Source organism: Cryptomeria japonica, chromosome 1 (genome assembly GCF_030272615.1).
Source record: "Cryptomeria japonica chromosome 1, Sugi_1.0, whole genome shotgun sequence".
Taxonomy (NCBI): domain Eukaryota; kingdom Viridiplantae; phylum Streptophyta; class Pinopsida; order Cupressales; family Cupressaceae; genus Cryptomeria; species Cryptomeria japonica.
The window spans coordinates 12,860,873-13,005,051 of record NC_081405.1 but is presented as its reverse complement, the minus strand read 5'-3'; the positions used below and the strand labels follow the sequence as shown (position 1 = coordinate 13,005,051).

The 144,179-nt window shown below is 37.4% G+C and overlaps 2 protein-coding genes across 5 annotated transcripts; both read right to left on the bottom strand.

The window, feature by feature from the left end:
* Positions 1-36,546: 36,546 nt before the first annotated feature.
* LOC131036670 (uncharacterized) lies at positions 36,547-95,587 on the bottom strand. Of its 4 annotated transcripts, none has more exons than XM_057968615.2 (10): positions 95,379-95,587; positions 95,194-95,285; positions 94,278-94,400; positions 61,571-61,675; positions 61,256-61,360; positions 40,126-40,264; positions 39,799-39,914; positions 39,572-39,628; positions 38,950-39,077; positions 36,547-37,033 (listed from the first exon to the last, which is right to left on the bottom strand). In XM_057968615.2, the coding sequence occupies exons 1-9, from the start codon at positions 95,530-95,532 to the stop codon at positions 38,985-38,987; spliced, it is 984 nt and encodes a 327-aa protein (XP_057824598.2). In that variant the 5' UTR covers positions 95,533-95,587; the 3' UTR covers positions 36,547-37,033; positions 38,950-38,984. The 4 variants fall into 4 exon arrangements, with proteins under 4 accessions (XP_057824598.2, XP_057824601.2, XP_057824600.2 ...); XM_057968618.2 differs by having other exon boundaries at positions 36,547-37,020; XM_057968617.2 differs by having other exon boundaries at positions 36,547-37,012.
* Positions 95,588-114,550: 18,963 nt separating this feature from the next.
* On the bottom strand, positions 114,551-122,900 carry LOC131036645 (vacuolar protein-sorting-associated protein 37 homolog 2). The gene is made up of 7 exons (XM_057968581.2): positions 122,486-122,900; positions 117,426-117,686; positions 115,977-116,064; positions 115,720-115,759; positions 115,485-115,531; positions 115,153-115,273; positions 114,551-115,031 (listed from the first exon to the last, which is right to left on the bottom strand). Exons 1-7 carry the CDS (start codon positions 122,500-122,502, stop codon positions 114,865-114,867), a joined length of 741 nt encoding a protein of 246 aa, XP_057824564.2. The 5' UTR covers positions 122,503-122,900; the 3' UTR covers positions 114,551-114,864.
* Positions 122,901-144,179: the final 21,279 nt, after the last annotated feature.

Below are 144,179 nucleotides of genomic sequence, written 5' to 3'. Positions count from 1 at the left end.
TGGGAGAAACCCACACAGTTGTAGCAAAAAGAAAGAAAAAAAATAGAAGAATGGAGAAAGAAAGAGAAGAAAATGGTCCCGGTGGACTACGGCAATTTTGAAAACTATTTTATTTTATGGTATTTTGATTGTAGGAATTAGAGAGGAAAATGAAAAGGTGGAAGATGAAGGTATGGAGAATGTAGAAGAAAAGTTTTATGAAGGAAAAGTTAGGGCAATAGTGTAGAAACAAGAGATTACACAAGTAATAGATCATTTTTTTGAGATATGTGAAAGTGAATTTGATGATTAGTTGTTTGAAAAGGATAAAATTATATTTTTTAACGTGAAAGTAAGTGGAAATAATAGTGTTTCTATACAAGATGATGACAAAGCTATAGAAATCAATAATAGTCAATTTGGAACAGGGTATGTCTTATTAAGGGGGTCGAGAATTAAAAATTTGGGACAATAGTGTGAAAAGGAGTGCATGGAAAACATGACAAATGAAAATGGTGAAGGGTCGATAGAGAATAATGAAGAAGATGACATACTAATGCAAATTGAAGAAGTTGAAAATGAATGGCTTCCATTGATTGTAGATGCAGCAAATGCTACAAAACAAATAAAGAGGTTGTTGGGAAATTGTTGGAAATTTATCTAATATCTAATCCAAAAAAATTATTAATGGTATTCAATGCTTAGACTACACCCAATGAAAATCTATGGTTGTATGCAAATCTAAAAAATGAGTTATCTTCATATAGAAAATCATGGTGAAGGTTGAAACCTTTCAGTTGTACCCACCTAAAATTGAGTTGTTGATCCCTTGACATATTCATCTTCTTTGATATGTTGAAAATCATCACTTTAACAAGCTTAATAAACCTATCTTAGATAAACAAATATTGCATACAATTATTCCTTCTTTCTCTTTAACTTTAATCCAATAGCACCTCTGTACAAACATGAACTCTAATAATGTCCCCATTTCAAGCCCTGAATACATAAATTCGTGAAAGCAAAGAATACCACTATAAAATATTACCATGGGTCAAAACAAGGTTCCAAAATATATGGTAAAAATCCATATGACCTACAATAGAAACTGATGCTCTGCAAAAAGGATCGTTAGGATATTGTCAAGACAAACACAAACAACAAGCAACAAACCAAGTGTTAATGTTAGAAATCACAAATCAAATACTATCCTAAGCAAGTATATCAAGAGAGACACAAAACATAAGATAAAAAGCTTAATGAATCTAATAAATGCAATAAGACATCTCCAAATGCCCTCCACCATGTTTGTAGAGACCCCTCCCTTGTTCCTCTCCTCTGCAAGCTCCCAAATGAGTGTAGCTCTCAGTAGCTTTTTGCACTATTATGGATGTCTTATGGAGGTTCAAGATTGTAAAATGGATGATTATGAGAATGAAAATGTGAACAAACTAAAACAAGATATTATCTAATTATCTAATGTTAATTTTAGCACAAAAAGCCAAATGTAAATGATTATGCTAAATGCTCTCTAAATTTCACTATAAATTAGATGCTTACAAGATTTCAGGATCTGGATTATGAAGAAATAAGCTCTATTTATAGGAAAAATGGAACAATGGATGGTTGAGATTGAGTAATCTTATCAAGGGTTAGGATTGAGGGGTTTATGATCCATGTGAGGGCTTTCAATCCAATCCCAGGATGACAAATGTCAACAAGAGATGGGTTGAGAGGAGAGGGAATAAGCATTAAATCCTTGACATGACTTGAGAGTTAACTTGGGAGGTAAGGTTAAATGTTGAGTTGAAAGAATAAAGCCATTATCCAATAAATAATGTCTTTATCCAATGGATAAACTCTTGTGCAAGAGTTAATGAGGATAACCATGGTCAAAGCAATAAATGCTTGAAGAGGCCCATGGGTCAAATGAGGGTTGAGTTAGAGGTAAAGTCTTCAACCATGGGGGCAAGTGGATTTAACCATAAATGGTTATGTAAGAGCCATAAATGGTCATGTAAGAGTCATTAGTGGTTTGGAAGACTTTAGGGGTTAGTCTGTTGAATACATAAAGCATTAAATATTTTTCAAGGACTTTGAAGGCTTTGAGAAGTGACTTCAAGTTGCTTAGGAATGTGACAATAATTAGGGGATGGGATTAGGCTAATTAGGAATGATTAGAAAGTGGTTAGAAGGATCTAGAAGGGGATTTAGGATTGCAAGTGGGTTTGGTGGGTGAGGGAAAATAGGATTTTAATTAAAATAAAATTAATTTATTTCAATTGTGGTTACAACTTGCCTTTGTAGGAGAATACAAGTGGGGGGGAGTTTAGTGATTTAAATAAATATTTATTTATTTATTCAAAAGAGGAAAGGGGATTAAATTAAATAAATAGGATTTTATTCATTTAATTGATTGTGAATTTGGTTTAATGAATTAATTAAAATAAATTGAATAATTTATTTAATTAATAGGAGAATGGTTGAGGATGAATTAATTATATATTAATTTAATTAATTGGTTATTGAAGGTTTATTAATCAAATAAATAGTAAATATTCATTTAATTAAATGGACAGATTTATGTGACTACATTTGCCCCTCTTTGAGACAGTGCGGTTTATTGCGTCATTTCAAAGAAAGAAAAATAAGCGTGAAGAAATATGCCTCATAAATGTTAATTTAATGGGTGGTATGCCCCCTCGAGAGATGGGCCAAAAAAAATTCGAAAAATCGGGCAATCTCTCGAAAAAGAACGAGAATTGGCGGGGAGGTAGAAGAGAAGAAAATAGCAATAATGGTGAAAGAATGGAAGAAATCAGAATTAAAACAGAGAAATGGGAGGCGCTGGAAGTTCACAAGGACCAAAGTGGTGAGCGGGGTAAAATTAGGTTTAGGGTTGAGGGTATATGTGGGGGTGAAGGGGTAAAAACAAGGTCATTTGCATCCATCTCCATAGCGATTCAGAGCTCTAATAGTGACCTTTGTGAAAGAGCGAGCAGCAATCAGCATGTTGGTACCGATAGCAGATCATCGGCTAGAGCGGATTCGTCGATTCCAGCGGCCAGATGACTACAGACTAGCGGTACGCAAATTGAAATTTTTACTTTTCATGCATTTTTGATATGTTTTTGCAAGTGTCCAACTCCAACTAAGACAATGGCGCTAAAATTGTGTTTTAATGAGGTTGTCATGTAGAATAGCGCTTTTGTGCCTCTATAGCGCTATTGTCTAGTGGTTTTAGCGCTATCGGCTTTGTGTAGCGTAGTCGTTTAGTAGTATTAGCGCTAATGTAGTTTTAGCGCGACCGAGTCAATGTTGTAGCTTTGTCGTCATGTTATGGCACGTTTGTGTAAGTCATGTAGCGCGTTTGTTGTTTTAGCGCTATTATGTAGTGGTTTTAGCGTGATTGTCAGCAAAATAGCGCTATTGTCCAAAAAATAGATGCCCTAGTGGTAGGAAAATGATCTCTTGATGCATGTGTTGGGTGGATGGATGGATAAGTTGTTTTGAATCATAGCAGCCCCATTGAGACTAGGTCATTATGATAAATGTATGTTGTAGTCTAGGTTTGCCATGATCGCCTACCTGTTGAGACCCAAAGATACTTGATCAAAGTATCTGTTGATAGTCTATGTTTAAACTTAAGAAAGTTTGAAATAAAATAACTGATGATGATGTTGATGTGTGTGTAGAACATGTTACAGATGTGGGAGCAACATCCGGCCATGTAGCAGCTGCGAAATCAGTTGACTGAGGCAGAAATTGATTGTGTCGCAGCGACTGGATTATATGACATGATGCACATGCACCTGATTCGGACGAATCGCAGACTAGTGATGGCATTAGCTAAGCAATGGCACAATGAGACCTGTACATTCCATTTATTGATGGGAGAGATGATTGTTACACTGGAGGATGTGTGGTGGATTTTGCACATTTTGATCCAAGGGGAGTTGGTGACATATGACCGACGGTTGGGTACAGTAGTTGTGCAGTGGATATTCGATGAGGATGTCTACATTCATGATGGATCGACGCGGGAGGAGATAGCGGTGTTATATGAGCCATTACCAGCGGTTTTATCAAGCATTGTCGGGGGTTTGTTGTGCCCCGATCGATGACCCAATGGACTAGTTGTGGGTTGGGGCCAGGTGATTGAGAGCATGGTGATAGATGGGACCCACTATGCATGGGGACCATGTGTGTTGTCACACCTATACAGGGAGCTGCATGAGGTGGTATATTGGGAGATGAGCTCTCTGGGAGTCAGCATTACTTTGCTACATATCTGGGCATGGGAGCATCTGCCAGTTACACGATCGGTGTGTCTAAGATTCAGGGCGGTAGATCATCCCTATGTGTACATGTATGGAGGTATGATGAGTCAGCCCAACTTGGGCTGACTCGTCATACCTCCATACATGTACACATAGGGATGATCTACTGCCCTGAATCTTAGATGCAGTGATATGGAGGCCATATATTGAGTGTGAGCCTTGGTGGAAGACATTGGATGATCTAGATGCAATGATATGGAGGCCATATATTGAGTGTGAGCCTTGGGAGGATGACGCAGAGGCTTTGTCATATATATTTATGACACAGTTTTTGATCGGTAGGACATCCTACAATGTTGAGAGACAGGTACCAGGTAGAGCGATGAGGCAATTCAGTCAGAGGTAGGGATTGTCGAGGGGATCAGGGGAGTATGCACGGGTGGTGCGGGAGAGATTTCAGTGGGGGCCAGTATTACCTTATGATCATGCCTTAGTCAAGTTCTGGACCTTACAGGTGATACCATGGGATATGAGATCGAGGATTGTGGATGTAGGAGTGACAGAGGAGTACATGCAGTATCGTACCGTGCATCCTATTCCATGCATTTCAGATCTAGCTGATTTGGTACCATCATTTGAGGATGATAGGAGATAGCGATGGAGGAGAGGAGGAGGCAAAGAGTAAAAGGAGGAGGTAGAGGGGATAGAGGAGGAGGAGATGGAGGGGGTGGTGGTGGTCGAGGTTTTGGAGGAGGAGGAGGTGATGGAGGGGGTGGGGGTGGATTTGGGGGTGGAGGTGGTGGAGGAGGATGGTTACAGAGGAGAGGGAGAGGTGGGCAGCCATTGTGACTGTCACACGGTCCTTTGATTCAGGGAGAAGTCAGAGTAGGTGACAGGGATATTAGGGAGGGAGAGGCGCCTATGGATATGGGAGAGGGAGCTACCAAGGGAAGAGAGGATCCTATAGGGATGGGAGAAGGAGATCTGCGGGAGAATATGCTAGTATATATGCAGACTTGACTTATAGCAGCCGAGGCACGGCTGGAGGATTTTGAGGCAGAGAATGCAACTATAGATGTTTAGTTGTTTGCACAGGATTCATAGTTGACAGTAGTGAGGCGAGAGCAGGATGATGTTGTGGATAGGGTGATGCAGCTGTGGGAGAGAGTTTGGATCTTGGAGGGAGCACAGGGACAGGATGCATTATTGAGTGCACTCCAATAGGCAGGGGGAGAGATTGACTACTGACAGGGTTTATATGAGCAGGTGGTGCCATCCAATCAGCGGGCACTGAGTTATTCATAGATGCGTCGGGCGAGATCAGAGCAGTCTCAGAGGATGCAGAGAAGTGGTGGTGTAATGGGTCCTCCATGATGAGGTAGTGCAGGTGGTGCAGGGGGTAGTGGTGGAGTAGGCGGTGATGGGGGCAGCATCTAGCCAAAGTGCCATTTGAGAGAGCTTTATGTATTTTATTACATTTGTCATTTTGGATTGTGACTTGGATGGCTCTTAGTAGCGGATATTTTTGACATCACTATACTTTGATACATGTATGCTTATGTGAGATGATATATGATGTGATATATGAGGAGATCCCATATTTTGTGATGATATGCATGTTGATGATATGTATGGGTTTATGCAGGATGATGATTATGATTTATGCTTAGATGAATGTTATAGATGATTTTGCTTTCTATATGTGTATGATGGTGATTGTATGATGTCTAACATGTGGATGTAGGTTAATACATGTATGATGCATTGTTGTAATGCTTTATGTATGTAATGTCATGATGAATATATATGCAAAATGATGAATCAATGATGATGCTTATGAGTTAGCTAGTACTTGTGTTGATGATATGATGATATGCAGCTTTGTGCTTTGTAAGATGAAAATGTAATGAATCGAATGGTTTATGTAAATCTTCATAGATGGTTAAAAATGTATGACAAATGGATAAACAAATGTAAATACAAATGTGTATGTGATGATGTCTAAATAAATGCACTTTTAAAATGAATAAACAAATGTTGAGACAAATGTTTATGTTTATGATTCTAAATGACTTAAAATATGACTAAGTGATAAATGAAAGTGAAATGATAATGCAAATAAATGCAACTAAGGGATGATGAATAATTGTACCTTATGCAATTAAAAGGATAATGAATGCATCTTAATGAATCTAGATGAAATTTATAAGATGAGAATTAAATGAATGAGTAGAAGAGTATACTAGATGGATAGATGAATGTACTTGACTAATAGATAAATAAATGCAAATGAATGCAACTAAATGAATCTAAAGGAATGTACTTTAAACAAACTTAAATGATGATGAATGATTTTGGATGATTTTAAATACAACTAACTGTACCTAAATGACTAAATGAATGTAATGATGATAATGTAAGTAAATGATAATGAATGCAACTAAATGATATTAGATGCACTTAAATGAATATCTAAAATGGATGTAATGTGTTAGGCCCAATATGGAAAGCTAATGTACTGAGAGGGGAGGGGTGAATCAGTACTTCAAATCCTTTTCTCAACAATATCTTTACTGTTATGCATAAACAGAATAGTGCAGTAACATAAAATAAAACTATAATCAACAGATAACATTCATACATGATTCACTTCATAACACAAATATTTTGGTTATGCAGAAACTCTTGGTTAAAGAGAAAAACTGTGGTGGGGATGGCACCCACAACTTCACTATTGCAATAATAAAGAGTGCTTGGTTAGAGCTACATTTAGCTATTTCTAATAGCTTACCTTGTTAGGAGTATTAAGATCAGTTAGATCTACCTTACTAAAGGATTTATACAACACTATATAAGTGTAGCACCTGGTTAAAGGATTTACAATTTATAGACTTGGTTAGAGTCTTTTACCCTATTAAAGGTTTCTCTTACAACTTCAAAATATTACAATAAGACTTTACAAATATCTGCAACTTTACATCTGAAATGTTGTAGCAGATTCTATGTGCTCAAAGTAAGATTACCTTGCCTATAGCATACCTCGGTAACTCATAAAATAACTCGGTAAACCTTTCTGTTTACTCTGTTCCTCGATTGTTCTCTGATAACCTTCTCGGTGACCTCTGTGTCTCCGTAACAGTCATAATACTTTGTGGTTTCTCATGCATCACATAAGTCTTGCTTCATACACATATGCACACACATTTCTCACATTCACACCTCTTTCTAACCCTAAATTCATGTTGTATAAATAGACTTCTTATGTTGGTGATCTGATTCATTGCTTCAATCTTACAAACATGATTTCTCGAATAAATAACCATGCAAAATATTTCATTGGCTAGATGACCTCAAAATTATACAAAATCTGTATGTGCAATTTCCAATGTGATAACGGTTTTGTGTGCCTCGATCTTGTAACACGTTTTCATATGTGTGTCTAGGTTCAATGAATCTGGTAACACGTTTCACTCGGTGTATATCAACTCAGTGTATTATCTTTACTGCTCGGTAGACATGAAATAACACTCGGTAGACACCTCGGTGTATACTGGGCTTTGTGACTGTTTTCCTTCTGTAACTGACTTGGCTGTTCATACCGACTAAATATTTCGGTAGTGGTAACCAACTAGAGAATATAGAATGACTTTGTATATAAAACTAATGGCAATTTGATAAGTAGTAACATTAATGAACCTACATGCAAGTAATTGATAATGAACTAGATGCATTTAAATGCAACTAAATGTAATGGAATGATAATACCATGCGTTCATGATATATGAATGCAAGTTGGTGAGAAATTTGTATGATGCATTGATGATGTATCAGAGAACTCCGTCATGATTGTATCCAAGACCAATTCATATTAAATAACTTCTTGTATTTTAACTTCTTCACACTTGCATACAAAACCATAAATATGAATAAGAAATGATCAAATGGATGGATGGTATGCAACAGAATGCAATATAAACAGATGAGATGAAATGACGATCCATAGTGCTTTATGTTTCATCATTGAGCATGGTAGTATCAATCTTGGATGAGGCAGTAGGAACCAAGTTTGGAGAATTGTGCCTGTAAGTAAATAGCATAGATAAAAGAATATGGACCCTCCATTCTGGTCCATGTGCAAACGGTCAAGGTAAATGTTGTAGTTAGCAAGCCATAGTGATCCTTGACTATATTTTTGCATATGATCACGTAGCTTAGTGAACTTCCCACGTAGACACCATTGGTACATGCCCCAGAACTTCATTGGAACAATTCACAGACATTAAACAAAACGATACATAAGAACCATCCCAGCTACTCTAATCACTTGTGGATATCCCGGAGTAGCGTAGGAACCTGATATAAATGAATAAATAACTTATCAAACTGACCAAGTACTTGATAGCTTAAATAGAATTTTCTTGTCAAAGAAAATGTTATCTTTGTCTTTGTTTTGGTGAGGAAATATTTATCCTTGTTAAGACAATTGTACGTGGGGAGGCATTGATTGATTGATTGATTTGATAAGTGATCGTCCTTTGAGTACCTCAAAATATTGGGTTGATGTTTGTTTGCGGTGTGTATGTACAAAGGATTTTATGCGTTTGCCATGTTTTTGATCGATTTTTGTTTGTTTTATCATATTTTTGGATTGTTGTGAGTGTTTTTTAATGTTTTTGGATTTTGTGAGTCAGTTTTTGAATGAAGAACTCAATGAATCACAAGTAATGTAGAATCCACTTCCATCAATAGGTTAAGAGAATTACCCCCAGTTTAGATATCATTATGAAAAGCAGGATGCAGGACACATGAAGTACTAACCCTGACTGCAGATCAATAACAAGCCATGGTTTGACTGATGGGCGAATGGATGCAATGAATTTGATCACAACAAGTCTGAAAAATAGTGGAGCCATAGCCTTTATGAGTGGCGCTTGTTTGCCAATTTTTTACCATCGCACTTACCCAAGGTGCCACCTGAGTGGTTGTTCACCATTTGGATGCATGATTTTTCTTTACTATTTTGATTTTTTTGTATTTTCTTCAGGACATTTATCTGAATGTTTTTGGTGTTTTTCGGGTATGTATTGGAGCCTGATGCTCTGTATAGCTTATGTATGAAATCATTTGAGGTGCATGTTGTTGATTGGATCTGCTAGCGGTTCTCCTTCTGAAGTAGCCAACTGATATGCCCCAGACCCAAATATAGCAGTGATAACATATGGACCCAGCTAGCTTGATTCAAACTTGCCCAGATGTTCTCAGTTTGGTTGGTTACGAGGATTCTCTCTGAGAACAAGATCACCTACCTCAAATGTACGAGGTCTAACTCGATGATTATAGCTTCTGCTCATGCATTGTTGATAGGCTTTGAGGTGGTTGTATGCAGCTTGTCGCCTTTCATCAAGTAGTTCCAAGTCTTGAAGACCGGTATGCTTCATCATCTATCAAATTATGCAAAGAAACCTGTAAAGATGGTATCTCAACCTCAATAGGAAGAATGGCTTCTGCGCCATAGATCAATGAGTAAGGAATTGCACCTGTAGGGGTTCGAATGCTAGTTTGATACGCCCATAGTGCTGGATTCAATTGAACGTGCCAATCATGACCAACATCATTTACTATTTTCTTGAGGATTCTCAATATGATTTTGTTTGATGCTTCGGCCTGACCATTGCCCTATGGGTAATAGGGAGTGGAAAAGCGGTGTTGGATGTGAAACTTCTCACAAAGGTCACGGACATCCTGATTTTTGAAAGAAAGCCCATTATCTGTGATGATGGACATGGGTACACCATACTGGCAGATGATGTAATTAAGGATGAATGAGGCGATATGCTTATCAGTGACTTGGGTAAGTGGAATGGCTTCGATCCACTTTGTGAAGTATTCGGTGGCGGTAATAATGAATTTGTGGTCGTTGGATGAAGATGGATGGATTTTACCCACAAGGTCAAGTCCCCATTGACAAAAGGGCCATGGTGTTGTGATTGGTTGCAGTTCATGTGTTGGTGCATGTATCAAGTCTCCATGAACTTGGCACTTCTTGCATTTTCTAATAAAATAGTAGGAGTCTTTTTCCATGGATGGCCAATAGTATCCAACACGCATGATCTTCTTTGCTAAGGAAGGATAGCTTGAGTGAGTCCCACAAATTCCTTCATGTACCTCTTCCAAGGCCTTTGTTATCTCGTCTTGTTCCAAACATTGAAGGAGAGTACCATCAAGACTGCGTCGGTAAAGGGTTTCAGCAATGATGGTGTATCGAGCGGTTTGGCGAATGAAGGTTTTGTGTTGGTTATTCGATTGGTTAGGAGGGAAAGTGTGATCGCAAAGGTAGATGTAGAACTCACCGTACCATGGGGATTCAGAACCGATAAGGTGACATATCAGCTCGAATTCGGGGATATCATAAGCAGGAATCCAAAGTTGTTCTACCAAGAACTCGTAGCATGTTGAATTATGTGGAAGATCTAGGAGAGATGCAATTGTAGCCATGGCGTCAACAGATCGATTCTGATCTCTAGGTATCTTCTCAAAGGTGATAGCGGTAAATGATGCTTTTAAACTGTCTACCATTTTCTTGTATGGCATAAGCTTATCATCCTTGGTCTGATATTCATATGTGACTTCTTGGATGACTAGTCGAGAGTTGCCATATATTTGTAGCTCTTTCAGTTTCCATTGTATGGCTAGTCGGAGTCCTGTGATCAAGGCCTCATATTCTGCTATGTTGTTTGTACATGGAAAATTTAGCTTGTAAGACTTTGGGATGCTGCCACCTTGAGGTGTGATAAATAGGATGCCTGCCCTCGGGCCATGTCTAGTATATGAGCCATCAAAGTATAGTTTTCATGGTTGTGTTGTTGTGATCATAAAGATCTCTTCATCTATTAAGTTAGAAACAAGAGGATGATCACCTGTGAGGGGTGCATTGGCCAACTGATTGGAAATAACTTGGCCCTTGATGGCCTTGTGGTCCACATACTCAATATCAAATTCACTCAGAATCATCACCCATTTGGCCAAGCTGCCTATCAATGTTGCTTTGTTGAGTAAGTACTTTAGTGGATCGATCTTGGCAATGAGTTGTACTTTATGCATTAATAGGTAGTGCCTTAGTTTAGTGGCTGCCAAGATAACTGCTAGGCAAGCTTGCTCAATAGGTGTGTAATTAAGTTCATAGCCGACCAGTGTGCGAGAGATATAGTTTACGGCACACTCTTTCCCTTCTGCATTATGTTGTGCCAATAGTACTCCCAATGTCGTATTTGCTGCTGAAATATAGAGCAATAGAGATCTACTTGGATCTGGTGGGATCAGCAACAGTGTATTCATGAGATAGTCTTTAAGCATCTGGAATGCTTAGTGGCATCTGGCATCCCATTGAAAGTGGATGTTTTTGTGTAACAGATGTGTAAAGGAATGACACTTATCTGCCAATTATGCAATGAATCTTCAGATTGATTGTAGCCGCCCTTGTAGTGTCCTTAATTGACTGATGTTCTTGGGAGGTGGCATGTCCATGATTGCTTTGACCTTTGCCGGATCGACCTCAATGCCTTTGCTTGAGACAATGTATCCTAGAAGCTTCCCTGAGGTTACTCCAAAGACACATTTCTTTGGATTGAGTCGAACATGATATTGTTCTAGTCTATCAAAGATTTTATCTAATATTACAAGATGACCTTCTCTTGTTAATGACTTTGCCAGTAAGTCATCAACATAATCCTCCATTATGGTATGCATCATATCATTAAATATGGCGGTCATAGCTCTTTGATAGGTCACCTCTGCATTCTTTAAACCAAAAGGCATCACATTCCAACAGTATGTTCCCCATGGGCATGTGAAAATAGTTTTATGTTGATCTTTTGGTGTGATCTTTATCTGATTGTACCCTGAAAAGCCATCCATAAGAGAAAGCATGGCATGTCCTACTGTGAGGTCCACGATCATGTCAATGTTTGGTAGGGGGGAGTCATCCTTAGGACATGCCTTGTTTAGATCTCTGAAATCTATACAGATACGGATGTCCCCATTTGGTTTGCTGACAAGTACTATATTGGAGATCCACTCTGCATAATCAATTGGTGTAATAAAACTAACATCCAGGAGTTTCTTAAGTTCTTCTTTGACTAGTATTGTAAACTGGGGGTGCATCATGCGAAGCTTCAGTTTGACAAACTTAGTTCCTTCTGCCATGGCAAGGTGATGCATGACCAAATCAGGATCAAGACCAGGCATGTCGGCATATGACCATGCAAAGTTGATTTGACGCTTCTGGAAGAATTCTACAAACTTAGGTTGTTCCTCTGAAGTTAAAAGAGATGCCAGATGTATTTGGTGAGGAGCCTCAAGGGTTCCCACATTGAATTCTTTTATTTCCTCGATGAGGATTGTTGATCGTTCCTAATTTTGACTAGAGGGGAGAATGTCAAACCTTTCATCCACAAGCACCTCATAGAGGTTTTCACCATTGGATACGCTCTTTCTTTTTACTTTTTTGGGATCAAACAGTGCCACAGTGTGGTTTTCACTAGAAGATCCATGTTTTACTGTGATATTTTTGTAGCTGAAAGGTTTGGGATCCACCCCAAAGTATGTTGCACTATTAATTTTGATGGTGAATCCAACTTTGTGATCCCCGCTTGGTATGTTATCCCATAGTTCCAAAAAGTCAATGATCGCCTCATCATTTTCGAATTGATCAAGGCATGGGGGATTAGGCTGGTTCCAATCAATCAGTTCGGGGTGGATAATGGGCATGACTTCATCAATTAAGTTAAGTTCAGAGAAGGTGTCAGTGAGGGTTAAGATAGATAAGTGAAGTTCATCGATGGTATTCTCCTTGTTAGATTTTGGTGTCAAATTCAATGCAGGACCTGTGGAAAGTGTTTCTGGCTCAGGAGCCCAAAAGGTTTTAATCCATGCCTCCTCATAAACTATGATATCCTTACGGGGTGGGGGAGGTGATGTGTCTTCCTCATCTGAAGTATTCAAATTCACTGAATCAAATTCCCACTCATGGGAATCGGTCTCTGAATCACTTTCTAACATCTGATTATTGTACCATGTTGGGATGTCCTTTGTATTGAATAGTGCATTGATCACTGGTTTATGCACTTTTATGGTTGAGATTGATGGTGCTACTGATAGGATTATTGGTGTTGGGGATGTTGCTACTGTGAGTATCGGTATTGTTGGTGCCATTGTTGTTTCTGATGGAATTGTTGGGGATGTTGTTGATGGTACTAATGTTGTGGATGGAGTGATGGGGTTTGCTGATGCTATGGGTGCTATTGCTACTGCTTCTGATGAGATTATCAGTTTTGTTGGGGTAATTGGTGTGGTTCTTGGTGTTGTTGATATAATCAAGGTTGGCCTCTTTAGAGTATTAGGCTGATATAGAGGTTTGTTGGGTTTCCCTTTGAATCCGAGCTTGGGAAGAGCTTCTTTTTGAAAGCCTAATCCAGTATTATCTTTCAGTTTCAACTCGGGCTACAACGGCTTGTGTCACCCTTGCTTGCAAGGTCCCAAAGCACTCTGACCATCATATCCCATTCTTTGCATAATGGTAAGACCTTTGCCATATTTATCCGTAGGAAGCTTAGCCTGTGGGATTTCTGTGATGATAGGGTCTTTATAAATCCATTCGGCTAGGTCCTCATCCCTAGTTTCCTCTTCCTGACTTTTACCAAGGATAAAAGGTGCGAAAGCTAATGCTTGCTTAGTCGATGGTATTTGAAGCAACTTTTGAGGTTTACCATGAGTTCTAGGGGAAGTGGGTAATTTCCCAACACAAAAGAGTTGGCTCAGATTGTATTCCCCAGGACCTTCCTTTGCCATTTTAATTTTCAGCTTCTCTTGCTTTGGTATAGGGGTGTTTGAGTTGGAAAGAGAGGTTGGACTAACATATGATGTGGACGGGATAGCTTCTTTGTTGTTAGGAACGGTAATCTTTGGCTGATGGTTGATGTTGTTACAATATGCAAATGGATTTGCATCACCAAGGATTGTAATCTCTATACCGTTATGAGGAAACTTGATACACTGATGATAGGTGGATGGAACGGCTTGCATGGTGTGTATCCAAGGTATTCCTAATAATAAATTATATGGTAGAGGAAGGTCCAGAACTTGACATATGATGTTCTTCACTACTGGGCCCACTCGGATTGGTAACACAACTACTCCTTTGGAAGAATGCTCTGCATCATCATAGGCTTTTATGGTTATCTTTTTGCGGGGGTCCACTGATTCAACTGCATATCCCAATGTTGTGGCCAATTGTAATGTACATATATTCAGGCCTGCTCCATTGTCAATCAAGACTCGCTTGATTCTATGTTGGTTGACGAATCCTTCAATGTTAAGGGATATGTTATGCGGTTGTTGGAATGAAGCATGGTCACTTTCAGAGAAAGTGAGACATGGTGATGACCTAAGACTACTCACCATGGCTTGAAATTGATCTGTATCAAGGTTGGCAGGGACTAACGCTTCTTGGAGAGCTTGATCCAAGATTATTTTATGAGACAGGGATAGGCGCAAAAGCTCTAAGATGGATATAAGTGTTGGTGTCTTATCTAATTGCTCTACAAGATTGTGTTTCTTTGGGATGGATGATGAGCTTTGTGGAGTTGCTTTAATGGTGATCTTGCTACAATGTGTAACAACATTGCAGGTAGGGTTCGAATCTTTGATGGTGATGGTTGTAATTTGTTCATTGGCATCATATAGTTGATTCACAGTATAATTATAGGTTGCTCGGGTATAATCAGTTGTATCTGTGTTTCGCCCTGAGGTGGAAGGACCCCTTTGATCTTGTGATGGAAGCAGATTCTTAAACATGAGATGATCATTATTTGAGGTTGTTGGTTTGTCCTTCAATTTCAATTTCGTCTCGGTCAATAAGATCTTGAACAAGATCTTTTAGTCTATGACAATTGCTTGTTTTATGCCCTTTCCCTTGGTGGAATTTGCATTCATTATCTCTCCACCATGGAGGTTTAACCTGAGGTTCATAATTAGATGTCTTGGGTAAGGTCACCAGATTTGAAGAGACCAATTGACGCAACACGATTTCGATAGGTTCCCCTAAGGGTGTGTATGTACGTTTTGGTTTATAATTTTGTTGTTGTTGTCTTGGTTCCACTTGCGGTGCATTGCGACCTTGATTTTGTGGAGGAGCAGCAGTGGTATTTTTAGGAGGGGGATTTTGCCCCGCAAATCTGACCACAGGTTGTGCACTCTTTATGGTCCTTGTATCTACGACCCCATCATTGATGATGTTTTTGTTTTTTATTTCAGAAGTTGGGTTTATCACTGTGAAAACACGAGCGAGGACCATCTTTTGGTTCATTGTATATCTTGATAAGTCCCTTTTTGATGAGGGCCTGTTCACATTTTAATCCCTAGGTGATCATGTCGTCAAAGGACTTTGTGCCCTTCATGTCTAGGTGGAATTCCATTTCATTGTTTAAGTTGAAAATGAATATTTCCACTAGATCTCGTTCAGGTAGATGAAGAGAACGTCTACTAGACAATTGCCTCCATCATTGCAGGAAAGCTAAAAATAGCTCTCCTGGCTTTTGCTTGGTATTGCACAGATCTGCCATAGTAACATCGTGTTCTATGTTATGTGAATAATGGGCGATGAACTTTTGGACTAGATCTTCGAATGTTGTAATGTCACCTGGCAATCGGGAAAACCATTGTGTGGTTGTCCCTCCCAAACTCTGAGGAAAGAGGCGCATTAGATATGTGTCTTCATATGCCACTTCTAGGCAAGCTGAGTGAAATTCCTTGACATGAACTCTAGGGTCTCCTTTTCCCTGATACTTTTCAAACTTAGGTGTTTCAAACCCTCACAGAAAAGGTGGCATATGTAGATTCCTATCAAAGGGATAGGGAAAAATATCATTGAGTGAAAACAAGGTAGTCTTCACACTGTTGTGGAGTTGTTGGGCTAGATTCTCGACTTGTTTCCTCAACATGTCTATTTCGTTAGGAGGAGGAGGTGGGGGATTTCCTTGATTAAGGTCATATCTGAAGTGTTCTCGACCTCTTCCACCCTCGTTACGGCTATGGTTCTCTGATGTTTACCCTATTTGTGCGGTATCAAAATCAGAGGGTAGTTTAGCTCCCTCTTGAGCAAGTCTCAAAAAGTGAGCATCTGCATTTTTTTTGAGGATTTCATCGAAAAGTCGATTGAATCTGGGGTTGTGTTGTGCCCTTTATATTGCTTCAGGAGTGGGAGTACTAGGATTTTCATCATTTCCATTTCCTCCAATGGCTTCTTGAAATTCATTGAGATTTTCATCCTCCTCTTCTTCAATCTCTAGTTGTCTTGTTCTTGATATGGTGTGAGCCATTTCATTTGAAAGTCGTTTTTGAAGTTTGGTGAAAGTGATTATAAGTTGGTAATGGAATGAAAGATAAATGTTTTGTGAAGTGTTTAGCATATGGATCTCCAACACTAAAGGTTTGATGTTATCAAAGTCCTTTTATGAATTGCTTTTTGTGTTGTCAACAATGTTTGATTTGATAAGGTATAGCAAGGTTTGAGATGTGTTACAAACCAAGCTACCTAGTAATGAGAGGATGCACTCATAGACTAGTTTTAACCTGCGTAGAAATGCCTCTTAGGATGAGTTTATCCTAGATGTAGAGACACTCTAAAAAGTGATGTGTTGTTTTTTATTTAAGCAATATCTAAAAAGAACTTTAGGAGAAGACCTTTTTATGTTTTGAGAGTTGAAATGGATTGATGATGTATGAATGTGAGAGTGGATGGGGAACTTCAATAAAAACTTTGTGTTACATATGGGACAAATTCTTCCTCCTCTCTCTCGGGGGTTGGTGGTTCTTCCCGAGCTATGTTATATGTAATGCAAATGTCTGGAAAGAAAGTAGGGTTGATTTTGCCTCCTTTGTTTTTATGATAACTCAAAGCTCTATACTGAGTAAAAGCTATATTGTTCAAGGGTTCTTTATCAAACTCGTTGGATTTTCCTTGAAGATATAGACGCATATGATGCAAGAAGGCTCTGTGTGAGACAAAAAATTGTCTATTGAGATAGAAAAAATTCCTTCTTTTGATGAAAGTCTTTGAACCCAATGGTCTTCTCTTCAAATTGATATGTTGATGAAGATTCCTCTTTCTCAAGATTTGAAGGATGGTCATATAATTTGATATCTTGTCTTTGCACTTTGTTTTGATGTTTTTGTGGTCAAATGCTAGATGAAAAGTTTGTGTTGGATGAATACTTGTTTTGAATTGATTTTGAATTTATTTGACAAGAAAACAAAGCAAGCACACAAACACAATAATGTTGCCTCAAAAGGCACAAATAGGTGTGGGTCTAAATCAACCCAATCTTTGAACTTTTTTACCTATTTTCAAATGTTTTTTTAATGTTTTTTCTAAAAGCTTGAAGTCGGCTCAATTTATCACTGGTCTGACACAAAATGAAGACACTTCAAACACACTTTATCCCTAAGGTCAAATGGCTAGTTGCGATAATTTCAGCCCACATCTTGATATTTCTTCAACTTTCGTACTACATACCTTATGAATCCCGCTGTAGTAGGTAAGGATGTGATATACTAAGTCTTGTGTGAGCATAATAGATAGATGATCCCTATGATGGGGGAGTCACCACTTTTATCAAGCTACAAGTAGTCTTTCAAAAAGCCATGTTTCTACTCAAGGAAATATGTATGGTGAGTATCTTGGGAGCAAAACCATCTATGCTCTTGCACTGAACTTCTAACAAATATCCTCAATCAATAGAATGGATGGGTTTCTATATAAAAAGGTGTCTAGTAATGTTCGATGTTTTTGGACATAAGTTCATTTTGCATTGACTCACTTAAGAGTCGTGCAACTTGTGGTGGGGCCCATATGTCCTTTCAACAAGTTACATTGTAGGAACAGTTATACCCAAGGCTACAGCTTTCGCTCACACCTAATTTCTAAAACGGCTTGAAGGATTTACCATGTGAGGTCGTTCCCAAGAGTGATGTGTCTCTTGGCAGGCCTCTCTTAAAAAGATAAAATTTTGAGTGTTACTAACAACTTTTCTCTTGCACCTAGGACCACGAAAACCAAGGGAGAGGATAGTGTGTGTTAGAAGTAGGACCACTCGACAAACTTTGCTCAAGTGTGCCAATCACCAAAAACACTTGTTCTTTTTAACCAAGTTTATAGCAATGTGATCTAATTATTTGGAGATGTTGCTCCAACAAAAATCGTGTTCTTTTTAACTTCAAGGCAAAATGTTTTGTAATCTAGAAACTTCAAATCCTTGTCAACTGAATTTAAAACACGTTTTTCTTGAAGTAAATCGATTTGAACTTGAAGGGACAAATGGCTTGTTCTTTTTAATATTGCCCAAAACGAAGTGTTGATTGTGATTTTTAATTTGATGCAAGAAATAAAAATTGTCTTGTTGATTTTAAGCACCAAATAAAAATTGTCCCTAACTTGCAAAAATATTTTTTGTTGGTTTTGGAGTTTGTGGTTCTTTTTAACTTTGACAAGTGAGATTCTTTTTACAAGCCCAAACAAAATATGTGATTCATTGTATACCCAAAAAGAAATGTGAAGTTTATTTAAGCTAAAATAAGAAGTGAATTCATTTTAGGCCAACTTTGAAAAAGTTAGTAAAAAAAGACAAATTTCCTTCCTAATCTAATTTAAAAACCCGCACAAAAGACAAACAATTAGTAAAGAAATAAAAAATGAAGTTTTGGTGGGCTTCTACAAGCCTAGATTTTGATTTCCTGTTACAAAAAGTTTTTTTACAACTCTCTACTACAAAAGCGCCTCTCTATGTGAAAACAGAAGCGTTATTTAACACGAAAGCGCTAAATAACAAACACAAGCACTAAAATAAGTGCGAAAGCACTAAAATAACTCTGTCAAACATAATTAATTATATCAAACAGTGAGTTGAAAGCGCTAAAACTGGACACGGTAGTGCTATTTAATGGTCAATAGCGCTATAAGAAGGACAATAGCGCCAGTTGGGAGACAATAGCACTATTATTAGGAACAATAGCGCTAGAGCGTGAACAATGGCACTAAAGCGCAACTTGTGTGTCAATTAAAACATGAAAAATTTAGTAGTTTCAAAAAATTGAAGATCAGAAGGTTGCGTGTTTGATTCACGTCGAGTTCACCAAATGATGCTCTACAAAAAGGATCGTTAGGATATTGTCAAGACAAACACAAACAACAAGCAACAAACCAAGTGTTAGTGTTAGAAATCATAAATCAAATACTATCCTAAGCAAGCATATCAAGAAAGACACAAAACATAAGATAAAAAGCTTGATGAATCTAAGAAATGCAATAAGACATCTCCAAATGCCCTCCACCATGTTTGTAGCTACTCCTCCCTTGTTCATCTCCTCTCCAAGTTCCCAAATAAGTGTAGCTCTCAGTAGCTTTTTGCACTATTCGGGATGTCTTATGGAGGTTCAAGATTGTAAAATGGATGATTATGAGAATGCATATGTGAACAAACTAAAACAAGATATTCTCTAATTATCTAATGTTAATTTTATCCCAAAAAGACAAATATAAATGATTATGCTAAATGTTCTCTAAATTTCACTATAAATTAGATGCATACAAGATTTCAGGATCTGGATTATGAAAAAATGAGCTTTATTTATAGGAAAAATGGAGCAATGGATGGTTGAGATTGAGTAATCTTATCAACAGTCAGGATTGAGGGGTTTATGATCCATGTGAGGGCTTTCAATCCAATCCCAGGATGACAAATGTCAACAAGAGATGGGTTGAGAGGAGAGGGAATAAGCATTAAATGTTTGACATGACTTGAGAGTTAACTTGGGAGGTAAGGTTAAATGTTGAGTTGAAAGAATAAAGCCATTATCCAATAAATTATGTCTTTATCCAATGGATAAACTCTTGTGCAAGAGTTAATGAGGATAACTATGATCAAAGCAATAAATGCTTGAAAAGACCCATGGGTCAAATGAGAGTTGAGTTAGAGGTAAAGTCTCCAACCATGGGGGCAAGTGGATTTAACCATAAATGGTTATGTAAGAGCCATAAATGGTCATGTAAGAGCCATTAGTGGTTTGGAAGACTTTAGGGGTTAATTTGTTGAACACATAAAGCATTAAATGTTTTTCAAGGACTTTGAAGGCTTTGAGAAGTGACTTCAAGTTGCTTAGGAATGTGACAATAATTAGGGGATGGGATTAGGCTAATTAGGAATGATTAGAAAGTGGTTAGAAGGGTCTAGAAGGGGATTTAGGATTGCAAGTGGGTTTGGTGGGTGAGGGAAAATAGGATTTTAATTAAAATAAATTTAATCTATTTCAATTGTGGTTGCAACTTGCATTTGTAGGAGAATGCAAGTGGGGGAGGGAGTTTAGTGATTTAAATAAATATTTATTTATTTATTTAAAAGAGGAAAGGGGGTTAAATTAAATAAATAGGATTTTATTCATTTAATTGATGGTGAATTTGGTTTAATGAATTAATTAAAATAAATTGAATAATTTATTTAATTAATAGGAAAATGGTTGAGGATGAATTAATTAAATATTAATTTAATTAATTGATTATTGAAGGTTTATTAATCAAATAAATAGTAAATATTCATTTAATTAAATGGACAGATTTATGTGACTACGGAAACCATCATCATGCAACCCAAAATAGCCACTTACAGATGCTCTGATGCATCTCACCAAATTGAGCACCTATAGACCAAGATAGCAATTTTTTTCATAAATGCACTCATAATAACTCATGATATTTGTAATAACTATCTTACATGCACTTACAACTCCTCGCATAAGTTTAAACAACTCAAAATAGACGATTCCAAAGGTAACACCTAGCTATTTAGTCCCTTTGTTATAGTTCAAAAGGTGAAGGTAATTTCATCTTTACATGAGATTTTTACTATTGTTGGTTAAAAGTATTCATCCCTTATGGGTATATTAAAAATAACATTAGGGGAATAATAATTCAAGGATTTACAAGGTTGATGGCACCTAAATCCTAATATTCTCCCACTTGACATCATATTGAAATGGTGGAAATAGGAGTCAGACTAGAAATGTAAACTATGAACTTATTTAATCACTATTTCCACCTTCATTTGAAGGAATAATCAATAAGATCCAATTTCAATCTCAAAGGAGAGTCGGATATTGTATTTTATTATTTCCTCTTTTGTTGTTGGAGATGATTATGATAAGGAATGATGTAAAGATGCAAAATTGATAAGATTTACCATAAATAGACAGATGCAAAACATAAAACTAACACAAATATACTGAATTGGAAGTAAGATACAGAAAGCAATTTGTCACTAAAATCTCGAGTTGCAAGTATTGGTCAAGTGTGTTAGGCATCCTAGACCTGAAGGTGCTTCCGTCAGCTAAAACTTTGATTTCAAATCAAAATAATCTGCAGATCACTTTCTCTAAAATTTAGCCAAAAAGTGTCGGTCACGTGTGTAAATCGGCATAGAACAAGGGTTTTCGCTCGTTTGAAGTCTAAAATTGTTCGACTCAATCTACTCTCTACGAGTTTGTAACTTTCTATTGTCAGAATTGTATCGTACACATAGAGAAGGGAAATGTTGTGTTGTATAGGGGCTTTCCTAAATCAAACCCTTTGTTAGTATTTCCACTTCCACAACAACTAGGATGATGAAGAAAATAGAGCTTGCCCTTGTGCTAAGGTAGAGGCTTAATTTGAAATGAATGCTTGAATTGAAATGATATTACCTTAGGCTTGATAATGTTGATGATGCAATGTTATTTAAATAAGAACTTAAAGGTTTGATGCAATAACATGACAAGACAAGATCAATTATGAAAACACACTTGTATGTAGGTTACTACAGTTTGTTGCTTCATAATACTCAAAGTTTCAAGATACTTGCTCATCAATATAACTTGTAACACATAAATTTTCTAGACAATAAAATGAATTAGAGATGATGTCTTTATATAGGGTTCACAAGGTATTTCCTACTTTAGGCCGACTTCCAATGGTCATATCAAATTATTGAGATCAAATCACAAATGGCGGGAACCAACACTCATACATGTTGTATATTGAGCCCTTTTTGGAGGGACTATGGCATTATACACCCTACTCCACCCAAAAAAGTAGAGAATGATAGTTGCATAGCATAGGGTCCCAAGACATAGGATTCGGTCACCAAATAAACATAGGATGACAAGTTGGTTCTCACAAGATCGGATAGGTAATGGTTGATACAATCATGTATTCTAGCTTACTCCTTTTGTCATTAGGAACACTCTCAACTCTGCACAAATTTCTTCACATCATGTGATAACTGAGGCCAATAATAATGCTCATTAATGATGGCAATGGTCTTATCTCAACCAAAGTGTCATGCCATTCCTCCACGATGCTTCTCTTTGATCAAATTCTCCCTCATGGAGCTCTTGGAAATTCACAATTGGCTTCCCTTGAACAACATATCATCCTGGATTATAAAACCCAACCATCTCATCCTATCTAAAGTAACAGGATCCTTGCAAGCTTTCCAAGCCTCAGAAAAATCAGGATCCTCAAGATTCAATGTCTTGAGTTCATTGAACCCAACCACCCAACCACCTCAAATTGCATATCTGTCAACAAAATCTGCCTCCTACTTAAGCCATATGCAACTATGTTAGACCTCTCACTCCTTTTCTTCAAGACAAAGGTATATCTCTGCAAAACTTCCACCCATTTCAAATGTCTTTGATTCAATTTTCCCTAACTATTCAAGTACTGCAATGCTTGATGATCAATATACAAAATAAATTCCTTTGACAACAGATAGTGTCTCCATTTCTTCAATACTTGAAATATTGCATAAAATTCCTGATCATAAACAAAATATTTCTTCTTTGCATCATTTAGTTTTTCACTGAAATATGTCATGGGCCTACTTTCCTAGCTCAAAACAACTCCAATGGCATTATTGTTGGTATCACAATCCACCTGAAACACCTTATTGAAATCTGGAAGAGCTAAAACAGGTTTCTATGTCACCTTCTTCAACATGTCAAAACTCTTTGTTGCTCCAATACTCCACTTGAACTCCTTCCTATCCCCTCTCATTGTTTCAGTCAAGGGTGCACAAATACTACGGAAGTTTCTAATGAACTTTTTGTAAAAGTTGGCCAAACCATGAAAAGAACTCACCTCAGTAGAAGTCCTTGGGGTAGGCCATTCCATAATAGCTTTCACTTTCTCTGGGTCCATTTTAAGACCTTATGTTGAGACAAAAAACCCCAAGTACACCAACTCCTTCACAAAACTATACTTCTTTAAATTGATCAACTATTTCTCCTCTCTCAACTTCTCAAAAACTCTACGAATATGCATCAAATGCTCCTCCAATGTCTTATTGAAAATCAAAATATCATCAAAGTACACAATAACAAACTTACCCAGAAATTATTTCAATACCTCGTTCATGAGTCGTATGAATGTGCTTGGTGCATTGGTTAGCCCAAAAGGCGTGACTAACCACTCATAAAGGCCTTCTTTGGTTTTGAAGGCAGTCTTCCACTCATCTCCTTCCTTGATCCAGATCTGGTGATATCCACTCTTCAGATCAATCTTTGTGAAGTACTGAGCTCCACTCAAACAGTCCATAAAGTCATCCATCCTTGGCAAGGGAAATTTGTACTTGATTGGTATCTTGTTTATGGCCTTGGAGTCCATACAAATCCTCCACTCCCCATACTTCTTTGGTGCTAGTACTACAGGTACCGCACATGGACTCGAGCTCTCTCAGATCAATCCTTTCCTCAACAACTCTTGAACTTGTCTATTCAACTCTTCATTTTCTATTGGAGTCATTCTGTGGGCTACCTTATTTGGCAAACTAGCTCCAGGGATCAAGTCAATCTAATGACTAATCTTCCTCACGAGTGGTAAACCCTCAGGCACATTATCAGACACAATGCCCTGAAACACATTCAATAAACCAGAAACTTTTACAGGCACTTCTTTGCTATCTTCCTTAGCCACTCTAGGAATTAAAGCAAAACACACTGGTTCATGTTTCATGCCTCCCAAAAAATTTCTTCCGTCAACAAAACATATTCTGGCACTACTACATATATTTTCTTCCACCTCCTTCAAGGGCTTCAGCTTATGGCAAACTCCATCCTTTGTTAGGGTATATGTGTTAGCACGACCATCATGTACAATACGCCTATCAAACTACCAAGGCCTCCCTAACAGCATGTGACATGCATCCATGGGTATGATGTCACAGAGTACCTCATCTTGGTAACTTCCAGTCTTGAATTTCACCTGACACTGCTCATTGACCAATACTTTGTGGTCCTTCTACAACGAAGCAATCTGATACGGACTTGGATGTCTTTCCCTCTTCAACCTCAACTTTGTGACCATCTCTTCGGACACCAGATTATCAGTGCTTCCACTATCAATAATCACATCACAACACTAATCTTTGCATTTGCACCTGGTACGAAATAAATTCTTCCTTTGATCTAGTTCCTTCTCCTCATTCATCAAGGTTCTCCTGACAACTAAGGTTTCTCCCCTTTCAACATCATCAGAATTTTCAAACTGAGCTTCTTCATCTGCATGTGCAACTCGTGCATGGCCTTCATTTCTTTTGTTTGTCCTCCCTTGGTGTTGCGGACATTCATAGGCTCGATTCCATTCTTCTCCACTCTAGAAACAAATTCCTCTGAAACCACCTCTCCTGAATCCTTTTCCAAGTCTTCCTCTTCCTCTTCCTCGTTGTTCACCATTGTTCTGATCACGGGGGCGATAGAAATTATCACCCTTCTGATTTTGGCTGGTACCCACATCTTTATTTTTCTTCTGATCCTCATTTTGATTTCCAAGGATCTTCCACCTTGAACTTTCCCTTTTTGCTTTCCTTCAAATCTCTTATTTAGCTTCTCCTCCACCTTCAAGGCAAATTAATATGTTTCCTCAATATTGGTCATTCTGACCAAGCTCAGCTCTTCCTAAATACTTGGCCTCAACCCATTAAGGTAACAAGTGACTTTCTCCTCATTGGCCTCTGCATCACATGTTTTGATGATCATTTTGTAAAATTCCTCTATATACTCCTTCACAAACTTGCTACCTTGCTTCAACCCTTGCAATTTCTTCAGCACGTCCAACTCGTAGTCAATTGGAATGAACTGATTCTTCAGCTTCTCCACCATTCGATCCCATCTGGTGATCTTTCCCTTTCCTCTCTGATATCTATCTAGTTGGATCTCTTTCCACCAAATACTGGCATGACCCTTCAGCTTTTTCTTTGCAAACTTGATTTGATATGGGTCCTCTATCTCCTCATGCTCAAAATATTCCTCCATCTCATTTATCCAATCGATTAGCTCTTCCGGGTTCAAATTTCCAGAATAATTTGAAACTTCAATTCTAGGTCTCTTCCTAATCTGGTAGATGGCCCTTAGCAACCGAACTTGATTCTGATCTACCGCTTCTTCTGCTTCTTCCTCAAATGTATCTTCAACGTCTTCTTTGTCTTCACTTTCTCCCCTTCTTGGATTAAACCCTCTTCTCAGCTCCTCTTCCAGGGCATCAGTATGTCTCTAGAGGGCCCTCAAACCCTTGTCTACCAAAACATTTCTTCCACCGGCATTTTTGCCACGAGCATTTCTGCCACCACGTATCACTCATGGAGGCATCTTGAACACAAGCCCACAATCACAAGTCCTAGTGCGAATTGTCTCACATTTGGCGATCTATCCACACGCTCAAGAACAACCCGCTCTAATACCACTTGATGAGGACAAAACCCGAGACACAAAAAAGCACAACAAATTACCAAAAAAAAGACTATATTATTATTATTTGAAAACTATCTTCAATACATGCAATTACATTCAAGAGGAAATAATCCTCACAAGATGCAACAGCTTACAATTACATAGCTTTCTAGAAACCCTTACAATGCAAATTTTCCAACTCACAACTCACATCCAACAACTCTCCAAAAACTAACTCCCAGAAATGACCCACAAATTTCCTAAATAGCCTTCCTCGATTTGGAGCCAAAATTGCAATTTAAAAAATAAAATTTGGTGGTCTAGCGCAAAAACATTCAGTTTGAATTTTGAAATTGAGCCAAATTTGAAAATTGGAAACTTTTCAAAAAAAAAATGTCCAACTTTCGACAACCATAACTTTTGATCTGGGATTCGGATTGACTTGTCGTTTGAACCGTCGAAAAGCTCTCTAGGTGAAGAATATGTTGCTAATTTTCTCTATTGATTCCCACCATTTTCAGGGTCGTTCGAGATCGTTTAGTGCCTCAAATATGACTCGGAAGAATTTTTATCAGATTTTCGAGAAACTGAAACTTGAATACCTTTCAAATCATTAATTATTTTAACATGATTCTTTCACCAAAGTTCTTATTTTTTCATTCTAAAGCTTCCTGCAAATTTTGGGCTTCATCTACCTTCAAATTAAAACTTTCTAAAAATAGCAATTCAGCTAAAAAAAGCAACAGACCAATTTTGAAATTTGGAATCTCTTATTCGTCCAAATGGGTATCCAAAAATGCAAAAACATTACAGAAAACTAACAAAGGAAAAAAAAAAATTGGGTGATGCAAGATTGCCCTAACACCACCAGATGCTCCTACATAGATCTTGGAAAAGTGGCCAGATATCTCAATGGATTGAGATACAATAATCAAGATGAAATTAACCTTTTGTTTCTGGGAATCGTGGAAGAAGCATACTAGTATGCTCTCAAAGAAAAGAAGAAACTAACTAGGAAACAAACACAAAGCTCAAGAGGAAAAAGTCAAAGTTTCAGAGGACAAGGATCATCAAGTGGTAGAGGTCAGTGGCAACCTCAAAAAGAAGAACCCAGTAGTTGACATCACCAAGAATAATCTTTTTGAGGTAATAATTCTTTTAGAGGAAGAAGGCCTTATTCAAGAGGTAGAGGTGCAGGACTTTTTGGAAAATGTTTTAAATGCAATAAATATGGTCATAGATCTTATGAGTGTCTAGAGAATTCTACCACAAGCCAAAGAAGTCCACATATTGTTCAAGATGAGGAGGAGAGTGCGGAATCACCTATTCATGAAGATGTACCTGAGACTGGAGAATCATTACTCATCAAGCGAGTCTTGTTGAAGACAAACAAAGAAATCCAAGAGCCTACACAAAGGAAAGCATTGTTCAAAACTACCTACAAAACTAAAGGTACATGTTGTAAAGTTATCATTGATAGCAGGAGTACTGACAATCTTGTATCCACGAAGATGGTTGATAAGCTAGGCCTGAAGAAAACAAGACATACCACTCCCTATAAGGTGTCCTGGTTGTAAAAGGACATCAGGTATTCGTAAATGAACAATGCAAAGTGGAGTTTTAGATAGGGAGTTACAAAGACCATGTAATATGTGATGTTATGCCAATGGATGTTTCTTATATTATTTTAGGTAGGCCTTGGCAATTTGACAAGAGAGCAATTCATGATGGGAGAAGTAACACATATACTTTTGAGATGGATAAAAAGAAGCACACACTCATACCTCTTAAGGATGAAAATGCAACTGAGGAGGTCAATCCTAAAGCACACACTCATACCTCTTAAGGATGAAAATGCAGCTGAGGAGGTCAATCCTAAAGTATTGATGGTAAGTGGAAAAGAATTTTTTGCATCAAATCAGAGATGAGGAGGTAAATTTTGCACTAATTGGTAAGCCAATGGCAGTCATACTAGCACAAAGTTGATTGATCTACCTGAAGAAATTCAAAATTTGTTGAATGAATTTGTTGATATTGTTGTGGATGACTTACCCAATGAGTTACCCCCAGTGAGAAGCATTAGCCATCATATAGATCTCATTCCAAGAGCCAATTTACCAAACAAAGTAGCTTACATGATGACTCCAACGGAAAACAAGGAAATCAATAATCAAGTACAAGAATTGTTGGACAAAGGACTAGTAAGAGAAAGTTTCAGCCCTTCTGTTGTTCCAACAGTGTTAAGTCTGAAGAAGGATGGAAGTTGGAGAATGTGTACTAATTCCAGAGCCATCAACAAAATCACAATCAAGTAAAGATTTCCTTAGCCTCGGATTGATGATTTGATGGATTGTCTAAGTGCTACAAAACTATTTCTCTATGATAGATTTAAAAAGTGGATATCATCATATAAGAATCAGAGAGGGTGATGAGTGGAAAACTGCATTCAAGACAAATGATGGGCTCTATGAATGGTTGTTTTGGTTACGCCATTTGGGTTAACAAATGTCGAGAGTACCTTCATGAGACTCATGAATGAGGTACTAAAAGAGTTCACAGGTAAATTTGTCATTGTTTATCTAGATGATATTTTGGTTTATAGTCAGTCAAAGGAGGAGCACTTTAGAAATCTCATAATGGTTTTGAATAAGTTGCAAAAAGAGAAATTATTGATTAATCTTAAAAAGTGTACTTTCATGAAGACAAAGTTGATCTACCTAGGATTTGTTGTGTCACAAGAAGGTTTAAAGATGAACAAGGAAAAGGTTAAAGCCATAATAGAGTGGCCAACTCTGAGGAATGTCTTTGAGGTAAGAAGTTTTCATGGTCTAGCTTAGCTTTATAGGAAGTTGATAAGAAAATTCAGTGGAATTTGTGCTCCTATTATTGAAACAATTAAGGGAGATAAGCATCTATGTCAATGGACTACGGAAATTGAAAGAAGCTTTTGATTACTAAAGGAAAACATTACAGAACAACCTATTCTAGCTTTACCAGATTTTAGCAAACTTTTCCAAGTGGAATGTGATGCTAGTGGAACTAATATAGCTGTCATCCTAAGTCAAGAAGGTAATCCAATTGCTTACCACAGTGAGAAGCTCAATGATGCAAAGAAGAAGTATTTGTCACATGACAAATAATTTTTTGCTTTTATCCAGGCTTTGAAGAAATGGAGGCATTATTTAATGTCTAAAGAATTTGTATTTTATCTTGATAATCATGACTTGCAATTTATCAGTAACCAAACCAAATTAAATCAAAGGCATGTAAAATGGATTGAGTTCTTGCAAAATTTTACCTTTGTTATCAAGCACACAAGTGGAAAATCTAACAAAGTTGCAAATGCATTGAGTAGAAGAGCTCTCATTATGCAAGAATCTAAGGTGGATATCTTAGGATTTAAGGTCCTAAAAGACATGTACAGAGAAGATCCAAATTTAAATGAGGCTTATGCAGCATGTGAAGATCCCATTAGTGAAGATAGGAGTCCATGGATGGACTACATGGTTCAAGAAGGATTATTGTTCAAGGGAAGTAAGCTATGCATTCCTAAATGCTCAATGAGAGATAATTTGTTGAAAGAAAAACATTGTGGCAGTTTGGCAAGACATTTTGGACAGAACAAAACACTTGCTCAGTTGAATGCATAACATTTTTGGCCAAGAATGCAAGATGATGTGAAGCGGTTTGTTGAAAGATGCAAGATATGCCAACATGCTAAGGAAAGAAGTCAAAACACAGGATTATATCAGCACTTGCCTATTCCTAAAAGGCCATGGGATTCAATCAGCATGGATTTTGTACTTGGGTTGCCAAAGACTCAAAAGGGTAATGATCTTGTATTTGTTGTAATTGATAGATTCTCCAAAATGGCACACTTTATAGCATCTACTAAGACAAATGATGCAACTCATATTGCCAATTTGTTCTTCAAGGAAGTGTAAGATAGCATGGACTTCCTAGAAGTATTGTTTCTGACAGGCATATCAAATTTGTTGGCTATTTTTTGAGTACTCTTTGGAAAAAGTTGGGAACAAATCTCAATCTTAGTTCAACCTACCACCCTCAGACAGATGGACAAACTAAGGTGGTCAACAGAAGCCTTGGAAAGATATTGACAAGCTCAATAAGTGAACATCCCAAACAGTAGGATCAAGTACTTTCACAAGCAAAGTTTGCTTATAATGATTTACCAAACAAAAGCACAGGTTTAAGTCCATTTTGTATTGTGTATGGTATGAATCCAAGAGGTGTCTACGAGTTGAGAAACTTGGGTAAGCAAGATGTACCAAGTGCTGATGGAGAAGTGTTTGCAACATTTATTCAAGAATTGTATGAAAAAGTCAAACAACGACTTCAAGAGAGCATAGGAAAGTACAAGAAAAGAGCAGATTTGAAGAGGACGGAGGGAAATTTTGAAGTAGGAGATTTGGTTTTGGTAAATTTAAAGAAGGAAAGGTTTCCAAAGAGAGAATACAACAAGCTGAAATTGAAAAAGATTGGGCACAACTAAAAGAAATTGAATCAATTCTAGACAAAAGAGTCGTAAAGAAGACTAGAAACAAAGAGTATCTTGAATACTTGCTCAAATGGAAGGATCATCCACTTGAGGATGCTACATGGAAGACAACTTCAGACATATCCAAGCATGGTGGATGTATGGATGAACTGATGGATAGGAGTCCATGAACAAGTCAATTTGTTTCAACTAGAAAATAGGAAGTTGGAGGAATTGTAGGGATTGTATTTAGTTTACCAAATAGAATGAATTTGTTCGGATTAGTTTTGGGCTTAACTTAGCCTATTATTCTTTATGAAAGACCGGCTATATCATAGCCTGGAGGACAAGAGAGTTCCTGAAAGAAAAATCATATGTAAGAACTCTCGATTATTATATGAAGCATTGATTGGGTATAGAATTTTGGTTTTTGTTTCTGTTGTGTATCAAATAGCAACCACAACAAATTACAACCTGCCCAAGATTGCCATACCTCAAACCAAGATATACCAACATAGATAAATCTTCTTGCCATCACCATATCAACTTGAAAATTGCAATCAAGTCTTTATATATACATTCTACTATCCCAATTCAACATATCAATGCACAAATGAACATAAACAAGGCCAACTAACAAAGTTTGCAATAACATTGAAACAATCTTGTGGATATAGATAGTCCAAATGTGATTCATCTCACTACAACCAAATGGGTGAACAACCCACACAAATGCATAACTCAAAGATCCAAACCCAATGAAGAAAGCAAACTCATCATCGCATTAGTAATTGGCAAACCATGATATCAAAGACAATAACCAAACATATATCTAGAATCTCCTTGGTGCAGGAGCACCTTCACAATTTTGGCTTGTTTGATCCTGATGGAATCATGAATTGAATAAAGGACTATTGTAAGAGTCCAAGTGTGTGTTTTAGGTTTCATTATGGTTTAGGTTTATCTTAGAGTGTTTAGATAGTTTTTTTCAAGTTTTCTTTCCAGTTTTGGCCCATAGTGCCTTGTAAGCCAAAAATGGCATTATAGTGAAAATATGCTCAAAACCTTGTAACAAGCCCAGAAAGGACTTGGAGTAGGTGTATTTATTGATTTGACACCTTCTCAAATGGTTAGGTGGAAGATATTTGTCTTGTAAGTCAAAAATGCACTAAGAGTCAAAAATTGTCAATGTTCAAGCAACATTTTGACAAAAAGTGAGAAAAGTTGTAAAATCACTCTACAAGGTAGTTATGGACATCATAAGGGTTGAAATGGTTTGAGTGTGCCTATATAAGGACACTTCAAACATTGTAAAGAGGTTGGCTTTGTATTAGCGAAAGGAAATTAATGAAATATGATTGTTTTTCATGCTTTTTAAGCTTAATCTGTTGTAACGGTCCGTACAGAGCAATATTTCCGTATTGTTCTTTCACGGAAGTTTGTGTCATGGTTTTATAAAGGTTTTTCATTCTTTGTGTTAGGGTTTTTACTGTGTTTTGGTTTATCAAAAAAATCCTTTTAGTTTTTGCCAGTTCGCTGCCCTGAACTAGGGTTTTGAAGAAAATGGGTTGAAACACTTGGTCTCCATGGGTAACCAAGCAAAAATGAACCTTGGAGACCAAGTTGGACCTTTGTACATATTGTATTTTAAGTTTTTGCTGTCAGTTGTGATGGAAAAGATGAGTTTGAGCACTTATTAGGCAAGTTGTCTAACTTGGCTAGTAACTTTCCTTTATGCTCAAAATTTGGATTCTAAGCATCAAGTATTGAAACAAACATGGACAGAGGTCTGCACCTGTCCTAGAAGCCTTTTGAAGGGATTGGATCACCTTGGTTTATCCATTTGTGCATTATAAAGTATCACTGTTTGTAAAGGGCAGCGAACTCGCTGTTTTGGGAAATATATTGGTTTTTGGCCCCAAGATTGTCTTTGAAACCTTCTATGCATGAAGTCTTCACCATACTTGTTCAAGGCAGAGTTAACTTGTTGATAAAAGGTTCATATATGTTTTGGTGCAAGCATTTGAGAAGTTCTAACCCTCCTTTGTGCAGAAATAACAGTGAAAAGTCAAAAAAACAGTGAAAATGACTGTTTTTGTCATCTTTTACAGCTAGTATGCCAAGTGTTTGGCAAAATGACAAGTGGGAAGTGTTTGAACAATGATCTCCAAGGTGTAGCAGAGCCCAATGGTCAGTTTTAGGCCTTGGTTCATGAAGGAGAAGTGTATTTGATAAAGCAAGCTTGAAAACCCTCACTAAACCCTACATTTAAGCCTAAAATGGAGGACAGTCACTAAACCTGATTCATCGAGCCTAAGACCTGAAAAATATTTGAGCTTAGACCTCTAACACATCATCCAAAACAAGTTTGTTGGTGCAAATGCCCATCGTTGGGCTAGGTAAGCAAAAAAGTGGCAATTAGCCCTCCACGGTTAGTAGCCCTTTTAGCCCTGTTTTGCAAAAAGTGTGAACCCGATTTGTGCAAGGTTGAATGGTCTTGAAGAACCATTGGAAACCATTTGAAAACACTCTAAGAAACCTCCCAACACCTCAGTATGACCAGAGTTTCTATATTTGGGGTTTAGACCTATAGTAAGGGTTTGAGTAAGTGTTGAGTAAGTGAGCATGGTAGTTTGAGTTTGAGCAAGTGTATGAACAAATGATGGGAAGAACTCAAGGAGGAAGTTTTGGGTTGAGCGAAGCTTGTGAACATTGAAAGTGGGCCTTACCTAGAAAACCAAAACCTTTCCTCTCTCATTTGAAGGAGTCTCTTAACAAGAAGATTATACTTACCTTTAATTGGTCCTCCTTTGGGATTCTCCCTATCACTCCCACTCCACAAGTAACGTCAAATTTGAAAATAGATCAAAACATACCGAGTCTATCTATAGTATTTCACATAGAGGATGTGGCCAATCCCTTAATCACATTGTCAAGGTGATGTAGGATCATCTAAGGTGTAAAAGACTAGTAATGGTAGGGTTACTATTTTTAGTAAGTTGTCAATTTTGTATGAAATCTCACAGACCTCCTGGATGGTGAAATGAGGCCAATGGAAAAATAATCATCCTGATATCTTGTGACATTCCAAATATTCAATTTTCCTAGGAAAATTTTCCAATATAGCTTCAAATGCAATTTTAAGGGGCTTAAACACCTTAGATGCGCTCGAAAGTGGATCGGAGTCTGCGTCAACATTTTGTTGTCGTAGGTCTCTACACAAGCTTTGCAATGATACGATCCGATGATCAATTTGAAAGTTATAACTCTCAAAAGTTCGACCACCAAAAATCCAATAAAATATTTTATTAAGTGGGAAAGTGGTCGGCTAGTCTTTTGGCACCCAAAAATGGGGGATTTCACTTTCCAAAACATTCTAGGGTAGTTATTTCTAGATAAATGAGGTGAATGAGGGTTACAGAACACAATTATAGCAATGTAGATTGTGGCTTGCAGATTATTGTAATAAGAAAACTCATGTGGTTGTAGCATGTTATTTTATGAATGTTGTAGCTTCATTTCATTGTGATAATAGAAAGGAAGTGTTTCATTTCTTGCATTTTTTGTTTATTTCTTTGTTGTTATTATGTAGTTGGGATTATAAGGGAAGGAGTACCCTTCATCATAAGGAATTAGTGTCAAGGAAACATACAATGGTATGCACACCCTACAAACAAATATGTTGTAATACTTCTCTCACCACTAATATACATAGCTTTCCCAAGTTCTTCACTCTCAACAACAATGTCATGTGAATACAAACATCTACAAAGAAGAACAAGACCAAAGAGAGAAAGTGCAAATCAAACCATATCCTTGTTCCACACTAACATGTACCAAGATTTGTAAGATAAGATCTCCTTCACCATTCCCAAACTGAAAGGATATCAACATTTAACATTCAAAGTATAATGAAAACATGGCAGAAATTGATGTAGACCTCTCATACCGAAGGTAGATCAAACAAACCAATCATTTCAACAACGTAGGGAATATGCCCAAAGCCACAAACGTTTTTTTGTCCCTCTTCAAATAAATCCTTAGAAAAATAGATCCATAACTCAAGACAAAATGATCAAAGAGAACAACAAAAATCCATAAAACCATGCATATTCTTCTTAACAAGTCCTCAAAATTTGTATATTCAAGACTTACCTCATATGAGAAGACAAGATACAAAAGAAGAATGCATTTGATAATTAGGTGAGCAATACCTCTCAGATCATCCACCTATTGAGTAGACCAAAAGTGGGATTCAAGATTATCCTACATGCACAACACCAATCATAAAAAGCTCATACTAAAGGGCAATCTTCTCTTCGAGTCCATAATGGATTCACATCCATAACCAAGTGTGGGCTTCTTAGCCTTTCTATTGAAATCCTCATCAAAGAGTAACCATCTCAACAAATGATCTCATAAACAAGAGATCTCTTAACCTCAACCAAGTCTCTCTAGTCTCCATGAGCATCTATCAATCAATCTATGCTAACTTTAAATGCAAACCTATAAAATCATGAAGATCCAAGCAAATGATAGATACTCAAAACCAAAGAAAACCAACAAGACCACTATCAAAGTTCCAAATATAGAAACATGGAACATATCATGACATCATGATCTAACATCTCCTCGAAAAGATCATATGCTCCAAAGAACATATCATGGTCTCAAGAGAACCTGCATCACGCCAACAGTCTAATCTAGAATCAAGAGTACATTATGTCATAATACAAACCATACTCTAAACCAAAAAAACATCTCCAATTATATGAAGATAACCATCCACCATCAAATGATGAATAGACATCTCTACCAAAACTCCCACTAAATTGTGTAACCAAGCTCTCCAAGCATCATGATAACCATCTCCTAACTTAAGATCCTTTTGTGCCCTAACACGATCAAAGAACTCAACACCAAGAGCTCTCAAATGGAAGAGTAAAACCATGATCTCCAAACCAACAAGATATAACATTGCACAACTTTTGTCAATAGAACCAAAGATGTCAAGCTCTCATATTGCAATATGAAGATAGTATCCAAGAGCTTCACATAACACCAACAACCATTGCAAAAGACTATCCATCTTCTAATCAAATATTATCCATGGCTCACTATACACTACAACATCGACAACTTAGAACCAAAATCTTGAAACAAATAAGATAGTACATATAATGTAACTATCTAAAGCTCCCGCTGAAGGTGATATCGAGTTATGCATGGCATCATGACCAACATCATACTCCACTAAAAGTGATCCACTAAAAGTGAGAAAAGTTTCTCATGCACCATAATCTACTACTAAGATTCAAATGAACAACTCTATTAGGTTCTCCCAAAAAACCTTTTCTTACAACCATCAACATACCAATATAATAATGGTGACCAAGAATAAGGCCTACCAAACAAAATCCACATCAGTAATATGCAAAATAGATATAATCAAACATAACATGTGGATTTCCAAGACAAACACCAAGAACAATGCTAGACTCGATTTGCGTAACAAACCCACATAGGAGTAACCATATATCAATAAGAAACCTTCAAGCAAACCTGTAACTGCCTTCATCCAAAACCCCTTGAATACAGTCTTATCACAAATCTACATACCACGAATTTTGGTTAACATGTAAAACCTACAAAATCATTAAATCTTAAACCACTTCAACATCTAGACATTCACATCAAATATGTCATCTAAATAATGGAATAAACATAGAAATACAAACCCACAATTTTTAAAAATAGGAAAACCTGCAAACCTATCAAGGTGTTTGGCAGCATTTAGATCGTAGTTTAACCAACTCTGATCAACACACAATTATACTAAGAGGGGGGGTGAATAAGTATAGTGCAAATTTTACCAATTTAAAACTTTATTAATCATAATAACATTATTAATTCAACATCAATAAACATGTACATGAAAAGAACATAATAAGACACGATATTTACATGGAAACCCTTACGAGACAAACCCACGAAAAGATATTGCTTTTATTAATCTTCTTTTTACAAATTTTGTAGGCACCAACCCCTCATTCAATTTGTGAGCAACAACCCACTAGAAGCACCAACCTCTCATTCAATTTACAACCACCAACCCACTGGAAGCACCAACTCCCACTTCTATATTTGTAGGCACTTACTCATGCAGGGATGAGAACCCCCTCTCACAAACTCTTAACAATAAACAATGCAACTCAAAAAATGCTAGAAATTAACTCAAAATGTGTAAGAAATGTCTCATGTTTCTCATTCAAAAAGTCTTGAATTGATAAATAACATTGCACAGCTTAAATTACATTGATTTGCAACCATATGGGTTGATAAAAACCATTACAAAAGTGATAATAAACTGATCTAGAACCAGCAACAAAAGCTACCACAATCTCTCTCCTTGATATTGGTCTTCTTCTCTGTAAACCCGCTTCTCCACCTGGAGTTCTTCAAAAGACCTCTGAAATTAACATTTTGACCATTTTAATCATCATTATGAAATCTTAAATATAATATAAATTTTGAATTTGACATTCTCGTTGTTCAAACTTCAATATTAAATTGGCAATGTTCACTTCAAAGTTTAGTATTTAAATTAAAGTATTTTACTAATTTGTCAAAGTTTCATTTGTAATTCTTATACTTGCACATATTTTTAAAACTATTTTTTCAAATACTATATGTATATCAGTTTGACCAACCACTGTCACCATCCCCCTCCCATCCCCAAATTTTAGGCCCTTGGTTCCCCTGCCCCTAAAATTAGCCCTGCATCCCTGTTAGGAAACTCTGTGGAACTATGCAAATATTATCTATATGCAAGGTAAGTAAAAATTTCAAAAAGGTGTACGGTAATTGATGCCAGCACACTACACAAGTCATGTCTTCCTCATTAGCACAAATAATTAAATCTCTTAATCATGAAAATGGTGTTGTACCAACTCTGCTTCTCACATATGACCTCCAGGATCAATAAACGTGCCATGGTTGGTGATAAATTCTTATGGCACTAAAAGCCTTAATCAACAGGCTATGACATTATAAGTTACATACCATTTGGCTAAGTCACAGGGTTTGCTGAATTTCAGCCATTAAGTTCGAAATTCAGTTGACCTCAAAGCAGTATAAAAAATTCGTTAAAATCCGGCAAATATTCATATGGATGAATTGCATTGTGTTTTTATTAAGTATATTTATTAAAAATGCATTTTCTGCAGGCTTTTTGCATTTTTGGATCACACGTTTAACCCACGTGGGTCTGCAGTTGCAGGAAGCATTCACGAATTTCATTTTGCCGTATCAAAATTTCGATAGTCTATACTTCCTCTTTCGCTTCAACGTTGACACGGCTCATTCACAGGAATCCCTAACCTTCAATTTATTATCATATATTTTATTATGACCTCGACCTATACAAAGTGAAATAGATGCGGGTCTACTTATAGTCGAAGAAGGGCTCAGTTGCAAAGATACATCATGGAGTGCACAGTCATGGCAGGATTCAGTCTGGTCCTATCCATCATTCTTTCCATAGAGGGAAAGGGTTTTCTTATATGTTTATATTATATAAAATAAATTATATAAATATTCATAGTAATATTTAATAAAAAAAAGTTTATATAAGGTGAATTTAATTGCAATTTTTTTGTCATTGTCAAACTTCTTCCGAATTTTGTTGTTGCGGAACATGAATTTGAAGTTGAACCTTGTGACATAGCCTTTTGGTGTAACCCTACAATAGAGATCCATAGCAGAAGACAAACTACGATATTGAATAAAATTTGAGCTTGTTAAATGTAAATATTAGGTCCCCCTTCTTATTCTTTCTAAAGCTTATCCAAGAATTACTTTCACCGGAAGCTAGCAATAAGAAATTTAGACAATAAAAAGGTGTCATGCGCATGAGATGTCCAAGGTTCCATGTATGGTTTCCATGAGAATTTGTAAATAATGGTATTAATGATATAAAGAAACGTGTACATTCAAGAGCTCCTAAAGGGTGAACTCTTATAAGAGAAACACGGCGTAGATTATCAAGAGTTGGCCAAGTTTTTCCCAAGAGTTTCTATTAGGAGAGAAACAGTATTCTCTTGCCAAAGATACCAAGAGAGTTATGAGTGTGTGGGTCTCTTTACAATGATCTTAACCATGAAGACAGACAAATGCTTTTGCTGCATATACACACAAAAGAAACCAGTCAAATTCTCCTAGGAACTCAAATTCAATGCTGTGTATTCATGCTTTATCAATACAAAACAGTCTATGAAAGAAATTGGTCAAGAAATGTCTATATTGGATACCATTTCACAAACTACAAATCAAAGAAATTAAAAAAAAATAGAACCTTCCACAATAAGAGAATAAAGCTTATCCTACCTCCAGATGGCTTCTTTTTCTGACCAAGATTTTTCTCATTCGGATGCAGTTTCCATTTGCCGCTTTCTTCTAGACCATTCAGGGCCATAGACAGCTAAATAAGTTCGTCCATACCGCTTGTCTGCTATCTGCAAGGAATAGCCAACATTTACTAGACGATGAGGAAAAGATTAAAATTTTCAATGGACTATTCTGGTTTCAAGTGTTCAGTCATTTAATACAGTTACAATAAGAGCCAAAACACTCTAGTGTGTTTTTTTGGTAGCTTAGAATATTTTTCATAGGAATTCCAATCTTGAATTCCTGTCGTGGAAACTTGAAAATTTAAAGAGAAAAAATATGACTATACCATCAAAGTATTTACATTACACATTTTCATCTTTTACACAAAACAAATCCTTCGGATGCATGCAGATGGGTTCTGATGCTTGGGTCATTAATATTTAAAGCTCAGTTGCTGGTTTTTATATGACGAGTATATTACACATTTAGGATTCTACCAGAAAATGGCAATATATGTTTTTAACAATATATTGATGAATAGTCAAAAAAGTGGTCGTTTCCCTTCCACCTTAAATTCTTTTGTAGATGGAAATATAAAGAGTGAAAGAAAGAAGAGTACCTTAACAAGAGGCCCACAGAAATCATCCATAACAGTCCTTTTTGGGTACTCCACCAACTATTCATCAACATGACCAGATAAATTAAGTCCTACCAAGTAATAAATAGAAAATTGAACAATATTACTGCATTATTTTTCTTATGAATTAAATATGGAGTAATAATAAATTTACAGCTCTGGTTGAGCAAACTGAAAAAATGTATTTACAATCTGGAAGCATTACTTACAATGAATGAATCTTTTCCAACTAATGGCGAGCTTGAAAGCTGATCCATCAAAACAGTGTAGTCTACTAATTGATAGGGAGGTGTGACACTGATATAATCAAATAACCCATATTTACCTACATTATGCAACTAGCAAGAACGTAAGAACTTGCAAAATCCAATAATAACCTAAAAATGACTGTCAACCACACAAACGACTTCAAGTAAGAACGAAATAATTTAATCCATACTACCCCAATGAAAAACAATAATCAAATTACAATGCAAATATAGACTTATAATGAGTGAGCATTGTAGCTATTATGCCAGTACAAGTTAGAAACATACTAGCTGTCTTCTCAGACTCTTTCAGAAATGCTTCAACTCGGACCATATGTATAACTGATTGTTCCTCAAAACCTGTATGTATCAAATTTGGTCGCAAGACTTTCTCCACAACCCATGGGTCCATTTCAACAAAATGCACCTAGACATAAATGCACCCATAAGCTAAATGTGGAAATGGATGTAAAAAGTTCACTAGCGCCTACTCTGCTCAAGAAAAATAAAGAACAATACTGACATCTGCTTTGATTTATATCCTTGAAAAAATAGTTTAAAATTTTTGCCACAAATGACAAACTCCACTATATTAACTGACAGAAGATTAACAGTTACTCTTCTTGTAATTGTTCAGCTTCACCTTCTATTTCCGCAGCTGTAATATAGGTATATAACATATATCATTGAAACAAAAACATGTCTTGGAACTTGGTAAATTAAAAGAACTTTTTTTTCAATATTCAACCCAGAAAAAATTTGGGTTAGAATTAACGTTTGGTCAGGGATCTTCTGGTAGGCTTCTCCTTTTGGGATTAGTTTCCCGCCTCAATTGAGCCATGCATCTGTCCTCCAAGATTATCTACAGAAATTGCAGATTTACAAATTCATATAATTTTCCATTACAGTTTTAATGTGTTGTTTTGCGTTTTTTCTTATTTAATGTGTTCCTTCATTCTCTCTGTCATGGTACTCTGATTACTGTTTCTAAGAAGTAACACAAATCCAGATCAATTATAGAACTCGGGGATTCAGCTTCCAATTCCAGAAGTTGAATCATATCATTTTACACCAGCTATCGCATATTTCTACAGATCTAAGCAGAAAATATGATTTAGACATCAAAGTTCAATTTCTTGTGCAACTAAGGATGAATGAACTCATTTATTACTTCTGAATTATTGTTTTCTCTTGCAATACACGCACTTTGAAAGCTATTTAAAAATAACATTTCAAATTGTTTCCACCCAAAGCACATTGGAATCTATACATTCCAGTTGCTATGCTCTAAAAACATGGGGCTATGGATTAATGATATCGATGCAAAATAATTGCTCTTCCTCGTATGTCTAGTTAAATGAGATTTGGCTGCAGGAAGTTAGAACCCAAAACCTGTGACCCTTGAGATTACCTTCCCTGTGACTTACCTTTCAAATGTACCAAACGGCAGACAAAGATACATCAGAGGTAAAAGTTCCAGTTTGGTATCAAAACGATCAAAGGCATCAAGACGACTTGGCAGCAAATTTCTGTGAGAAGTTAAAGAGGATAGATCATTTTATCTGATCACTTCCCTGGCTAATGATATTGTCTTCATAAGAATAACCATCCACATCCAAGAATCTATTTGGAGATCAAATTATAAGGTGAAATTAAATTTTTATATTTATAATTTTTAAGGTAAGCTAGATGAAGATGTTATTAACAATTGGTTAAATCAACTGAGACCTGCTATTTTATGAATACTTTCTCAGACCATTAATTTAATTTGTTCAAAGTCACATTGAGAATAAAAATTTGGTGGCCAAGGCATCTTCATGCTGTAAGGAAACATACCAATAGAGATTTGGATGATTCTTGTTGGGGCTATGAGGGAAGCATGGTACATTGTATGCAACTGTGTCAATGTCGTGATCAAAATATTCAAATGTAAACATATATCTTCAATATGTTAATGCATGGTAGCTTATGCAAGATAAGATATTTCTAACCTTCCTTGTTCTGTTATTTACATGCTTCATGTCTAAACTTATATTGCATATGATTATCGGATTTTACAAACATTGCTTAGCATATTAAATGCTATAAGTTATCGGGTTATTAGCCGATACATACTTGCTATCGGGTGCATAACTATTGGCACCGATCCACATCTGTTATCGGGCTTACTCATCGGGCATATTTGTTATCGGGCTTAATACATACACCGCTTCATTTGGAATTAACAGTGGTTAACAACTGCACCAGTTGGATTACATACATCGTGCATTTTGAATTATCGGTGTTTACATGAACCGATTCATTATCTTGATCAATCATTATATTATATTACAATATGCTATCGAGGTTTTGAACCGATAAACAGCCTTGTGTTAATAGTATAATTACAAAGGCACCGATCAATGGGTGCATTGATCGGTCATGCCTAAAAGGCATGACCGGTCAATACACCAATTGACCGGTTGCCTAAATGATATATATACCAATTGAATTCATTTGGAGGAGACATAGAAAACATAAAATGATCTCTCTCTTTCAGACCTGCAGATAAAATCAGAATTATTAGACTTCAACATAATTCCTCATATACATTTATAGCATACATAGTTCATAACTTGTTCTTTAATTGAAATTGAAATAACTTTACACAATAATCTGATAGAAAAAGCTGGGCACCTTTGACACCAAGAAGAATCAAACACTGAAGTATAGGTAAGCTTGTGAACTTATACTCAAATTAAGATGGATTTCTTTCAAATCTCACCATTGGGTGATACCTACAAGTTTGTCGTAAATATTAAAGAAAGGCTTAATTACAAAGCCAAGAATAATGTTTTAAGTTGCATGACATGGCTTAGAGGACAAAGGTAAGTCTGTTCGTAAGGTTGATAAAAATTGTCACAAAAAAGGACCCCAACGTCAAACAAGGATATCTAATATCGCAAGAAATAAGACAATCCTTTTGAGCAAAAAAATCAATAAAAAAAATGGCAAGCAGTGAAGCATTCAAAATTCCAGCAATCATCTTGATGCAAAATGCTGTGCCCGGATACCTTTGTTGCCCCAAATGAAAGTAACAATCACAACCGTTCCAGCACAATATATAGACAAGAAAATTATGGAGCACAAACTGAAGTTTCACTTTATTGCCAAATTAATCTTTTGATCTAACTTATTCCAGGTTTGTTATTGACTAATAAACATTATACAATTTTCTATCAAGAATAATGAGATCAAGAGCTGATTAATAATGGCCATGTTACACCTAGTTCATCACCCCAAGGCACCCTACTTTTACTAAGAGTGAAAGTAGGAAAGCACAAAGAGACTGCATATTTTATAGATCTCCCGACATGATAACTATGAACAAATATCGAATTCATAGAATTGAAGTCTTGCTCGATAAACTCATGTTAGCATTTGAATTTATCTCTTGTGAGACAACACAAAATGGAACAATGTGCAGTGTAGAAACACTCTTCAAATTATGATGGGATTCCATGAGATCTCATTAAACCTATAACTATAGTAGAATATACAAATATGCACATTTTACAGATTTGATTGAGGAGGTCTGCAAAAATTAAAATGACTAAGTGCCTATATTTTTTCTCCAAATACATGTGTCAAATTGTTAACAGTGATGCCTTGATTTTCAAATATTGGAAAAAAAACTACCTGATTACTAACCTGATTTTCAAATATTAGTCAGATTCAAATCTTTTGTTTCTACTTCCAGGCTCATAACTTTTCACCAGTATCTCCGGATTTCATGATTCTTATGGCACTGGAAAGGTGATTCAAAGCTCTTTAGATCTATATACGCAATTTTCCTAGATTTATCCCCAGGTATATTTTATTCAAATTTTAGTGTTTTCACTATCCGGTTGATAACTTGGACGTTTTGACACATGGAATGGATATATTTGTGGAAGAGGACTTTATTTGATCTACTTTACATGTGTTGAGGTTTTTGGGGTCTAATTATTTCATTTGATGAGGTATCATGGATTTTTTTGTTCATCCTTATATTGTCATCCTAACAAAAGGTAATTATGAGTCTTGGCCAAATGGCATCCTAACACATCTCAAGTGGCTAGATCTTTTGCCTTATTTGTATGGACTCATACCTGAACCAGCCACATCAAAAGGTAGCACAACTTGGGGTATTATCATAGACCATATTGTAGATTTGATTTTGTCTAGTGTTAATCATGACACTACGTGGGCTATATTGGACATTGATTGTCCTCGCACACTTTGGACTAGACTTTGGGAAATGTATGGAGACCTTGATATCTCTCTATTCCTAGATGATCTTGCAGCAAATTGTCTTATTCTCCTTGCACATGCAGATTCTATGCCCTTTGATAATGATAGTTTAGAGGAGCTTGAGTATATCACAAATCTTGCATGTTCTAATGGATCAGACTTGTCTTCTTGTTCCTACTCCTCAATTGAGACCCCATCTCAATCTATATCATATGTTGTTCATGATGTCCTTGGCATTGGCTCATTCATAGCCCCCATTAATTCAGTGCAGCAAGTCATTGTTCTTCCAGACAGCTATTTGGGATTTGTATCTTGCAGACATATCATCATTGTTTGTGGAGTCTCATATTGTAGATTTGGAGGATTATTTTGAGGACATTCATCTCCTCTTTGTTGATAACCTCATCAGTGTTGTCAACACATCTTCAACGCCCATGGAGCTTGTTCTTCATCAATTTTCGCAGTCTTGATTTGTCACCTCCTACATTGATTGAGCATGTACCCGATTGCTTTGAGGCGTCATTATCTATCATGGACATAGCAACACTTGAGAAATATCCAGAGGCACACAATATTTGGATTCGGATTCCTACTTCCAATTTATGTGAGTGGCTTCTCATATCTCCGTTGGATTTATTTCTTCCTAAGGGGAGAAATGTTATTTGCAAGTAGAGGATTGTGTTTTGTCTTCGGGCATTCATCAGTGGCATTGGAGCTACTTCTTTATTCGGGGAATTCATATTCTCATTTTCTATCTCTTAAGGGGGGGTCATTCATTGTACTTATGTGACCAATTCAGTACTTGGGGGAGCATTCATGGAATCCTTCATGCTTTGTCACATGTACTCTTCTTCATTTCTTTTTCTCTCTTTTGGAGATGAGTTTTCTCCTACTGGGCTTGTCTCCTTTTCTCCATTTTTGAGAGTTGCATTGCTTTGTACATAGGTACCTAATCAGGCCTTGTTGTCGAGACCTATTCATGCTTGCATTCATGCATTCATCATTAGCTCTTTACCTTATCCCTAAGTTAATCTTAAGGGGGGGTGTTGGAGTAATTAGGACATTATCTAATTAATTCTATAATTAGGTCCTTTAATTACTTTATTCATTTAAGCTAAATTTGTGTGTTTTTTATCTTTTATTAAATTTGGCAATAATAGATTAAGTTCACTTAGTTGAGCTAACTTTAGTTTCCTAGTTTTAGATTAGGTTTCTCTTGCTTTCTATAAAGCAAGTCATTCATTTATTGTAATCTATCCAATTTCATTGCAAATTAATCTATATATCAAATTCCTATTTGGCTCAATCTTTCTCAAGGTTGCATAGCATTAATCATGGCTTCTTCTCTTCACATGTGATAGGAATTTTGCTTGCAAGCGATTCATGGGCTTGTGGGGTTGAACAAATAACTTTAACAACCTCCCCTGGTGGTTTGGCCCCAACGTCCCCAAAAAAAAAATTGCAAAGGGGGCATCCCTGATTGGCGTGGACATCCTGGAAACAGCAAGGGGATGGTCGACAATCCACTAATTCCCAGCAAAACAAAAATTTTAAAAAAAAAAAAAAAAAACTCCAAAAAATTTTAAATTCGCTTTTTTATTGGGCCTTAGTGGACCCACACCCTTCAAACCCTTTCTAAGCCATTCAAGTTCATTTTTACAAGCCAAAAACAAAAATTGCAGAAAAGAGGAAAATGAGAAAGACAAAGGAGAGTTTGAAGGTGCTGTTAGAGAACAAAAACCAACATTCACCAGCAAAAAAGGAGAGCATTAAGGCAACAACCAGCAAGAGAAGTGAAAGAGGTAAGTTATTCTTCCATTTCTCTTTTTTTATTCCATTTTTTTCTAAGTTTAAATGATGAAATGTATGATTTTTAGTGGTTTTTTTTTAAGATTGCAAAAAAACAAAACAAAACAAAATGAGCAGCAGTAGTGAAAGTAGTGAGCATGTTGAGAGGAAAGAACAAAATGAAAGCAAATCAGTTAAAGAGGGGCAGCCTCAAAGAAATCCATTTGAATACCCTTCTGAAGTTTTAAAAACATATGCAAAAGGCTCCATTAATCCTAAAAAACATCTTCGATTGGCAACATGCCTAGACAAAGACAGAAGGAAAAACATGGGGGTAGTAGATTGTAGTTATGTCATATTTGTAAAGAAAAATTTAATGGGACCTACACGAGCCTATTCTCATCTATTGGGTTTTAACACAAGATTAAGGTTTTTAAAGAAATAAAAGACAATGAGAGGCTAGATTGCACATGGAAGAAAAATCATAGTCTATGGAGCAGCCAATGCAAACACAATCCGCACAATCACCTATGCCTATGCCCTCTATGTTTGGTAATCCTGGCATAAGTACTAGTAGTGATATTCAAGTTTCCACAAGAGGGAAGAGGAAGGTTACTAGTACTTCTAGCGAGCAGCCAAATCCACTTGCAAATTTGTTGAATATGCATGCACGATATGTGGAAGAACCCTCCATAGCCAAATTCTTATATGCACATGCCATCCCATTCCATGTAGCACATTAACCCTACTTCAAACAAATGTTTAGATATGTGGTAGTTGCTGGTACCTCATTCGCCCACTAGAGAAAATAAACTACACGCTAAACTCCTTGACAAGAAATATTCCAAGGTGAGTGTAGTGGAGGACATGAGACAGTGTTGGATTAGGACGAGCTACTCTATTGTCATGGATGGGTGGACCGATAATAGACATCAGCCATTTATCAGCATCATAGTCACATGTCCAGTTGGCTCATATTTCCTTAGAGCTATTGATTGTTTTGGGAACTGCAAGGATGTTGAGTTCCAGTTTCATATGTTGAGAGATGTCATAGAGAAGGTTGGGGCTGCCAATGTTGTGTAGGTGGTCTCTAATTCGACAGGTGTGTGCAAATTAGCTGGTTTGATGGTTGAGGGTGCTTACAAGAACATCTTTTGGACCCCTTGTGTTCATGCATTGAACAACGCATTGAAAGACATAGGGAAGATAAATTGGATTCAGCATGTGGCTGTAGAGGCTAGAAATATTCAGATTTTTATTTGCAACCATCACACCTTGCTCTCTTTAGGACATTTTCAAAGAAGGAATTTCTCAAGTCTATAGAGACAAGGTACGCCAGCCATTTTATTTTGTTAGAGAGGATACTTGAGTTGCAGGAGGCTCTATAGTTAATGATGGTTAATTCAAAGTCGAATAGATGGTCTATGGCAAACACTACAGAAGGGAGAAGCATCAAACAAAAAATTCTTGATAATAATTAGTGGTCCAATGTGAGGTAAAAAAAAATTGTCGTTAATATTTTTAAATAACTTGCTGATTTTCATTTTATAATACATTTTAAATTTATACTTTGATTGTTGGTTTTTGTTTAAAAAAATCTGATTTTAATTTTCTAAGTTCTAGCTTGTCCTTTTTAAAAAAATTGTTTGCAGATATATTTGCTCCCTCATTTCACCAGTTGTGGATGTCAATAGATATCTGATATAGACTAGTCTCCAAGTCTTGGAGAGATTTACGAGACATTTTATAGCATGCTTGGAAAAATAAGGCAAGCAATTTCTATCAGGGATCCTAATTTGGGATTATATTAGCAAGAAACTAAACCCATTGTGATGCAATGGTGGAACACTATGAACGCCCCTCTTCATATGACAGCCTTTGCTCTCAATCCCAAATGGTATGGACCAAGACCTAGTAGTGTCCTTCCTTGTGATGGCAAAGAGGTGAAAGAAGGGGTGAAGGCCCTCGAAAAAAATGTATTCAATTGAGGAGGCAAGCCTACTTCGTAGACAATGGACTGACTTTTATAATCTTTGTGGTCCAACATTCAACAAACCAGAGGCCAAGGTAGATAGAGCTACATTAGCTCAAAAGGATCCTATTGGATGGTGGACATGGCATGGGAAGGATACACCACAATTGAGGATGCTTGTTGTTCACCTCCTTTCACAAGTAATACATTAACATAATTTATTAATTTGACTAGTGTTGAACATTTATATCATCAAAAATTGAATGTATTTATTTTTTACCTCCTTTCACAAGTTGCTAGTTCCTTTGTTGCAGAAGGAATTCATCCATGTATAGCTTTATTCACTATGTCAAGAGGAATAGGCTGACCTCTAGTGATGCAAAGAATTTAGTGGTCGTGCATAGTGCTATGCGACTCCAAAATCGTCAAACTCTAGAGAATAAATAGACTCCAACGTTATGGTGGGATGTTGACCAAATTGATGAGGAGAAGACACAAGAGGGATCGGTTGGTGTTCCATTAGATGAGCCATCATCTCATAATGAAAATGACTCATGCTCGGTTTTGATGCAATGTTGGCAGATGCTGAATAGAGGCAGCCATCATACTTTCCTTTACTATGTTTTTAACATTTGTGACACTGTCATTTTGACATTTGTAGCGCAAACTTGTAGCATTTGGGCATTTTGGTGTATGCAGTATTACTATTTTTCAATTTTATATCATATGCACATTGACTATTTGACATAAATTATGGAAGCAATTAAGTAGCACTATTAATTTGATCAACTCTCATCACTCAAGTGAACTCTATTGTTGTGTTTTACTAAGTACTATTGTTTCTATAATGTATATGGCAATATGATTACATTTGCAACTTTATCAATGTTATTATATGAATATCTGAAATTTTCCTATATTTTAAAAACATATATATAGCCATCCCCTTTGTCGTCCCCAAAAATGGCCTAAAAATCCCTTTCCCAAAACACATCCCCTTGTCCCCTCGTCCCGAAAACTTGGTGGAACATAGGTTTGAAGGAATAACAATTTGAACAACACACAGTTCCAATAAAAAAAATTGCTAAGTCGTATACAGAGCCACTTCAGTGAATAATTGACATCAATACAAAGCTTGACAAAGTTACTCAAATCATTTTAATCGAAGCAATTACAAACACAAATAAATTAGCTAAACAACAATTCTGCAGCATAATCTAGCTTAAACTACCATTCATAAATAATTTGTGTCCAAGGCACTTATTTATAGGTTACAATTAAAATCTTTAGTAATTATTAAATCTCCCGAAAAGAATTGTTTTAAAGCAAATTTATCCACATCTTGTAGGAAAAGAAGAAAGAAAGGAACTTTAGAGCAAACCTGTTATAAATGAACTAAGAGAATAAAACAAATAAAAACAACCTAAAAATGGGCCCTTATCTACGGCCCAGAATATAAATCTAAGAATAGCCATTGCTCGATATGGTCACTACTAAAAATAGTAAATTGCACAAAGTGACCTTGATGATTCTAGAACAATTCTTTTAAAGAATACCAAAATTTCTCACCATGATGACATGCCAATCCTCTAAAATGAAACCCTATTTCTCTAACCCAATGACATAGTGAGAATCATTGCTTAAGGTCTTGATGAAGTTGAAAGAGGCATGGTTGAACCTCCAAAAGAAGGCATGATCAAACCCTAGAACAAGGTAGTGGTCACTCCTAAACATAGTAAATTGCACAAAATGACCTTGATGATTCTAGAACAATTCTTTTGAAGAATACCAAAATTCTTAACCATGATGACATGCCAATCCTCAAATGAAACCCTGTTTCTCTAACCCAATGACATTGTGAGAATCATTGCCTAAGATTTTGATGAAGTTGAAAGAGGCATCGTTGAACCTCTAAAAGAATGCATGATCAAAGCCTAGAACAAGGTCTCCTTCTCATGTTTGTCAAATGACATGATCCCCTTTTGTGGATGTTCTTCTCAAATGAAATGATCTCCCTTTTATATCTCATGTTTGAGGGAGTCATAACTCTTCATTTCATGCCTTTTGACCATTCATTAAACTTAATTAAATTTTAATTATAGTATATGTTTTTTATTATTATTTAATCCATTTCAAAAAGCGGACATTACAAATTGTGCCACATATATATTTGTTTCTATCAATGAATTACAAGAGTGGCTACACCACTATACAGAAATTCAATACTGGGACTAAAAGAAAAACTCACACTACATTCCACAAACTAAAATGCTGAAACAAATGAAAACGCACACCCTGAAACACCAACTGGAACATACTGGCATACCACAAACCAAACCAAAAATATCAAATCTGAAATCTTCAGCACAACTATAAACCCTGAATGGGATTGCATTTGAAGAACTAGAGGTTTTTTGTCCTCTAATTCAATAATCTCGAGGGTTTTCATCTTTTGATTAATAGTTGAACACCAAGCTCAATCTATTCTTTTGATAAAGAGAGGTTTCTTTTCATAAAATGATCAATGCATTTCCTTGAGCAGCTCATCCTTCTATACATCCTAAGGTGCCAGCTTGGGAACCCAACCTCAAGGCCTCCTTTTTTCTTAAAAACATATATAATATTAATATTATTATTATTGCCCACTCGAGATTTGTCAACTTCCCTAACTTAAAATAGTCTGTAACTCCTTCACCACTAAGCTGCAATAATTAAGGCCTTAAATTTCTCCATTTAGGCAGTCCACTTTCATCTAACTATTTAAATTGTTAACTGATAATGTGAATATATGATGCAAGACACCCCTCCTGCATGCAAACTCAAAACAACTCACAAGTAAACAAGCTTGACTGAAACAAAACAAAATTAATCCTTCTTAGTCAAAATGCATTCAGATCTGCATACATTATTTACATTTAGACCATTAAAGACCTTTCTCAAATTCTCAAACAACCTATCCTCTATGCTTCTCCCCCATATTCTATGTGGTCCACCATGCCCTCTCTCTACGGCCACTCTTGTCTCTTGGCGGATACTACGAAGCCTTGCAGCCCATCTCTACTCTCCTACGCAACCCACACACTCGTGTGATGAACAATCTCTTATCTTCTCTAAACTGTTCCTACTCTCTTCTCACCCACCCCCCCCCTCTCACCACCGATGCCTCTTTCTCATTTTATTGTATTACTCTTGTGTTTGCATTGATCCCTCTTCTTGGACCCATGCCCTTTGATCACCTCGCCTATTCATTTGATGTCTTTTCACATTCTGTGGCATTACATTTAAATCCCAATTCTCTTCTTTTCACATTTTGTTATTATTAGAATATTAAAATATTGTTATTTTAGTATTAATGCTCAATAGTGTATATTCTTTTTTAGTAAGATCTTCTACGATCTTATCAGCAGTTTCTTATTAGAAACTTGCTATTCTTGTAAATACTCCTGTACTATTTATGAGCATCTTGCTCATTCTGTTATTCAATCAATTCTTTGAAATCCATTGAGTGTCTCACACTGTTTTATGGTATCAGAGCTATAGGAGAAACTTTTTCGAAAAATTTTTAATTCTAATTTTCAATTAGTGGAAATTTTCGAAATTATTCCAGTTACTTTTAAAAATCCATCTAGGGTTTTTCAATTTCCTAGCTCCTGTGACTACTTCGTGGGTTTGTACAGTCGCGTTTTTTCGCGACCCATGATCATTCCGCAATGCTTTCTGCTAGCAACACGGGGTGCAGGTGACGCGATTTGTTTTCTCGCAGACTCGTCGCGACCTGCAGATTCATCGTGACCTGTGTTCGGCGGCGTCACGACCTGCAGATTCGTCGTGACCTGTGTTCGGCGGCATTCGTGGCTTGGTGTGCGACCTGCAGACTCGTCGCGATCTTTGTTCGGCGGCATCCGCGGCTCTGTGCGCGACCTAACCTCCCTGCATCTATTGTTTTATGCTCGTTACTGTGGGTTCTAAAACCTGTGTGGACATCTCTACTGGTGGCGCGACTCCCGTTTTTCTTCCCTGTGCCAAGTTTCTTCTGTCTGCAACTTTTCTGGGCATATCATGGCTTCCACGACCCTCTGATTTTTTCGATTAAGGTGTTTACCTTCAAGTTTCCATCGAAAATAATTTTTTCGAAACCTAATCTGGGTAGTTGCCCGATTTTTTGGGGGTGCATCGTTTTCCGTGCCTCGATTTTCGAGCCAACGGATTTGACTTTGGTTTTCAGATTCCTTCTGGGTTTTCTCTCATCTTTCAGGCACCTGTCTGTTTTTCTGCATCGGTCGGGACTCATCTTGCAATCCATGTCTATTGCTGTTGTACCTATCTCTTCCTATCATTTTTCAGTACATTGGGAAACGTGCAAATGGCTTCTCTCACCAATCCGATGTTAGAAGGAAGTCAACGCTTTGATGGCAACAATTACAACATCTGGAAACAGCGTATGTTGACCATTTTTTAATATAGGCGTCTTGACCAGCTTGTTTTGGGAAAAGAGCTCAGTCTTGGTACACCTGGTACAGATCAAGATAAGTTTGATGAACGCAATCGGAGGCAGTTATGCTTCTCAAACTCTCCGTGACTGATGATCAGTTACCACAGATTCCTTCCGGCAAGACAGCTTCCGACATCTGGAAGCATCTGAAGGAATTGCATGAGACATCCGACAAGAGCAGAGCATTCTTTCTGAAGAATCAGCTGTTCTCCATTATGATGGACGAACGCATGTCCTTACAGGAACACCTCACAAGGATTCAGGACATTCGAGATCAGCTCGAAGCTATTGGTCGGACTATGGAGGAAGAAGACATGGTAGTAATCACTCTGAAAAGTCTTCTGAAATCGTATGAACACTTCATTGAGACCCTCAATATTACTTCAACTAATGTTGACATGAAGTTTTCAGAATTGTGCACCAAACTTCTACAGCAGGATCGCTGGAAACAACAATTTGGTAGTGGTACTACGTCAACCTCCTCGGAAAATGCCTTCACAGCCCAATCCTTTCACAAGGATAAAGGCAAATTTCAATCCTCTCAGTCTTTTCAGCAGAAAGGCTCTTCTCAGACACAGGATGGTGCTAAGAAGAAGAATGTGCAGTGCAATTACTGTCACAAGTACGGCCATATGAAGAAAGATTGCCGTCAGAGGCTCACTTCTGAACAAAAGAAGCAGGGAGGGTCACACCAGAAGGCGCATGTTGCTAAACATTCTGAGCAGAAGGAGTCTGCCTTTTATGCCTTTATGGCTAAGAGGTCTTCAGATCATGCCAGGTCTTTTGCTTGGTACATCGACTCTAGTGCGTCACGTCACTTTTCTCATCGGCGTGACTGGTTTACAGACTTCTCATCTTTCAGTGATTCCGTTGTATTTGGCAGAGGTGAGGAGTATACAGTTGTTGGCAGAGGCAGGAATCTCATCTTCCTGAATGTGTACTATGTTCCTGGTATGGAACTTAATCTGCTCTCTGTCAGTCAGATTATGAGGAATTCTCCTCAGCTAGATGTGGTGTTAGTGCTCACAAGTGTTCCATAATTGATCGGGAGACTCGTCTTACTATTGTTGTTGGTCTAGAGGATCATGGCCTATACAGGCTTCTTGACACTAGTGATTCTCCTGAAGTGGCTCTGGCAGCTTGTGTTTCTCCTCTCAGCACTTTGTGGCATCAGAGATATGGACATCTCAACATTCAGAATCTCTCTCAATTATCTCGAGAGGGACTTGTTTCAGGGTTACCTAATATTCAGACTCAGCATCTTGGAGTATGTGGCGCCTGTCAAGCTAGCAAACAGCATCAGACTTCATTCACACATGGAAAGTCTTGGTGTGCATCTAAGGTACTTCAATTACTTCATGCTAATATTTGTGGTTCTATGAATACATCTTCTGTTACTGGTTGCAAATACTTTTTGCTTATTGTAGATGATTTTAGTAGAAAGATGTGGGTGTACTTTCTTAAACTCAAATCAGATGTATTTAGTATCTTTCAGAAGTTTAAGTCCTTCGTTGAAAAAGAGTCTAGATGTAGCATCATTACTCTTAGGACAGATAACAGGGGGGAATTTTGTTCTTCTGCATTCTCCAACTTCTGTGATACCCATGGCATCAAATGCCAATTGACTACACCCTACACTCCTCAGCAAAACAGTGTTGTCGAGCGTCACAATCATACGGTTGTTGAGATGGCTCGCTCTATGTTACAACACAGGAGTGTTCCGAATAAGTATTGGGCTGAAGCAATGTTTACTGCTGTCTACCTCCTTAATTGTTCCCCTACTCAGGCTGTTAAGGGGAAGACTCCAAAAGAGGTTTGGTCTAGTCGGAAGCCTAAGATCAGCCACCTGAAGGTTTTTGGCTCTGTTGCCTATGCTTGGATTCCAGATGCTAAGCGCTCCAAGTTGGATTCCAAAAGTCAGAAACTCATGATGACAGGATACACTGATCACCATAAGGCCTACAGATTGATCGATATAGACACTGAACATCTTATCTTCGGTCGTGATGTTGTATTTGATGAAGACAGAGGATTCTTTCAGTCCCCTTCTTCTGAGCAGTGTTATGAGGATCAGCCTCACAGTGTTCTTATTCCATTAGGTTCGCCTGATGGGAGGGATGATGCAGAATCTATTTTCGATGATGCACTACCTAAGTTCCCTCCAGAGAATAATCCTCCTCCTGCTGCTCCTGTTCCTACTCCTGAGCCTCTTCCAGCTCCTCCAGATGTTAGCACTTCTACTCTCCGACCTAAATGGTGGGCCAAGACCATTGCTGATCTCAGGGATACTGAGCTCATTGAGGGTAGAACCTCCCGTAATAAGAGCAAACAGCAGCATACAGTCAGTTTTGCTCTCATGGCTAACATACACAGTGTTTTTGAGCCTCAAATATATTCAGAGGCTAAAGGTATACCTGAGTGGGAACAGGCTATGGAAGCCGAGTTCCAGAGTCTTCAAAAGAATCACACTTGGGCCCTTTCTGATCTTCCTTCAGGGAAGAAGCCCATTAGCTGCAAATGGGTGTACAAAGTAAAATACAAAGCTGATGGAACCCTAGACAAGTATAAGGCTCGTCTTGTTGCTCGTGGGTTCTTATAGAAAGAAGGCATTGACTACGAGGAGACTTTTGCTCCTACAGCCAAAATGAGTACCATACGGCTCGTTCTTGCCTTGGCAGCCCAGTTCAGTTGGAAAGTCCATCAGATGGATGTCAAGAGTGCCTTTTTGAATGGTGACTTACAGGAAGAAGTCTACATGACGCAACCCCCAGGATTCAAGGTTGCTGGTCAAGAACAGAAGGTCTGTAGACTAGTCAAAGCACTCTATGGTCTGAAACAAGCTCCTCGGGGTTGGTACATGAAAATTGATAAGTACCTGATAGATCATGGTTTTCAGCGGAGTCCATCTGATGCAAACCTGTATATCAAGCATACTAGTAATGATGTTCTGTTTGTGGTTGTCTAAGTGGATGACTTAATTATTACTGGCAGTTCAGCACATTTGATCACTGGGATCAAACAGGATTTGTGCCGCACCTTTGATATGACAGATTTGGGACTTCTACATTACTGCTTAGGAGTTGAAGTTTGGCAGACTGAGAACAGTATCTTTCTCTCTCAGTCCAAGTATGCCAGAAGTCTTGTGGACAGGTTCAGAATGCAGGATTGCAAACCTGCCTCTACTCCTATGGAACCCGAGCTCAAACTTTCAGCTCAGTCATCTTCACCAGTTGTGGATGAATCTTTGTTCGGGCAACTAGTGGGCAGTCTCATCTATCTTACTGCCACTAGACCTGACATCAGTTTTGCAGTGAGCTACATTTCACGCTTCATGACAGCTCCCAAGGCTGATCATTGGATAGCAGCGAAGCGTGTGCTGCGTTATGTGAGTGGCACTCCTGATTATGGACTTCTGTACACTCGGAGTTCTGATCCTACACTCAGTGTCTACACAAATTCTGACTGGGCAGGTTCGGTTGATGACCGTAAATCTACAGCAAGGTATGTGTTTAGTTTGGGATCTGGTGCTGTCACATGGACGAGTAAGAAGCAGCAGGCAGTGGCTCTCTCCTCGACAGAAGCAGAGTATCGGGGAGCAGTTAAGGCATCTTGTGAGGCAGTTTGGCTTCAACGAATGCTTGCGGATATGCATGTCTCCCAGGCAGGTCCAACTCCCTTGTTCTGTGATAATCAGGGAGTGCTCAAACTTGCCAAGAATCCAGTCTTCCATGAAAGAACCAAGCATGTAGAAACTCATTGTCACTATATTCGACAGCTGGTTGAAGACGGATCCATCCAATTGCTGTATGTTCCTACCTCGGAGCAGCCAGCAGACATCTTCACCAAGCCCCTTGGTCCTGATAAATTTGTAAAATTCAAGGGGTCTATAGGTGTAGTTAATAGATTGAGCATTAAGGGAGGGTATTAGAATATTAAAATATTGTTATTTTAGTATTAATGCTCAATAGTGTATATTCTTTTTTAGTAAGATCTTCTACGATCTTATCAGCAGTTTCTTATTAGAAACTTGCTATTCTTGTAAATACTCCTGTACTATTTATGAGCATCTTGCTCATTCTGTTATTCAATCAATTCTTTGAAATCCATTGCGTGTCTCGCACTGTTTTAGTTATCCTTTGCGCTCCCTTTCCATCGATTCCTTCACCATTTCTTTGACCAATTATGTTGGGGTGTCATTTAATTTTCAGCTTCCCTAACTTGATTTGTCATGTAACTCGAACACATGGTGATTGAATTTGTTCAAAGGTTTCTAAAGTCTTATAATCATGCTTCGATGTATATCCATACCATGCCAAGAGGTTGCTAGCAAAACTCATGGAATTTGGCTTCTATCTGCCGATTACATTTGCTTGAATATATGTATATCCTGCAATCATTTCAATCTGATACACATTTCTTGGAGGCATTCTGTCAAACAGTTCATGTGCCTATCTTTGCTTCCACATTTTGCATACATGGCCATCAAGGCAATCACAACTTCAACATCTTACAAAATTTTATACCAATTTACAAAGCTCCCACTTTTGCATAGGTTAGGAGGACAATGGCAAAGGTGAAATGATCTGATTGGATCTCTGTTTGATGTCCTCTAGAAGCATATTTTATAAAGCAAGTACGCAAATATTGAAGACATTCAAGAAGTCAAAGTAATTGCAGTTCAAATTTCTTATCTCATGTTTTCGAGAAACTATGCAAGTTAAAAGAAAGATGACAAGATCACAAAACCAAAATTCAGATACAAATGAGAAAGTGTTTTTGGGTGGTGTTGATCACCAGTTCGCCCGGGTGCTCCTGCACCAGACATGCCAAGTAAAAAAAAATTGTAAGACTCACAAAATGGAGTTAGGTAGCTGAACTACCCTTTCAGGTTGTACACAACCTGTAGCGAACCATCAATGGTGTAGACTGAGACAACTTCTTCCTCCGCCTCTTCCAATGCTTAGCTGGAATACTTGCCGACCTCCTCCACCAAGTGTGCTCTCTCCTCTTCTTCCCTTTCATGGACTCCTATCAACCAAAGACCATCCTCCTCCGCCAAAGGTTCTCTCTTCTTCTCCTCCAAATACTCTCTACTCTCCTCTCCTTCGTGGAATTGTGTCCACCACAAACCAACCACCTCCACCAATGCCCTACACCCATATGCAAATCTGCAATTGCATTCTCTCTTACTTTCAATCTTGAAAATAAAGGCAAACTGAACTCAACATTTTCAGATTTTACCTCATACTCTTCTACCGCTCCAACATCCACTTCATGCTCATCTTCATCTTCTGCAGCCTTTTCACATTCCATCGCTACATTCACATCTTCTTTATCCTCTGCAGCATCCATTGCTCCAATTTTCTCCACTATTGTACTAAACAACTCTTCAATTCTCTCCATCTCCTCCCCAAGCAACGCACTATCCTCTTTCCATCCTTGATCAAATATCAAGCCCTCATTAACCTCTTCCTTCCAATCTACCTCCTCTTCCACTACCTCAACCTACGAAGAACTTTCACTTCCATTGCTTTCATTCAACAAGTGATGGTCCACAGCGACCATTTTCTCCTCTCTTTCCTCTTCATTCGTGTGGGCTGCTACGACATCCTCCTTCCGGCTGCAACTATCCTTTCTCGACAAGAATCTCCACATCCCATATCTCTCTACCCAATATCGCTCCAAGAACGAAATCAACACAAGCCTCTTCACGACCCATCCCGTCCTCTTCTTCAAGATCATCATCACATTTGCTGCAATCTTCTCAAGCTACAACGATCCTCTCAAGCTCTCCACAACCACTTCTCACTTTCAATTGTGAACTGCCTCACAGTCAGCGATTTGTTCACACAACTCCACTCTTCACCCATAGAACCCGACACAGGTTGCCTCACGTTCGGCGCTCTAACTATGCACTCAGAAACTCTAGCTCTAATACCATTTGATGCAAGACACCACTCTTGTATGCAAACTCAAAACAACTCATAAGCAAACAAGCTTGACTGCAACAAAACAAAATTGATTCTTCTTATTCAAAATGCATTCACATCTACATATATTATTTACATTTAGGCCATTAAAGGCCTTCCTAAAATTCTCAAACAACCTATCCTCTATGCTTCTCTCCCCTATTCTACATGGTCCACCATGCCCTCTCTCTACTGCCACTCTTGTCTCTTGGCTGATACTACAAAGCCTTGCAACCCATCTCTACTCTCCTGCACAACCCACACACTCATGTGATGAACAATCTCTTATCTTCGCTGAACTATTCTTACTCTCTTCTCACCCACCCCCTGTTATGGTAAATCGATGTATTAAACAAAGGAGACGAAGGCTCCTTAAATAGATTTACAAAGACAATGTTTCTAAATGAAACAATCATAAACAGAAGCCAAAATTAGAAACTACCTAAACTAACTAAAATGACCATTAAAGAAACATTACATTATTTTAATACCCTCCCTTAATGGTCATCATTCTAACTACCCTACAGAAGACAATCGACAAGTCCATTGGTCACAAATGCATAGAAGGCTGCCCCTTCTGGTCACGAATGCACAGAGAAAGCTGGCCCCTTCTCTTCAAATTGCTCTGCAAAATGAGTCTACTACTAGACCCTCCCTGATTCTAAAAAACTTCTGGAAATGACGAAGATAACCAAAAACCTTCCAACCTGATGTTGGGAAAACAAAAAAACTCTCCCTCCCTATAGCCAGAGACCGAGAACAGCTTCTCAAACCGAAACCACGATTTTGAGGAAAAATTGGCAAACCCTTGTGCAAACCGTTGCCCTAGCAACTCTAGGTGCGATCCAAAACAGACTGCAAGATACTAGATACGATTTTTTAGGAGAAAAATCGATCAAAACCAGACATGATTTTTTATCAAAACCCACAAACAATTTTTTAGGAAAAAATTGTGAAAACCCAAACACTAAAACATCAACGAGTAGCTGGCACAAAATCCAAGACACGCATTAGCATACAAAACCTCATTTTTTAGGAAAAAAACAGTAAAACCCTTCCAGAACTTTTTTAAGGAGAAAAATGATAAAATTAAACACTAATTTTTTAGGACAAAAATTAGAAAACCCAGAAAAAACAGAGAGCCCTCCCTAATTGCGAAAACCCACAAATTTGAGAAATGCAGGCACACACAAAACAGCACTTCGAAAACAAGATGAATCGTGGGCATAGAGACGCACGGGTCTCATGAGGGCTGAAAAACATAGAACGCGCACAAACCCTCGAACATGCAGAAACGTGATTTTGCAGAAGACAAAAAAACCCATGAAAATCAGAAGAAAGCTCCAACAATTTCAGAAAAATACCTCCAACGAATTTTTTAATTTCATAAAAAATCGAAGAACAAATTTTTGGAAAGAATTCCAGATCAAAAGAGGCTCGAATTTTTCTTTAAAAAATCGTCAAATTTTATGAAGTTCCATCGACCCGCTCTGATTTCATGTTATGATAAATCAATGTCTTAAACAAAGGAGACAAAGGCACCTTAAATAGATTTACAAAGACGATGTTTCTAAATGAAACAATCGTAAACAGAAGCCTGAATTAGAAACTACCTAAACTAACTAAGATGACCATTAAAGAAACATTACATTATTTTAATACCCCCCTCTCACCACCAATGCCTCTTTCTCTTTTTATTTTATTACTCTTGTGTTTGCATTGATCCCTCTTCTTGGACCCATACCCTTTGATCACCTCACCTATTCATTCACGTCTTTCCACATTCTGTAGCTTCACATTTAAATCCCAATTCTCTTCTTTCCACATTCTGTTATCCTTTGCACTCCCTTGCCATCAATTCTTTCATCGTTTCTTTAACCAATTATGTTGGGGTGTCAATTAATTTTCAGCATCTCTGATTCAATTTGTAATGTAACTCGAACACATGGCAGTTGAATTTGTTCAAAGGTTTCTAAAGTCTTTCAATTATGCTTCAATGTATATCCCTACCACGCCAAGAGGTTGCAGGCAAAACTCATGGAATTTGGCTTCTATCTGCCGATTACATTTGCTTGAAAATATGCATATCCTGAAATCATTTCAATCTAATACACATTCTTGGAGGCATTCTGTCAAACAGTTCACGTGCCTGTCTTTGCTTCCACATTTTGCAGGAATGGCCATCAGGGCAGTTGCAACTTCAACATCTTACAAAATTTTATATCCTTTATACTTTGATGGATGTTCATACCGGTTTACAAAGCTCCCACTTTCGCACAGGTTAGGAGGATGGCAAAGGTGAAATGATCTGATTGGACCTCTGTTTGCTGTCCTCTGGAATCATATTTCACAAAGCAAGTACGCAGACGTTGAAGACATTCAAAGAGTCAAAGTAATTGCAGTTTGAATTTCTTGTCTCATGTTTTCGAGAAACTGTGCAAGTCAAAAGAGAGATGACAAGATCACAAAACCAAAATTGAAATACAAATGAGAAAGTATTTTTGGGTGGTGCTGATCACCAGTTCGCCCAGGTGCTCCTACACCAATATACTAATTAGCAAGGACTAACCTAAACATTATTATAGAATTTTCTCATTCAATTAAATTATTTAGTTCTTGATTATGGTTGTTCCGAACCTCTGTAATTACTCATGGAGTATGTTTATAACTAAGTTGAATATATTGGAGTCAATATGGATTTCCATAATAGTTTAGGCATTGTACATCATGAATCTTATCAATGAAAACTCTATCCATGTATATATTTTGTCCTCCATGTAATGTGAACTAATGATTTTATACTACAATGTGTTTACATCAATTCCATCATGAGTTAGCACCTACAAAATGAAATCTTAGCTTTGCTATACCCTCATTAAAATGGTAGACTTATAAATACTAAATGTTTGTCAATACAAAAAATACCTCTGAGCAACCTCGACTAATAGCTTCAATCCCAACTGAGCCAGTGCCACTATATAAGTCTAGCCATCGTCCTGGGAGTAATGATGTAGGACAGCCACAAGATACCTAACCAAATAATAATGGCAAACTTTAAACCATGCATGAAGCTCAAATTTATTAGCCTTAGAGAGGAGGCTCAATATTTAGTTCAACATTCTTTATTTCAGTTTATATTCCAGTTCAAGAATGAAAAACTATTTTTGTTCAAGAAAACCCATTTCATGTGGAAGTAAAGAAGTTATTTCTCAAGTAATAATATATGTACATATATAGTACCTGTATCATATCAAATGAAGCACGCCGCACAACTTCCATCATGGGTCGAACATCCATGCCTGCAGGAGAGAGTAATTTTCTCCCACATGCCTTCCCTCTTATAACCTTCACAAAGATAATATGAAATATGGTTTCAAGAAGTTGTCTATTGAACATCCTTGTCTTTTAAGACATCCCATTCTGAAGAAGCACAAGAATATTTATTTTAAACAAACTTTTACAATATGCAATTTTACCTGTTTAATTAACATGGAAAAACAACTTCCCGTAAAAAGAGAGATTGCAATAGAAATGCCCACAAGGTAGTAGAGTAAATAAATATAAATAGACCATGCAAGAAACATCAGCTTTGCCAGGTAACTAATTGTCAGCCTAATAAGTTTTAACAAAAAATATTTTTCATAGTTAATTACTTAATTAGTTAGAAGATATGCTCCATAAGGATCATGAAAAATGTAAATAAGTAAATAATATTGTGAATAGTAAATTGACACTGAAAAGATCATCCACAAACCCAAGCTGTAATTTGCAGGGTCAGTTTTTACTTTGCAAGACAAATCCACACCTCCAAGGTTGAACCCACACATGCATAAGTGACCCGGGACAAATCTGCAGCTGCAGAAGTGAACTCTGACTGTGCAAAACAGAATTCAAAATGAAAGGGCATCTTTTCCACTTCCATCTTCCATGTGATCCTTCTTGATCCCAAAAGAGATACTCTAGCATGAAGAGCAATAATAAATAGAGATGGGAAGCATATTTTACACATGGGAGGACAAACAAAATGTTGTATTGATCAAAATAAAGGAGAATTCAACTGGTTCGTTGACAATAACTAGACAATTGTTATGCAATTAAATGGTGCAAGGTACAGATCATATCCATAGCAACTCATTGTGATTGGTTATCATTTAATATCATTACAGTAGAAGAAAATTTATCACTACCAGAGCTAGTTTTCTTTCATTGAGGTTTTCCAAGGTAATATTCTTGTGTTTATCTTGTTAGTTTTGTAGTCAACATACAATGTCTATTATTATGTTTCAAAAATATTGGTTATCTGACCATGTATTAATTGTTTGTATTAACTGTTTGTCAGCTTCAGGTGGTTATAAGCGTCGATTAGCTGATGGTTGTGTTCCTCTTGGCAACCGTCGGGTCTTTTAAATAGATTATGTATCAAGGAGAGTAGTATTATCTAGTCAGATCAACTCTGATCCTTGGTTGGTTATCTCTGGTCTTCGTGTGTAATAATTCCATGTGCGAATAACGATATATTTTACTCCTATATCTGGTATTCGTTGTCATCTCTATTATTAACCCGTGTATTCATTTTATCAAATAGAGCAATAAACAGTTAGTGTTGTTGCCTTAAAAAAATTGGGTCAGACTTGAGTGATTCATACCCTTAGATCCCAATAAAGGCAAGAAGAGGCTACAAGGTGGTCAAAACTGTGAGATCAAACAATCTTTAAGGATCATTGAGCAAATGGAATGAAGGAGAAGATTATGAGAAACACTTGAAGAAAATATAACTGTACGATTCCCAAGTCAAAGTACTTGAGAACGCAATCAAGTTGAAAAGTCAAGACAACCTTCTCTAGATGAGGGAAGTTGGGAGACAAAGTCACGTTCCTTCAAAAAAAATTATTAGAGTAACCTTTGAGGCATTGAAAGGTTTTCAATCAGTGGAGAAGAAGTCAAGCCAAAGGTGTATAAAAGAAAATTTGAAGGTGAAACAACTGTGTGGAAGGCTGAAGCCAAGGGAAGAGTTGAAGATTGCTACATGGCCGAGAGTGCAAGAGAAGCATCGAAACATTCAAATCAAAACTCCCTAGCAAGTAGATTCCAAGCACTAGCTTTGCATCAAAATATAATCATGGTAAGCCATATATAGGAGAGTTAAAGAAGGCCAACGAAGAAGAGTTAAATTGCTCCATGGTGATAATGAAATAGTAGCAGAAATTTACAATATAAAACAAGGTAAGCACAAAAACATACGAGCTTGTAATCATAGACTTAAAGAATTGTTGGTAAAATTGGAAATAGAACCAGCTGACAATCTAAAAAAGCGGTGGTTCATTGAAGTTCAACTTCCATCATTGAGAAAAAATAATGAAGGTAATATCAGCCTCATCCTATTCTAAAGCCTACAATAAGCAATGAACATAGAAAGTGAAGATAAAATGTCCTTGCGCAATAAAAGAAAAAGAGGAAGATGGAAGTTTAGATGGCAACGATGACAATGAATTAGTAATGATACAAGCACTTTGAAGGGGCATGCTCCGAATAATGAAAGAATTGAAGGAATGAGAAGGAAACTAACGAACTATGGTGTACTAAGTGCAAACTTGAGGAGCACACAAAAACCAACCTGAAAACCCCCGTCCCCGTCCCGGGGACGTTTTGGGGACTTGGGGACGGCCAGGGGACGTTTCCCCCCATCCCCAAATTGGCCTGTTTTTTGAGGGGACGTCCCCGAAACGGGGGGACGCCTGCTCTAGTTCTGGGGGACGTCCGTACGTCCCAAGGACGGCTGGGGGACGGCTGGGACGTCCCCAATCCGTCCCGGGGACGCCCAGACGTCCCCCATATTTAAGGCCTTTAAAAAATATAAAAAATATTAAAAATTTGTAATTTTCAAATTTTTTTTAAATTTTCTAATATTGGCCTTTTATTTATTCAAATTGTTATTAAAAATAAAAAAAATTAAAAGAAAACAATAAACATTAATTAAAAATAAATTTTAAATTTATTAATTTAATTGATTAATTGAAATTCATAATTAATAATTATTAATTTTATAATATATATCAAACGTTTAAAATTTTGATTAATTCATATTATAAATATAAATATTAAATATTAATTCATATTATAAATATAAAATTAAAATATAAAAACGTAAGTTTTTAACTTATGTCTTTGTTTAAAAATTAATATATGATATAAAGATTAAATAACGATATGAATACGATATAAATAAAATAAAAAACTAAAAAGTAAAAAGTAAAACTAAAAACTTAAAATTTAATTGTATAATTTATATCATATACAATATAATCATATATGATATATATCGTATATGATATATATCATATATGATATATATCGCAGCACATACAGCACATATATGATACGCAAATATCAAAATATTAAATAACGATATGAATATCGTGAAAACTTTGTTAAAGTTTTCAACGGCAAACAAATAAAAAGTTAAAAACGCCGTGTTTGTGCAGCCGACGGAAATAGGACAGGGGTTTCTGGTTTTGGCGCTTGGGTGGAGACTTTTGGGGGCATTTGCAGGGTTTTGATAGCCACAGAGCAGATTGAAATACTTTAAAGTTTAATATCTATTATGATATGCATATTGACAATGTGAATGAACTGAAATTCTGATTTATGAATGCATAATTCCATATTGATAGTGTCTATTGAGTATTAACAATGTTGTATGTTCAGAATTTACATTCTAAAATGTTTTCAACTTTTCATAGTATCACACACATGCTATATCCATGTTTTCATATGAATATATAATGTATATATGCATTGCTTTATCCATGTTTTCATATGAACAATTAGAATTTTGAAATTTTCCTATATATTTTAAATTTTTCCTATATTTTCTATAGCCGTCCCCTGCCGTCCCCAAATTTGGTAAAAAAATTTGCCGTCCCGGAAACGCGTCCCGCCGTCCCCTGTAGTCCCTGTCCCGGAAACTCGAGGTAACTTTGGTAATTGTCCTAGAAAGATGTTTTGTGAGATTTGCCAAGTTATGAGTCATTCAATAAAGGAGTGCCCATACGATTTGAAGAATAGGAGTACAAAAGTGCTCTTTATGCAAGGAGAGCATTCCACTCCATCAAAGCCACAAAATGCATCTCTAGGCAATTATTGAAATCAAAGAGGAGATTGAAGTTAAATACAACACGATCCCAAAGGATGTCCAGTCATGCAATGTCAACAATGTAATGAATGGGGGCAATTTGTGAAAGATTGCCAAAAAAAGGACAAATTGCAATTATTGTGCAAATGGTGTGGACCTGGAGACCATGCAGACATTGGATGTTCAAAGCAAAAGGATAGCATCAACCTAATTGATGTTGACAAGAAAAATCAAAAACTTGTTATCATTGATGATAACTTTGGTCCGAAAGGTTGAGCAATTGTGTTCCGAAGTGTTGCAGTATTAGAGGACAGTATTGTAGTATCAAAAGGTTGATTATGAGTTCATGCGGATGTGTGGAGATTGATTCAAATGGTATTTCCAGTTGTCTTATGACTTTTTCGAAACTTTGGAGATGTATTTTGTGGTCCGCAGTTGAAGATGGCTAATGGTGACTAATCTAATGAATAGTCTGTCAAACTGAATATAGTTTTATGGTTTGCATTGTGGCACATTGCTTCATCATTGCTTGCAGTTGTAATATGACGTTGGTGGATGTAAATGCTTGATATATCTCAGCTTTTATATTTTCATTTGATCTAGAATTGAAGTTGTGATGGTTTGAGTATCGGCTTGTATAGCGATAGTGTGATAGTTTGCAGGAATGCGTTGCAATCATCCACCTTATGTTGTTTTGGTGGTGTGACTCAGTGATTTGGCTATGTTGGTGTTAGGTGATGCCATGTTGTGCATCCGCAAAGAGTTTCGGTGGTCTACATCATGTTTTGAGCAAGTTCGGTTGGTTTGCTTTAACGGCTCTATCCTTTGGAGCCAACCTGTGCAATTTTGGTCCATGCAATAGCATGCGAAATTGTAGGAGTTGATCAAGGTTGGATAGGAAGGTGTACCAACATGGTGTGATTCTTCACACACTTCATTCTTCCTTCTGCATTGCTTTGGGGATTGTTTTTGGGCTGACCATTTGTATCCTACACGTTACATCTAATTAGGCCGACCTGATAGATGTTTCTTTGGTTGCGAATGGTATATAAAAAAGAAATCTACTAGGAGGATGAGATGAGAAGTTGAATGTGAGATGTGAAAATGTGTATGGTGTATCTTGTGAGTGCGAAGGTTTGCAAGTACAGTTGAGCAGTAATGAAGTCAATTCTAGATGTGTAATAACAATGAACTGTAATCAAAATTTCAAAGCATGCATTCTTTTGCAATTCAACTATATTGATTCATTGTATTCATGTCTATTGTATCTTGCCAAGAAGAAGTGATCTTCAATGTTTTCAAGTCCATTATATCTTGCCCTAAGGTTGTGCACCTTCGTCTTGCAAGTATGAATCAAGAGCAATGAGCTTCCTTGGCCTTGAGCCTAAAACTTTGTAACCTGTTTTCATATAGTAGGATAGTTCTCACTGTGGTTTTTCCCTCATTGGGTTTTGCAAGTAAAATCTTGGCCTTCATGTGGGATTGCTCTTTTATGTTTCAATTATTTACTTTTGCACATATGGTGATTGAAATGAATGGTAACTAAATGGTTAAACAGATTAAAGTATTAATATATGCTGATTCACCCCTGCTCCCCCACTCCCCCGCCCTCTCAGCATCTAGAAGTGTTTAACAATTCTTGCAGATCACTCATTCTCACAAAGGTAAATCTAGTAAATGTTGTCATGATATATTAATCTAGATTGAATAAGCTATGGTTATGAGAAATATAGGTGGTTAATCACATATGTTTATCTAATTGATTTAGCTTGATAGGAGGTAATAGTAAATATAATTGTTGTTTCAATTGGTCTTAAGATTCTTTATGTCAAAAGTAAGACTTCTAGGGTATTGTGCATTAGAAACCCAATATGCAACCATTAGAAATAAGAAAAGCAAAGATGTGTCATAGGTAAACTTGAAACATTACAATTTAAAATACACATACTTTTAGATGTTTGCAAGTAGATGTTTTCTAGAATTTCGTCCTTGTTTCACCTAAGTGGGTAGCAGTCAACAAGTCTGGGGAAACTAGGCCCTGTAAAGGGTTGCATACCCACTCATACGATTGCATCAACACAGTTTCAAACAAAACTACATATTTCAATCACCTGGTCCTCTGGTATCTTGATCTTGTCGATACAGGGTATGTAGACAGTTTGGAAAACGAAAGATGTTTCCAATACTCACTACATAGGGCATTGTGAGGTTTTGTGGCCCATCCCCCAAAACTAAAAATTCTAAACTTAAATTATATAAGAAGAATATATGATAGATCTATTGATACTTAGAAGAATCATCAAGGAAGATTGGACTTGTACCTGGTCAAATGCCCAAAAGCCTAGGAAGGGTACAAAGTCCTTTGGAATTTTCAAAGATCCTTGGTGGATCTTGTACTTGGTTGGTTGCTCAAAACCCGAGGAAGGGTACAAGATCTTTTTAGACTTACAGAAAAAACCCTTACTCAATATTTTGAGATGCTATGATTTTTTTGTAATTGAATCGAGACCCCGAATGGTCACAATGAGTCGAAGTCTCTGGCCAAAGCATATTTGATATTCTTGTCCTCATTTGGTATATGTGGCCATCTTGTTACCCAATCTACAAAGGATGGAGGTATAGTTTATAGAAATCATTTTTTGTTACCCATTCTAAAAGGATGGAGATATGGTTTATAGAAATCATGTTTTGTTACCCATTTTGTGCAGGATGGCGACATGGTTTGTAGAATCATGTTGTGGATGTTTTATAAGAATGAGCGAGCCCAAAGGACAGAAGAGCCTGGATCAGTTGTGATTAATTCTTGGATATTAAGTCGAGACTATCAAACACTAATAAGTTACTTATTCTTTTTATAATCATTTTATAAAATGTGTTACTTAATCGAGTGGTTGTTCCTAAGCATCTCTTGTTTGACTAATCTTTCATATTGTTCAATGGATGTTTGCTCTATGTATGAAAAAATTATTGTGAAAAAAAATATATATTTGGGAATATCTAAGGATCAACTTGTGTGGTACTTCCAAATGTCCCTTTCATTATTGAGTACTTTTTGTCTTTCAATGTTTATCTCCCCCTCTCTTAAGAGATCATGTAGATCACTCCTTTCAAGCTCCTCTTCCCAAGCTTACACGAATTCTAATCATGGTTTTCTTAATTTAAATCTACTATTTTCTTCTTCGACTACAAATATGATGGGAGAAACATTGCTAATCTTCAGACCCACTTCATGGACACATATAAGGCCATGGAAACATTTTTGTAAAGCTAACAAGCTGAACCAATTGACCAACTTCTCTCAATTCCATTCCCCAATTCATTCACACGCCCTAACCTCGGAAAACCATAGCCATTAGTATTAAAATGCCTAGAATAACGATGACTACAAATAAGTTGGACAAATTAATGGAGCCAAAAATGATCCATAGACCATCTAAATCCAATTTTCATTTAAAAATATTTCAAGGCCATCTTAGGCCCAAAAAAATTAATGCCTTAATAAAAATTTGTTCCCCCTTTTTAAATTTGGAGTCACCATCCAATTTTTCCTAAGTGTTCCTTATCGCTTCGTGTTTTAAGCTTCCAGGCACGGGCTTTATGAGTTTCCGAAGTTATGTTGCGCGATGTGTCTCTTTTCTAGGCTTGTCGCGGATTTTGAAAGTTTCTGATCACCCAACCTCCTGTTATCTTGTGCTTCGGTCGCTCTAGCTTGGGTTGTGAAACGTTTATAAGTCCCGACCCTAGGTTCTTAAGTTAATATTTTTCTCGACTGAGCGACTTGTCAAGTTTCACCTAGGTTTTGGGGCGCAGCCTTTGTGTCAAGTCTTTGTACAGACTAATGTTATTTGCTTTGTCAGCGAGAATAAGCCGAATCAAAGAACCATTGTGAAAGGCGAAGTAAATGCAACATTTAAGGCATGTCACATCACTTGAGGACACAGAAGGGGTGGCGGATGATTTTTGAACCAGCTTTCATTTTTGAGTTTTCACAAGGTGCATTATCTAGCTTGTGTCCATGCAGAGTGTGATACAAAATCACTATGCGGGTGAGCGAGACACGGAAGTAGAAAAATTAAAATTAGAAACTTTTCTACAAGAGCTTGAAGGAAGCGAGAGAGCTCCGTTGCGGGAAAGAATTTTTCAGTGTGGCTTGGCCTTCGTAGCTGGTTTTCCGTTTGCTATTCCCTGTGCAGATTTAATTGTTGCATGCTCTAAAAGATACAACCCGGAGACACAAGAAATCCGAGCGGAAGGTGGTAGGGTTGTTGTACGGATTAATTCCGAAAGCGTCTCCCGCACTTTATGCCTTCCTGAGAGAAAAGCCTTTGAGAACATGTTTGTTCTAACTGGCGAAGAGTATTTCCGAATTCATGGGGACTAGTGTATGAATTGCATTGCCAGGAATTGGTTAAAGTCCGAAAAGGGAGGTAAGTCTCAATTGCTTGCCAAATTAAAAATGATGCACTTTAAGGATGAAGTTGCAAAATTATAACCCTCTTGCACCGCGTTGTGGGAAATGCTTGCACTGATTATTTTGAGTTTTGGATGTGTCATTTCATTCTGGTAATTTGTGCTACTGGGAGTTTTATATGTGTTCATATCTGATTTTCGTCCTAGCCAATCAAGAGCCTGCTTGGTCGGGCCTCGAATTGCATCATCCTCTCCCTACATTCACACATGTCTACCGGAAATTTCCCCGGCTCACCATGCAAAAGGGTATGAAAGCTTTTTCCCGTGTCAATGATGTGTTCTCAATGGGTATGGTTAGGAAATTAGAAGGAAACCCTGGCCTACGGATTTCCCATGACTCTGCTACCTTTATGACGAAATTTGGGAGTTTCTACACCCAATTCAACAGGTTCACATACCTTAGAATTGGGGGTTTCGAGAAGGCCCCGCTAAAATTGCCTCGGTCCCCATCTGATTATATTGTGTTTTTGGAAATTTGTCACTAGATGGTTGTTGTAAATGTTAAATGCCTGAACATGGGGAAGAAAGGATACTCCTTCCCATTATCCACAACTTATTTTTCTTGCAAAACAAATAGCACTGCTAAGGCCATGGGAACAATTCAGGAGAAGTTTCATTTTCTCTCTCTGTCATCTAAAAGTAGTTTTGACAGTAAGGGATATGTGAAGCGTTATTTGTACGGAGCTAAAGGTTACATGCATAGGCCTGAAATCAAAGATTTTTGGGAGGAATGTCTAGATGATGCCAAGGTGTTTGAGAGAAGTTTCATGAGGCTATAGAAGTTTCATGAGGCTATCTCTGCAGCAAATCCTCACTTTCAGTGTTTCCTTTAATGTTCCTGATGATGTGATTGAAGATGAGGCCATTATTGACCCAGAGTATCATACTCTTGTTGATGCGGCCCCCACAAAAATTGATTGGTCTAAAGAAGAGGTCTCGGACCTAATGGTCCATACTACTCGAGTGTTAAGGAGGACATCTGACTAGTTAAATGGTAAGTGGAAGCAATAAGTTGGCTCCTCACAAAGCCAAAAGTCATCATCCCGCAAAGAGGGAGGGGCAGTTTCCTCTTCCCCCATTCCAACATCAACATCTAAGTCTGCAGATAGGTTGCCAAACCGAAGCTCTCAGTCAAGTGGCGATGGGGAGAGACCTGAAGAAACTACTGCCAAACTGAAGTCGACCTGTGAGCGGGATGATGGAATTGTGCCACCAAAAGGGAAAACACCTCTGGTTGATTCTAAAGGTATTTACCAACAGATAATTGATGATCATTCTTTTTCTGATTTGCTTGAAATTCCCTCCTCTCCTGTGCAAAATATTCCTAGCACCGTTCATAAAGGATCAAGACTTGAAACAACCTCTCCAGCATGGCTGAAAACAGAGGTACAAAAGAAAAGAAAAGTGTCCACCCCTGTTTCCAGCGAGATAGATACAGTTGCACTGCTGTTACAAAGTTCTCGCAAGCCTAAAAAGGCTAAGCGAATGTCTCAAATCATTTCTGACTCTATGTCTGGTCATCAACTCCTAGAAATTGCCGATCCTATTTGTGATGTCCCCTACTAGGCTTAGGCATGTTTTAACCATAATGAATCCATCTCAACATAGTTATGACTTAAACTACATTGATAAGGAGACAAAACCACCTTAACCTGAATTCAATCAGTGATAACATAATCTTCTTCCTGATATTGAATTGATAATTCAATCAGATTTATAATCTCACATATATATATATATATATAAGTTCAGATAGTATTACACTGTAAGTTTTACTACAGAGTGGTTCTTTATAAAATATTATTTGACTGAACAACCCTTATATGTATATATATATACATAAAACAGATTATATTCCCTATATAAATTACTAACAATGCCCATTTACTAAAACACCAATCATTATTCCACCTAGTAGCTGTAGTGGCAGACAGATCTGACATGTGGCACATCTGGTCTGCCATAGTATGTGAAATTAAGCTTGAATACCTTTATGTTAGTATTACTAATATACATATTGTAGCTTATGTTAATATTATTACTATTAAATTCTGCATAGAAACATTATCGGGCTATATACATTAAGCATTCTTTATTAAACCCATCCCCTATGCATACCTCCCAGAACAGGGATGTTACTGCCTGTGACTTAATAACAGTTCTGATCTGATCTGATCGATGCTGCCAAATAATATATATTTTCCCCTCCTTTTTTCTTTGAATGATTTTAATCCAACTCTTATATCTCCCAAATTGAAAGGGTGGCAACCTTTGGAATTGATGAGCCATATCTAATCTGGATCGAAATCTTCCATAACCATGGTTGCCACACTTAATTACTACCTTCGTACTGTTGACAATCACTATCCTAACTATTATAATCGCTATCCACCAGTTAACGTTGTGCCTCCTCATGGTTTATATTTGTTAGCCATTATGGACTTTATATTGAATAATACCGACTAGTCAATTTATCGATCGGGATGGTGAATCAGAGAACCAAGTATTTCCATTCGATTAATAATAGTCACCACTAATCATTGATTAGTAAACTTTACTAGGTCGAAATTATATCCGTTTAGTATTTAATCTCTAATCGCTTTATAGTTAATTAATTTGCTGACTCAATCCGCCAATTAGTCAATCCCCAATTGATATCCATAGGCCATAATTCTTAATCGTTTGTTGGCTAAATGATGTTCCTTATTGACTCTTTATTCATCGACAATGGGTCTTAGTTCTTTGAATTGTTCTACCGTTCATTATCGCACCATTCCATTTCTACCCTCCCTCGATCTTTGTCTTAGCTTTAATTAAGTCTTGCACTCATGATGATACTTGGTGAATTGAATCTAATTCCCTTGATTTCATGCATCTATGGCCTTGCAAGAGGGTGGATACACCACCTTCATTTGGCTTTTTAACCCATCTGCTATAATTTAAGTAATAATATTAATTTAATTAAAAATAAATAAATATTTAACAATCTCCAAATAATCATTCATTGATAAGTATTATATTAATTAATAATTACTTCTTTTAGGTTATATATAACAACCAAGGAGGGGACATGACACTATTAGGGACGTGAATGCAAGGGACATAACAGAAAATGATTATAAGATCAGCCATGTCGATATGGGACCTTCTACTTTAGAAGGGGATGTCTATCACACCGACTTTTCAGTCCATGCATTGATTAAAAAGGCCCAAGAACAGAAGAAAACGAATCTGGAGCTGCAATCCCAAGTGCAGTCATTGAAGGATTTCATTTCATCTATCATAAATCCTGCTACTGGGGAGGCTTCAAGTTCCCATGTACAGGGACTTGATCCAGACACTGTGAAAAAAGTCAAAGGTAATTTGGGGTATGCTAAAGCTGTTACTGAGTGGATAGATGAAATGTATAGAGTTGGTGTCAGTTACATCACTAAATTCAGAGTATTATGTGTGAATATTTGGAATAAAAGAAAAGAGTTATTAGCTGAGCTACAGCAGATCTGGAAAGAGCATGGAAGCATATTTGTGCTTTCAAAGGAGGTCTCTGTCATTGAATCATGCCATATTAATGACTGAAAAATTAGTAGAACATCCTAAGGAAGTTGATCCTACCTAGCGTGAAGCTTTAGATTGGAAAGAGAAGATCTATCGTGATTATATCAATGACATTGATGATGTTTTAAAACACTACTTGAATGATATGCTGAAAATAAAGAATAACCTCAGCGCTCTAGATGTTGACCTCATGGACAACTTTGAGGAAAATGTACGGGAACTCAATGAAATGATTGGCCAGTTCAAAGATAATTATCAAAAGAGCATCAAAGATCCTCAAAATAATTCCTTGGAATCCTTTAAAGGATTGTGTCACTTGCAAATGCATACCACTGCCTTTGAGTCTGAGATGGATGAAATGCACAAGAACATAGCCACTACCAACAGGTTAATTTCAAAATGGAGAACAAGATTGCGCATCACAACAATACCAGAAGACCCAAACATGGAGCCAATCGTGAACAAGTATCGTGAATACAGGCAAAGACTCAAGGCCCAGGAAGTGGCACGTGCTGGACAAGAGTTGGAGATCATCGGAGATAACAAACCGGAAGCTGAGTAGGCGGTGGTAGTTTCATGTTTTTACTGTTTTATTATTTTTCTTAATTATTGGCTAGGAGGCCCAAAGACCTTTTTTTTAAAGATAACGGTTGTCTTCAAGAAATCGTTACTCTAAATATTTTAAATAGCTGGACTTAGTTTCATTTCAGGATCTTTTTGCGCAAACTTTGTTTTACTCTAAAGAGCAAAAACTTCTTTAAGCATTTTTCTGTTCTACTGTTTTGAATATAGACAAAATTGCTGGTGGCTTTCAGATATTCGTAATCTTTGAATTATGGTGTGGATGCTTTTTGTTCTTTTGAATGGTTATCAATGGATGAATTTATATTTGAGATGGTGAATGGTTTCAATTTTCTATTGCTGCAAGGATATTATCTGTGAATGATATTTTGTGGTAATCCGGTTAATTCAAAATCTGAAAAATCTAAAAATAGTGTTTTGTATCTTATGCATGCCTTTGCAAAGCATTCTGGTTAAAGCTCTTGCCTTATTTGCTTTCGGGTTAAAAGCATTTGGTTAATTCTTTATTCATTGAATATCATATGAAGGTAGCTGCCACCTTGTAAAATAAGCAGAGAATCAGTCAGTAGATAGTCTGTTAGACTAGTTCAACTGTGGTTACAGTTGTCACCTTTGTGGGCGTGAGAATAGAGTTAGGTGATAAATCTATTAACCAACACAATCAAAGATCAATTTTCAACCAAGTCCAGTTCAATCCCAAATCCTTTTGGACATCATTCATTCATATTAAACCTATTTGCGCCAATCATAATCCCAACATGTGGCGCATTATGCCACTTCACTCTAAGACGTTACCAAACAACCTCTAGAAAGTCTATTTGTGCAATTCCTAATCCCAACATGCAGCATGCCTATATGTTACCAGCCAACCTCCTAGCAAAGTCAATCCTTGCCCCATTAATTGTCACTTCTTCATAGAAAATATGACCATGAAGGCCATATTCAAACTAAACTCCAACAATCCCAATATGTAGAAAATTTGAAGGCAGAATTATTCAAACAGGGCCTAGTTGAACATGAAGTTCACATTTCAGATCATTCTATTACATTGCTTTCTCCTTATCTAAAGATCACATATTATCCATCCTAATTTTCAAAAGTGAACATTTTGAACGAACTACAGTACCATCATAATTGGGCATGCCTTGGCTAAGCTCCTTGCTACAACTTTCAGTGATATATCTTCAATTTGGCAGAAACCAAGAGTTGTTGGGCTAATCACTACACATTACAACTCTTGCAACTATCTCTAAGGATGCAAAGGCTGATAAATGTAAGATACTATGTTGTTTTGTAGACTTCTTAAGGCCCTTGACACAGTTGAAAGGCTAATAATCTAGACCTTCCAAACTAATAGTTTCCCTAGCAATGATTTTGTATGATGCAGTTTTGGGGTAGATCCATCCTGAAATTGCTCAATAGATAACATGCAGAATACAGTGGCTGTAAAACATGTACAAAACAAGGATGTCCACTATCAGCCACACTATTTGGCTATATATTTGTTTGTACCAAAATTGGTACCATTACAATACTCTACCTACAATCAAGATCATTGTCAGTAACTATATTATCTTTTCTATCAAATAGCCAAGTCATCAAGTGTGGGTCTATTTTTGTCAGCCAACATAGATTGCAGATTGCTCACGGATAAAGAATAATGAAGGAAGATGATCAACTTCTCAATAATTGGATGATGCCGACACAAAAAAGATGCAAGGTTGATTCCCAAACTCGCCACAAGTCAGGCGAGTTTGCTGAGTTGGCGAGTTTGCCGAGTTGGCGAGTCGAGCCAAGCTCGGCGAGTTGACAACTCGTGACTCGAACTCGGCAAGTTATGGAAAAACTTATCAAGTCCGAGCTCCAAGACTCGCGCCGTGGCAGATCGATGTTTTGACTTTCAAAAAAAAAAAAAAAACATTAAGTTGTTTGACAAGTTAGTCTCTCCATCAGGATTCATATATGGAATATAACATTTAAGTATAAGTGGCATTTCCTTATGTCTTTTCTCTTTCTTGTACTTTAAGTTATATTGCATATATATTGTCAGGATGTTTGAGAGTGGTTTCAAACCTCCATGAGTTATAATGCAAAATCTAGTTTTTGGAGGATCCTTCAAATTTCCAGAGTCAAATTTCAGGACATTTCAGGATCGGGATGGCATTCCAGACTTCTAATGCGAGTTTGCTCTGACCTTGATGTAAGGGACGGGACCTAGGAGGACACTATGCATTCAACCAAGGCTTGATTTAGCAACTTGAAGCATGACCGGATAGTACACAAAAACCCTAGGAATGATCTAAATAACCCCTAATCACTCAACTGACCTGACCTGACCTCCTTCACTCCACCTTGAGGAGATCCACCTGACTTGATGACCTTTGAGAAACTCAATCCCTTCAATGCAAAGGCTAAGACACTAAAACGACCAACAACAAAACTAAAAGAGCTAACCCTAGAAATCACAAAGTGGGGGTCCCCATTTGCAATGGGGCGATGTGTGAGTACCTATTGATGTGTATTTTGTACACGACCAAACACAGAATAAAATACCTGGAGGTATCTTATCCTCTCTTGAATAAAGCCTCCGAATGTTGAAGATGTTGCGAAAAGGATCAATCGGGATGACTTCAAGGTTCTTTGTTGTAGGATCTCTACATGTGGATAAGCACCAGTGGTCGTTGTGTATGTTGTTTCTTCAAGGGGCCTTACGCACTTTCAGAGAAAGCTTGTCCGTGTTACTTTCTTTTCAACTGCAGGAACAGGATTTTCCTAACACTAACAGATTTTCAAAAAATGTCAAAAGATAAGGGTTTCAAGGAAGGAAAACTTAAACTAATCCTAAGAATGACTCAATGAAGACTAGACTTGATAAGATTCTACCAATTTCAGTTTCGCCAAGAAATTACAACTTCACTGGAATTGATGCGATCTTCTAAGGGGATTCAATAGTTTTTCAAATCATCAAGGATATAGATACTATCATAGAGATACATATCAATACTTCCAAGAATGATTGAATTCTTAATCAATCTCAAGGTTTCCAGTTGACCACACAAGGCGTCCTTACAATCAGAAAGAAGCTAGTGGTTTGGAATATGAATCTTATCAAAAATCAAGCACGACACTTTGTCCTTCAAAATTAAAACTTAAATGCTATTTCAACTGAGAGTGATTCAAGAAGATAAACAATCATGAAGATAGCCACAAGTATTGCAATAAAACACCATAACTTCAATATTTTATTGATCTCATAACCAAATGGACAACAATTGTTCAAAATTCTTTCTTCACTACTCAGTCTTGCTACAACAATAACTTTCTAACTTTCTTCTCTCTAAGCTCTCTCTCTTCTCTAACTTTTCTCTAACTCTTCTAACCTTTTGAAATGAAATGAGTGAGGGTATATATAGCATCCTCAAATACAATGAACGACTTGGATCAATTCAAGATCAATGGCCAAGATTTTACAATGAAACCCTAATTAGGGTTTGTTATAACAAACTTAATTCTGACCAATGAAATAATTGCATTATTTGGACACATGTCTTCTTTGGAATAATCGACCAATGGATAGCCGAGGTAGGTACATCGAAGTTTGTGCCATCTTTAATGAGCCAGGTACATTGAATCTGGACATGCCGAGGTGGACCAACCCGACTGGAGGAGTGATGACTAGGATGCCACCTTGTCAAACACTTGGTTGATGCTCAATTTGGTGATGCCTTCCTTCAAATGCTGGACTGGAGGAGACCTTCTTTGATGATACTGGGCTGGAGGAGATCGTCCTTGATCTGGCTTGATCTTCTTTGATGAGAGTCTGCCAAGTAATTGATCCTCCGGGTTTGGGGTCGTCCATTGATGCCTACACAAAAACTTAGAATTAGTCCTTGAGCATAATACCTCAAAGTATAGAATTCAAGACCTTTCAAAGGAATAGTTCAAAACATTAATTTGAAAAGGACATGATTCCCCAAAAATTATGAATTTTCAAATTATGAATGAAAATCAGATTGCACAAGACTTAGATTTTCAAAGGATTGCTATGAAATCAAAATAAGTTTTGAATAGAAACTTCAAAATGATTCCTCATACCTTCCCTTGAATGCTTAACTATAAAACCTTGGAAAATGAAGAAAGAAGACCGGATTTTGCTAGACAAGGGTTGAATTGTGGTCTTCCTTTGGATGAATTACGCCTCCATTAGCCTTCAAAAGAGCTTCACCTTCTTTAGCCTCCAACACTTAGCAAAAATTCGCCTCCAATCTGCTGGATTTCGCTCCTCAATCTGCTCCTCAAAATCGCACTTAGAAGGAATGAATGAATGATTTGAAATTTGAAACAACACTCCTCCTTTATATAGGGCGCTCACCCTAATTAAGCCTAAGGCCGACCTAGCAAATAAGCTTTAAAATAAGATAAAATCCATTAAAAAGGAGGCCGACTTGCTTATAAAAGCCAATAAATGTGCTTAAGCGCTCACCTTTATTTTTTTCATTTTCTGAATTAATTTCAAAGCTTTAAGGGTGGATTTTTATATTTATTTAAAGGCTTGAAAATTAATCAACTCAATTACAAAGGCCTCAAATTATGCGAACTAAATTTAACCTCCCCAAATGTCTTAATTTAGCAAATTTGGTGAAAATTTGGGAATATCAAGGTTTGATTGAGGCTTAGTGAAGCTTCTTCAAGATTTCGCCCTCGACCCTCTGGAAGGGTCAGGAGCGATTTTTCAATTTAAGACTTGAATACCTCATTCCCTTCACTCCAAAATCTCCCGGAAGGCAAGCTTATGTTTGTTTTGGCCTAATCAAGGTCTTGCATTTCAATTTTTTATCATTTCTCATGAGTAATTAGGTGAAAATATAAATTTCGCCCTGGACCCTCTGGAAGGGTCAGGAGCGACTTTTTCATTTTAGGCCAAAATTCACCTTAGCTTAATCATTAAACTCCTCCAAGGCAATCTCCAGGGTCCATTTCCTTCCATCACTGGGTTAGCTCATCAAAACTTTGAAGGAAAAATTGCATTTTAGAGAATAAGTCCAAAACCTCACCAAGGCATTCCAAATGGCATCTTTCACTAAGGTCCAGGCTTAGTCTCATTCAAAACTTGGAGAAAAAGGTGGATTTAGGGTTTTTCGCCCTGGACCCTCTGGAAGGGTCAGGAGCGATTTTTCTTGCCTAGGCTTACTCCTTCATCATTTTAACTCCAATCCACCTCACAAGGTTAGGCAATGATCCTCTTCATTCACTTCACGCATGCTTGGTTTGTTATTGCAAGGTAAAATAGGGGTTTTTTAGATTTTCACCCTGGACCCTCTGGAAGGGTCAGGAGCGATTTTCCCTCTCTGACCTAGAATCATCATCTTTTGAAACAAACAATTACTCATCAATGTTCTTAAAGGTCATTTCCACCTGGGTGTATCCTTGCCTTAGCGCAAACTTGAAAGGAATATGCTGATTTTATGATTTTCGCCTTGGACCCTCTAGAAGGGTCAGGAGTGATTTTTGGGTTTTAGGACAATTCCTTCATCCTTTCCAACTTCGAATCACTTCCAAGGCATAGAACATCATGCTTTACTCCCCTTTGAGTCTTGAGAACCAAAATATCATCTTGAAATGCAAGGAAAATAGGAAGATTTGGAAATTTCGCCCTGGACCCTCTGGAAGGGTCAGGAGCGATTTTCCCAATTGGCATCAAAATTTGCATCCTTAGCAATCCAATTCCACTTCAAGGCAATTCAAATGTCTTTCCACACCCACATCTAAACTTAACTTTGCCCAAACTCTGGAAAAAAGGATAGTTTTGAGGATTTTCGCTCTGGACCCTTTGGAAGGGTCAGGAGCGAAATCTCTTCTAGGCTCAATTGCTTCATCTTTTCATCCTCAATCATCTTCAAAAGGTAAAAACATACTTCCTCATACCCATTCAAACCATAAAAACCCAAAAAGTTGCTTTGTCCTTGCAAGAAAACAGATGTTTTTAGGAATTTCGCTCTGGACCCTCTGGAAGGGTCAGGAGCGAAATTCACAATTGGGCTCAATTCCTCCACCTTTTGATAATTTCTTCCAACCTCAACATCTTCCAGGGGCAATTCCTTCTGTGTTTGACCTTATCCCATGCTTGGCTTAGCAAAATTTGATAGCAAAAGATGATCTTGAGGAAATTTGCTCTGGACCCTCTGGAAGGGTCAGGAGCGATTTTTGCAATCTTGACCAAAAATCTTCATCTTTTCACCTTAAAACTTCTTTGCTTAGTGGGATTTCATCTTTTATTGCCTTAAGAACAAGGTTTTCATGTCCAAGAAAGGTTAAAAATGAGTTTATAAGGAATTTCGCTCTGGACCCTTTGGAAGGGTCAGGAGCGAAATTGCCTTTCTTGGCTGAAATCTCCATCACTCAATGCTATCGAACACTTCTCAAAGCAAGATCATGTCCATTCCTCTTTTCAACATGCTTTGGGCACTTCAATTCAACCAAACCAAGCAAGAAATACCTCCTATAAAGTTTTTCGCCCTGGACCCTCTAGAAGGGTCAGGAGCGAATTCCTCAATTTAGGCTCAATTCAATCATCATTTCAAGTTGATTTTACCTCTCAGGAAAAAGACACTACTCCTCCTTCATCCATGCCAAGCTTGACTAGATTTTTGCAAAAAATAGAAGGATTTGAAAATTTTCGCCCTGGACCCTTTGGAAGGGTCAGGAGCGAATTCCCTCTTCTGGGCAAAATCCTTCATTTCTTCATGACTTCTAAACATACCTAAGGGTTTCATCCTGCTCATTCTTCCTTTCATGATGCCTTAGGTTCCTCAATTTGATCAAACAAGGCAATAAATGTCTCCTATAAAGATTTTCGCCCTGGACCCTTTGGAAGGGTCAGGTGCGAAAATTAGGTTTTAAGCAAAATCCTTCATTCTTCAAAGTTGAAACTTCTTCAGGAGGCAAAAGGGAGTTGTCCTTGTTTCATTCATGCCCAAAACCTGACCTTTTTCATTGCAAGATGAGAGCTATTCAAAATTTTGCTCAGGACCCTCTGGAAGAGTCAGGAGCAAAAATTACCTTCCTTGTCCAAAATTCTTCATTTTGCATGCTTCCAAATCTTCAAATGTATCAAATGATGTCCAATCTTTCCCCCAAGATACCCTGCACATCACAATTTAGCCAAAGTCAATGAAAAATAAGCTCAAATAAAATTTTCGCCCTGGACCCTCTAGAAGGGTCAGGGGTGAAATCTCCATTCTAAGCCAAATTGCTCAATTTTCAAGTTTGAAACCACTTCACAAGGCAGAGTCAGGTCCTTTTCCAAGCTAGGAACAAGTTTGCAATTCCATCTAAGGCAAGAAAGAGGTTTTAGGATGAAATTCGCTCTGGACCCTCTGGAAGGGTCAAGAGCGAACATCCTCTTTTAGGCATCATCTTGCTCTTCAAAAATCCATTAATTCCATCTCCGGGCAAAACATATCAATTCACCTCCAAACATGCTTTATAAAGAATCACTTAGTCACAAAATGAGGAGAAAAAGAGCTTTACAATGATTTTCGCCCTGGACCCTTTGGAAGGGTCAGGAGCGAATTTGACATTTCCAGGCTAGATATTACCTTAATTTGCTTCATCCTTCGTCTAACTTGATCAACCCAACTCCTTATCCTCACTAGCTCAGCCCAACTGACTTAGATAGGTAAACAAACAAGACCCAAACAAGCAAAACCCTCCTTCAATCTAGACCTAACCTGACATGAGACCTATTCACCCTGCCCCTGACCTAACCAACTTGACTCCCTTGAAAGGCATGCTTCATTCTGGCGATCTTGAAGTCTCAGGCAGATGACTAACAATTCCCCAAAATTTGGCTAGACTTAGCTTGAAAGAAACCTCAAAAACGAGCTTCCAAGGTTTAGCCCTAATCCAGCCAGCCCAGGCAGACCACTCACTCACTCAAAATCCTAAAAGCAGAGAGAAAAATAAACAAAGAGAAAGCAAAACCAAAAACAAAAGAGGGAGTCCCCATTCTAATGGGGCGATGTGTGAAATGGTCACAACAGTACCTCAGAACAGGGATGTTTCTTAAAATTTTGAAAAAAGGGGGTGAGTTGGGGACATTTCCTATCTGTCCCCACATCCCAAAAAATCCCCCTATGGGGCACAAGGTTATTTTTGGCAAGGGACATGTCTCTGAGGAGCATATTTTCAAACCCTTTTGGCCTCACAGTTCCCCCTTCCATCCAACATATATATATAGCCCAAAAACTAAGAGGTCCAAGAAAGACCAAGGTCAACTATAGTCCCAAGGTAAAACCTAAGTTCAACAAGCACACTATTTAATGCTACCATACACAAGCACTCCTTAAAGTTTCCAAGTGAAGATGTTCATGATGTCTCATGTTGGTGCTCCCAGAATTTCAATTTTGCCAAAGAAAATACTAAGCAGAAGCCCCAAATGAGTAGATACTCTACCAGCATGCCTTTCATGGCATAACAAGCTAGCACGCATTATAATTGGGCTTTATTCAATAATGGGTGCATGAAACAAGTTTTAAATCGTTAAAAATCTCTTAATTTCAAGGGTTTTTTAATTTTGTCGAGTCATAGCCGAGTCACGAGTCGAGTCGGCCTTGCCGAGTCCGAGTCTGGGAACTTTGGGATTGAAGACTTGGACCAGCATGAAAAATTAAGAGGCAAAGGAAATTATGGCTCAATCCAAAAGAGGCAAAAGAGGTAAGTGGAAAATTTCATCAGGAAAAAGCAATAAGCCCTTCGAGTCGGCCTTGCCGAGTCCGAGTCTGGGAACTTTGGGATTGAAGACTTGGACCAGCATGAAAAATTAAGAGGCAAAGGAAATCATGGCTCAATCCAAAAGAGGCAAAAGAGGTAAGTGGAAAATTTCATCAGGAAAAAGCGATAAGCCAAATGACAATCAAATTGCAATCTTCAAGTGGCAAGTCCAACTAGACATGGGGCCAGAATGAGAAAGATAATTATTGAATCATGCCATAAGTAAATGACAAAACAGTTTTGCACTTTGTCAACGGCATTAAAAACTCCAATTTTAATGGCAGACAAATTAGGTAATCACAACTAGAGGAATAAGTAAAAACTTAAGTGATATAGAGCCATTTTACCATGACAGAACCAGCTCCAAATAGTGCCTAAGGTGGCTGAAATGTTATAAAGGTGCGACAAATAAATTTTAAGTTTAAAAGACATCAAGAGAAGGCACACTTTTGGCATGTTAATGTCACTTTAAAAGAGCAAACCAATTGGCAATAAAATGGTACAAGTGTTGTAGGAGTAGATAGGTGACTCCTCAACACCCCCTAGAATCTCCGCAAGACCAAAACAGCTTCCACAAAAGAGAATGGCAAGATAACTTACATAATAAGAATGCATTGATGAATGTGGTTGAATATGAAATGTACAATGAGAGGGCCTTGCTTATAAAGGCAAGGTGAAAGGTAGGATTACACAAGATGTTGACATGTGTCATAATCCTATGCAATGCGACAACTACCCTTGATAGAAACATTAAATGCATGATGCAAATATTAAATGCCTCGATAACTAAAAGTAAATGAGGTGAACATGGCTCCCTTATAAATAACTGAGAGAAATGACACCTAGGACCCAAGTAAACTTAACATGTGAATAGGTCCCTACTAATGACAAGTCAGGAAATAACCTTATTCACACTAGCACCCACTTAAGTGCAACTTAGGGAGATGAAATTATTATGCAAATGATGCAAGAATGCAAGATGCAATATAGGTCCCGACTACTACACCATGTTAGGTGCCCATGTACAAAGCAAATGTAATGCAATCTTTCACAAAAAGAGAAGAGGAGATAACCCATTGGAACAAAACTCCTCCCTAGAAAAGAGAAAAGATACAATCAAGGATGGCATGGAGGACTCAATGATACCCCCAAGAACTACATCTATCATGAAATAGATCCATCACAAATCCAATCAATCTCCCTCCATACGAAGGATAAATAGAGAAACATAGGTCCCCCCATAATGAGATTAAATGGGAAAATGCATGGATGGCTAACAAGAGCTCCTCATTAGCTTTCCAACGCTACAAGAATCACAAAAATCCAAAATCGTGGCAAAAAGTTATGATCTTGGAAGCCAAAAATGAAGATCTGATTTCAATTGAGAAAAAATGTCACAAAATAGAAAAACTTGCAAAAAATAACCTCTTAATGTTTACAATATTGTTTCTTTCCGATTAGTAATTCGATAATAATTCTCATGATCAAGTTAGTAATATAAATAAAAGAAGATCTTTTTTTCCTAAAATAACTGATTAGTCAATAACAGTATCAATAATAGATTATATAACATTAAAGAATTCTTAAATCATTGAATACTAAGAAGAAATTACCTAAATCTGATTCAATCCCTGTTACTTCTAATAGTACCTGTTGTGACCATTTCACACATCGCCCCATCACAAATGGGAACCCCCTCTTTTGCTTTTAGTTTCTACGTATTAGGTTAGATTGGCAGTAATGATCCTTTTAGATGGAATAAGGTTGAGTTGATTTTTGTCCTCAACATTTTGGAGTGAATGATTCATGATGATCATTCCATTTGATCATCATCATTTACTTGCTGAATCAGAGATGAAGTGCTAAACTTCAGCTAACGCAAATTGTTTTAGAGAGAGTGAATGCTTGGAAGGAGGGTAGGTTAAGGTCCAAATTATCATGAAGAGGCTTAGGGTGAAATGATTGAGTTAGCAAAATTGTCATTTTGAGGTCACTTCCTCTGCTCCCCAAAATCAGCGAATTTCCTGTCGGGTCTCAAATCAGCGAACTTTCACCCCACATTTCCTTTGCTTAAGATGATCATGACCTTGCTAGAACGTTCCTAAGAAGTTATCAAAAGTCTGATCCATGGTAAGTGAAGGGAACAAATGGAGTACCAAGCTAATCAACAAGTGATGAATCACTTCCAATACCCTTGCCAAGGCGCGACTTTCACCCTAGAACTTCCTTTGCCTCCCTCAAAGCACGAACTCCCAATATCCATGCAAAAGCGTGACCCTTTCCTATCACCCACAGCAAAGGAAGAAATACATAAGTTTTTTGCGCCAGCCTATGAGAAGGGAGCCCCACAAGGTAAAGAGATGTTTGATTTAAATTTGAATTGATGAAAGCAAGTCAGCCTTCATCCTTGAAAAGCGAAATTGCAAACAATTAAATGAAAGACAAGTCGGCCTTGATATGAAGAAGTGCACCCCCTCAATCGATTATAAAGGCAATGTTGATCGTTGCATTTGATCAACATAACATTGACACAGCAAAATAGCTTTTGTGTACAGCGATTTTGATCAAGAAAGATAGCAATCCCATTCAAGCATAAGGTGAATTCACATTCAATCAGCGAATGCAAGGTTGACATCAACGAGTTGTTTCTGCATCAGGCAGTGATATTCATCCAAAAAAAAAAAAAACTACCCTTTCAGATCAGCAAATTTACCAGCCCGACTTGTGCCTTTAATCACAGCAAATTCGTTTCTCCATTAAGGAACAGCGGCACGCTTCAGTATCAAGGTTGGTGATCAGGCATTATCAAAGCTCAAAGATCAGTGAATTCACCTTCAAAGGCAGCAATCTTCAACATCAGAATCACAGCTATTTGATCAAACAATACAAGCAAGAATCAGCGAAATTTGTTATCCAACTAACAAACCCTTATCAATTTGCAGAAAATTAAAGATAGTTTTGCCAAATCAAGGGCAAATTCTAAACTCCCAGCCAGCTTAGAACTTGTTTTCAGATCTGAGCCAGGTTATATGTGATCATTTTCATCATTGATAATCAGACCTTAATGCATTAATCTAGCTCCACGGCTAGGGTTTATGATGAAGTTTTAAGCATTGAGATTATTTCATATCATGCTTTAGAGCTCTTGGATTAATAATTTGACAGGTTTTAATGTAAAATTCATGAGAATTAGATGATTATGTTCAAGTTGGATCGGATTAAAAGCTAGGGTTTTAGCATCAATACCAAGGGTTTTAGCAATATTAGAGATTTTAGTGAATTATCAGCTTTAGAGCAGAAGTTGCTAACTTGGGTGATTAATTTCAGCTTGTAGGCATTGATATCATATTATAAAACTAACTGAGACAACTCTTGCAGGTAGAGCATGGCAGCCCCGAAGACCGGAACAAGTACATGACAAGCCCTCATCAAGGAAGACTCAAAGGGAGAGGCATTGGAATCCAAGATTACATCGTTTTGGAGCAATGTAGAAGACACCAATCTCAAGCAAATTAACATGAAGAAGTTCCAAGGTCCCTTGTATACCACCTGGCCTTCTGGATTTTCAAAGATGATGATCAAGAGCAAGATAGTAAAAGCAGCAGGCTTCCCTCCAACTATACAATGCAATGAGTTAATCGTTGAGTGTGCTAAACACTATGATGCTAGCACAAGAACAATACTAGCACCCAATGGCAAAGTACTTGCCTACCTATCTAAGACAACTATCAGCAAAGCTTTCCATATACTTGAACCCAATAGCATGGTTTACAAAAGCAAGGAAGGAGCATAGGTGTTCAATGAGGATGACCCTGACAAATACCTTAGCATGATTAACACGTATTAAGTATTGAAGAGAAGACTCGGCATATCCAAGCTACCCACCAAGCTTCACAGGATTGATCTTAAGGAAGAATTCAGTGATTTGATCACTTTGCTCAACCGAATTATGCGAACCCCTCAAGCATCCCAGTTCGAGAATTGGATGTTCTATTTCATGGAAGTAATATCAACTAGAAAAGAGAAGATCAACTAGGCAAGAATCATAAGCAATAACCTTGACATACAACTCAAGAGGCTTGCATGCACTAGGACATTCTACATGAGTTCATATATCATATATTTGCTTGCCAGATCTTGTGAGTACACAAGATTGACATATAGAGGTACAGTTGGAATGGGAGCTGGAGAGTTGAAAAACATGTGAGTCATACACACAGAAGCACATTACAGGAGGGTGAATGATGCTTTCACCATGCACATAACAAGAACCTTGCAAGGTGGCATTCATCACAGGCTATCCCCACAAGCAAAGGAGTTGATAAAGAAATTTGATGCTTGGTATATCCAATTTCCCAAGTTCATCTACATCAACATTCAAGGATGCTCTTGTCTAACCTACATGCTACCAAGATAACCTACCGACAAGATAGTATTGCTTGATTTGGTGAGGCAGTTGATGACATATAACAAAGTGCAAAAGAATAGACACGAGACTAGAATCACTTTCCCCATTTCAATTGGGCAATCATTGGAAGTGTGTCCATCCTTACAAGCAGCAAAGAAAGTGGAAGAAGAATTGAAATCTCGCCTTCTTATCCCATACTTTTCTAGAGATAGCTTTGATCCTTACGGCAACATTAGGAGAGCTAATGGAAGAAAGCACAAGCACAAGCTACAATTGGAAGATCATTTCATGAATGCTCAAGACAATTTCGAGATAAGAAGAAGAATGTGCTCAAGACTACCGATTGACATCGTCAGAACGTGCAAAGTCTTTGACATTCCAGATCAAGCACAAGATAGTGGGAAACGCCTTCAGTCAATATATAAAAAAAAAAGAAATACAAGAAGGTAGGAGTCAATTGGATTGACATGGAGATCACCAATTTGAAAGATTTGATGAAGCCAGTCTTAGCATATACAAAACGATGGTCGACATCAGATCCAAAAGTTGAAGAGCCAAAGTACACAGCTGACTTTCAAATTGATGGGAGAGACAGCATCCTCCAATGAAGACACAGAAAGTGCAAGCGTCAGTGGAAGTGCCACCTAGTCAACTCACTCCAGAAGATCAAAGAGAAAAGAAAGTCGCAAGGAAGAGCCTTCAAACAAGAAGTATAAATCAGGTTCAAGACACCCTTCCACCATTACATCCTCTATACACAAAGTGGAGATGACTCAAGCAATCGGCCAAGAAAGTCACTTGCCTAGAGAGAGCATAGATCATGGAGTGAATGAATTCATGGAGTCTATAGTCAAAACGGCAAATGCGAAAAGACAAACAAGGGTATGCAACCACTAGGTCAAGGTAATTCAGTTCCACACAAGCAGATCAATGACAAGGCAAAGATATGTATGTGGATATTGAAAATGAAGATGAAGAAGTAACCTCTCCACCCCGAGAAGATCAGCAGCTCAATGAAGAGCAAGTAGGAGAAGAGAAATTTGCTATCCTAGCATGGCTCAAGGAGATGTTGGCAAAAGAAGTAATAATAGAAGAGGAAGATCCTATTGATTTGGATAGCTTCCTGAATAGAACTCAAGAGACTGTTGAAAAGAGGAAAGCAACTAAGATGTCAAAGATGACAAGAGACAGTATAGGATCTCAAGTGATACAGATTGCCACTCCAAGAGTAGATAAGCCCAAAGGCGAGATCACAGCAGAAGAGTATGATTTGGAGACTATTGACTTAAGTCTTCCCACCACCGAGCAAACGATGGAAGACTTGAATGACACAGTAAAGACAGTCCATGATATGTTGAAACTGGAAGTAGAAATGAACAAGAAATTGGAAAGAGAAGTGAGTGCATTGAAAAGTTACTTCTGGCAATTCAAGGAACCGCTAAGGCAGCATGATCCTTTAGCTACACCACTGCCATTGCTTCCTCAGGTCTCAATTGACAATTTGGAGAAGATGAGAACTTGCTCACCTGATGAGACTTGGATAAATAAGACTTTCAACAAAGCAAGTGAATTTGTGAAGGAATTAGTGAGGATATTTGATAAAGTCATCAATGTCCTTGAAAGAACTCAAATCCTCATGGCAACCTATGATACTTTTGTTTTCACCAGAGACTATACCATGCCAAGTCTGCAAGCAATGAAGAATCTACCTAAGAAAACTTTGGTGAACGGAGGAGTGTTCAATGATGGACAATCGCCTGATTTCCAATAGTGGTGTAACTTACTCCAAATGAGGAAGGTCATCTTCGAAGATATCAGCAGTCGATGAGGCAATAAACTTGATACATGACAAGATTGTAGAGGTAGCTGAGATCATACTTGAGAAGGAGATGAATGAAGGAATCCACATAGATGTTGATCAGTTAGCTGAGAGAGTGAAGATTATATTCTTTGGAACAGACGGATCACCTTTGGAGAAACAACTGGATAAGATACACGCATTCATGGTACTTGCCAGCAAGACTAAAGATTATGGGCCAGAATGGGAGAAAACCTTTGCCTTTGCCTTAGATGAAGTGAATTTCTTGGAAGAACAGTTGAAGAATTTGCCTACCGCTCCAATAACTAAGATTGAATTCATGACGTCCAAATTCGTTGAATTTGCAACAAAAGAAAAGGATAAGGGAAACAAGATTCTAAAAGATAGTTTGTTGTGATCCCATGTGGCATCATTTTTCTTATTGGAGGATTTTTTTCTCAACGTTTGTGCCAAGTGGATGTCACATTCCCATTGGCTAATATTTAATAATTTGCAATAGGATTAGATTTTGATATAACAAACCCTAATTAGGGTTTAGGTGGCAAGATCTTGGTCCTTGATTCTAATTTAATCATGGCCATTCATTGTATCTAGGAGAACTATATAAGCTCAACTCATTTCATTCATAAAGGATCGATTAGAAGAGTTTTGAAGAATTGTTGCTCAATGTTGCAGAATTAATAAAATCATTTAAGTGTTGGTGACTTATTGTGTTTTGGAGCATTAGTTTGTTTCTTTATCCTTTTATGAGAGAACCTAATATTTGAGAAGACAAAAAAAAAAATAGAATAGAAATTGCTTTGAATATTTTAGATTAATGAAAGATGCATGTGCATGATTGAAAGTGAAGCTCTCATTGTTCATGCTACTAGTATTTCATCGATGGTGAAGTATATTGTGTAGTCGACTAAACTTATTTTAGCTAAAGTTTAACTTCAATTACTATTCCATCATTGAAATGCTTCACCTTGAAGGTATCTATGCTTGTGGTAGTGATTTGAAAATCATCAAGTTGGCCCTAGAAGATTGCACTAGCGTTGTAGAGATGTTCATAGCTTGTCAAAGCAAAGCTTAGTTGAGCTCACTTGAAGTTGTCCATTGTCTTGCATTCTTAGTGTGGACACCTAAAAGTTGCACGATGAATTAAGTGAATTTTATCCATTTAATTATTCTTAATTCTTCCAATTAATTAAATTAAGATTTAATTAATATCCCTATTCTTCTAATCGCCTATTAATTAAATTAAGATTTAATTAATATATCCTTCTTCTATCTAAGTCATTTAATTAAATTCACATTTAATTAAATCCCCCTTCTAGCCCATACATTTAATTAAATCCGCCCACTTGCAAAATCCTACATTTATGCAAGTTGCAACCACAATTGAAATAAAGTAATTTTATTTTAATTAAAATCCTCCTCCATCCACTTGCATTTTCCTACATCTCCCACTTTGTCATGTCCCCTAATAAATGATTGACGAATGTATAAAAAATATTAATTATTTTATATGAGCCTTTCCCATTCATTTATATAACTAATTAATATTTACATGTATTAAGGTTAAAAGGCATGTCTTTTAATTATATGTATTTTTGTTTAACATCGTAAATAGTCTTAACTATTACGGGATTCTTAACCAACTTGGTGTTAATAAAAGAATGGGCACCAAAGATGGAGAGATATATCGGATTTTATAAAAAGAAGACCTAGAAGTGAAGGTTGGATATCTACGTGATATCAATACTTGTTGAATCATTCCTTTTGCCAGCCATCACTGGCCTATTGGAATCGAAATGATGAATCAAGGAGTAATGTATTAGCGTGAGCTTTGGGAAGGAAATTGCAGAGACGTGTGTGTCTTACACACCGGTCAAGAGGAAGATTAATGGCATTGGTGGTGGTAGATACGGGTTAATACGACACGCAGGCTACATTCTTCTTCCGCGTGTAACTTCAGAGGACTCTTGCAGAACACGAACATCGTGACCACGCAAGTATATGTGTGTTGTCATTCTTTGCGAGTATTGGTGGAGGCTGCGTAAGTAGTAGAGTGGAGTCGGGTTGGTATAGGCTGTGGAATGCTACAATGGCGTGAGTCTCAGACTATACATATTCTATGCCACGACGGGGGTGATTGTCCAAACACACTATGCATATCCTATGTCGTGATGGGAGTGATTTCCAAATGCAGAGGAAGCGACACTATCGTCTTGTGCATTGTGGTTACGAGGGCCGATAGCGGATACAATACCGTTCACGGGAGGATTGCAAACAACATACAGTGACCATCGCGTGAGGCTTACAAACAATTCACAGTGACCGCGTCGGGGGTACAGGTCGGCATTTGAGTTGACTATTCCATGAGGATCAGCAGAATCCAAGTTCAAGAGGAAACAGTGGAACATTGGCGTGGCATGAGTCTTTCACGCTGCCAACCAGTGAGCATACGATGACATTTTCGGAGGATTACAACAGCAAGTTTGACACTGACAACACTACGAACTAACAGGTGCACCATGAAACACTTAATCCAATGTTATTGAATGTGTATGATGACTGCTCAATCAATGCTATGAAGGTTAATTTGGGACTGCACGGATTATACTAATGAAATTCATAGGCATTGCAATGATCATCTAGTTAAATTAAAAATACTCTTCTGCATAATCTCGATATACACATTTATATGTAGCCAGTTTCTAGTAAGGAATTTTACACACTTGCCTCCTTAACCCCCTTCTAGATTCTTCTAATCAATTCTAATTTAGCCTAATCCATCTCCTAAATATTGTCACATCCCTAAGCAAAGGGAAGTCACTTCTCAAAGTCTCCAAAGTCTTTGAAAGCCATTAAAGGCTTTATGTCCTCAACAAGTTAACCCTCAAAGTCTTCCAAACCATTAAAGGTTCTTAAATAACCATTAAAGGTTCTTAAATAACCATTAATGGTTAACTCAACCTTCTTGCATGATTAGAGACTTTCTCCCTAACTCAACCCTCATCTAACCCAAGGGTCTCATCAAGCATTCATGGCTTTAACCTTGGTTATCCCTTTAACCCTTGCACAAGAGTTTATCCTTTGGGTAAAAGCTTTATCCAATGGATAACCCTAACCTAACCTTAACCCTTGCCTCCTAAGGTAACCATCATGTCTTCTCAAGCATTTAATGCTTCTTTCATCTCCTCTCAAGCAACCTCTTGTTGACATTTGTCACCATTTCATTGGTGAGAATTATAAACATGGATTGATAACTTTCAATTCTGGCCCTTGTTGAGATTATTCAATCTTGACCATCCATTGCCCTATTTTTTCTATAAATAGAGCTCTCGTTCTCTCATTTTAAATCCAAGTCTTTGTGCATCAAACCTATAGTCCTTTTACTAAGCATCTAGCCTCTCTTTGATAAATCATCTTAATAGCATTTAGAAGCATTTTCAATATCATAACATATCCATGTTAGATTAGTATATCATTGCTAGGATAATTAGCTAATCTTATCATCATCTTTATGCTAGATTAATCATCATATCTTCAATATCATACATGTTAGGAATGCATTCATGTTTATAATCAAACATCACTCATTCTTGGAGTTGTCATTCCTAAGTCACTTTGCTCAGTGATTTGAGAGCAAAGGCATTGACTTCAGGGATCCTGTGAGATAGAGAACAATGGGACACCCCTTGGGAAGTTGAGTTATTCATTATAGCTCCTATAACTTGCACCAAGAGTCTCATTGGTGTGTGAACACTTTGAAACTAGACTTTCACATTTACGTCGCCCACATTTCCCATGCACACTTAGCATTAGCATAGCATTCCTAAACCTTGCTCCTTTTTTCACTTTGTTTATCAAAGATCATTAGCAGTAGGAAAGAGCGATATTGCAACATCATTCAAAGAATAGCATTCATTGAGCTTGAAATGAGAAGAACAATTGCGTAAGTCCCTTTGGAGGTACAGCAAACACATCACACCATTGAAGTTATCCAGCACATCAAGACCTGACATTGTAAACCTTGGAGTCGTCTCAAGTGATCCTTTTCCATATTCAGCTTTTGCGAAGTCTTTGTTCAAGAGAGGATAAAGTATTCAATACTTTATTATGTGTTCGATCATGCATTAAAACAACATCAACAGTACCTATGGAGAAGGGGTCTGATTTGTGAAGAGGGAGAGGCGGTCTAATTCCAACCGATTAGGTGGTCTCAAGATGGGGTAAGGATCAGCGTTCCGTAAACCTTGAGGGTATGACCCCAAGATGGGGTAAGGGCCTACATCCGTAAACCTTGAGGGAGCCTGTTGTAGTTTGGTTTATCAGCGCCCTTGCAACATAATTACCCCCTTCTCCCTTAGGACTAGGTAGTAACAAGGATTGATCACTAAATTACAGATTATGGATCTTAGATTATAGAGTTAATTATAAAGTATGATAAATTGGTAATGCATTTAGTAATGTTTGATAAATTATTGGAAACTATGACAGCTTCAAATAGGGGACATCACACTGAGACTGAACATTTCATCAAAAGATGACCTGTCTACTATGAAATCAGTCAGAAGACTGCTTATTTAGAGATTCTCATAATTGCCTGATTACCTTCATTCGATGTGAGTATTGCAGATGTTTTCCCTTGTTTATTAAAGAGAACTTTCACCTTAAACAGAAAACACGCTGCTCAAGATTATCCAGCATTGTTGGTTTCTAATCAAGCCACCTCCTACTTCCATACTAGGGGTGGCCCATGGTGTAAATGACTATCCAACTGAACAAATATGGCATTAACATTCAAAGCACATGCAAGCGGCCCTGGATGAATATCAGCATGAACCCTATCAGTAACTTCTCCTTGACCTCGACTGTCAAGAAAGTAGCTGATTGACATAACTTTGGATTCATGGGCATCCAACCTTGGAGAACTGTTGCTTCCTAGTTTTTTTCATTTGAAAATTGCTGTTACACCATTTTTATTTCAAATTATTTCGATCTCTCTTTATTGGAGATGCACTAGGCGTTATGCTTGTGTAATCTGACTATTAACTACCTTCCAGCCAAATTGATCATTCTTAGCCACTAATGGACTTCAGTATCTAATTTGAAAATTAAATGAGTATGCAAGTGCAATATGTTATCCAAACTCTTCACATTTTTTAAAATGTTGATTTAACTTTATTTAACACGCAAGATCTATCCACAAAAGTCAGACCTTTAGAATCCTATGTGTTTTCCTAGGATCTTCCTTTACAACTGATGCAGCGGGTATCCCTTTTTCCTCTATGCGCTGCTGCTCCTTAAACCTCTTGTACTCCTTCTTTGACAACTTTTGAACCTACATTCAATTTCAAACGACCAAAAACACAATATCAGTCCCTCACATTCTTAAATGGCCAAATATCTAATTTGTCATACAGAAACATTTTAGCCATACAATGCAAGTAAAAATCCATTGTTTCCTAAAGGCTAACAAAAAAATAGTGAGAACCTTAATCACAGCTTAACAATCTCCAATCATATTAAAATAAATGGTTGTCCTGAAAATGCTGTGTCATTTTTGCCAAACAAATCTAAACTAGTATTTCTGGTGTAGATTGGCAAGCTCCTAATTACTCCCTAGCTTCGCCACGATGATAAAAACCCATGGCATACAAAACTTGAATAACATGTTTATAATAAAGTGAAGAAAAGTATTTTTCTTCCCACACGAGGGTCTCCTACACCTAGTTGGCGTGATTATGAGGTGAGACCTTCAAAATAAACTCTAATAGAACAGTAATTCTATATCGGCGACATCCAAACTATGCCAATGATTGGCATAAACTCACTTAAACCTGAATTAGGATAATCAAACATGTCTATAAACCCCAACAGAAGAAGCCAAAGTAATAACAAAGCATGGGCTTATTTCTCCAGCACTTATAACCCTAATCCAAAACTTCCTTGAACATAAATACTAGTCAGATGATTCCAGCAAACATACATGAAACTAACAAAATAGCCTTCTCTATGCATCAAGCAAAAGCGAATTTTAGATGTGTATTCATCTTCATCTCAATAAATTTCATTCGATATGCAAAATAGATATATCCAGAAAAATAAAGTTTTCTAGTTTTTTAGTTCCAAACCTTTGTAAGTCGCGGAGCCAAATTCGCGGTCTGAATGCCAGATTGATCATAAATTTGTTCTCCTTTATTTTTAGCAGGTTGGCTTCTGTCCTCTGCAACAGTTTTATTTTAAGAAAAAGGTCCGTTACTTCTGTCTTTCAACAGGAATTAATGTGAGAAGGGATTAAAAAAAAAGACGAACTCACTGTAAGGACCGGCACATCTAACTGAGTTTGCATATTTAGATGTAGTATACAAGCAAATTCTACAAGACTTTTTGGAGCTTGGTGACAAAGGAGGCGTTCTAAATGAAGGAGAAATGAGTGTATTTTGAGCAGAAAATGAGAGCTCCATTGCCATTGCTTCCCATTGCCCGCCGCCCCCGTATTTCAGAGCGGATAATGCTTATTTGAATGTAATCATGTTCTATAACTTAAATACATATTCTTACTGTCGATTTTTTTAATTTTTTATTATAATTTTCAATATTGAAAGTGTCATGAATCTTGTAAATCTTATATATTTAATTATTTTTAATATCATTTATAAATTACTAATATTTTTTTTAAATACTAAATTTTATTAAGTGATAATTTTTATTTACTTGAAGTAATAAAGTCTTTTTTTAAATGGTGCAGGTGTCGAGCAATTGGGCACGGAGGTGTCGGCAAACAGGCAGGGGAATGGGTTCGAGATGTAGAAGGCACTTATCCTATGGAGATCATTTAGCAACATGCAACAAAGGAAAAATGGAGGTCACCAATTTTTGGAGTAAATACAGGAGTCTACCACGGTTTTGAAGCTTGCAAAGGAGAAAGATTGAGCAGACGAATGCAGTAGAACTCCAACCTTAATATTCAGACGACACATGTCCCTCGATGGGTTTTTGAGAACGAAAGATGGGTTGACAAATGTGCTCCCCTTGAACAGGATTAGCAGAGATTAGGTTACCAATTAACAAGGAACAATGGCATCAACAATAGGGAATCCTCGAACAAAAGGCGAAGGACAGAGGTATGGAATAGCTCAATGAAGAAGAAGAAGGTATGCCCCCCCGTGGCTGCAAAACCGTGGGCCAACACATCAAAGAGCCAATTCGAATTATGACAACCCTACGAAGTGTGTCATGGATTTTTTAAACAATAGAGGATTCAAGAAAGGAAGGAGTGGGTTGTTTAGGCAATCGACAATTCCCACAGTAGATTTGTCTAACAATTGGAGAATTAAAGGGCCTAGTTCACCTTTTTGCACTAATAGAGAATGGAAAAGAAAGACGATAGAATTTGAAGTTGGCAAACCCTCAAACAAGCATGAAGAACCTAAAGGTAAGCCTTGTGACAACCCTCTAAACACGATTTGTCTTGAAGAAAATAAAATTAAGGAAATTAGGAAAAATCTCAAAGAAAAGGGAGTCTTTGTTAAATGGGGAGGGGGAGCCTAGAATAGGGGAAATTTTGTTAGGGAGCAGTGGGATTTGGGAATATATGTCAAAACCCTCCCAAATGATTACTTCCTAGTTGAATTCCCCAATGAATAAGAGCAATGGAAAGCTTTAAACAGTGGCCCTTATATACTCGATGGAATGGGTGTATATCTGATTGACTGGTGCCCTAACTTTAACCCCAGAGTTCACTCACTAAAAGATAGTCTAATTTGGATAAGGCTATACAACCTCCCAATACTGGGGGATCAACATGCTAAAAGATATCAATAAAGGATTGAGAACCTTTATTTCAATAGATGAAATTTTGGAGGATAGGGTATGGGGAAGCTTTGCAAGAAAATGCATTAGTATCAACTATGCCTCAGCTTTGCCAACCAACATTGAAATTCATGGAGATGGGGAAATTTGGAAGCAGAGGGTGGAGAGAGAAGACCAGATGTTTTTATGTCGTATTTTTTTCTCCAAGGAACATATTGGGTTGGATTGTATGTTCATAGCCAAAATCACCAAAGCATATGAATGCATTCAAACAAAGGTGAGGGGGCCAAGGGGAAATGGAAACAACAGAGATCTAACAAGGAAGTGGTAGAACTTTATAGATCTAACAGCGGAATTTGTTGGGTCTTTGTTGCAGATTGAGGAGATAAAATTTCAGAAGTCTCGGATAGAACTATTGACAGAAGAAATCATGGGTGTTGCGTCCCCATTTCATATGAGAAATGACAGAGTATAGGCTTATTTGAATAAGCAGGCAAATGCCTTTTTGTCATCACCTATGGAGATCTTTGGGCAAGAAATGTGTATTGAACAAACAGAGCTACAATCTTTATTGAAGGAAACAATCTCTCTGCAATCAGAGATTGAACTACAAATCAGGGAACTCCCAGTTTTAGAGAATGATTGGTCTATGACAAGGAATTCACATGACACTTTGAATGAACTCAGAGATAACATGAGCAAGGAAAATAAGAGAAAGACCAATCAACCAACGCAAGAACTAGATTATGACTACTTAAACAAGATGCCCTTGGAGGACTTTCTGGAGGGGCATGGTGTATATGATGAACCAGAACTAGAGGCCAACAAGACCCACAGTGAAAATGAAGAGAAAAGATTAGATGAAGAAGGGGAATTGGGTATAGATTGCGAAGAAGAGTTGGGAAGTGGGGAAGAAGAGATAGGGGACTACAAAGAGAAGGGATTTGAATTAACGCTCTTGAAGATCATCAAGCCAAATATCAAACCAATAGGAAAGAGAGGACCCAAAACAAACAAAGAAAAATTAAAAATTGCAACAATGGCAGCAAGTCAAACCAAATTTATGGCAAGGAAGGGTTGTGTCCTTCCCCGAGGGAAATGAAAATCATTACTTGGAATGTCAGGGCCTTAAATGCCCCTGACAAATGGAACTTGATCAAGCATCAAATAGAAGAAACAAAGGGGGATATATGGCTTTTACAAGAAAACAAGTGGAATAGAGAACAAATTGGGAGGAAAATGAAGGGTTGGAGATAATGGCTCAGACATTTTGTTGAGGCTGAGGGTGCGTCTAGGGGTATTGGAGTCATTTGGAACCCATTGTCAATTAAGGGGGAAGTCTCAGAGAAAGGAAAGAATTGGTTGCTTGCAAGATTCACACTTCTACATAATAATGAAAACTTTTTCATCATAAACACCTATGGGCCAGTATTCACAATAGATAAAAGGGAATTGTGGCAACAACTTTCTGCTGGGATGGAGTCTAGAAGAGGTGAGAGGGGCATCATTACAAGGGACTTCAATTCCACATTAAATGCTCAGGAAAAGACGGGAGGGTTGAAAAAAATCACAATGGTGCAAAGGGATTTTCAAAGCTTTGTGGACAACAACCAACTAATGGACATCATTCCAAGGAATGGTTTGTACACATGGACTAACAAAAGAGGTGGCTTTACAAACATTGCTGAGAGATTAGATAGTTTTTTTCTGTATGGGGATTAGAACCATCATAGCACTCTTCAAGAAGCGACCATCGTACCATTAACTAGCTTAGACCATTTTCCTGTTCAACTAAAATTAACCACGGATAGCCTTGTGGTAGGCAATCCTTTCAAATTTGAAATTTTGTGGACTAGGGATGCCAAATTGTTAGGATTGATTACCAAAGTGTGGAATGAGGTCAACCTAGGAAACAATTCTTTCATGCACAAAATTGGCAACAAAATTAAATGTGTCAAGACCAAGTTAAAAGAGTTGGAACCAAGAACACTTCAAAAATATCTTTGTAGAAAAGAAAAGAGTGGAAATAGAGCTTGTAGTTTTCAATGAGAAAATTGTTCAAGAAGGTATGTGCAATGTTGAATTTCAGAAAGAGAAAGCATTGAAGGAAGAAATCAATGAAAGTTTGAAAAGGGAACAAATTTATGGGAGGCAAAAGTCCAGAGAAACTTGGCTTAAGGAAGGGGACAAAAACACTAAATTCTTCCATAGAACTACAATAGCAAACAGAAGCAAGAAGAGGATGTTAGAAATCGGGAAAATGGATGGGGGTATGATTCAAAATACAAAGGAAGTCAACAATGAGGCAGTTAGATTTTTTAAATCTATACTAAATAAGGATATGCAGACAAACAGGTAGATTAGAGAAAAAATATTCGATTCTATCCCATCTATTATAAGCGATGAGCAAAACAAGGTATTATTTCACAAAGTGGAACTTGAGGAAATAAAAAAGCTACATTCCAACTCAACCCAGATAAGGCCCCAGGGTCGGGTGGATTTCCTATTGCTTTCTTCCAAACATACTAGGATATCATTGGGCGGGACTTGGCCTTGGCTATTGAAGAATCAAGGAGGAAGATGGCTATGTTGGGGGCCTTAAATCACACTTTTCTTTCTCTAATCCCGAAGAAATGTTGTCCATAGGAGATGGGAGACTTTAGGCCTATTGTTTATGCAATACGGTCTTCAAGACAGTTACCAAAGTCATAGCAAATAGACTCAAATTGGTGCTTATTAACCTCATATTGGATGAACAGAGTGTCTTTGTTCCAGGAAAGGTTCATTTATGAAGAGATCATCACTACTCATGAAACACTTCACTTGGCAAGAAAGTCCACGGATGCTTGCATGATCCTAAAATTAGACATCCTCAAGGCCTATGACCTAGTTGATCAACAATTCCTAATGGAAGTCCTTGGTAAATTCAGATTTGGTGATAGGTGGATAAATTGGATAAGGAGCTGTTTGTCGACTCCCAAATTCTCTATTTCTGTCAATGGTGTTTCTCATGGTTTCTTTCCCTCTACCAGAGGCATTCGATGAGTTGATCCCTTATCTCCTTTTCTATTTATTATTATGGCTAAGGCTCTAGGTAAAACAATTGGCAAACTTCATGAGAAAGGTATATGGCATGGGTTGAATGTGGCTACTAGAGCTGAACATATTACTCATCTCCAATTTGCAAATGACACTATACTATTCGGGGAATCCTCTTGAAGAGAAGCCACATCAATCAAAGCATTTCTAGATTAATATTATATGGCATTAGGACAAAGCATGAACTGGCAAAAATCTGAAGTTTTATTCCCCAATAGGTCCAACCCAGACTGCAAAGGGACCTATCAACAATCTTAAATCTGAGAGTTGCCAATTTCCTAGGACGGTTTCTAGGAACTACGCTTTTTGTAGGATCAAACAAAATAAATTATTGGGAGAAGTTGATCAACATATTCAAAAATAAGCTGGAGAATTGGAAAGGCAAGTGGTTGTCTTTTGCAGGGAGACCCACCATGATTAAGGATATTCTCTCGACCATCCCTGTTTACTCTGTGGCATGTCTTAAACTCCCAAAGGCTATGAAAGATGATCTAATTCAGATCATGAGGAATTTCTTTTGGAATGGTGTGGGAGATCAAAACAAGCTACCTCTAGTCGCTTGGGATAAAATTTGTCTACCTAAGGAAGTTGACGGAACTATAATTAGACAGTGAACCATTATGAACCTTTTCATGGGGGCTAAGATGTTTTGGATAATATGCAATAATGGTGATCAGAAATGGGTCAGAATTATTAGATATAAGTACTTAGATTCTATTGAACCCAAAAGGATTCTCACAACTCTAAACCCGCCAATGGGCTTGACAATCTGGAACTATGTGGTGAAATGCAGAGACATCATAAGCAAACATGCTTCCTAGGAGATTGGCAATGGTCGGAATGCTTCCTTTTGGATGACTCTTGGGGGAGTGGGGATATTCTTGGCCATAACCATAACCTTGATGAAGCCAAATAAGTTACTCTAAGACTATGGGGGAGCAAACCCTGTGACTATGGCCATATCTCCAAGCATAATGGAATTAATACTTGGGTTTAGCAATCTATGGCCAATCTCAATATTAGACAAGAGAAAAAGGATCTTCTAAGGACTCTCCTAAGGGATCGAATTATCATACCTTCAGAAAATGAGGATGTTATCAGATGGTGTGGATCTGAAGATGGAAAATACAAGGTAAGTTTGGGGTATAAATTGAAGGAAGCGGCTATTGCAAAGTAAGACTTGCCAACCAAACTAATTTGGAATAAACATTGTCTTTCAAGGGTTGGAGTCTTTGCCTAGATGGCAATGTAGAAAAAACTTCTCACTTGTGACAGATTAATGAAATTTGGAATTCAAGGTCTTGGCAAATGTGTCCTATTTTGAATAACTATGAATCGGTGGATCACATACTTCTGAGTTACGAATTCTCCACCAAATGTTGGTGGAATTTCATGAGTAAACTTAGTTGGTGTTGCCCGCTGCCTATGGGGATTGATGTTTGGTTTAGAATGTGGCCCAAAAACCCACAAAAGGTTGTGTTTGGAGATATATGATATATTGCCCTCATTACTAATTTGGAAAATTTGGAAAGAACGCAATCGCATAATTTTTCAAGACAAAAGCACGGAGTCAGAGAGATTATGCCAAAAGATTGAAATACAGCTAGTGGAACCTGTCAATGAAGTAGATAAATAGAAAACACTCAAGAAAAACATGTATACCAGTTGGGATAACAAAATTAAACTGGCCTTTCCTAGCCTTTCCATCTCATCATTGTTTGGATTCAACAACCATGGCGAGATCGTTGATCCTAGATCTACCACACATTGGTGTGCTCCGGAACCAAGGTGGATGAAAATCAGTTTTGATGGGGCATCTCTGGGAAATCCTAGAGCAACTGGTATTGAATGTATAATTAGGGATGACAATGGTATTACCCTGAGGGAGGTGGTTCAACATATTGGGCATACAACAAACAATGTGGCAGAATTTCATGCGGCCATGATAGGGCTACAAATTGGAATTGAAATGGGGTTAAGAAGTGTCCATTTGAAAGGGGACTCTTTAATTGTTGTCAATGCAATTCAGAAAAATGAGACCCTGAATTGGGTTTTGAATCAGATGGTTCACCCAATTAAAATCATGTTAGACAATTTGGACAATTTTAAGGTGAGCCACATATACAAGGAGGGTAATGAGTTGGCGGACAAGCTAGCTAAGGAGGCTGCAATGAGAGGGAAAGTACAACACTGAAACCTATTAAAAAAGACTTGATACTTACATTATTCTCAGATTTGGAGGCGATATACTATTATGGCTAAACATGGTATCCATCCCATCCTTTTTCATGATTACACTTGTGTACTTCTTATAAGAAGAGACAACCTTCTGCGTCGTATTGGGTTAATATTTGAGAGAAAAGACATTATAATTGAGGTGTAATTTCAAATCATGCTTTGATATGCACAACACACACATGGGGACTTGTGTGAAAGAACAGTGCAATTAAGCTGAACGATATGGTGAACAATTTACTATGTGATTGTGATCATTTCACTTAATGATAGGAAATTATATATAAAGTAAGTTGGCTTAACACCCATTTACTTTCTTTGTTACCTAGAATTGGCTTGTTGAGATGGAGAGAGTGAGAGGTAGAAAAATTTAGATATTGACATGCCCATCTTGTTGGAGGCTACGGAGCGCCAGATGGCCTTCGTAGGGATAATCACAAACAAAAGTTTGCTCTCTGTTTTGGTGACAGAACACTCGCTCATTCTTCATGCCACTAAGAGGGTACTTGGTGAGGCGTTTCGACGGGCTTATCATCACAATCGAGTAAACTTTGATATCCCAGTGGTGTTTGTTGCTATGTTGATAATACATGGGTGTTAGTAAATCTAGAGCCAAGAAGGTTTGCCAAATGATTTTTTGACACTCTTTTCTAGGAGAAATTGATGTGGTTTTGGATAATGTGGTTGATAATCTACATCTGCCCCTTCCGCAGAGTCAATATATGTCTATTTGTAGGGGTGCTGAGGTAAAGAAATATGTGGTCGTTCAAACTCTGGAACCGCAAATACTGGTGGACAAGTAGCGTGTGAAGGACTGCAACATTGCCTTCTTATTGCGTGTTACTAGCATCCTCTCAAATTTTGACAATGCATGGAGGAATAGCTATGTGGAGGTTGAGGGTTTGAGTGGGTACCAAGACATTGGCCTTCTAGAGAATGGAGAAGAGGCCCTTGGTAATAACTAGGGCTTGGGTCGTGGAGAAGAATGAATATTGAATGACTCCCGCAGTGTTAATGAATTGGTTGATTCTGAAGCTCATGTGGGCTACGGTATGGAGTGTCCTTTGGTGTCAAGGGTCGTGATGGCACGTAGGATGCAAAATTTGGAGGATGACTCGGAAGAGGAAGATGCAATGCAGGAAGCCGTGGCAGATGCAGAAGACATATAACCTTCACCCTTTTCTTTTACATGTTGGCTCTGGCCTTTTTTGTTTTTCTTTGGGCCTGATATAGTTTCTTAAATCGTGTGCGCTATGGTAGGCAGTAGGTCTATCTTTTCCTCTTTTGCTTGTTTGAGCAAAAGTCTATAGTTAGGAGTTGTGAGTGGTAGATTTTGTATGTGGTTGCCCTTTGTTTTGGGTGTCTCTTCTTCACTTTGCCCAATTTTGTAATATTATGGGCTTCATAGTTAGACAGTTGCAGTTAGTAGTCTGAAAGGGTGTAGATGTTGGTGATAGACTTGATATGTAATTAAAAAAAATTATTTTAATACAAAAGGTGTTGTCCCTAGTAGCTATTTAATTGTCAAAAAAAAAAAAAACTAATTTATTTATTTATGAGGGTAAGGCATCTTGATTGTTATGGTTGTTTTAAACATTCAACTTCTTATTGCAACTAAATGGGGTATTTATAATTTGATTGCAACTTACATTGGCCTATGTTCATCAAGCTTGTAAGTTTTCAAGAAGAGATGCTGAGATGTGAAACCAACTTGAACATCTCATTTTGGGGATGAAAAGATTATTTAATAGGTGTTTAAGGTGATACTAAGTAGAAAGAAAAAAATGGTAAATAAGAAACTTATGTTTGCTAGTACTTGAGGGAATGTGTGAGATGTGAGGAAAATCTCTTTACTCAAGTGATCAATTGTAGAGATTTAGAAAAAGTGATGAAAGTGAATATATTGTATCCTTACATTTAAAGATAATGCAACTATGTCATCTTTATGTGGTGATTTGTGCCTCTTTGTTGTTGTTATCTTATGGTAATGTTATCTTTCAATTATTATTATTTTTAGTGCATCAAAGGTGGTTGTTTTAAGAATGTTAAAGTAGTTGATTAAAGCATGATATGAAGATAAGAACCCTACATATTAATTCCATATTAAGATAACTTAATTACGAATTTACATGTATTTTTTATATTTTCATTTTATAGTAGTTGAAGCCCTATATCCAACTAGTTGGAATTATAGCATGAACAGAGCTTTGATGATTAACAATAGGAAAGATTATAGTGCAAGAAGGAAGACATAACATTCCAAGTATTATCCAGGAACTCTTTGAAAAATATTTCTTTGATAGTAGTTCAAACTTCACCTTTACATTTAGTAAGCTAGAAGTTTGCATGTTAGACACCTAAGATATTATCTTGTACTTCAATTTAGAAGGTTTAAAGATGCCCCTATAAAATGGTATTGTTAGAATATTCATTCCACTCAGTGACCTGCAACTTGCACAATAACCTTCACAAAGAGAAGACAAATATTTCACCAAAAATAATGATAAATCAAGATAAACAAAATGTAAATAAGCTCTCCTTATATAGGTAAGAGCAAGGGTGCAAGCACCAATGAGGAGAAAAGGTAGGTACAACCACCTAACACAAAATACTAGATGTAGGAACTAACAAAATAATATGAATCTTACCTAACACCTAAGAAATGATAAATTGCCTCCAACACCTAAGTAAACTTAAGCATGTGAGTAATAATAATTTACTCCAACACCCCCCCTTAAGTGCAACTTAGGAAGAAGATTATTATGCAATATGAGAAAGATGCAATATAGGTTCCAACTACAAGGCCATGTTAGGTGCCCATGTACAATGCAAATGCAAAGAAATGAATCTCTCACAAAGCAGAGAAAAGGAGAAAACCACATGGGAAAAAACTCCTCTCCAAAAGAGAGAAAACAAATTAAAAAACCATGATGCATGAAGGACTCAAAACCCCCCAAGGACTACATACATCATGTATATACAATCAATGTTCCCCCCGTAGGAAGGAAATAGAGAGACTGCATAGCCCCCCTTGATGGATAATGTCTTGTAGGAATGGTGAGTGCTTGGAGACAAAACATAGTCCAATGCCTACAAACAACATTTCTCCCCTTAGGAAGAAGACAAACCAAGTACAAATGCATGAATGCTTCCCATTCTGGATAGAAATCAGGAAGCGACATCTAAATGTAGAATGATGAAGTCTTTGAAATCTACTCATATGTCACCATGTCCTTGGAAGAAGATGCCATGAACAAATCAAGTACATGCCCAATTATAAGAGAAGGTGATTGTTGGTATGTGGTGACTAATCATGCAAGTACTATACACACGTAATGTATCCTTGCTAGGGTTGGGAGCGCAGCCCTTGAGGAAATTTTTTTGGCAAATTTTTTCATGAAAAAAAAACCGACATTGAAAAAAGCCCTAAAAATCCGACTTTGTGGGTTGCCCTAAAATTGCATGTTATAAGATGTTGGAATGAAAAGGGCATTGTAATGATGTTGTACTGTTTTGCTGGATAGTAAGAAAAGATTGGACGATTGTGTTATGTGGATGTAGCCCACCTTAGTGAACCACGTTAAATCTCTACAATTATTGTGTTGTGTATTTTTCTTCTTCTTCTTTGTGTATTCAAATCTACATTTTATTTTTTAATTTGTATTTGCTCTGGATTTGACTAAACCCTAACAATGGCAAGTAAGGAACCAATGGAAGTCTGATTAGGATCAAGATCCAAAGACAAAGATGAAGTGACAACACTAGTTCCACAATTGTCATCAAATAGCAAAGATGCCTCTCAAAATTGAATAGGAGTCTCCAAGCTTGAAGAAGCCATCACATGCTCATGATCAAAGTGAACCATGGAATGTGACAAATCAAGTGAAGGAGGAGACTCGTGAATGTCAATCTCCAAAGACAATGTAGAAGAATCTCCAAATGTGATGAGACTGTCATAAAAGAGAAGACAAATCCCCTCAAATGAGCCCCAAATTTGAAATGTGAGACTTCGCGGACAAGGTACCAATGTCTGGCAAGTAGGAATCCCAATTAGGAAGACAATGATAATCCTACAAATTATAAATGACGGAAGTCTTAAATGAAAATGTAGGTTGATCAACTATCCTAATTAAGAATCAAGAACCTTTAAAGAATCACAATCATGGGTTATCTGCTCTAAAGAATGAAAAGGCACATTAGAGTCGGAGAGAGGAGCCTTGAGAGATGGTGGAGTATCATGACCACCATATGTCTCTCGAATATGAGTCAGTCGAAAGAGCATGAGAACATTCAAAGTGAATAATTGACTCCAAAATGTTAGTATTAACATTTTCAAAAATAACTCTATAAACTCCAGCCTTAATCCCTTTCCAAATACTATACTCACAAGGTGTGCTAGAACAGAGAACTTCATTGTACAAATATGACACAAAGATGGGTGAGGATCAAATCACTCTACTTCACGCCAAGTTACCACACCTCCAAGTGAAAGAAAACTCAAGAGAGACTATCCACAGTGCGCACAAGGAAGTAAACAATCCATGTGAACAAAAACTCGGTTGTATTATCGAAGTGAAAGTGGTTTTAAAGCCATAATTTTCCCAATGCAGACAATATGGGACTAAACAGTTCCCAGAAAATACGCCTCCCTATGCTTTGAGTAGGCCCACCAAACAAACAGCAAAATCCTAAGCAAAATATTTGCAAGAACTATATAGAAATTTGTTCAAGCAATAATGTATCGACCAATCCAAAGACTCAATAAAATTGCAGCAATATATGAATGCGCACAGCCAAACCAAGAACTCGATCATTGAAGGAGGAATAGCACCTGCAAGAAATGATAGAAGCCACTAGCTTGCCAATACAACAATAATGATTTCCTTGGCCAATGAAAATATATAAAGTTAGCCACACAACAAAACACCAATCAACACAAGCACAATCAAGGATATTTTAAAATTGCACACTATTGATGTAATTATTTATTCATCTTAGATATAATTACACTTTACTTAAGTTTACTTAGGTACATGCATAACATTGTAGTTTGCATACGAGACATTTAGGGACATGTGCATACATTGGGAGTGTGTATGTAGGAGAAATTCCACCTTTAGTGATCTTATCTTGTTGTTACATCCCACCTTTGGTGGGTGATCCACCTCATGTGGAATATTTTACTATTTCTCCTACCTACCCCTACCTACCCTTGCATCTCATTTAGCCACATGTCATCATTGTGTGCTCTCTTGTCTCTTAGCCTTACCTTTATAAGCAAGCTCATCTACATTGTATGTAATTATTGATGATCGTTAATCTCTTTTGCATCTTGATAGGAATACAGTTTATTCTTGTCATATTTTATCTCTCATCACTGTGTTATCTATTGGTCTCTTTGATCTTGGTTGCTTCAAGCATAATCTCACATGGTATCAGAGTGGTTGGAGCACCTTTGCATAGCATTTGGAGAGGTTTTATTGTGTCTTTGAAGGAGGTCAAGAGGCAGATCTGAGGAGCAACATCTTATAGAAGCACCCTAGACCAGATACGACATTGTCATTGAGTCCGGGTGGTCGTTTCCATGAATTTTGACTATAAATTCATTTATATTGGGTGAAAAGTCAATTTCGAGCATTGGAGAAAAAAAATGCCCAATCAAGTCAATTTTGAGTATTGGAGAAAAAAAAATGCCCAATCAGGCGTACGGTATGATTTTTTTTTAATAAAAAATCTAATATTATTATTTTTTGTGAAAGTGTTTTAATTTCGAAATATTTTCAAAAAGAAAAATCACAGTTTTGCATTGTAAAAGTTTTTATATTTAAAAAAAATAAAAATTATATATTTTTATTTTTATTTTTATTTTATTTTTTGGGGGGGGGACGTCACCCCACCCCTCGTATACCATACGAGCCTATGCTTTTTGCAAGCACCGCAGGCACACCTATCGTGCCCTGGTCGCCTTACTCCTACCAGTGTTGACTCCACTGCTTGGAAGCCACCCCTCAGTTGCCTCTCACCACGACACATGCACCGCTTCCCCATTGGTCCTCCCTGTCGTCGGTTGCTCGTTCTTTGCTTGGCCACTGCTTCCCCTCAGCTTCGGCTTCCGCTCAGCTCCAGCAGCCCCTATCGGGCCCACACCACCACATAACCCTCCTACATTGCTTGCCGCGACGCTTGTCACAAAGACACGTGGCAGTTTTTAATTTATTGGTATTGAATCTCAATCAGCACATAATCACCTGCCACACGAACTGCCACATCAGCGTAAACAGTCAGCATCTAAGACAACATCCAGTCACTGCCACATCAATCATACAAACTAACAAGTCATCAATCCAATCATCCAGCCACATGGCAATCCACGTCAATGACACACCAATAGTCCGTATTGCCACATCAACTTTTTTGTACTATACGGAACATATCGAAATTTGCCATGTCATCGATGTCTGTACTGTACGGACGCCCAGTCAGCAAGGGAGGTGAAGTTTTGGTGACTGTCATACGACCGTCAAATTTAATCTCATATTTTGCTGACGTCAGTAGTTTTAAAAAAAAAATCAGACCCCCTCTCATTGAGCGTTTTGATTTTGCATTCCGACTTCAAGAGGCCATATCTTGCTTATTTTTGCTCCTTTTCAGTGCAATTTTTTTTGAAATGGGCTAATTTTTCATGTACTTTCATGTGGTGGTGTTATTCTCTAATTTGGGTGGACATATTGTTCAAAAAATTCAGTTTTTGGTGATTGTTCCTGTCCAATTCCCTTTTTTGCAACTTTCGCGACTTCATTCGGACTCATACGAACTCCTTTTCAGGTGTCATTTTTTTTAAGTGCATGTTTTTTTGTCTACTATCAGTTTGCAGTGATTTTGAGTGGAAATTGTACTTTCAGCATATGGTCTTTTTTGGCCAATTTGGCACTTGTATTCCATAGATCTACACTTTTGGTCTTTTGAATTGTAGTTCTAGGCCTATTGGGGCAAGTTGTAAAACAAAATCAAAAGTCCAATGTCTTTGTTTGCAAGTGGCCTATCGTACACACACTACATATAAAGTACCAAAATCATCATTTTTATTTTTTTATTTTTTTTTGATTGAGTGAATTTGAGGGGGTGTCTCTTGTGCTCTTTCTCTCGTGTTCTTTCATTTTCCTACTATGGGTTCTCCTAAGTTTCCTCTCTTAACTCCACATAATTATGATACTTGGAAAATTGATGCATGGAGTAAACTAATGGAAAAAGGGTTAACTTGTTGCATTGATGGAACTATTGTTGCTCCTATTGATCCTAAGGTTGATCCCAATGGTCACTTGGATTGACTCACTAATAACATCATGGCAATTGGTACCTTAAGAAATTATATATCAAAAGATCTCATCTTTCATATTGAGAAATGTACTACAATTAAGGATGCTCAGCAAAAGTTTCAAGACTTGTATGGTCAAGTTGATGAGATTAGGGGATATCAAATTGATAGTGATCTCACCATGTTAGATCCTAAGGACTTTGATATAGTACAAGATTATGTCACTAAGGCAAAAGAGTTGAGTGCACAACTCAAGGATTGTGGCATTGATAAAAAGAATACTCAATTGATCTTCAATTTGATGAGCAAGCTTCCACAAGAATATAAGAATATGCAACATTTGTTTCTAGTTTCCAAACCCATAGGATGACAATGGGTTCAAGCTATACAATGCCTACATTTGATGCTTTGACTAACATGTTGATGATGGAAAAAACTAAGTTGATAAGCATGGGCATTCTTAAGACTTCTAAGTCTCAAGCATAAAGCATGGGCATTCTTAAGACTTCTAAGTGTCAAGCATATGTGGCAACTCAAGGGAACAAAGGAAATGAAGGAAAGGACAACTCAAACAAGAAGAAATTGCAATCAAAGCCTAAGGAAAAAGCACCACCTTCTCCACAACAAGGGGATTCATCCTCTTCCAAGAAGGACAATTCACCAAAGAAGGAGAGACCTACTTGTGTCTTGTAAAAAGTTTGGTCATGAGGAGCGTCGTTGCCATTCTAATAAGATTGATGAGCTCCTACATATCCTCAAAAAGAACAACATTGATTTGCCTAATGCCTACAAGAAGGAGGATTCACCACCTTCCACTTCCTCACAATCACAAGGGAAAGGACAAGCATTTATGGCAGCCACAAGTGGGAAGACTCACTCTTTTGGGACAAGAAAAGGACAAGCTCTTTGTGCTACTACAAATCATGATTCAGGGAGATGGCTTCTAGATTCAAGGGATTCTCATCATATGGCATCTTCGCAGTCTATGTTTTCTACATTTGAGCCTTGCACCATGCTGCAGATTTTGATGGGCAATTATGCATACATGGATGTGATTGGAAAAGGATCTATTGTCATTGGGGATAACTCCTTCAATGATGTGTTGTGTGTACCCCATTTGACAAACAATCTTCTTTCCATCTATCAAATCACACATGGGGCAGCAAAGAAAACTGTGGAGTTCACACCTGAGTCAATTTTCATTAGAGACTTGGAGAGTAGAGCTATCATTGTGACTGGGGTGGCAGATCATGCATCTCAATTATATTCCCTTTCAGATTTTGTTCCTATTGATGAGGATGATTTTACATATGATTATCACACTTCTTGTGATGATTCAAATTTTGAGGAGAACTTTAGGTACTTGAGATTGGGGATTCTCGCATGTGACCCTGTTCTTGAGCCTTGCATTTCATCTCCTCCTCTTGATATCACATCACCTATTGCACCTGATGATGCAGATGATGCGATAGTTTTGCCTTCTTGTCATTTATTCAGCAAGATATATCTTGTCTTCCAGCTTCAGTTTCTTGAGATGATTACTTGACAAACATTGTAGGTTTGTTTGTGGATTCCTACATTGCAGATTTGGGAGGTCATTGATGATATTCATCTTCTCTTTGATGAAGATGATCCTTCTTCGATTGTTGCGAGGGAGCACTCTAACCCTCTTGTTCATTCTCTACATGATCATTCTTTCGAGGTTGACATATTGTGGATTCTTATGTACAACAGTTGGAGGAGATCTCTTTATCCTTAAAGGAGACATGCGATTCTTTGGATCATGTTCTACATTCTTCTCCACTAGATCTTGGAGTGCTTTTTTCAGCAGTTCACCATCTTTGGGGGTCACTTTCAGCATCGACATGGGGACACTTGAGCAGTTTTCAGAGACTCTATTCATCATGATTTTTTTCCCTACATCTTCCTTTCATGATTAGGGAGACTTCATGAATACACCTTTGGTTTTGTTTCTTCCCAAGGGGAGGAACATTGTTTGACGTTCTTGGAGCAGTTTCTTCATTCAGTTTTGAGCTTCTACCATTGGTGCAGATTCTACATTGAGGGGGGGTTACTTAGTCTCTCTTCCTCTTCTTCTTCTTCTTCTCTCATATGGGGGGACTTTTTCCTCACATGGGGTTTTATCCTTCACATGCTTTTTTGAGAGTTCTTTGTATAGTTTTGATCTCTCTTTTGGGGGAGGGTTTTTTCCCATTAGGTTTTCCTCTCTTTCCCTGCTTTATGGGAGATAGCATTTGCATTTGTACATGGGTACCTAACATGGCCTTGTAGTCAGGACCCACCTTGCATTACTTAGTTGCATTGTAGACTTGAGTGCATTCCCCTAAGTTGCACTTAAGGGGGGGTGTTGGTGTAATTATTTATTCATCTTGGATATAATTACCTTTATTTAAGTTTACTTAAGTACATGCATAACATTGTAGTTTGCATATGAGATATTTAGGGAGATGTGCATACATTGGTAGTGTGTATGTAAGAGAAATTCCACCTTTTGTGGTCTTATCTTGTTGTTACATCTCACCTTCGGTGGGGTGATCCACCTCATGTAAAATATTTTACTATTTCTCCTTCCTACCCTTGCATCTCCTTGAGCCACATGTCGTCATTGTGTGCTCTTGTCTCTTAGTCGTGCCTTTATAAGCAGGCTCATCTACATGGTATGTGATTATTGATGATCCAGTTGATCTCTTTTGCATCTTGATAAGAATATAGTTTATTCTTGTCATATTTGATCTCTCTTGTCATTGTGCTATCTATTGTTCTCTTTGATCTTGGTTGTTTCAAGCATAATCTCACACACATCGTACAATATATGTCGACTATAATAATTGTGTAGACACTTAAACTGAGTCTTTAAGGGCAACCTTGATCCTCCTAAGGGAGGTTTTGGCCTTCATGTATGGATCTAACCTCTTAATATCCTACACATGTAGAGGGTGTCACTAATACAATTTAATATAAGAAAAGAGAGTTGTACTAAGAAATACAACCCTATTACATAAAAATGTAATAACTACTCCCTTACAACTTAGTCAAGCCTAGCCTTACTTAAAGCATGGCAAGTTAAAAAAGGCAGAGTTAAATGCCAAGTAATGTTGCAAACTCATAAAACATTAATGGTTGTGCAAATATGGATGTGCAAATATGTCATCCTAGAAATGTTAAGGATCTAAATCTTGAGGGGAAACATTTAAGTACATACCCTAGCCACAACTCAAGAACATTTAAAACCCCCGTAAGAACATAAACATTGTAAAGGAAAACAATCTCTTCAATTTAATTTGAGTAAATTAAATAAATACATATAATTAGACACAAATTAATCTAAGATTAAATCAATCACATTTGACGATGATAAAGCATTTAAATTGAAATGCTAAATTAGGAAAGTAATTATAAAGCATCTCAATTGAAATGCTAAATTAGGAAAGTAATGATAAAGCATCTAAATTGAAAAGCTAAATTAGGAAAGTAAATGTCAGGGATTAGGGCACATAACTCTAATGCTAATATGGATGAATAAGTCTAATGTTGCACTAAAATCTTCTCTATTGTCATGGCCAAAAAATAAACGACGTGAAAACTTAGATAATTATTTTTCCCCACAACTTTAAGGCATAATGCTCACAACATATGTCATTAACTATTACGACACAACAATTTACATTAGCACCTTACTATGGTGCAACACAAGTATGAAAATGAAAATGATACCATCACTTGTACCACGATGGAAGATCAATGCACACAAGGTGCGCATAACAATTGCAAAAGTAGTTCAAGTGAAAATTATTTCGGTTGCCTATTTATGCCACTAACTATCTAGGTGTCTAACCACTTAGTTGAGATCTAAACCTACGGAACTAATGTCCTCGACACCACAACCACATCAAATCACACAAGAATATTAATATTTAATTGCATGGTTAGAATTCAATCAATTAAAAGAAGCAAGCTTGCAATTAGGAATTATTGTAAAGATTTAATAATGTAAAAATATTTCAATTGTGTAAATGTAAATGAGAAAGTGAGTCTCAATTAACTTTCTATCGCATATATTTCTAAAATATAATATGCTTAAAAAATATATTTAATTATCTTTAACAATACAATTACTAAATTTCTTAAATCCCACATATCATTCACCCTTATTATCAATGCTAAAGAGACAATAATGAAGGCGTGATATATATGTAATAGGTATTAAATTAAAGAAATCGATCTATTAAGAATACACAGCTTCTATTAAGCTTTCTAAGCCACACTTATTATTGCATATGCTTCTTTGCTATAGATTGAATTCCTTCTTGATATTCTGCAGTTGATATTAAATTTCTTGTGATTCCTTGATAATATCTGCTGCAATTGATATAAAATTTCTTGTCTGATGTGATGTAATGTTTTTTCTGCAACACCAACAGTAGCCTGGAATATGTTTTTGAGGGTGCTTTTTCTGGTTTTGCGTATCACAGTCGATGATTATTTAGTCTAATGGAATAGTTGTGACAATGTTTCTTCGAACCATCGCTTTTTTCTTTTCATCAATGAATATCATTTTGTGAATCACAAAAATTAAACTTACAAAATGTTCCATGCGCTTAAGAAGATAGCAAAGACCAGTGACATTTATTAAAAAGGAATCAATTTATTTGAGCCCTTTCCAACATCCCCCAATCACTGTCCCGGATGGTTGCCTGACATACGCATCAAGCAATTGAAATCAAAATTATACTCTGATGAATTTCTAATAGTCGAGGAGAAAGACCTGTTTTAGACTGTTAGAACAATCAGAAGAAAATATTCTAAAGATCTTGAGGCTAATTGCTACTTCTATGAAGATGCGGTGGAACTTACACAACACACTACTTGTATTCCAAATGTCGGTTTTTTAAAGAGCTCCCTTAGCAACTTGCAGAAAATGACAAGCACAAAAGAATTTTTGTTATGCCATAAATATGTAAACGGTTGAAAACACGAGTTCTGCCCTATGACTATCACAGCGTACGTACACCAGAAATATTTATAAGATTGAATGTGTCTCATCAAAAAATACAAGCTAATTTATTGTGTAAAGAATTATATATTGCATGACAGGGGAAGACAAACCCGTAGCTAGCAATCGCCCAAAAAGTTTGAGGAATGTTAAAAAATTACTCAACCAGGCATTAGCTCCCCCTATTAAAGTGCTCCAATCCTTTAGACAAACCCGTAGCTCACAACTTTCATTTAAAAATGACTTTTTACAAAAAATAAATCATGATTTCTGCATACAGAATAACTATCAAAACAGTTTACAACGAAGACACATTTTGCTGCCACTTCAGCCTGGAGATATGGAGGCCTTTGCTGCTAGATGTAATAATGTTCGTCGGTGATAAGATGCCCTGAGTTTTTTGTATTTTTGAATAAAATCAGATAGTTCCATCTCTCCAGCCAGGAGCTGTTGATGTAAGTTTTCTGATTCATCATCAGCTGCAGTAGCAGCATCTGAAATAACAAATACGGAGTTTCATGGTCAATGCACAGCCAATAAAATCAATTGCTATCTAAAAACAACAGAATTATTATTTTAAAAGATAAAACAATTTACACGGGTCCATTCACTTGCCTCGAAGCCTTTCTAAAAGAACTCCAGGTGCACAAAAACTGACAGATTCTTGAACTCGTTTTTCAAGCTCATGAAACTTTTCCTGAACAGCTGCTAGCTCTGTTGTTCTAATGATTGTGCACTGCATTCAAATAAATAAACTAAAGAAATCAACTCAGAGCCCCGGGACAAACAATAGTGAGGAACAGAGCTGTGAAAGAATTAAATGATATTCCATGCCCATAATGGCAAGCTGTAACAAGATATTGTTTGAGGCTGCACTAAATGGAAATGACAATCCACCATTGACTAGTATATAAAGATGCCAACTTCAATCGCATTTGATGACTGACCTGATTTCTCAGCTCCACAATCTGTGACTCCTTGTGTAGGTTTTTTCCTGGAAAATATAGCAAACAGAAAACAATTTTAGTCTTGCTTTAAATGTTTAAAATATTTTAGCCTAACAATTAAAAAATCACAATTATTTGAATCCCTCCATCTATTCCACATATGTGCCTTCACCATTCTGGTGTTATCTAATTAAAATGCAAAACTGAAACAGCAAAAGAAATAAGAAAAGATTACTTGCAAGTTGTGTTGTCTCCCTCTGAAGCTCATCATGCAGCTAGAAGATTGATCCAATAAAAAAAATATATTAGTATCTTTTTACACGTCCCACAAATTAAATGTTAAATATCTAGATTCTTATGACTTGCTGCTCCACAGTGATAGTGCAAAAGAGTAAGGGGACTAAATCATGTTCAAAATAACATTCCAAAGCATAATTGAAGAATTCATCTGCTAATCAGAGTTTCTAAAAGAACATGGTATTAGAGTCTTACTGCATCCTGGTCCTTGACTTGATCAATCGAATGGAAAATTTCATTATAAGCTTTTTTATCTGACAAAATCTTTCGCAGTTCATCCACACTGAAAAATATAACAAGTATTATAGATCTGTCAATTTAAAGTAGAGCAAAAAGATGCTATAACTAACAGAACCTCTCTCATAACATACTTCAGTAGTAGCACAATTAACCTAACTAGCTTCAGGAAAGCAGAAACATTCCCTTATAACACCATGAAGCATAGGCAATAAAATTACAGACTGATCACTAAATTCTATATTTTGCTGCTCTCTTGTGCCTTTACCAGACGAATTTGTGTCAATGTATATAACATCACAAGATAGGAATACAGTGCAAAGCATAGTCTAAAATTTTATGATCTCTTAAACATTGCCTCGGAGTTCTTAATATAATGATTCAATTAATCAACAAGACGCAAATTTACAAGGATATGCTTTTCAGCATCGGTTAAAAAAATAGAAATACCAAAAGAGCTATGTCAATTATTTTTATATTTACAACCAAACTTCCAGTTAAGCAGTGCAGCAGGACAAGATTTATATTTACAAAAACTAAGCACGGTATCAAATATTTTTTGAAGCAAGGCAATCGATAAGCCATTCACAGAACACAATAAGATAGACATTGCTTCAAACACTATCAAGTAAGACTCCTGTGTCAATAGTGTGAAATTTGTACTGGGATACCACTGTGACTAATAGCATGGTCACATGCAATGAACTAGTCCTACATTTTTTAGGGCACAGAAAGTCCCACGGAGTTTTGAAATAGCAGCAATTAACAGGTCATTCCCAGAACACAATAAAACGAGACATTGCTTCAAAAACTATCAAGACTCTAGTGTCATTAGTGTCAAAATTGTAAGAGGCTATCTCTGTGACTAATACCACTAACTTTTAAATAGCATAGTGAACATTTAGAATCTTCCCCTAAGAGAAGAAACTGTGATCTACCATTTCAGCTATGGATGAAGAGGGTGAAATATCTGTCCTCATTTTTTAAAATTTTCTTCCAGATTTAATATCCAATGTTTTTTGTCTTCCCTCCTTTTTAACATTTCCTTTCATATTTTACTTTCAACTTTCCATCAAAATTTTATCTACAAAATATCTCCCCACAGCATATTTTTGACACAAAATAAGCAACATCAAAATATTTCATGTAACCACTGGCACCAAAAATGCTGTAAAAATTTCTGAGCAGTGCCTGATTAAAAAAAGCAAAGCAATAAAATGGGACCCTGTAATAAATTCATGCACATAACCACCTTATAAGCAATCTTATGGCTGTAACAAACTCACCTACTTCTACTACTTACAATAATAAAATGATATGTATTGAAAATTTGAAATATTTGGAGAAACACATAGCAGCATCTACTAATCTACATGAATATGTCTACATTTTTTTTAGATCTCTCACCTTTTGTCTCTCAAAAGAGGAATTATACTTGCGCCAGCAGCTGGTGATGGTTGAGAATAAGATGGTGATTGTGGACGAGAATCCACATTGTTATTTCCAACTGTTGGTGGTCTAGAGCGTGGACTTTGCCCAGCTGAGAGTAAATTATTGGGAGTTGCAGGCCGAGAAGAGCTTGTAGATGGACTCAGCACAGAAGGTGGATACCATGACTGAGTTGGAATATTTGGAGCCTGCTGTTGTGGTGATTGCTGCTGCGTTCCCCTGATAAAATAGCACCATCACCCATTTCATAGCTTCTTAAAATCCAAAATGATAATCAACAAAGTTTAATGCATAAAGTAAAACACTCCAAAGAAATTGCTATAAGACAATAGAAACAACTTATGCCACAGTAATCAACTGTAAAACTATAAAGAAAAGGAACAAACAACATGTAGTAGAGCTTGAACATATTCACTACAAGTTAAACAGTAGTGTCAATATCTATGCTCCCCAAATTTCCAGGATGGGTACAGCAAGGGACAGAGGGACACATGTTCAGGACAGATTTTTTTGGAGGCCATTCTTTTTAAGGACAGCTGGTAAGAAAATATATAAAAAATTCACTGACAGGAAATTTCAAATATTCATATGATAACATTGACAAGACATTCATCATATACATCAAAGAACCTTAATACATTACATTAGAGTTCAATTGAGATTTTACATGTGTTGACAAATGAATTAACAAAATTCAATCGCTTTCATTGTCAATTTCCATATACATTGTATAAAAATTACAACAAAATGCCCAACGACTACAAATTGCAACTACAAAATGCCAAAAATATAGAAAATCTGGCACTTACTCTAATCAGCATTTGCTAACATTGCATCAAAATCAGAGTCTGAGTCTAAGTCACTGCCACTATAAAGGACTGCCTCATCAAATGGAACTCCAACCAACTGCTCAATGCCTCCTTCTAAACTACCTATTAGGCATCTTTGGAATCAACATCCCAACATATGGTTGGTGTTCAACGATACTTGAGACTCTAACAATCTTGAAGTCACAAGGCACCATGCACAACCACCAACTTCCCCAATTGTTAAGAGGTAAGCGTAATCGTCATCAATAACTATATGATGATCTAAGCAGTGTCTGCTGGAATTGCCCCAGTGAGGCTAAGAGGCAATGACCCCTCAGGCAGCATTCTGTCGTGATTAAGCAGCAGTATCCCCAGCAGGCTAGAGGGCCAGCACCACTGTAACGAAGCCCAAATTAAAACCTTGCACTATAGGGGACCACTAACATACCCTGGCATGCCCAAGTGTTTCCTAAAATATAATTCACATGCCAGAGATGTTTTCTGAATTTCTGAAAATTTAGAACAGCGCAGGGACATTTCCAACCCGTCCACAAAACGTTGTCTATGGGGAATATGATCAACAATCCCCTAATAAAAGAACTAGTATCTGGATTCTGGATTTAAGCAAGAGCTTCAACGAACAATGTAATGCTTAGTGTATCCCAGATAGAGAAGACTTATGATAAGTTTTCATGTAAACAGGATTTTACCTAACAGCTCCCTTTGTGTGTGGCCTACCCTTTAAACCAGATGTAGAATCTACAAGGGTAATTTTCAGTAAAGAAACTATCAAAATTTTAGGAATTTTTTTTAACAAGACTTAAACACACCTTAGTAAAATGAACAGTAGAAACAATCATACACTTCCTCAGCACTACTTGTTCCTACACCTTAACAAACAATGAAAAAACTTGGAAATAGGTTCCAGCTATAGTGTTACTGAAAATAGCTATGTCATGAGCCCGTTTTGAGGGGCCTAGTCAGCCTCATAAGTGGTGTTTCACAACACCCAATATCAGTTTTGCTTATTTTAATTTTGCGTTGAATAAATAAATGGAAATTTATTATAAATAAAATTATAATTTTAATTTCCTACATTGTTTTATTTAATTTTTTTTTTACCGACCTAAGGTCGGCTCCTTCTTACTACAGCACACAAACCTTTACAAGGCGTGCCTTGCATGGGGAGCTTTATGCTTGGATGAATAAACTTTGCCTTGGTGCACAATTACAGCTCTGGACGACAATCCAGGGTGTAGCAGGTTGCATCGTAGCCCCTGACATTGTCATGTTTATCTGAGCCTTCCGATTTCACTTATTGTATCTAATCAGCATTAGGTGTATGTGAAGCAGTAGCAGACCATGGCCATAGGAGGGCAACCTGATTGCAGAGGAGAACTTGCAGACCCAGAACGAATATAGAAGGACCACAACATAGAGGTTCGAAGGAGGCGTTTGCAGCATTGCTGTGTCTTCAACAGGCAAGGCCAGCTCTGGCGCATTGTGTAGAGGAGACCGTAAATTGCCAGGAAGAGGACGCGATCCGGTATTTCAGAAAAGAACCAAACCTAAGGGCAAGGAACCATAAAGACTCAGCAAGCTCATCATTCAAGAGGGAAAACTGACAAGTGCGCTTATTGCGGGATTGCTTGCGACTGCAAGCACAAATCAATAAGAATATCAATAATCAGGCACCTGGAGTCATCAAGGTTACTGTATGTGGTAGCTGCTTCCGACCCTCTGTTACCTATATAGCCTTTTCTGGAAATGATCCATCTGGAATTAAAACTGGAAATCATGTAACAAGTTTGATGGTGTTTTCTTGAACCATGAATGCTAACTTTGTAACTCTGAAGACTTATGATATATCTCTATTTGATTAAGGTTATGATTAAGTTGTGCATTTGAAATCTGAAACCTCTAGCATCAGTTGTTGGAAAACTGCATATTTGAATTTCCTTGAACAATTCTATTTTGGTGAAATATTTTAGCTGTCTGTATAAGAATTCTGCTATATTCTAAAGTTGGCATTTTTCAAGCTAGACAGGCTCAGTACTAAGTGCAGACTCAAAAACCCAAATCGACAAGTTTAACCACACTCAGAATAAGGCTCAAAAAAATTGAAAATAAAATATTTTAAAATAATACATCAACAAAGCATGATGCTCCACCCTTGCTCACATATAAGAATCCAAAAAGGAACATAACCTGAAAACTACAGGTAAAAATACTTGCCCTCCTTTAAATAATTCACAAAATTTCCATTCATGGTAAAAAGTCAATTTTGTCCAGCTGGAACCCCTCATTTACTCTGCATTGACCTGTCAGAGGAGAAAGAATGAGGAAATTCAGTGTTAATGATTTTGCACGTGTATTTCCTTCCATAAGCCCTGGAGGAATCTCAGAAAATCTGCATAGACTGCTAAATCTGAGCCCGAAGTCCACTGAACTTGCTTTCCTTAACTCAGACTCCAACATACTAGCATTTCTAAGTCCTCCTATGATAAATTCACTCGATGTTACACACCACTGAACTGCTTTCAGCAATCCAGTCCCATTAGATTTAGCTGTGTACTTATTCCATGTTTAATCCAAACAATTTGATTGTATTGAAACACGTACAACACTTACAATCTACTTATAAGAAATCACATGAAGATATACTCAAAAAACCAATTGCCCATGCTGATTAAGGCAATCAAGCTTAAAGCTTGGCTGCAGAGAAAATTTCCAGCAACAATAGCCCATGGTAGTCAACAATCATAACGGGAATTGCACCTAAGTTGAAAGAGAAATCAGAGCACCCCCCACAGTTACCAAAGCCCAGTAGTCTCACCTTTGTGGACCAAGTAAAACAGATTTCGCTACCCAAGTGGGCATCAGATAAACATCAGACCAAAGTGCCTCACTGTAAGCCTGTCAACTGTGTTTCTATTGTCTAATTATGTGGCCGCACTCAGCAATCAAAGGAGTCAATAGTTGACTTGGCAAAAGCTCAAGTTATCAAAATTATGTTGGATATTTTAGTCTAGTTATGCACAATATGAATTTTCCCTAATTAAAATTGGCCCTTGTGAATTTTTGTCTAGTCTTTTTCTAAGTACCTGCTTTCCTGCTGATTTGTGACCTTAACCGTGCAATTTAATTTTAGCAAGCAGAGTTTGGTCTGCAAGCCATATCAAGTCTACAAAGCTATTAAGTTCTAATATACTGAACATACAGGCTATTACAAACAATCCATTAATACCAGATAAAAACAACACCAACTGCGATTTAAATCTCCCCATCAAACCAGATATGATTTACAATTTACAATTTCAAATTTCTATAAAAAACCAAGCATGCCTAGCTGCCTCTACCACATCCAAGATTTTTGACTAATCGAGGCTGGTCTGGATCAATGAAATGAATTGCTGCCCACTCTACATATTAAAATTTTCAATCCATAGCCACGTTGGCTATGTTTGTCAGGTTTCTATCACTATGGGCACAGCTTTATTACATTTTCCTATAATCACCAGGAAGTCAAACAAGATTAGCTCAAGTGATATTAACAAATTGGCATTCAAAGCTAAGGCCTGAGTTCGTAGCCCAAGAGACATAATAAAGCGCTGAAATTGAGTAAAACAGAAACGCATCCCATACGGTGGGAACAGCATACGAGGCCAAGTGACAAAAGATATAACCCAGAAATAGGAATTCACCCCTGCTAGAGAACTTTGCTTAATCAAAAACATGTATAGCCCAGCAGAAGCCCCTCAAAAAAAAGTTTCCCAATACCAATGTTCAAATACTACAACAAACAGAAAGTTCAAGGGCCATATAAGCCAAAGCAGAGAAAAAGAAAATCTCGTCTGTCGCACCCAATCATTGAAACAAACGTCCTAGAAGGATCAAACTTGCAGAGTCCCAGACCCCAAAGCCGATGTCGCCCCATTTCACTACAGGCAGGAATCACATCGCATCTACCCTAATAAGCTAAATTCACCGCATGAGCTCAATTGCACAAAACAATTCCGACAAAAATAAGCCCATGACCGATTTAAATCCCACCACACCCATAGCGAAAACCTAGTTCACAATATCTTCAAACAATTCAGCCATGCCTACATAAACTTAGAAGACATTAATTTAAAACCCTAAATGCGCAGAAACCATTGCTAGCCAGTACCAAAACATAATAATTTATCAAGATAAAAAGAAGCGTACCAGAAAGACTTGAACATGACTCCTTTTGAGAAAACAAATTGCAGAGGCACCCGACGATCTCGATCGGCCGAGGGCAATGATAATCAACAAATATTTTGCTCCTGTTATTCCCAAGAGCAATGATATTTTAATGTGCTTCCTTCAATGGAGAATTGAATTGAAGTGCACAGGTTGAATTAGGGTTTGAGTTGACTTGAGGAGTTGTTAACCCTTCCCTGCCCTCTTTCTATTTTTCCTTCAGCAAGAAGGAATCGTGATGCACTGTGCCGATCTGAATTTGTGTAGAGGCGTGAATGAAATATAAGATGATACCTCTCTTCAAACGCGTCCTACTCTCCTTGCTGCGCGTCCTTTGTTTTACTTTTTTTTTAACATTTTTTATTCTCTCGCATTTTCTTCACTTCCTTTTTGGATACTCGGGATGTTTCCGTGAAACAAAGATGAAATGATAAAAATAAAAATTATAAAAAATGAAAAAAGTTATCTGATTAAACTGAGAGAGTTTTTAAAAATCGAGCATTTACATTAGGCTGAATGGTCACCCAAAAATCATTTATATGGAGGTAAGTAAACTGGGTTTAAAAAGGGGTTATAAAATTCATGTTATTGATTTTTTTTTATTGATTTTTTTTTACAAATATCTTTTGGACCTAATTTAGCCACGGCTAAAAATATGGAGAGATGAAATGTTTTTTCAATGAAAATAGATGTATCTAAATTGATAATAGTGGGTGTTTCATTTTTAAAAACTTTTATTCAATTAATTAATATTGATTTATTTCTTAGTTTTTAGCATTTAATTTAAAAATATTGTTTAGGATTATTTTTGCTTTAAAGTTAATATTTTAATTCAAATTTATCTTAAACAATGTTTTTTAATTATTCTATGAAAATTTTAGAAATTTAACATTGAAAATTAGGAAATAAAATATATTTAATTAATTAAATAAGTGTTTTGAAAAGAGGACACATGTAGGCTTGGGAGATTCTAGAGTGATAGCTTTGAGGTGCTAGGAGAAGAAGAAGAATTTTTTTTTATCTCTTGGTTGTCTATTGTTGTTCTCTTTTGGAGTTAATTCGATTTTTCTTCTCTTTGCCACTCATAGAATATTGGTCTAATTGTTCTCATTTGTGGGTGGTTGATTGTTTTATTGTGTTCTAGGGTTACGTGTTCTTGGTTTATTTTGAATTTTCAAATTTGTTTATTATCCTTTTGTCGATAACTACCTGACTGTTGTATGAGATTGCTCGAGTGGGTGTAAGGAGAGATGGAGGTGGAGGATGATGTAATTAATAAAGGTGTTGGTGAATTTATTGAGGGGAAGGTAAGAAAGGAGGTAAGGCTTTATTAGGAAGTCCTCCAAAGTGATGAATATGGATTAATTTGTCAAGAGGCTAGGTTTAAAGCTTAAGAAGATGAAGAATTTACAGGAGGTATCCAAGCTAGCAGAGAGGTCGATAAGTTATCCCTTCTCTCCCATGATACCCTTTGTTTGACTCCTAGTAAGGATATGATTGAAGCAGTAGCTAAAGAGGAAAGTAAGCTTAAAAATGTTGGTATTTTCTTTGTTGCGATGATAGGGAAAATTTTCCTTCAAGAAAGTTTTTTGATGATTGGATTTTGAACATTTAGAGTAAGAAACTAGAATTGTATGTGTCCTTTAGAACAATTCAAAAGGGTCTTTTATGGTTTTCTTAAAAAATCATAATATGCAAGCTAGAGTCTTTGCTGAAGAATTTTTTAATATAGGAAAAGTTGTGTTTGAGGTCATGCTATGGTCACCTGATGTTTTGGAAGAGGAAATTATTGCTTGTTCAATACCCATGTGGGTTATTATTGATATTTTATTGCCTTTTTATGTGAGCGTTTATCCCTTGGGTTTTGCAACATCTAGGTAAGGTCCTCTGAGAGGAGGAAACCAGGGCCACTCTACATCACCTTGATGTTATGGTCATTGTTTCTTTCTCTCTTCGAATAGTTATTCCAAAGAAAATTGAAATTAGTTTAGGAAATAACGTTATTCTTTGTCAATTGAAAGTCTTGGGTGGGCTTAATGCTTATTTTCTCTTTAAATGTGAATGTTATTTAAAGAAAGATTGTCCTAGGTACAAAAAAAATAGCCCTAACTGTTTTATCTTCGCCACTCCTAGAATATTGATCTAATTGTTCTTATTGATGGGTGGTTGATTATTTTATTTTGGTCTAGTTCTTGGTTTATTTTGTTTATGTATTTTCATTTTGAATTGGTTTATTATCCTCTCATCGGTAGCTACCTGAGTGTCGTAAAAGGTTCCTTGGGTGGGTTTAGGGAGAGATGGAGGAGGAGAATAGTGGAATTAATGAAGTTGGTGGTGAATTTATTAAGGAGAAGGTAAGAAAGGAGGTAAAGTCTTTTTGGGAAATCCTCCAAAGTGATGAAAGGGAGCTAATTTGCCAAAAGGCTAGGTTTAAAGCTTGAGAATATGAAATATATAAAGGAAGTATCCAAACTAGCAGAGAGGTGGATAAGTTACCCCCTCTCTCCCATAATATCCTTTGTTTAACTCCTAAAAAGGATATGAGTAGAGTAGTAGCTAAAGAGGAAACTAAGCTTAAAAGTGTTGTTGTTAAATGATGAGGAAATTTTTCCTTTGAGAAAGTTCTTTGATGATTGGATTTTGAACATTTAGGGTAAGAAACTACGATCGTATGTGTCATTCTATCTAGAATGATTCAAAGGGATCTTTTTATGGTTTTCTTCAAAACTCGTAATATGTAGGTGTTAAAACACAATGTTATTAGGGGTTATGCCCTTATAACATTTATATAATGTTATAATATAAGGTTATAAAAGCTTATATATTGTATGCTTTGTTAAACATACCCCACTTGAAATAGTTGTAATTTAATAACTATTAGATTATTAATTATTTATGAATGGGGACTTGTTAATGGGCCTTCTTGAGCAAATTTGGATGGTATTCAAACGCTAAAAGTGTGTTGGACTGCTCCCCAAGATGGCTGGTATAAGGTAAATTTTGATGGGGCCTCTTAGGGCAACCCATGAGTGTTTGGCGCAGGGTTTGTTATCAGAGATTGGAAGGGTAATATTATCACTTTGGGGGCAAAGAAACTACTTGTAGAAATGAACAATGTTGTAGAAGCACAAGCTACCTTGCTATTTGTGCAATCAGGGCAAAAAATGGGAGTTCAAAAGTTACATTTAGAGGGAGATTCTTGATAGGGAGCTTGCTAGGAAAGTGCTCACAAGGCTAATTTGCTCAAAAAGGATCAATTTATTACCCAAAGACTTGTAGGGTTTGTTGTGTTTGTCTACACAATCTATCTTGTGTTATTATGCCAAGTACTCCCTGGTTCACTTGCCTAATAAACTCCCTTTTAGGTGATGGCTCTCGCCCATGCATAGATCTACTCAAATTGCTTATTCCTTCCAACTACACATTCTCATTCCTGATTCTTGGGGCCTTCAGCCTTATGTTTCAAAGTGTACTAGGGGTCTTGCACATGGGAATGTAGGGGCAGCAAGGTATTACTCACCTTTGAATGCTCACAATTTTGTTTGAGGTCTTTAACCCTTAGCTTGCTCAAGTTCACCAACTAAGATCAACTACCCCCTCGTGAGGTTGCACACTATCTAAGGGTCCTAAGTAACACTTGTTTCAGTGCTTAGGATTGTCCTCACTATGTTTCATAAGTCCCAAGTTTCACTTTGCCATCAGGTTCATGCTCTTGACAAAAAAACAGTCATTTGTGTGTTATGCAGTCCTAAAGGGCTAGTAGCCCGTGGAGGCCTAATTGGCCCTTTTTTCCTCACCTAGCCCAACGATGGGCATTTCCACCATAAAACTTGTTTTGGATGATTTTTAGGAGGTCTATGATTGAATATTTTTCAGGTCTTGAGCTCCACGAGGAAGGTTTAATGACTATCCACTTTTTATGGCACAAAAGAAAGGTTTAGTGAGGGTTTTGAGTTTGCAAAGTTTGACTTGTCAACTCCTTCGTGAACCAAGGACTAAAACTAACTGAGGAAGTTTGCCACACCTTGGATAACACTAACCAAACCATTTCCACTTGTCATTTTTCCAAACACTTGGCATACTAATTGAAAAATCAGAAAATTGTCACTATGATAGTCAATTCACTGCTCTTTTACCAGTCAGCAACATTGCACTTTGGGACCTGCAAGATGAAGAGTTCGGAATTGGGAAAAAACCTCAATGAGGTCTTCAAACATGTAACACACCTCCTATTACATTGTCTTCATTATTCAAGGCTTGGATTATGCTCTTCAAGCATTCCATGGGTATTTTGCCACATACAAGTCATAAAAATAGTGAACTCACTGTTTGATTACAAGATGAGAAGGATTAAGTAAGAACAAGCTAAACTAGCCATCCAAGAAGATACTCAATTCCCTTGGCCAAATTTCCAGGCCTTTGTCACATTCATTTTCTCACCCAAATTACTTTTGAGTGCAAACCTTGAGTTTTGTTTATGCTACTAGCCAAATGACAAACACTTGTCTGGCATTCACTCAAGTACATCTTCAAAACACTTCTTTGGCACAAAAAGAGATGTATGTACACTATATACATATGAATCAACTTGGAAAAATCCATTGGAGGGATCCCAGACCTGGATCAACCAAGTTGATGCATTTTACAACTACAAACCCCTAGCAGGGCAGCAGGTACACAGTTTACAAATATTTTTGTACAAACACCTTGCAAATGAAAAAACAATGAAATAATTACATGGGAAACTTTATTACATCAACATTTCAACTTACAAGAAGATACAGTATAGATTTGCATAGCTACAGTACGGACTGTTATTCAAAAGGAAGGAAAAACAGTCATAAAAACCAAAAAAGCATGATTTCTATTAAGATTCTCTTGTAAATACAATAACCAACCCTTTCCAAGGCAAAGGGAGGCCTTATATATTTCTCCAGTTGGTTTTCAATCCCTAGTACGGACATGAGGCTTCCATAACTTCAATTTGAAAGAAAATGACAATTTTGACAACTTGTCAAGCCAAATGACAACTATTCTTGCTCAAAAAGGCATTTTTGACAACCTATCCTTATCAATTTGCCTAAACAACTTAGACATGCTTAAAACACTTTAAAAACATGTTTCAATGCTCTTGAAGACATTAGGAGACCTTTTTGGCAATTTTGCACATTTTTGCCAAAAATTGTCAACTCAAGGCCTAAAAGGCAAAACTTGATCTCTAGAGCCCAAAATGAGATCAAAACCACTCAATATGACCCAAAACAACCTACAACAACATAATAAACCTAAGACAATACTTTACAAACATAAAAGCATTAAATACTCAAAAATGGGAGTTTTACTCAACTAGGTGCTCCTGCACCATACTCCCCTAAAAACAAAGAAGTCATGTGACTCCTTGAGGCAACAAAGAATAAGGAATGCCAAATTTCTGAAAGTCAGCTACAAGTATCCATGTGGCCTCTGAGATTGGCTTCTCCTTCCATTTGATGAGATGCTCCATGTAGGTGTGATTCCTTCTTTTTGAGAATTTTGGAGTCTAGAACCTGTTCAGCTTGGGGAAAAGAAAGAGAAGGGAGAGATAGATAAGAAAGGGATTGAGAAACATCTGAAACTCTTTGAATCTCCTTAGGTGGTTTTCCTTTGAAAGCAATCATATCTGCAACATTAAAAGTGGGGGACAAAGAAACATTAGTAGGCAAATCAACTTTGTAAGCATTAGACCCATACTTAGCCAAGATCTTGCAAGGGCCTATCCTCCTCATTTGAAGCTTGCTTGGAACTCCCTTTTGCAGCCTTTCCTTATTAAAATGAATCATCACATAATCACCTATGGCAAACTGAGCATCTCTCTTTGTAGCATCCACTCTTGCCTTGACTTTTTGAGAGGTATCTTGGAGAGCTTGTCTCACTTGTTCATGAACCTCCTTCATGGAGTGAGCCATGTCATCTGTTGTCCCACTCTTATGGTGCAAGTTAGTGATATCCCTCAACTCCATTATGCCCCTTGGATGCATTCCATAAACAACTTCAAACGGACTTTAACCTGTAGACCGGTTAACACTGTCATTGTAAGCATATTCTGCTTGATGAATGAGTTGATCCCAACTCTGCCCATATTCCTTTGTCAAGCACCTAAGCATGTTTCTAAGAGACCTGATCACAACTTCTGTTTGGCCATCAGTCTGTGGATGATAACCTGAACCAAGAGAGATTAGTATCCAATCTCTTCCACAATGTTTTCCATAAATGTCCAAGAAACTTAACATCCCTATCTGAAACAATGCTAGTAGGCAATCCATGTATTCTTACAACTTCCTTGAAAAATAAATAAGCAATATGACTTGCATCATGTGTTGTTTTACAAGGAATAAAATGAGCCATTTTGCTAAATCTGTCAACCACTACAAAAATGCTATCAAATCCTGCTTGAGTTCTAGGTAATCCTACCACAAAATCCATACTAATGCAATCCCAAGGTCTATGTAGAATGAGAAGAGGCTGATAAAAGCCAGCATTAGAGGAATTACCTTTGGCTTTCTGACATACCAAGAACAGCTCAACATACCTCCTGATATCTCTCTCCATCTTAGGCCAATAATAGAACCTTTGAACTAGCTCTAAGGTCTTATTGAGACCGAAATGTCCACTTAAGCACCCATTGTGCTTCTCTTGAATGAGGTTCTCTCTCATATCACCCTTTGGAACACACAACTATCCACCCCTGAATAATAAACCATCCTGCAAAGTGAAATCAGCATATGCACCATGGAAATTATTCTCAAAATCTTGACAAACTTTATAAACTTCATCAAAATCATCATCAGTAGGATACATGTCTTTGAAACTATCAATACCAATGCTCTGAACTTGAATCTCATGAATCGTTAACAACCTTCTACTCAAAGCATCTACTACTTTATTCAACTGACCCTTCTTATGCTTAAGAGTAAAAGTGTAAGCTTGTAAGTATTCTACCCATTTAACATGCCTATGATTCAGTTTATCCTGTGAGTTCAAGAAACTAAGTGCCTGATTATCTGTGTATACAACAAACTCTTTGGGAAGAAGATAGTGTCTCCATTTCCTAAGTGCTTGTACTAATGCATAAAGTTCTAAATCATAGGAAGAGTACTTTTTCTTTGTGTCATTTAACTTTTCACTAAAGAATGCAACTGGTCTATTTTCTTGACTTAAAACAGCTCCTACTACAATATTGCTAGCATCACATTCAATAGTAAAAAGCTTATCAAAACTAGGTAAAATGAGCACTGGTTGAGTAGCTACTTTAGTTTTCAATAACTCAAACCCCTTATTGGTTGCACTTGTCCACTCAAATTTTACCTTTACACTCCCTTTGATGATGTCTAACATTGGAGCACAAATCTCACTGAATCCCCTGATGAACTTTCTATAAAACTATGCCAAACCATGGAAGCTTCTGACATCACTGGTTGTCTTAGGAGTTGGCCAACTGGTTATTGCTACAACTTTAGATTGATCCATTTTTAAATTGCCTCCTGATACAACAAAACCAAGATAGACCAATTCTTGCTTCAAGAAATCACATTTTTCAAGATTAATGGTTACATGTTCATTAGATAACTTTCTCAAAACAATGGCTAAATGTTTTAGATGCTCTTCTTTAGTCTTACTGAAAATGAGTATATCATCTAAATACACAACAACAAATTTGCCTATGAAATTATGTAAAACTTCATTCATGAGTCTCATGAATGTGCTGGGAGCATTTGAGAGTCCAAATGGCATGACAAGCCACTCATAGAGACCCTCGTTCATTTTGAAAGTTGTCTTCCACTCATCCCCCTCTTTGATTCTTATTTGATGATAAGCACTCTTCAAATCAATCTTACTGAAATACTGCGCACCCTTCAAACAATCCATCAAGTCCTCTATCGTGGGTATGGGGAATCTGTATCTGATGGTGATCTTGCTTATGGCCTTGGAGTCTGTACAAAGTCTCCATGTTCCACCCTTCTTAGGTGCCAACACTGTAGGTACTACACAAGGACTAATGCTCTTCCTAATCAACCCTTGGTCTAAGAGTTCTTGTATTTGTCTTGCTACCTCTTTGTTTTGTTCAGGGGTCATCTTGTAGGCTGCCTTATTGGGCAAAGAGGCTCTAGGTATGAAGTCAATCTGATGGCTAATGGCTCTAGGAGGTGGTAAGGTTGCAGGTGTACCATCACTAATTATTTGTTTGAATTTATCAAGGATTTGTTGCACCTCACATGGTATCTCAACTTTATTTTCTACCTTTTCTTCCTTGGGCTTCACTATGAGAGCAAATCCTACTCCTTCACCTTCTTCTAGTGTTCTTATAAACTCTTTCTCATTCACTAACAAGATGTTAGGTACTCTGTTGTTGCTCTCTCCTTCTTCAATGAGGGATTGAATCTGATAGCTTACTCCATCTTTCTGAAATGAATAGGAGTTTCTTTCCCCATCATACTGTGCTTTTCGGTCAAACTGCCATGGTCTACCGAACAGCAGGTGGCAAGCATCCATAGGAAGGATGTCACATAGGATCCTATCTACATATCCCCCGATGTGGAAATCTACCCAGGCTTGCTCATTTACTAACACATGTTGTCCCTTATTCAACCATGTGACTTTATATGGCTCCTTGTGTTGTATCCTAGGTAGTTTCGGTTTGCTTACCGCTTCCTCTGATATGATGTTATCTGTGGATCCTGAATCTATGATCACCTTACACACCTTTCCCATGATTTTACACTTGATCCTGAACAATGCTCTTCTCTGTGAGGCCTCTGTACTATGTGGCTTCTTCATTAACACTCTCTTGATCATTAAAATCTCACCATCTTCTGAAGCTAGGTTGTTCAATGTCGAAGTTCTGGTATTACCTCCATCTTCTTGAACGTAGTTTATTCTCTTTTCACTACCATAGGATGAACTAGGCTTCTCTAGGCATCTATAGGCAGGGTGGCCCAACTTTTGGTAGTTATAGCACTTCATGGTTGAGAAGCAGGACCCTCTCCCTGGTCCATTAGATCTACCCCTACTCGGTTTGCTTGATCCCCCCACCCCTATAGTTGATTTTGCTCTAAGAGTCCCCACTTTGCTTTATAAGTTTAGACTCTCCCTAGGATCGTTGATCTATGTTCCTTCCCCCAAAACTGCCTCTATGGCCTCTACCATCTCTTCCCCTACCTCTTCCTCTATTGTTTTGTTCTTTCTTTCTCCTACCTTTCTCTTCCACCTTAAGTGCTAATTGATAGCACTTATGTACTGTTTGTGGGCATAACAAGCTCATCTCTTCCTAGATGTTCCATCTTAACCCATTCAAGTACCTTACCACTTTTATTCTCTCATCCTCTACTACTCTGGATCTCATACATAGTTTTTGAAACTCTTCAGTGTAGCTACTAACATCTAGGTCTTTTTGTCTCAATTTTTGTCTTTTTCGGTGAAGTTGTATTTCATAGTCTTCAGGAAGGTAGGTCTCCTTGATTTTGGCTACCATTGCTTTCTAGGTGGCTAGTGATTGCTTACCTACTTTCACCCTTTCCTCTTGGATGAACTTCCACCAAGTTAAGGTTGCCCCTCTCAGCCTTGATTTTGCCACCTTAACCTTTTGTGCTTCAGTCACTCCATCACACTCGAAATGGTTTTCTAACCCTTCAATCCACTCTATTAGAGCATCTGGATCCATCTTCCCACTAAAAAGGGCCACTCCTTCTAAGGTCTTACCACTCATAGCTCTTAAGGCTTTCAAGAATGGTTCTTGCTCAATGATAGGGTCGGGCATGGGGACTTCATCCTCTATTGCCATCATTTTATCCTGATCTCCAACCTTATCCTAGACCTCTTCAGTTTTGACTTCTACTTCAGCTAGTTTCATTGCTAGTTGATCTAATCTTTCTCTGAGTGCTCTATTTTCCTCTTCTTGGTCCTCAACCTTCTTAGCCAATTCTGCATTGGTCACCATGTTTGCCTAATGTTCCTTTCCTCCTGAATCTTTTGTTGGCTTTGATACCACTATGATAGGGAGCTTTCTAGGAAAGTGCTCACAAGGCTAATTTGCTAAAAAAGGATCAATTTATTAGCCAAAGACTTGTATGGTCTATTGTGTTTGTCTACACAATTTGTCTTGTGTTATAATTTCAAGTACTCCGTAGTTCACTTGCCTAATAAACTCCCTTTTAGGTGACGGCTCTCGCCCATGCATGGATCTACTCAAATTGCTTATTCCTTCCAACTACACATTCTCATTCCTGATTCTTGGGGCCTTCAGCCTTATGTTTCAGAGTGTACTAGGGGTCTCCCACATGGGAATGTAGGGGCATTAAGGTATTACTCACCTTTGAATGCTCACAATTTTGTTTGAGGTCTTTAACCCTTAGCTTGCTCAAGTTCACCAACTAAGATCAACTACCCCCTCACGAGGCTGCACACTGTCTAAGGGTCCCAAGTAACACTTGTTTGAGTGCTTAGGATTGTCCTCACTATGTTTCATAAGTCCCAAGTTTCACTTTGCCATCGGGTTCATGCTCTTGACAAAAAAACAATCATTTGTGTGTTATGCAGTCCTAAAGGGCTACTAGCCCGTGGAGGCCTAATTGGCCCTTTTTTCCTCACCTAGCCCAACGATAGGCATTTCCACCATAAAAATTATTTTGGATGATGTTTAGGAGGTCTATGCTTGAATATTTTTCAGGTCTTGAGCTCCTGGAGAAAGGTTTAATGACTGTCCACTTTTTATGGCACAAAAGAAAGGTTTAGTGAGGGTTTTGAGTTTGCCAAGTTTGAATTGTCAACTCCTTCGTGAACCAATGAATAAAAATGATTGAGGAAGTCTACCACACCTTGGAGAACACTAACCAGACCATTTCTACTTGTCATTTTGCCAAACACTTGGCACACTAACTGAAAAATTAGAAAACTGCCACTGTGATAGTCAATTCATTGCTCTTTTACCAGTCAGCAACATTGCACTTTGGGACCTACAAGATGAAGAGTTTGGAATTGGGAAAACACCTCAATGAGGTCTTAAAACATGTAACACACCTCCTATTACATTTCCTTCATGATTCAAGGCTTGGATTATTCTCTTCAAGCGTTCCATGGGCATTTTGCCACATACAAGTCATAAAAAGAGTGAACTCACTGTTTGATTACAAAATGAGAAGGATTAAGTAAGAACAAGCTAAACTAGTCATCCAAGAAGATACTCAATGCCCTTGGCCAAATGTCCATGCTTCTATCATATTCATTTGCTCACCCAAATTACTTTTGAGTGCAAACCTTGAGTTTTTTTTATGCTTCTAGCCAAATGACAAATACTTGTCTAGCATTCACTCAAGTACATCTTCAAAACACTTCTTTGGCACAAAAAGAGATGTATGTACACTATATACATATGAATCAACTTGGAAAAATCCATTGGAGGGATCCCAGACCTGGATCGACCAAGTTGATGCATTTTACAACTCCAAACCCCTGGCAGGGCAGCAGGTACACAGTTTACAAATATTTTTGTACAAACACCTTGCAAATGAAAAACCAATGAAAAAATTACATGGGAAACTTTATTACATTAACATTTAAAATTACAAGAAGGTACAATACGGATTTGCACAACTGCAATACAGACTGTTATTCAAAAGGAAGGAAAAACAGTCATAAAAACCAAAAAAGCATGATTTCTATTAAGATTCTCTTGTAAATACAATCACCAACCATTTCAAAGGAAAAGGGAGGCCTTATATATTTTCTCCAATTGGTTTTCAAGCCCTACTACGGACATGAGGCTTCCATAACTTCATTTTGCAAGAAAATGACAATTTTGACAACTTGTCAAACCAAATGACAACTATTCTTGCTCAAAAAGGCATTTTTGACAACCTAGCCTTATCAACTTGCCTAAACGACTTAGACATGCTTAAAAACACTTAAAAAAACATGTTTCAATGCTCTTGAAGACATTAGGAGACCATTTTGGCAATTTTGCACATTTTTGCCAAAAATTGCCAACTCAAGGCCTAAAAGGCAAAACTTGATCTCTAGAGCCCAAAATGAGATCAAAACCACTCAATATGACCCAAAACAACCTACAACAACATAATCTATCTAAAACAAGACTTTACAAACATAAAAGCATTAAATACTCAAAAATGGGAGTTTTACTCAACTAGGTGCTCCTGCACCAGTTCTCTTATCATTGTAAATGCGATTTGGAAGGTGGAAGCACAAGCATGGCATCTCAATAAATACATTTATACCATCACATAGATTTTAAAATTCTTTATTGATTTTAGCGTCATGCATGTACAACATAAATGGAACAAGGTAGTTGATTCCCTTTCAAATTGGGTGTTGTCCTTTCATGATGAGGAAGTGGTATATTTTGAATATTTTAAAAATCTTTTAATTGAAGAAATGGATATGGGGGAGTACGTTGCCTGAGTTGGCAATGAATATTTTGGAAAGGCCAAGTGTGATAGGACAAGGTTTCTAAATTCAGTATTTAAAGGTGGCGACAGTTGGGTTTGGTATTATTTTTTAAGTGTTGGGTGTTTAGGTGTTTGAGAAAATGGAAGCCACGTCTACATTATATACCTCTAGGCAATACCTAGCCTTTGTGGGGGATATCTCTGCTAAAAGGATAAAGTGAATTTTTTACTTTGGAGATGGGGCCTTTCTAGAAATTTTAGAAACTCTTTTGGGTGATTGTTTCATGCTAACAATGCATAGATATAGGACAAATGTGGACATTGTCACAATTGCAATGGATTGGGGTTTAGATTTGGGTGAGAAGGAGGATGTGGTCAAGTGGGTCTTGAAGGAATATGTGGAGTCCGATTGGTTTTGTGGGTTGAAATCAATACTAGAGTGGGCAATACATGGTGTTGGGTTTGATTTTGGTGAAGGTCTGGAAAATGAGGAAGAATTCAAGGTTCATGAGTTGGTTCCTTTTATGTGGTGGCCCTTTGGTATGAACAAGGAGGAGCAAAGAGAATGAGCACCAAAAGGGTGGGATGTGTTGAAGATTTTCCTATGTGAAAAAAGAAGCAAAAAGGGAGGTTGAGGAGAAGAACTTGAAAGCAAAGCATGAGGCAAAGTGGGTGATAAGGGAAAGATGAAGGTGATGGATGGAGCAAAGTCTTCTTTAGCTGGTATGCATGAGACGGGATGATGTTTTATGGTGTGATGCGGCAAGGTGGGTAGTGGTAACAAATTTTGTAGGATTGTGTTCCTTCATCTTCTTGTCTTGCTGGGTGAGCCATGGATGGTTGGCTCAGATCCTTTTTTATGTTTGCGTATATGTATATTTGTCTAGTAGTTAATGGGAGGAAGTGGTCCATGTTTTTTTTTTGTAAAATGTAATACTGTAAAGAATTTATCAGCTTGGTTCTTGGGTGGATAGGGTTTGATGTTGATGCAATTATACTTATTGTACATCTTATATGTTCATATTTTTTAATATCAATAAAAATATCTAATATCGACAAAAAAAAATTATGAATGGGATTTATTGAAAAGATGTGACTAATGTTGCCACCCTTACTCCTATATTTAAGGTGGTTCTCTCTCATTTGAGAGTGCGTGAATTTGGAGAATTATAGTGAGTTGTATCACTATGCACAAGAGGCATTATTGGCCATGTGGAAGTATGTGGAGAAATATTCCCAGGTTCAAGTCTATTTTGTTGTAGACTATATTTTGTAATTGTTTTAATAAAATGATGCTTTGTGGGGTTTTTTACCAAAAAGGTTTTCCCCACGTGTATCTTGTGTAATTGTAAATTTATTGTTGTATGATTCTTAATGCATTTATTTTATAACTTATTCATAATGATTAGTAACCTAATATCTCGATTTCTAACAATACGCTAGAGTATTGGCTAAAGAATTTTGGAATGTAAGAAAAGTTGTGTTTAAAACCATGGTATGGTCACCTAATATTTTTCAAGGGGAAATTATGGCTTGTTTAATATGCAGATGAGTTTCCATTAAGAGTTTATTACCTTTGATGTGATCTTTTATCCCCCAGATTTTACAACATCTATGTAGGATCGTCCAAGAGGATGAGACAAGGGCTCTCACCTTAATGTCATGGTCATTGTTTCTTTCTCACTTAAAATGGTTATTCCAATGAGTTTATCAAATAATGTTAATATATATCTGTAGACACCTAAAATTGTCATGTCTAATTAAATAAATATTTTATTTATTTAATTATCTAAGCCTAATTCTTCTATTGATTAAATAAATCTTTATTTATTCAATTAATTCATTTATCCTCTTCTAGCCTTATTTCTCATTTAAATAAATACATTTATTTATTTAAATTATAATTTTCCTAAATTAAATAAATATCTTATTTATTTAATTGATCCCACTTCCTCTATTAATTAAATAAATCTTTATTTATTTAATTAATTCATTAGCCTTTTCTACCTATGACACATGTCATTCATCTCTTAATTCATACACTACCTACCCCTTTCATTATTTTATTATTTCTTTTACCTACCCTCTAATCATAGCCGACCTCCTTTTACACCTCTCAATCTTATCCCTCCATTTCTTATTGTGTCTTCTATATAAGGAGATGCTTCCGTCATTATCAAACCCTAATAACCCCAAGGAGCTAAGGACTTGATCAATTGACTACACTATGATCCTACTTGCAACCACATTCTATTCTTTGTTGAGCTCTTGTGCACATAAAATCTGAGAGCAAATATATCAAGCAAGATCAATGGAGATAGGAAGAATGGAGATCAAAACCCTATTGGACATGTGATGGTATAATCTTTGTGATTTCATGTAATTTGCATTGTCTTAGGTAATCTTCATATGTTATGGTGGATCTTTGTTGATTGTTAGGCTAGGGTTTGGTGGTTGAATTCATTTAGCCTTTCAATATTGTTATTATTGTTATCCATTTTCACCATATACAATATCAATCAAGAGTCTTGGGTGGACTTAATGCATGTTTTCCCCTTAAATGTGAAGATCATTTAAAAAATATTGTCCCAATGAAAAAAAAAGCCCTAATCTTAATCCCTCCTCGTTTTTAAAGTAGTTGAAAAATACGCTCAAAATAGAGCCCTATTCCCAAGAAATTCTTAGCATTAATTTTGTTTTAGAAAGCCCTCTCAAATGGATTAAGACTAATGAGAAGCATATTGGATCTTCTAGTGGTGGTATAAATAACCACCCCCACCCCCACCCCCCCTTGGTGACAAACAACTCCAAGGAAGAAAAATTCTCAAGAATTGACCATTAACCAATTGAAAGATAGAATTAATTATGCCAAAAACAAAACTCAAGATGACATTATGAAAGAAAAACCTTTAAATTCATTTCAACCAAGTGGGCTTGAGAAGGAATTGCTACCAAGAGAAAATTCTTTTGAGGATAGTGGTGGAAAACTCAATCTTGAATTCCCACTATTTGCTTTTGATGAAGATCGATATATGCAATTTTTAGAAAAAGATGCCAAGAAATAGGATAAGAAAAAGAGAAAGTTGCTTAGTAGGGATGACAATAATTAAAAAGAAATAGTAAGGAAGAAAAACTACCAAAAGTGTTTTGACAAATTATGTGGAAACCCCAAGGGCCCCAACTCTGTGATGAATGATGAATTTGTACTACATCAATTGTGTGAGATTTTGCCAAGATCAAGGGCACAATGAAAAGTATAAAAGAGAGACAAAAGAATGACAAGAACAAACTGTATTCTCATCAATATGCAAATGATCAACTGGATTAACCAATACAATGGATATAGGCATGCCTATATAGGCAAGGCCATATGGATGTACGAGCACACAATCATGACATGTGGCTCAATGATAAACAAGGGTAGGTAGGAGAAATGATATAATATTCCACAAGAGGTGGATGACCCACCGAATGTGGAGTGTAACAACAAAATAAGACCACAAAAGGTGGAATTTCTCCTACAAGCTATATCCCTATGTGCACACTTCCCTGAGTGTCTCAAATCCAAACTATGAAGAGATGCATAATCCTAAGTTGACTTAAGTAAAGTGTAATAATATCCATAATGAATATTTATTTACACCAACGCCCCCCCTTAAGTGCAACTTAGGAGAATGAAGACTCAAGTCAACAAATGCAAGATGGGTCCCGGCTACGAGGTCATGATAGGTACCCATGTATAATATGCAAATGCAAGCAAAACTACGCAATGCAATCTCTCACAAACGGAGAAAGGGAGAAAACCCAGTGGGAAAAAACTTTACCCCCAAAAGAGAGATGAATGTACAAAAGACTCTCAAAAAAGAAAGACAAAACCTCAAAAAGGAAAAAAGTACCCCCCCCCCCCTCCCCATAAGAGAGGAAGGAGAAGTCAGTTGACCCCCCCTAATGAGACATCCTACACCCCCAAGAGAGCTCGCAACTGTTGGAACTTACTCTCGGTGAAAGGTTTGGTGAATATGTCTGCAACCTACTCCGCTGTAGGAAAATACTGCAAATCAATGACCTGCTACTGAATCAGCTCTCGGATGTAGTGCATATGGATCTCAATGTGTTTGGTACACTGGTGCTGGACTGGGTTCTTCGAGATTGCAATAGCACTCTGATTGTCATAATGTAGAACTATCAGTCGTGGAGTGGTGAACCCAAACACTATGAGAATCTACTGAAGCCAAATGGTCTCAGTCACTGCGTTAACAACTCCTCGATACTCAGCCTCAGTTGAAGAGAGAGCAATAGCATGCTGCTTCTTGCTCTGCCAACAAATGGGGCCTGAACCAAGGTGAAAATTGTAACCTGAAGTAGACTTACGATCATCAAGATCGCCAACCCAATCAGAGTCTGTGTAACCAACCAATGAAGTCCTGTGCCTGTTGCATAGTGAATCCCATAGTGATGTGTACCCTGGATGTAATGAAGGATGCGTTTGGCGGCTTTCCAATGAAGCTCATGTGGCTCCTGCATGAAGCAGGAAACCATGCCAACTGCAAATGAAATATTAGGGCCTGTATGAGTCAAGTAGATGAGACTACCCACAAGCTGATGATACAAGGTGGCATCAACAAGGGGAGAAGAACATTAAGCCTCAAGCTTGACTCCAAAAAGAAAGGGAGTCAGTGTAGGCTTACAATCAGCCATATGAAAGTGTGCAAGTAGATCAAGAGCATACTTGTGCTGCGATAGTGTAATCCTGGAAGGTGACTATGAAATCTCTATCCCGAGAAAGTAGTGCAAAAGACCCAAGTCAGTCATAGCAAATATGTCATGCAAAGTAGATTTGACCCTGCTAATGATGAATGCAGTGCTCCCTGTAATGATCAAATCGTCAACATAAATCACAAGTGAGAGTCATCCTGTCGCAAAATGTAGCCATTTGGATCAGAATGACACCTGGTGAATCCTGCTGAGAGAAGAAAGGAATCCATCTTGGCATACCAAGCCCTGGGGGCCTGCTTAAGGCCATAGAGAAATTTCCTTAGTCTGCAAACCAAGGAAGTATCTTGGATGAAACCCTGTGGCTGCTCCATATTAATATCCTCATCAAGATCCCCATGAAGAAAAGCATTCTTCACATACATCTGATGTACAACCCAACCATGAGTTGCAGCAATAGCAAGTGTCAAGTGAATGGAGTTCATCTTGGCTACGAGCACAAAGGTCTCAGCATATTCAACACCTATAACCTGAGAGAAACCTTTCGCAACAAGCCGAGCCTTATACTTATCTATACTACCATCCGCTACAAACTTGGTTCGATAGATCCACTTACATCGAACCATATTTCTCCCCTTAGGGAGATGAACTAAATCCTATGTGTTGTTTCTCATTAAGGAACTATACTCTTCCTCAATAGTTTGGTCCCACTCAGGAACCCTTGATGCTTCCTGAAATGTTTGTGGATCAAAAGCGGTAGAAATGAATGCATGTGGAAGGTCCTGATGTTGTGATCAAGTCCTTCGTGTATTTGAAGGATCCCCAACAAGAGAACCCGCTGACTCAAGTGTTTGTCGAGCCCAACGAGGTCTAGGTGGAGGTGGAGAACGAGGCTCCTCAACTGCAAGTGGACCTTGTAGAGGTGTAACCCTTCAAGTCAGAGTTGAAGGAGTCTCAATATCTAAATCACTGGCATCACTATCCACAATGGAGGAAGGTGGAGGAGGTAGAGAGGCTAAGCTTGGAGAGCTTTCCTCAAAGTGAACACTCCTCTCAATAAACACCTCATGTTTCCCAAGATCCATCAATCTATATGCCTTAACACCTACAGGATATCCAACAAGAATCCAAGGTTGACTCCGAGCTTCCAATGCCTTGCGTTTCTGTGGAGGTATGCGAGCCCATGCTGGACACCCAAAGATTCTGAAATGTTTCACAATCGGTTTCCTACCAGTCCAAGCCTCAAAAGGAGTAATACCTTGCAAATCTTTGTGAGGAACCCGATTCTAGATGTGTGTGGCACAATTGATACCTCTGCCCAAAAGGCAGGATCAAGAGAACGTGCATGTATCATACAACTAGCCATTTCTTTGAGAGTTATATTCTTGCGTTCTACAACTCTGTTATGCCGTGGAGTGTATGCAACTGAATGTTGAAGATCAATCCCCTCAAATGTACAAAAATCCTCAAGTCTCTTGTTCACATATTCCCTTCCATTATTTGTACAAAGAATCTTGACCACTTTTTCAGATTGCTTCTCCACATGAGTCTTGAAGTCCTAAAATCTGTCAAATACTTCACTCTTATGAATAAGAAAGTAGACCCAAGTGAAGTGGGAGTAATCATCAATGAAGGTGAGGACATAATGGGCCTTACTAAATGAAGGTACTGGAAATGGACCTGCTACATCGATGTCAACGAGTTTAAGAACTTCCAAAGCTCTCCAAGCTTTCCCCTTATCAAACTTCTCCTCGGATGCTTGCCCATGGAACAACCTAAACATACACCCTCTGAAAAACTGATTCGAGGTAGACCTATGACCATGTCTTTAGTGCTAAGCTGCTGAAGATAGTGATAGTTGAGGTGACCAAACCGCTCATGCCATAGCTTACTTTCTGAATTTGAATAAGTAAGCAAGGCCATAAAAGGAGAACTTGGCACAAAGTGGGAGAATGAATAAAGCCTTGAGTTGTCATTGACTTGTCCCACTGCTACCAAGACATCATCGTCAAATTCCTTTACCACAACTGAATCAGGTGTAAACTCGACCTTTGTCCCATTCCCATAGTGAGTGATTTGGTAGACAGAGAGAAGGTTGGTAGACAAGTTAGGAACATAAAGGACATTCTCAAATGTTCCATCATAATTGAACCTTTCCCTTCAACCACTACATGTGTATCATCACCTATGTAAATGTGAGGTACCTTAGATGGCTCCAATGAAGAAAACTGCTCCTTTGTAGAACCCATGTGATAAGAGGCACCCGAGTTAAGTATCCACTGTTGTGAAGAAATTGTTGTAGCCACAAATGCTTGCCCTTTTCCCTTAGACTGTGAGGAAGAGGAAGGAGATGAATCCTTCTTTGTGTAGGCGGATGGCAAGTTGATGTTGTTTTTCTTAAGAATATTTGTCAACTCATCAACTTGCTTGGTGTGGCATCGATGTTCATCAGGACCATACTTCTTTCAATATGCACAAGTTGGTTTATCCCTCTTAGGTGGAGTTCCCTTCTTAGAAGATGATGAAAAATCGCTTTGTGATGGAGAGGATGGTTGCCCTTTTTTCTATTGTGGCTTTGACTTAGATTGCTTATTCTTCTTGTTGGAATCTTTGTCATGAGTCCCTTGACTCCTTTGATTAGCCACCAAAATCTTGGACTTTGAAGACTTGAGAAGCCCCATGTTCAACAACTTAGATCGTTCCAATATCAATATTTCTGTGAAAGCATCAAATGAAGGCATAATGTGGGAACTCCCCAGTGTCAAATGATGAGTTTGGAAGCTAGCTATAAATGTTGCATATTCTGGTGCAAGCTTGTCCAACAAGTTGAATATCAATTGCGCATCCTTTTTGTCAATTCCACAATCCTTAAGCTTTTCTCTTAGCTCATTTGTTTTGGTGACATAATCTTGGATTGTATCAAAGTTCTTGAGATCCAAGTTGGTGAGCTTGTTGTCAATATTGTAACCTCTAATTTTATCAACTTGACCATACAATTTATGAAACATATCCCAATCGTCTTTGATTGTAGTACACTTCTTAATGTGAAAAATGAGGTCATTTGATACATACTTACGCAAAGTTCCAAGAGCCATGCAATTCTTAGTGAGTCTTTCTAACTAAGCATTAGGATCAGCCTTAGGATCAGGTGGTGCTGCTATTGTTCCATCTATGTAATGCCTGAGACCTTTTTCCATTAATTTGCTCCATACTTTAATTTTCCATGATGCATAATTATGTGGAGTTAAAGGTGGAAATTTATGAGGACTCATTGCAACAAAAATGAAAGAGCACAAGGAAAGAGAGGCACAATCACACAAGACACCCCCCAAATTCACTCAATCAAAGAACCCCCCCCCCCCGAAAAAAAAAATGATGATTTGGCACTTTATACTTTGTGTGTGTACAATGGGCCACTTGCTAAAAATGGCAAAGTAGACTTCTAATTTCAACTTTACAACTACCTCAATAAGGCCAAAAGAGACTCAAACTAATAATGCAAGAGATCTAAACTAAGATCCAAACAATTTACAAGTACCAAATAGGCCAAATAAGACCAATATCTGAAAGTACTATTTCCACTCAAAATCATTGAAATCTGATCATATATTATGAAATTAGACAAAAAATTATGCACTTTAAAAGAGAACGACACATGAAAAGGAGGTCGTATGAGCTCAAACGAAGCCTTCGAAGTTGCAAAATTGAGGATTAGACAGGTACAACTAAGAGAATCCAAACATTCCAAAAAACCTATGCACCAAAATCAGAAAATAACTACACCACTGCAAAGAGCACGAAAAATTAGCCCAAATAAAAAAAAATTGCACCCAAAAAGGAGCAAAATTGAGCAAGTTATGAGCCTCCAAAGTTGACTCAAAAATCCAAACTGCTCAATGGAGAGGGGTCTAAATATTTTCAAAAAAAGTTGACTGGCCGCTGACTGTGCAAAAAAAAAAAAAGGTGGCGCTGACTGGGCTGATCTGCTGATGTGTCAGCCGAGTGTATGTGTGGCAGGCAGAGGTGGGCCCTATCGGCGGTCGTCGGAGGTCAGGCAAGCGGCGGTCGGAAAGTTGTCAGTTGCCAGAGGACGGCCAAAGGGTCGGCGGCTGAGGGCGAGGCCCGGTGGTGTCGGCCGGAGCGGCGGGACCGCTGGCTGAGGGGCCGGCAGCAGGCGCTAGGGCCGGGGTAGCGGTGGTCGGAGGGCCGGTTGCTGCACTGCATGGCTGCCGAGGGTGGCTATGGGTCTGTCCAAGCCTACAGAAAGGTACGGTGGGGCAGGGGTGGTCTATGGACCCCCCAAAAATTGATTTTTTTTTTTCAAAAAATTCCTTTTTGCTTTTTTTTGAAACAAAAATTTAAAAAAAAAAATCGAATTTTTCCTATGGAAATTTTTTTTTTTGCAATTTTTTTTTTTGAAATCCGTACGACTATAGCCAAAATAGGCAAAAAAAAAAATTCTCACCAAAAATAGTCAACTTGATAGTCGAAATTTATGGAAATGGTCTCCCGGACTCAACCATGAT

What these genes read in the sequence shown, in the direction of transcription:
- LOC131036670 (XM_057968615.2), bottom strand. Translation starts at nt 95,532, where the DNA reads ATGGCAATGGAGCTCTCATTTTCTGCTCAAAATACACTCATTTCTCCT. An exon ending in TAGATGTGCCGGTCCTTACA is followed by an intron (nt 95,286 to 95,378) that starts GTGAGTTCGTCT and finishes AAACTGTTGCAG; the next exon opens with AGGACAGAAGCCAACCTGCT. An exon ending in TCTGTGGGCCTCTTGTTAAG is followed by an intron (nt 39,078 to 39,571) that starts GTACTCTTCTTT and finishes TATTCCTTGCAG; the next exon opens with ATAGCAGACAAGCGGTATGG.
- LOC131036645 (XM_057968581.2), bottom strand. An exon ending in GGAGACAACACAACTTGCAA is followed by an intron (nt 115,532 to 115,719) that starts GTAATCTTTTCT and finishes TATATTTTCCAG; the next exon opens with GAAAAAACCTACACAAGGAG. An exon ending in TCTTTTAGAAAGGCTTCGAG is followed by an intron (nt 115,032 to 115,152) that starts GCAAGTGAATGG and finishes TTGTTATTTCAG; the next exon opens with ATGCTGCTACTGCAGCTGAT.